This window comes from Ziziphus jujuba, chromosome 12 (assembly GCF_031755915.1).
Source record: "Ziziphus jujuba cultivar Dongzao chromosome 12, ASM3175591v1".
Lineage (NCBI taxonomy): Eukaryota > Viridiplantae > Streptophyta > Magnoliopsida > Rosales > Rhamnaceae > Ziziphus > Ziziphus jujuba.
In genome coordinates, this window is record NC_083390.1 from 16,204,309 (window position 1) to 16,348,487 (window position 144,179).

Below are 144,179 nucleotides of genomic sequence, written 5' to 3' on the forward strand. Positions count from 1 at the left end.
ACACATTTGAAATTGTGTTTAATTTGGTGTTTTTGTTTTTTGTTTTCTCCTTTAATGTTGGAGTTAATTAAAACATTTAATAAATTTTAGCTACCATTAAGCAGACTAGCAAAAACATTTGAGATAAGTACACTACACACAATTAGAAAAAACAAAACAAAAGATATCAAAAATAAAAAAAAACCAACCAGAATGACACCTAAAAATCAATTAATTTTTACTCTCAAGTCCGTGTGGAACAATATTATTTTCCATTTTCATGTTTTTATTTTTTGTATAAAAAGAAATTCAAAAAATTGACAGTAGCGAGGAGAGCTTATTTATGGACAAAAAATGAGGATTCCGGTGGCTTTTGCCACTTATGATCAGTGTTCACAAGAGCGAGATGGTTCAATGTCTTACAATGCTCAAGCAGCATTCTTGTCGGAAGGATTTTTTACATCCAAAATATTGTCTTAACCAAAAGTTGAATAAAAAAAAATTGTAAAGTCATATTAGAAATGACAATGGGGCATGGTGGGGATGTTAAGCCTTCTCCACTTCCTAACACATTTAATTAGTAAACAATGGCATATTAGATTCTTTTAATAGTTTTAGAAAATTAAAAGGAGGTAAATGATGATTTTTCAAAAATATGAACTTTAAGCAAAATTATGACAAAATTTATTTAACAAATATCTTTAATAGTAATTTTAAATAAAGATAAAAATGTAAATCAATGATAAAACTGTATAGAGTTCAAATGGTAGTGCAACTAGAATTATTCAATTATAAATTAGACCTCAACCCAAACACCTATTTAGAGTTGCCTATATTGAACCCAACGGGTTGAGTCTTCTATTATCCTGAACCAACTTTATTACTGTTTCTATAAATGTGAAATATATATATCAATTAAGTCAATTTTATTTGATATGACCTCTCATATTATTGAATATTAAAACTAATTTAGTTAATAAATTTGGTATATGCATTACCCATATAAAAAGATCACCAAAAAAAAAACAAAAAACAAAAAAAGACATGCATATCCAGGGACAAAGATTGCCGTGTACGTTTAACATTTTTAGAAGAAAATCATGGAAAAAAAAATATATAAAAGTTATGACTTTGGGCTTGATGAATTGAGATGCCCCTTTCAATTTCCTTTTAGGACAAAGACAAAAAGAAAATAAAGGACAAGGATCCTTGTTTAATTTGTTAAGTGCTTTTTATATTTGTCTTTTAATCATAGTTTTTCTTTTTCTAATTTTTATATTTGCCTTTTAATCATAATCACAGTTATTTATTTTCTTATTCATTCAATTTAATAGTAAAAGATAAAGCTACATCATTAAATATCATATGACTTATATATAACAACTTAAAACTATATTATGTGAAGTACACATGAGTTTAACCTCATCTTCAAACTGCTATCTTTATATTTTTCTTCATCAAATTCTTCATTTTTTGCTTTTCACAAAATCCTTGTCCACGCTGCTTGATAAGCGTGGTAATTTATGTTATTGTGTCATGTTTATATCAATCCGTTTATTAATTGCATTGGAATAGCTTAACTTGACCTAACCTGGTTATTAATCGTGTTACAAATCTTCAACTCGATCATGACCTATATAATTCGTTTATTAAATGGGTCAATTTGGATAAACATGACCCGTTTACATAAAATTGATCCGTTTATATGAAATTGATCAATTTACACAAAATTGAATTGTTTACGCGTAATTTATCCAATAAAATAAATTATCCTATTTAAATTAATTATTTCATATAAAATAAAAATAATTTAGTGATTAATTGATCCAAAATTAAAATATATATGTAGAATCATATAATTATAGTTACAAATTTACAATAATATAATATATGATATGATACTATAACAATCTCATATAATAATTAAATATAGATATATATATATATATAAAATAAACCTAATACTACTTCTCTGAAAATAATGTAAATTTTTTTATTTATTAATAATTCTATTTTTAATTTTCTACATCTCCAATATTCTTAGAAATATTAATTTTTATTTTTCAATGTCCATAAATTCATACATATATTAAACATATTATATTTAAACAAATAAATATTATTTTAATAATTTTTATTTTTTTATTTCCTTAATTAATTAAAAAAAATTAATAATACAACCTTATATATGTTTGATATTTCTTAATAAGAAAGTATTAGTTAAGTTTTGTTAATAGTAAATATAATATATTAAAATTATAATTGAAGCGGATTATAATCATGTTGGGTTGAATTAATACGTTAATTGATACGTTTAGTTAAATGAATCAATTTTTTGGGTTAAATATGTCAATTCGAAATTGACATACTTAATTAAATGGATAAATTTAGATCAATTTCGGATTAAGCAGGTTAATTCGAAACTGACACGTTTATTAATCATGCTAAACATGTTGATTTGAATTTGATCAGAACCCATTTATAATAAATCTGAACCCACTAACTTCGTATCATTTTCGAAACTTATCACTATGTTATTTTCAAATCATGTCACTGTATTATGACCTAAATTGCCATTCCTATTAATTGAAACATCTAAAAGAGACAAAATAGTTTACCTAAAAAAGGATTCTTGAGCCATTTTTTTCCTCTCAATTTTCCTTTCGTTAGAACAACCTTGAAGTGGTCCTTGCCCACACTGCTCCATCAATCAAATGATTCTTGAGCAGCTTTCAAAGAAAAAAAATTTCTTTCAATTTTTTTTTTCAATAGACATATAGATATTTTCTTAGAAAAAGCTCAAGTCACGTTTATGATGGTAAAGTACAATGCAGCTAAAACTTGACCTGATAGAAAATCTTATAATGTTAGATACCCATTTAATAACAAAAAGAAAATGCAATCATGGAAAATCATGTCATCGAATTTCCCATTTCTATAATGAAATAGAAATTCTTTTTAATGTTCTACCAAGCATGGATGAGGACTTAGCGAAAAAAAGAAAAAGAAAAAAAAAAGGATTTAATGGAGAAGAAGATAAGGTAGCAATCTGGCGAACAAAACTGGACAATTTGAGGTTAAATTTTGATGTGGGTTTTTAATAAAACTCAATGTATTTCCCATGAATAAAATTTTGAATTGATCATGTATAAATAATGTGATATTTAATAACATGACTTTACTTTTGACTATTAAATTAAATGAATTAAGAAAATAATAGTGATGATTAAAAAGCAAGCATAAATTAGCACTTAAAAACCAACAAACGGAGGATCTTTGTCTAATGACCTCAATCTTGAACAGTGATATACCAATTCTTTCTTTCATCGACTTTTTTTTTTTTAAGGTTTATTGACCTTTTTTATTCATACAATTTTTCACATATAATCCCCAACAACACATTAAAAAAAAAAAAATCATATAATGATTTTCTTACCCAAAAAAAAATAAAATTTGAACATCTTTTTCATAATCCAATATCGTTTTATCTTGTAAATAATAATAATAATAAAATATTAAATTGAAAAACGTTTAAGAAATTTGAAGTTGATTTTTTTTTTTTTAATCAACCTTTTCATCTTGACATTGGGTTTGCCGTTTCAGAAACAAAAAAAAATCTGGAGGAAATATTTTCCTTTTTATCATGATAAAATTAGATAGTTTCACAAGATAAAATTAGATAAAAAGAAAAAAAAAATTCCAATTCGTACTTGGGCTTTGGAGGGTCGACACGTGTTGGTAAAGTTTAGCGGCCTAAGTGTCAATCGTACGCATCACTTTTGGGTCGCGCAGAGAATTCGTGATCTCGGCTGCAACAAAAAGTTCATATAGTGCCCAATAAAGACTCCACACGTTATTACTGCGTTTTTATAATAGTACCCCTTTGACAGTGACCAAAAATATTTGTAGTCCCCGTTTGTTTCGAGTTTTTCTTCATCCTGGTTCATTAGATTAAAATGGCTAATATACCCTTGAGCTTCTTTTAATATATATATATATATATAATATACAATATATATATATATATATATATATATATATATATATATATATATATATATATATATATATATATATATTATTTTTGTCTAATGATAATGTCTAGAATGAATGTTGATTTGGGCTAAACATTGCTAAAGAAGGTTTACTTTTAAAGGCTATGTTAAACATTATAAAGTTTTTCAAAAAAATATTTCTTTTAGTAAAAACAATTTAGTCAAATATATAACTAATTAATAGTTACAAATAAATTTTTTACACATTAATTATTATTGAAAAACAAAATTTAAAATTGACTTATATATTTGTCACATAGATTTGAACTGTTATGACCCTCTTAGGATTCTTTATTGAAATGCTAGGTTAGCCTTGACCAGGAGAAACCTTACTATAAATTTTACACAAAATCCAACAACATTTATCCTATAGTTTGACTTTTTTCAAAATTTCCCTTAGCAGAAACACATTCCAAAATGCACAACTATCTTATTCTTCACCTTTTACTATAAAATTTCCACAATGTTGTAGCACTCCAAAAACAAAGGAAACACCATGCAAAAATAACTTATAAACATGAATAGTACTATATAGCCCCCAAATCCTTAATTCAGTATTAGAACATTATTAACGTTATTTTAAGAAACATAATTGTTATTGAAATGGAAGAAATAATAATAACAATATAAAGGATAGAAAAAAGAAACTTGATACAACAAATGAAGGGTGAAGTCGGAAGGGCACACAACTTGGCGGTCGATCTACTAACTATTTAGATCTAGGAGAAAGGGTTGAAAAACAAAGAAAAATAGTATGATGCTAATTATCCCAGTTAGTGGTACCCATCTGGTATTAATAGTAATATTAATAATAAATATAATATTAATATAAAAATATTAAATAATTATTTGATAAATATTAAAAGATTTAATAATAGCAATATTAATAATGCTAACAATAATAATAAGAAAAATTTAAGAAATTAAAATAAATATTTAGAAGAATAAATTTTCTCTCAAAATCCTCACTAATTCACTTAATTTGAAAAGTTCCATGTGTAAAATCATTTTTCACAAAACCCATAATTTTGTAGCCCCAAATATTTAAATATTATTATGGGAAAGAAAATAAAAGAAACTAAAATTAAATTAAAATGAAATGAAATATTATTTGAATAAATATCCTCAAAAATATTCTTTTAAAATAAATAAGCAAAATTAAGACACAAATAATACAATATAATAAATATTATATTTAAAATGATTAAATAAATTATTAAATGATTAATTACACATTTTAAAACATTAAATTAAATAAATATATTAAAAATATTTTTAAATATCAATTGTATATTTGATGTACCATACTATATACTAAGTGATGTTAGATGGTGCTTAGCGTCCCAACACCCCCCCCTCCCCCCCACGACAACAAGAGATAGAAGAGATACTTGCATGCTATGCTAACAACCTACCATCCTTCGACTAAGCGACGGGCGACAAATGTTCACAATGCAAAATACTTACTAACTATCTCTCGCTTAGCTCCTATATGATGACTAAATAATATCTATGTGCTAATCAATAATAATGACAATATATAACACTAGTACTGCTATTGTATGATACATTTGAAAATACTACCAATGTACAAATTTTACCACAATTCCAATAATACATCAAACCCATATAATTATTTTAATTAAATAAATTGTATTTATAAAAAAATCACAACCTTTACTAAAACATAGTTTTCTTTAAAAAATTATTTTATAATACTCAAAGAACAATTTTTGTTTTACGAAAAAATATATGAAATTTCATCCACAAAACACAAATAAATATCAATTTCCTTTTTATGTAAATAATACGATATTAATCAATAATTCACAATGGCATTATATAATTAAACCTAAAAATAATTTTTGAAAAATGTACCGTTCACCTAAGAAACGAGAATCATTCCAGATCCTACACTGGATCTATTCTTCGGTTCACATGGGTGCATAAAATATCAATAAAAATACAACACCCATTATTAGATACTTTACACAATTTATCAGCTGGTTTAAAAATAAACCTCAACCAAAACTAATAAGCTATTTACCAAAATCAAGCATAGAGTACGAGAGCTACAAATTTAGTCTTGTTGGAGAATCGACTGGTGATGACCGAAATCTTGTCAGAAAGATCAACCATTTAATGCTCTTGGATATCACAATCTAGCTCGAATTGAGCCAAAATGACCTCAAAGTTGGGCTTAAAAGAGTTAAAAATGTGGACAAGGGTGGTGCATATGCTTGAAACTTGTTGAAAAAAAGGGATTGGCAAGTCATTGCAATCAGAGAAAAAAAGTCTCTAATTCAAAGCTTTGGCGGACAACTGGCTATGAAATTTTGGTGGCTAGTTGGTTTTTGAGTGGAGGAGGACGTGGTGGACATGGCAAGGTGAGATGGTGGCAGGATAGGGATGAAATTGTCTGCGATAGATGCTGTTGTGACATTGGAGAAAAGGCTTCGAATCCTGGCATGTTGTAGGCCTATTTGCCATGAAATTTTGCAGGCCTGTGCGCCATCAAGTGGGTTGTCTAGTGAGGTGGTTTGTGGGGTAGAAAGGCAGTTAGAGATGGGTGGTTTGGCCGGAAAAGAGTGGCTACCCTTTCTCTCTCTCTCTCTTTTTCTCTATCCTTTTTTTCTTTCTTCCCTCACTGGCCAAGTGGCCCAATAAAAGCCCTCGCTTGTGCCACTATGCACTTATATAAGGCACTTCTATGCTGACACATGGAACATGTTAGTTGGGATCTTTAACCTGATAATTTTCACGAGTTATCCAAAAATACACGGTAAAGTTAGTCTAAATAATTATAGATTTACATATTCATAGCTTTTTAATTATATATCAAAATTAAGCGTATTACTGGTTCATGAACTTGTATTAATGAGCAATATACAATGGAACATGAATCAAAACCATAATTAATACAAATTAAAAGTCAATCTCGGCCTCACTTGATCAGTCTAGATCTAACGTTGTCTTGACCATAACTTTGATTTTGGCATGCTATTAGTCTACTAACTTAGAATGATGTGTACCTCATAATGGTGTCCTAGTCAAAACAAAATTCCTTCTGTATCAAAAAGTCAACTATGAGATTACTTGATCAATCTCAATCATCTCTGATTAAACTTGGTTAAAACGTGAAAAATTTTAGTATACTTTGATAAGGGGTGTTACATAAAGAATGTCAATTTCGATTCTACATGCAAAGCAGTTTACATTCATGTACATTTAAGCAATGTTAATTCCATTAAAAGATGCTCTAAAGGAAACATATTCCCAAGAGCAGATATGTAACTCATTATATATACTTGTTAATATTATAAAAATGCTTTTGATTTTTTATGGAGTTATTATGTATGGCTTATAGATTTTATTTTGGATAGGCATTGTTGAATTAGGGGGAACATTTGAGGATATATAAATCTTCAAAACTATGTAACGTAGATGGATGTACGCTTTAAACTAAGAAAAGCAAGAGGAAATGGAGGAAACTAGTGTTTCATATTATATATATATATATGGTTATTTGGCTTTTAGATACACCATATACTATCGGTATTTTCGATACATGTGCTTGTTTTCAGTGTCAGGTCATATATAGTCATCCTTCATGTGCTGTGGTAAAGGAGGATATGCATGTATTTTGCACAGATAGCATTAGTCACCTTCCCTATAACCGAAAGATAGCAAGTCATATTTATCCATCCTATGAGAGCTAAGTGAGCAAGAGTAAGCAGGTATTTTGCAATAATGCATTAGCCGGCCTCCTCTTAGCCGTAAGATAGTAGGTTATTTAGTATTGAAACTTTTGAGAGGCTCAAGGGATCACGTGCAGGTTTCTCTTCTCCAAACATCATTTCACAGTAATGGTATATCATATGGTGCCTCATGTATCTTTTTGATACATTTATATATATATATATATATATATTATGTGTTAGATGTACCATACAGTACTATAGCAGCAATTCGGTTATACCTATAGGTGGTTAGATATAGATTATGCCTACAGATGGTCTATTATTGTATTTCCACTGCCCATAAGATCAGTTGGTTGGATGGCCATTGTAGGCAGGTATCCCTGACTGTATTAGTAGTAATATACCTATGGATGGCTGATATTATAAGATTATGTGCTAGTATATCATATGGTAGCATTAGATGCTTTTTTGTTTTCTTGGATAGGTTTTTTATAAGGGTTTTATGTGGTTTCAATGTTTCATATTTATGGATTTACTCATATTTTTAATTAATATTTTTAAATAATTTTAAACATCAGATTTTAATTATTTTATTATCTAATTATTATTATTATTATTATTATTTGCATGATTGTTATTTTTTATTTCAATTAACTATTCTTTGGATTTGAATGAGCATGTTAACCTAGTTAGTAGTGAGAAAGTTCATATAGTACTAGTGATAGAGATCCAAGTTAGCCTATGGACAGGTTATTCAGCCTTCGGGCAGATTATTCAACCTTCGAGCAGGTGTTGCAGTATTTGAACATGTATTTCAGCCTTTAAACATGTTTTACAGCCTTCAAGTAGGTATTTTAGCCTACGGACAGGTTATTCATAATTTTAGAGGGATTGTATACATATCCATATTTATATAAAAATATGTATTTACATTGGTTTTAGATGGTGGTGATGTTATTAGAGTTAATGTTATGACTTTAGCTATTTAATTTAAAGTATTTTTTCTATATGTTTATTTTATTATATTTTATCTAATTTAATGTTTCATAATAACATAAATTTACCCTTATATATTTCCTAGAAATACTTTGATTTATTTCTGGAATTTGAGGTATAGTTTGTTTAGTTAACGGTCTGAGACCCAAGTTGTCTATTATTATTATTATTATTGTTGTTGTTGTTGTTGTTGTTGTCATCATTATTATGATTGTATTCAATATTGCTAATAATATTATGGAATTGAGATGATATGTATTATATTTATATTATACTTATATATATTTATGTGCTATAAAATATTTATGGAGTGTTATGAATTTATGGAATTGTAGTACGTGGCAGGTGTGGGATAGCTATAAAGATATAGAAGTGTGTTTTCTATATAGGGTTAAACTTGGGGAAGTTTACTTTATAAAAGAGATTCTGCCGGATTTTTTGTAAAATTTTTGATGGAGTTTTCCATAGTCAGGACCATCCTAGAGTTTCGGTAAGAAACTTTGGGAGAGATCCTAAGATTTTGGTAGCAGAGCATAGGTTTCATTATCTCTAGTGGTTATGTGAATTGCGGTGCACCCCAACCTATTATCTGTAATAATTTATATACCTTTTGAGCAATGATTTATATGTGGAAGATCACCATGGTCAACCAAAGGATGATGCTATCAGGTGGCAGAGTAGTAAGTGTAAGTCTTTCAAGAATGTGCTAATAGTGTGGACTTGTCAAAGGTGTATAAAATTGAGGGTAGTTAAAGGTGTATAAAATTATAACTAATCCAATCTAATTTTATTTGATCATTTAATTAGATAAATTGATTTGGACTGAAAATTTTGAAATCCAATTGGATTGAATCGGTTATAGATTTTGGTATTTCAAAATAACCAATCCAAACTGATCTAATATATTAAATATAGATTATGTTAAAATTTTATTAAGTGCATGAGTTTTTTTAGAGTTTGAATTCTTGTCATGGGAAAGCTTGGATGTAGTTGTTAATTATCTATGATTTAGCTTATTTGAACCATTTTCATATTGCTAGCCTATGGTTTAAGGAAAAAAGTACATCTTTGATGTTATAGTATGTGTTTGTTATCGATACATTGACTTGAATAGTGTATGCATGTTATCAATGATATTTTATTTAATTAGTAGTTTTTTTAATGATTTAAATATATTACAATGAATGTTAATAAAGTTTTTGTGTAAAATTTATCTAAATTATAATATTGAAAAATGAATTGGTTAAAAATTGAATCCAATTTTTTCTTACATTAGATGGGATTGAACAACTGATCTGTATTGAATAAATTTAAATATTGGTTAAAGTCATTAGATTAGAAACAATGTACATTTGTAAAGTGCAGTTACCATTTGATACATAAAACTAATTGTCATAATTTTATTGGTTGAAAAATAAATATAGCCATAAATGAACTTTTTAATGGACAACCAATACTCAACAAATTAACTAATAAAATAATGACAAGTTATTTTACCATATATATATATATATATTTCATAAATAAAAATGAGCCTTTCAACGAGATTCACCGACCTACAAACTACTTGGGGCAGCATATCTCTAAGCTTGTCTTTACAACACTTTGGGTGTCGAAATCTAGAGATATATAGCCTTTATAGCCCCTTCTCCATTGTGTTTCGACATGTGAAGTGCACCGAAAGGCATAAATGGGGCTTGCCATATTCAAACCCACAACCTTAAATGCACAAGGTGATGGGAACAATGGTTTCCTTCCATTCACCATAAAAATTGATAAATAAGCAATAAGTTTATATACTTGATACTCCTAGAAATTCAACTAGTTCAACTAGGAGTCCATTTGTAAGAGTAGTGAAAATTTGATGTTAAAAGGGTATGAACCCGCTTTCATTTACCTTTATTTCAAAAAATAATCGTATCAGGACCCAATTGGAATCCCTTTCCAGAACCCCAGATAAGTTTTGATCCCACGGAAAATCCTACCGGACAGTCTTATGGAAAATTTGGCAGCATCTTCCCTAAATGTTGGACATGCCCCAAAATTCCTTGTACAAAAAACACACTTTTAAAAGTATTACCTTATTCCTTCTACCTTACTACAAATAATTCCACAATTGGCAACATTTTGATAACAAAATATAAATATATATATTAGAAATAATTTAATAAACGAGAATTACCTTCAAATATTCGCGTCCACCCACACCACCCTCAGTGTCGTACTATATTTCATATCATTTAACAAATATACCAATGCATAATGCAGATAGGAGGATAATAAAACAATAATAATAATAGTAATATGAATAACAATAATAGCACAACTTGTCCGAAGGCTACCACACTTGCCTAATGGCTGACATACTTGTCTGAAGGCTAACATACTTATCCGAAAGCTAACATACTTGTCCGAAGGCTTCTATACTTGCCCAAGGGCTACCTTATAATAATAATAATAATAATAACAAAAATAATAAATGTTAATAACAATAACACTAAATAATTGTAATAAATAATAATAATAAATATAATAATAATTAGCAATAGTGATAATAATAATTATAAGAAAAATAACGATAATTAATAATAAAAATAATAAAAATAATAACATTAATAAAAATAATAATAATAATCACAATAATTAATAATAACTACGATAATAATTAATGATAATATCAATGGTAAAAAATAGTAGTAATAGAAGTAGTAGTAGAAATAATAATATTAATAATAATAATAATAATAATAATAATAATGACAATAAAATATTAATAACAATAACAATATTAATGAGTTATTAACGACAAATGATGAATAAATAAATAATAAAAACAATAATACTAATTATAATAATTAATGATAACGACTACAATAATAATCAACAATACCATTGACAAATAATAATAAAAATAGTGACAATAAAAATAGTAGCCAATAATAATGATAATAATAATAATAAATAAATAAATAAACAATACTACAATATTAATAACAAAAACAATATTAATAATAATAATAACAGTAAAGACAAATAAGGATAATATTAAAAAATCAAATTATGAATAGATAAGATAACATAAAATAAAATAAAATCTTAAAATTCTTAAATATGCCATAAAATATGTACAATCATATCGGAGGTACATATGATACCATATAACAGGCTATGCAATTCATGATATTAGCTATCGCTGGTACCGTGTTATCAACACAGTTCGGGATGGTTGCCTACAATTGCCGTCCGATCCCCTGAACTTGTAGGCAAAATAGTTACAAGGTTAAGCTATTCATTGACCGAATCGGATTGTTGCCTCCGTACAGTGTGGAACATACAAACATAACATAGTAAATCTATATGTATACATGTACATATGGAAAAAAAAAAATACTTGATGCACCTTACAATATATGAGTGGTGCCAGACAGTACCTGGCGTCCCGAATACTATTTGACAAGGAAGTTAAAGAGAGAACCTGCAAACGGTCACTTTGGCATCCCAACAACGTCAATGCTAACCACAATCATCCTGATCATGGAGGAGGGGGGGGGGGGGGTCGCTGATGTCACTATCTAGGACTTGCCAACCCTCAGGTCCATAACTCCCATAGGAAGATCCTATATACCTGCGCGCTAACAACATATATAGTACAACACACCAGTACTATGTGGTGCATCTAAAACTATAACAACCTAACGCACCACACTATATACCAGTGGTGCCAGGCGGTATGCAGAGTCCCAAGTACCACTCTGACAGGGAGGTTAAAGAGAGAACCTGCAAATGGTCGTCTTGGCATCCTAATGGTGCCGATGCTATCAACAATCATCCCTGCCATGGAGGGGGGATGGTTGATGCTTACTATGCATTATACCTGCCTACCTTCGGGTCCATGGCATCCTATAGGACAACCACACATACTTGCATGCTAATCAATAATACAGTATAAAATACCAGTATTGTATGGTGCATCTAAAAACTATAACAATTTTTATAACATTATAAATATCGAAATTCGATAATATACCATCAAGTTTGTACATTTTTAGTAACTCCATAAAATTCTATACTTCCTTTTAAACTATCGCATATATTGAACAATTTCATGAAATTAATTTCTTCCACAATAATTCAATTTCACGATATCCAAACACACAACATATTTTATACACTAAAAATTATTATCCTTCTCAAATCCTTAAATTTATTTATGCAAAAATTATATTAAATCACATAAAGTTTACATATAACTTAATTTCACACAAATACAACTTATTATGATTATTTTTATTGTTGTTGTTATTAACATTTATTATTATTATTATTATTGTTATTATTATTATTATTATACAGTAGCCCTTAGGCAAGTATGGAAGTCTTCAGACAAGTATGTTAGCCTTCAGACAAGTATATTAGCTTTCAGACAAGTGTGGAAGCCTTCGGTCAAGTATGTTAGCTCTTGGGCAAGTGTGGTAGCCTTCAGAAAGTTGTGCTATTATTGTTATTAATATTACTATTATTATTATTGTATTATTACTCTCCTATATGCATTATGCATTGATATATTTATTAAATGATATGAAATGTAGTACGGCACTAACTGGATGGTGTAGGTGAACGTGGATATTTAAAAGTAATTCTCATTTCTTAAATTATTTCTAATATATATATATATATTTATATTTTGTTATCGAAGTGCTGTCATTGTGAAATTATTTGTAGTAAAGTGGGAGGAATAAGGTAGTGCTTTTAGAAATATGTTTTCTATGCAAGGAATTTGGCGGCATGTCTAACTCTTAGGAAAGTTGCTATCTGATTTTCCATAAGATTGTCCGGTAGGGTTTACCCTAGGATCAAGGCTTATTTAGGGTTTCAGAAAGAGATCCTGGATGGATCTTGACAAAGATTATTAAAAAATGAATGTTTAAATGTTTTTTTTTTCTTTGATACTAAGTCAAGGGATGGAATTGATCAGTTAATTTGGATGATAAGGACATGGCTCTGTTTAAAGTAGACTAAGAGATCCTTTCTATATATGTTCAGTATGTATGTTCAATCCACCTCCATATAGCCCCAGCAACAAAGAATTTCAAGTTTAATATGGCCTCGTATCCAAAGATAACTTGTATACTTTGAGTTCCATGCTTTATTTTCATGTGAATATTATTAGTATTATTTTCCTCTAGTCTATTTGTCTTCTTTATGTAATTTACTTTGTTTTACAATGTTGTTAATCATATCATGAAAGCAAATATCTAATAAAATTTGTATATAAATATATATATTTAATGTCTAATCTTCAATTGTTACAATAAAAAAAGAAAAAGAAAAAGAAAAACAGAGAGAGAGAGAGAGAGAGAGAGAGAGAGAGAGAGAGAGAGAGAGAGAGAGAGAGAGAGAGAGAGAGAGAATAAAAAATATATATTTATATTAATATTCATATTATTAATTTATGATGACACATGGCACCATATGTTGGTGACACATGGCACTACCATTGGTGACACATGGCACCCATTAATTGGTGCCATGTGGTCCCCATTAGGGACTCTTTTAAATATTTCACTGTGTAGTAAAATCAGTTTCAAAAAAATTAACCATGATTTTGTAAACTTATAACTTTTCAACCGTAAGTCTAAATTAAGTGTGCCACCAGTTTACGGACTCGTATCGTTGAGCATTATCATATAGTATAGGAGTCAACATCAAAATCCATATAAATAAAAAGTCAACTCCGAGCTCACTGATATGTTCGGATCACATGTTGTTTTGACCATACCTTTCTACTTTTAACTCCAATTTTGGCATACTACTAGTTTATGGACTCGTGTCAATGAGTAATTCACAATGGTGCCTCAATCAGCATAAAATTCCATCCACAGTAAAAAGTCAACTATGAGAATTACTTGGTCAATCCTGATTAACCTTGGTCAAAAATTCAAATTCGAGATAATTTCTTAAATCGGGGTGTTGCAACTCGGTGGTTTGAAATAATTCAAAAACACTCCCTGTTTTTAGCTGATTTCTATTAAATTTAATTGAAAAAAAGATCAAATAGTTATTAAACATTTTCTAGAAATTTGAAAGAGGATATTTTTGTTTTATATGTTTTGGAAAAGGTGAAATATACTATAAAAATATAAGAAAGAAGAAAAATAAAAGGAAAAAAAATGTAACCCATGATTGCTGGGCTTAGTTTTTATTTTTTTTAAGGTATCCTTATCTTCTTCTTCCTATATATATATATATATATTTTGGGTTCTATTTACTTTTTTGGGGGGTGATTCTTATTCTTCTTCCAGTCTAAGGTGTAAAAGAGGAAGATGGGGCACTTTAATGTTTGGAATTCACACTTTACGTTGGATCAGAAAAAGAAAAGAAAAGAAAAACAACCCTTAATAATTTTGTTTTTGTTAACATATTTTCAATTTTTTTTCTAGGTTAATCAAGTTTTGTGTTTTTTTAATAGATTTGGATTGTTTTTTACTTTTATTTTTTATTATTTTATATATATATATATATATATATATATATATATATATATATATATATATATATATATATATATATCCAGATGCAAAAGTGATATCTCTAAAAATTAGTAGAATCATATCGATATGTAGATCTACAACCAAAAGATACCAAAACTTTCAAAGGTTATGTTGCTCAATCAGAAGACATTCCTTTGAGTGTGGCCTTCTTCTTTCCATGTAATTTTCTTCTCTTTTTCTTTTCTTTTCCCAAGTTTGCAAATCCAACAACAATCCTAGTTGGTAATTGATAATTAGTCATTTTTTGTTATTACTATTTAATTTTAGAAAATTTGGTAATTGGTAATCAATCCTCCTTCGCAAGTATTTGTTTTCCATGCAGCTGCTAAGGAAATCAGTTTCATCTTGGGGGGTCTTAAAGCCAAGTTGTCGGACCTATATGGACCTACATTATAGAACTTTTTTCCTTTTTTTTTTCCCAAATTTTTTTTTTGTTATTTTTGAGATCTTGAATTCTTTTTTGCTATTTATTTATGTTCTTCCATACTTTGGGTGAAAAATTTAGTGGGATCGTAGGTTTGTAATCTAAAGCACCGATAAATCAGGGAATTGTGGGACTTTGTTGGTACTAAGAACAATTTTTTTTTTATTTTCTTCTTTGTTTTTGTTTGTGATTGATGTCAATTGGATAAGAAAATTTTGTGGCTGATTTCCATTTGTTTTTAGAAGTTTTTTGATAGGTTATCCATTATTTAATTTAATTTAATTTTCTAGATTTTCTTATATATTATCTATTTCCTATCGTTATACATAAATTGGATCAATAACAAAAATAAAAAAAGGCATTCTTAACATTGCGGATCCCTAAACTATATCGAAATTCACAAATTGGGCCTAAAACTATTTTTTTGGCAAATTCATCCCCAAACTTGTATTTTGTTAACACTGTTCATCTTTTCTTCATTTTTGTCATATTTAGCCTACTATACACAAGCTTGATTCATGTCAACACATTTTGGTGGGCATTTATTGCCAGGATCCTCTCAGGACCTCCTATCAAAACCCTAGGCTAGTCCTGATTAGGGGAAAACTCTATTGTAAGTTCTACAAAAAATCCCATAGTATCTCTTCTTAGGGTAGAACATACCCCAATAATCCCTACTTAGAAAACACACTCCAACAATATAACCGCTTTATTCCTCCCATTTTGTTACACAAATTTTCCATAAGAATGCAGCATTCCAAAAATGACAACAACTATAATTAAAGAAGTGCCACATTATAACTTAGTACCAGAGCATTATAAGAATTTAGTTTAAGAAACAAAAGTAGCATAAACGCAAAAGTAATAATAAGAAAAAAAAAGTACAAGTATATGAAGGAAGAAATGTTCTACTTCGATTACAGCAACAGAAGAAGACAACTAAATAGCTTGCACCCCGGACAATCAATTCCACTAGTCACCTATACATAGGGGAATGAATTTCAACACAGGAAAATTAATGAGATGCTAAATATCCCATTGAATGACAGTCATATCTAATTACTAACAATAATATTATTATATAAATATAGATAGATGGTAAAAATAAATATTTGAATAAATAAATAAAGAAAATGGAATAAGCAAAGAATTGAGTAAATATATAAAATAAATAATTTAGGAAATTTAGTAAATAATATATAAAATAAATAATTTAGTAAATAAATAAGTGAATAAATAAATAATTTAAGTATATAAGATAAATAAATAGGTAATTAGGAAAGAAAGAATTTAAAATTTAGAAGTTTAAGAAATTATTTAGAAATATGATTTTCTCTCAAAACCCTCACTAATTCATTAAATTTGAAAGGTTAGAGTTATCCTTAAGGCTTCTACTTTTCCCCTTTTATTTGTTGACAAATTAGACACTTTGATATGAATTTCGTAACTTCTCTTTTCATGCTAATCTACTAATAGTACTTTGCCAATGTTTAATACATCTTAGTTTTTCCTGAATGCATCGAATATCAAACTATGTACTCCCTCCAAGATCTCCATTTTAAGCTCTAGTACATCGAGAATACAAAGTCTGCCCTTGAACATTGGGGCTCTATCCCTTTGACCGAGAACTCTGGGTTGAGTCCTTCTTCCACCTTACTTTTAATTATTCTCAGTTGGGGTCTTCCATTTGGACTTTTAAATTGCTACCCACTAGAATTGGTCGTATATGAAAACTTGATAGGAGTACTCCAGAAGATGCATATGTATTACTGATCCCATCTTCTTCAGCTCGACTATCAGAGGAAATTGGACAGACTCAACATAGGTTAAGGATCTAGTAGCTTTCTTACTTAAAATGTCAGCTACCACATTAGCCTTTCATGAGTGGTAATTGATCAGGCAATCATAGTCTGTCAATAGCTCCATCAACTTTCTCTGCCTCATATTTAACTCTCTTTGAGTGAAAATATACTTGAGGCTTTTATGGTCAGTATTGATTTAGCTTGTGGCTCCATACAGATAATGCCTTTAAGTCTTCAGGGCAAAAACTACCACACCAATCTCCAAATCATGCATCGGCTAATTTAGTTCATGCTTTTTCAATTGTTGCGAAGCATAAGCAACTAACTTTTGGTTCTACATCAATACACAACCTAATACTTGATGGGACGCATCACAGTAGACGTCAAAACTTGGTAGAGTTAAAATATGAGTGGATGTCAACCTTTTGTTTAGTTCATGGAAACTCCGCTCGCATCTATATATCCATTTAAACCTCATCCCTTTCTGGGTTAGATAGTCAGTGTCCCCGCTACCTTAGAGAATCCTTCAACAAAACATTGATAGTGTCCTATTAGGTCAAGGAAATTTCATACTTCCATCACTGAGGTAGGGTGCTCCCAATTCAACACAATTCTCACTTTCTCGAAATCTATGTAAATATCATCTGCTGATACTATATGGCTGAGGAAACCCACTCCATTCAGTTAAAAATTCACACTTGCTAAATTTGGCATAGAGTTGATACTGCTTTAAGGTTTATAGCACTCTCTTTAAATGTTTCGTGTGCTTTTCTCTACTTTTTTAATAGACTAGGATATCATTTATGCATACGATGATAAACTGGTCTAAGTATGAACAAAATACATAATTCGTAAGTCCATGAAAGCCGTTGGAGTATTAGTAAGTCTAAACGATATCTTTAGGAACTTTAGTGCCTGTACCACATCTAAGGATGTCCAATTCGTTGATCCTTAACTGATGGTATTTAAACATTAAATCAATCTTGGAATATACCTTGGCATCCTAGAGTTGATCAAACAGGTCATCGATCCTTAGTAACATGTATGAATGGTAACTTTATTAAATTGATTGTAGTCAATACACAATCTTAGGGTACCCTCTTTCCTTTTTACAAATAGAATTGGTGCTCCCTAATGTGATATGCTAGGCTTGATAAAACCCTCATCTACCAATTATTGCAATTGAACATTTAACTCCTTTCATTCTATATGTGCCATTGGATATGGTGGTAAGGAAATAGGAACATGCTCAAGACCAAATCAATAGCAAAATCGATTTCCCTCTCCAATGATAACCTTGGTAACTCTTCGTACATACATTCGAAAAGTCTCTCACCACCGGCACATCCTCCAACCTTATCCCATGCACTCAGGTATGAATTACATGTGTAAGATACCTTTTGCAACCTTCTTAAGCAAACATCTAATAATAAGGGTACAAATTAACTCAAGTGAAGATCTTTTGTACTCCCTGTGGAACACCACCTCTAGTAAGCCTGGTTACCTAAATATCACTTCCTTCTTGTAGAAATCCACATAAGCATGATTTGCAAAAAGCCAATCAATGCCTAGAATCACATTTAACCTAAAAAGATCCAGCAAAATTAGGTTTGCTTCCATCATTTGGTCTTCAATGCAGAAAAGGCAACCCTTAAGCATTTGGCTAGGCCACAATGACTCTCTTGTAAGTGTGGTGATCTCTAATTGATACCCTAAAGGAATTGGAGTTATCCTAACTAGGGTTATAAACTCTCCCGAGATAAAGGACCTTGGATCTATAAGAAAAAGTGCATTGTTATAAAAAAATATTCAAAGTACTTGTTACCATATCGGGTGTAGCTAAGGCTTACTGTTGTATCATAGAAAACCCTTGGCTTGGACCTGTGCATTTGTGGCCTTTGTCTTCTACCTTTACTTGGTCCTTCAAACTGTTGCACTAACCAGGATGAACCATTCGTAACTTGGCTTGCTTGGGAACTCTAACCTTTGTAACCACTGGCCCATTGAGCTTGTAGGCTTGATCCTAATGCTCCGACATCATCATGAAGGTAGGGCAATCTCTTTTCATCTGGTAGATTGTTCATAATGAAAATATGCACCATCCCACTCGCATGGCCAATTGTTTGACTTGCCACAAATTTTACAAGCTTGTCTAGAATTGCCTCCAAAGTTGAATCTTTGGAAAGAACTAGCACTGTCACTTATCAAATGTTAGGCTATCTACTAGAAATGATGGCCTCGCCATGTCAAGTTAGTTACCTTGAGGGCTTAGTCCACTGCTACTAGAAGAACCCAAACTATGACTCCTTTTTGAAGACCCTTTGTTAGGGACTCCCAACTAAGTATCCTAAAATCAAGTTCTGCCTTTTCACTTTAAGCGTTGTATCTCTTATAGACTGTTAAGTCGAGTATATTGCTCCAGAGATATTCAAGGCTATATATTCTCATTCAGGCCATTAACAAACATTGTCTTCTTGCTTACATCATCCAAAAACAAGTGTGCACAGAACTCGGATAACTCATGAAACTTCCTTTCGTACGCAAAAACTGTCATATTTTCTTAGTGCAGCCTCTCAAATTCTCTTCTTTAAGACTCACAAAAAGTAAGAGGGAAATATTCTATGGTAAAGGAATTCTTGAATTGCTCCCAAGTATGATATCTCCTCATCTTTTCTGTCCTCTACCCTTTCTTGGCATCATTCCTTAGCATGAAGTTTGCTATTCTAACTTAATCTTTGTCAGGATATAGCATTCCTTCATTGCAATTGATCCATGGTGTATCCAGTATAGTTTGTATTTCCTAAAGCTAGGGTCAACTGTGTGACTAGGTTTCTGAAGGTTGACATACTTTTAGAAAGAATTGTGTATACCCTGCCTGGGCATTGTAGTAGATTCTAGAGAAGTAAAATAAAGATTTAGAAAAAGATACTTCAACAATGTTAAAACAGAAGGATAACCAATATATGGGACATACAACAATGCACAACCCTTTAAGAATACAAGAATCTATAACTTTGATGACAAAATTGTCAGCATCCTCTAAGGACCTCCAATCAGAACTCTAGGCTAGCCCTAAATATGGGAAAATCCCATTAAAAGTTCTATAAAAAATCTGATAGTATCTTCCCTAAGGGTTAGACTTACCTCAGAAATTCCAGCACAAAAAAACACACTTTAACAATACAACCATCTTATTTTTCTCACCTTACAACACAAATTTCCGATAAGGTTTCAACACCCCAAAAATAAAAGAAAGGCACAAAATTAATAAGTAAAAAAACAACAACAACAATAATAATTATAAAAATTTCCACACCCATAATTTAGTAGTAGAGCATTTTAAGAATTTAGTTTAAGAAACAAAAGTAGCATAAATGCAAAAGTAATAATAATAAAAAATACAGGAATATGGAGGAAGAAACGTTCTACTTCAATTACAGCAATGGAAGAAGACAACTCACAAGCTTGCATCCCGGACGACCAAATCCACTAGTCACCTGAACCTAGGCAAACAAATTTAAAAACAAGAAGATTAATGAGATGTTAAACATCTCAGTGAGTGGCATCCCTCTAATTACTAACAATAATATTACTATATAAATAAAGATAGATAATAAAAATAAATATTTGAATAAATAAATGAACAAAATGGAATAAGCAAGTACATGAGTAAATAAATAAGTGAATAAATAAATAATTAAGTATATAAAATAAATAAATAAATAGGTAATTAGGAAAGTAAGAATTTAAAATTTAGAAATATGATTTTTCTCTCAAAAGCCCTTACTAATTTACTAAATTTAAAAGGGTCCCCTTTTCAAAATCATTTTTCACAAAACCCATTTCCCCAAAAATTTAAATAGTGGTGTAAAAAATTTAAAAAAAAAATAAAGAAAAATATAATTATAAAAATAAATATAAATTTATGGTAAATAAAATAAAATTAAAATTAAGATGAACTTAAAATAGGACAAAACATTGCTTAAGAAAACGTCCCAAAAATATTCATTTAAATTTAATTATGAATAATTTAGGGTAAAGGTAAAATACAATAATATGATATAATAAATATTATATTTAACAAATTTAATAATTTATAGAATAGTAATTAAATAATTTAAAACCATATTTAAATAAATAAAAAATATATATTTTTTAAAATATTTTTAAAATATGTAATAGGTATTTACTTGATGCACTATGCCCATATACCAACTGGTGTCAAGGGGCAATTAGCATCCCAAGCATCCGCTGGCAAGGAGATAAACATAAATACATGCAATCAAACATCTTGGTGTTTTAAGGTGTCGATGCTAATAACCTGTCATCATATGGTCATATTCACTGTGCAAAATACTTGCCGACCTTATCTCACTTAGTTCTCGTAGGATGACTAAATAATACTTGTGTTAAATAATGGATATACAATACAAAATACCAATATTGTATGGGACATCTAAAACAGTAAAAGTGAACAAATATATCATAATATTGAATTTTTATAAAAAAAATACGGGTTCTAAAATATTTAACGAAACCCATGCAATTTACCTAATTTGATTTAAACCATAATTATAAAATCCATGGTCTTTAAGAAAATATCTTTTCTACATAAACATATATACTCATATATATATATATATAGATATATATTTGTATGAAACAATTTATTATTCAAACTTAAATTACCATTTTTACAAAATAAATATAAGAAAACCATTATTTCACAAAAATAAAAATAATTATCATTTTTCTTTAATTTATTTGCACCATATAATTTTACAAAAATTAAAACAATATAAATAACACAAATTTAATGCTTGAAAAATACATTGGAAAGGTGTACGACTCACTTGAATACATGAGTTACTCTAGATCTTCCATGGGATCGGTCTCTGGGTTAAATAGGTGCCTAAAATATTAATAAAAAATACAATACTGATTAAAATAATATTTTTATCTGGTATTTTACACACAAATTATACGGGGAAGCTAACACAAATCTTGACTAAAACTAATAATTTATGTACCAAAACGAAGCTTAGAGTGTAGGGATCACGAATTAGGTCTTACCAATCAGAGATCTAGTTGGTGGTGGCCACGTTCATGCTGGGAAGACCCGATTAACTTACTACACTGTATCTCGCGATCTAGCTCGAATTGAGCTAATCAAACCTATTGTGATGACTAGTCTGGGTAGATACAGAGATTTGGTAGGCTATTTGGTGTCCAATTCCACATTGCCCAGGTGTGGATTAAGGAATTATTCAAATGTAATGATAGTCACTTTAATAACACTGATGTATTTTCAGAGCGGCTGGATTAAGGGTTCGAAAGAACTCCAAAGTTAAGCTTGCTCAAGTGAGAGCAATTTTATAATGGATGACCTCTTGAGAAGTTCTGAAAAAAAAAATCTGGTATCAAGTGCGTTGGTTAAATAGGGGATAAAATTGGTAGATAGCGATAGGCCCACTGGTGGAAGTAGGATGTTGCAAATGGTATCAGAGCCTGTATCTAATCGAAAGTGTGCAAACGAGAAGGCTAGGCCTTAAAGGGGAGGATTGTGGCGACCAAGTTGAGTAAGTATAGGGCACTGGCCGACTATCTGGCATCTAATCTCACATCGTCTGGGTATGGATCAAAAGATGGTTTAAATGTAACGATAGTTACTTTCATAATGCCAAGGCCTTTTTAAAACGGTTGGCTTTAGGGTTTAAAAGAACTTCGTAGTTAATTGTGTGTAGGTGAGAGCAATCCTAGGACTGATAACGTTTTGGAACGCTTTGAATAAAAAAACCCCATAATGAGTGCGATGGCTAAATTGGAAACAATACCGGTAGAGATTGATAGCTTTGTTAATGGAAATAGGGTGTTACACCTTGGATTTGGGTTCAGATGGTTAAAATTGGTGGAAAAGGGGTGGTGGATTGACTGGAAACTCGCTGGAGTTAGGAAACTGATAAACCATTGTCGTCACCCAAAAAAATCTTTGGTGCCGATGCATTGATGTCTACCATCCAAGAGAATTTAAAGGGAGGTCGATTTTTGAATCGGTAACACAATGGTGGTGGTAGTGAGGCAAAATGGTGGCTAAAGAGATAGAAATCGACCCGCAAAGCCAACAACCACTATTGGCTAAAGCTACCCGATCCCGGTGCATCATCGATGATCTCGCTAAGGATTTTTGGCAGCCGATCAATTTTGAAGCAGCCTACACAGTGGGTGGTGCGTGTGGTTTGTTAGCAGCTGGAGATGGGTGAAATTACAATGGCTAGCAGTGGTCTTTCTTTCTCTCTCCCTTCTTTCTTCTCTCTCTCTCTCCTACTAGGTGGCCTAATAAAATGGCACTCGTGGTGCGATCGTGCACTCACGGGATTGGCTGGGAAGTGACATGTGGTACATGTGTCATAAAATATACCCTATAAAGTCAGTCCCCACAAAATAAATAAAATTTTACAGGTTCACAGATTTTCAACCATATGTCTATATTAAGTGTAATGCTAGTCTATGAATTCATATTGATGAGTATTATACAATGGTACATAAGTCAAATTCGGGCTCGCTTGATCAGTTTGGACTGTAATTTTTTTCGACCATAACCTTTTAATCGCAGCTCCTATTTTGTTTTACTTCTAGTCCATAAACTTGGATCAATGCGTATTTTGCTATGGTGCCTCGGTCCAAGAGAAATTTCTCTCGTAGCAACAAGTCAACTCCACTTGGTTAAACTCAATCACCTCTAGTCAAGCTTGATCAACGCATGAAAATTTTCTGTATACTTCAGTGTGGGGTGTTACATTTATGGTCTTTCACATTATTGTTCACTCTAAAAAATAAAATAAAAAAATAAAAATAACAAATAAAAAATAAAACTACAAACCTTTATTATCATCGTAAGTCCCTAACATTGTCTCTTTTTCTCTTCCCACTTACTTTAAGCCATAGTCAGCCATTGATTTCCCCCTTAATTCATCCTTACACTTTATTTAAGCTATAAAGTATCAAAAATTTCTCTCCAAACCCACCATAAATTTCTTTCAATTTTCACCCAATGGCTCTTCCCGTTAAGTCTTTATTGCTATCACTACCATTAGAGCCAGCCATTGTAGTGAGTTCAGCAGCCTAAACTCTCCTTTAATAAGGTCTCCTGCTAGAAATGACTTGCTTAATGTCTAGCTCAACACAATTATTTCACCTTGCGGTTGATGATGAATTGAAACACTTGGTTGATGATCATGACGACATCGTTAGTCATATGATCCTTAACATATCTTGCCCTGTGCACATATGAAAATTGATTGTGGTTGTGGAGCATGGTTTTGATTGGTTTGGATTTGAACCATATAAAGTTTTTTTTTTTTAATTTTTTAATTTTTTTTTATAAAAGATGTGTGGAATCTTTTATGGTTCTGTAATATGGTAAAAAAATTACAACTGCAGATAAGAAACCCATTGTCATCTTTCTAGAGATGAATAGTTCCTTTATTTTGCTTCTATCCATTTTCTATTAATTTTGAATTTTTTTTTTGTTATGGAATATATTATCCATCAACCCATCATTTATACCTAATTTGGCCTATTTCTTTGATGATCCTGGTGAAAAGCATCAAATTATGGTGCATGGCAGGTTTTTTAAGGTTGGTTATGTGTTTGGGGGAGTTGAGGAAGAGAGTGAGATTGCTGGATTTGGAAATGGGATTGAATTTGAGGTGGATTTTGGATGAAAAGGTGTAGGTGCTATTGATAACATGGATTCTGGGAAGACAGGTTATGGTGGTTGCATGTTTGTTTGTGGAGAAAAAAATTTAGTTGAACAATAAGACTATTCTCTATCCTTGTCTCTGCTCTTTGACCAATTTTCATTTATTAATTATTATTTATTTTTAAAAATTTTTAAAGATGAAGAGTGTGATGTGAAAATACTATAAATGCCCCTTAAAGGTCTTCATGTGCATTAATTGGTTGCATTTAACAAGCCAAGTATGATAGAAATGAAGAAAATGATGAAAGTGTTAAGAAAATGCAAATTTGGGAACCAACTTCCGAAGAAAAAAGGTTTTGAGACCAATTTGTAGATTTTAATATAGTTTAAGGACCTGTAGTACTAATAATAATAATTAGTGAAAAAAAATAAGTTAAAAGAAAGTGCCAATAAGTTGAAAGAAGGAGAGTAAAAAAAGAGTAATTTTAGTTACATTATCATTTGGATTCTACATAGTTTCATTATTGATTTATATTTTTATCCCTATTTAAAATTACTATTAAAGACATTTGTTAATTAAATCTATCTAAATAATTTTTTTATACAGTCTCATTCTTCCTCTAAACTAATATGATAAATATATTCATCTAATTTATACTTCATTAAAAATTAGGATTGCAGATACAAAAATTATTTACAAATTATGAAAGCTTAAAAATATGAAACAGTAAGATGAATTTAGCTTTTTCTTTATTTTTTTTTTATACTGTGATGATTGTTTTAGTTTAGATTTCTTTTTTTTTTTTTATTTTATCGCTTACCAATGATCATGTCAGAACAACACTTTTATATTTGATCCTGATATATTAAAATTCATCTTTTATTTAGAAGTTTAAAACTAAATATTTTTTAATTATTCAGAAGCATTCATCCGATCATTATTAAGATGTTTACAATTTGTCTATTAGCCGAAGTTTAAAATTAAATATTTTTTAATTGTTCAGAAGCGTCCATCCGAACATTATTAAAATGTTTAGTTTTTATCTATCGAACATTGTATGCATATATAGATATTTAATACTGTACATTATGAAATATGCCAATTTTTTTTTTATTCATTGATAATTTATATGTAATTGAATGTAAAAAAATTGCAAGATGAAAAAGATATAGATAACGGAATTGTCTTGAAAAATGAGATGGAAAAATAATAATAAAATTTTTTGGTCTTGAAAAGAGCAATTATCTTGAAAAATGGTCATGTCAATCCCGATCTCCAGTACGCTTCATTGTTCGTTGGTTTTTTGCCTTCAAATAAATAACCTTTTATATCATTAATAAAATAAGAAAGAATAATAAAAAAAAATCAATCCTAATTCAAAATGAGAAATAAGAAAGAAGAGAATAAGAATATTTTATTGAAATTAATTTTTATAAGACTGTATATAGTTATTTTAGAATTGTAAAACTAATTTTTATTTGTAAGAGATATATAATTTTGGGATGATATGAATTAGAAATATTTCAGAAATAAATAATATTGTATTAACTAATTTTATATTTTTTATACATTTAAGTAGTAATATATAAAGAATGAAACTGTGAAGAATTTTTTTGGAATTGTAAAAAAAAAACCACTCATAAAAAAATAAATAAAAAAGGAGATAAATAAGTTGTAAAAAAGTTAAAATGTACAATATTTTCTCTATTTGTATAGGGTAGAAAATGGAAAATATGTATTAAAATTAAAATAATGTAATAAAATATTAGAATAGTAAATTAATAAAATTAAATAAGTAATATATATTTTTTATTATAATGGTATTTGTGAAAATATTAATAAATAAAAGTATGTATATGATATTAAATGTATAACTAATTATTAAGTGGGTTTTTCAATTACAAAAGTATTTAAGTTATTTTGTAATACTAAATAAGAGAAAAAGATTTTTTAAATAAAAGCTAAATACTTAAAAGATGTTTTTGGATTGTTTGAAATTATAGTGTTTGAAATAAACGTAAACAGGAAGGGGTACATATGATGTTAAAAATCTAAGAAAGGGTAAAACGGTCAAAACATTTGAAAGCGAGTTTTTTTTTATTTTTTTTATTTTTTTATGAGTGTACCAGTATTCTCACCATTGTCCAGTCGACACGTAGAAACTTAAAGTAAGTCTTTCAGGAATGTCTCAAAGATTAGACTTGACGTATGGCAGATTTGCAGACGGTCATTTTGTAGTAAAAGATAGTCAAAACAAATTATAAAAAAAAAATAAAAGTAAAAAAAATAAAAACTGGGTATTTGCAACATGTATTTTCTAGTTTCCATAGTATTTTAAAAGCTCATTTAAGAAATACCCACGAAGAAGATAACAAAAATACCTAACAGAGACTTCTCTCTCTTTCTCTCTCTCTCTCTCTCTCTCTCTCTCTCTCTCTCTCTCAAAGTACAAAAATTATTAATAAGACTTTTACATGTACCTACTCATAAAACAGAGACAAAACTTACCCTAAACAGAATTGTAGCGCAGGAGGTGGAGGAAGAAGAGGAATACCAAGACACACACACAGATATATATATATATATATACATATATATCTTTATTTTTTCTCTTTCTCTTTCTATTACATATATAGTCACGGTTTTGGTTAAAAAAAGGTTTTGGTTAAAAAAACTCTGAAAATTTATACATATATATATATATATATATATATAACAGTTATAATATAGATAATATATTTAATGGGGAGAGGTAAGGTGGAGCTGAAGAGGATTGAGAACAAGATAAATCGACAAGTAACTTTTGCGAAAAGAAGGAATGGGTTGCTAAAGAAGGCCTATGAGCTCTCAGTTCTATGTGAATCTGAGGTTGCTCTTATCATCTTCTCCAACCGTGGCAAGCTCTATGAGTTCTGCAGCGGTCATAGGTACCCCTATTTCTCAGATTTTCTCTCATTTTCTTAATGTGGGTTTCTTTCTCTTTCTACTAGTTTTCAGTTTTCTTTGTTTGTTTGTTTGTTTTTTTATTTTTTTTTCTTTAATTGGCGTTGACTGTCAATTAATTGGTACCATTTCTTTGGGTTCTTAAATTGGTTTTGTTTCCAGTTTGAAGAGAAATGAAGATGCCTGTTAATTTGGAAGACTATTTCCTTCCTTAATTATGCTTGTTCTTTAGATCGGAACTTGAAATGGGTTCTAATGATTTTTTTTTTTAAACTTTTATTTTACTTGTTTTTTCTTAACTACTATACTTTTACTTTTTTCACTCATCAATGTCATGAACCGACAAGATCGAGCTATCATTTTCCCAGATTTTTTTGTTTTGTTGTATTCCTAATTTCCGTAACTTGCAAGAAGAAATTTAATAATAAGCGATTAAAAGTGGTTTCCCTGGTCTTTAGATTATCCTATTGCCTACTCAAACAGTGGATTATTGCAAATTGACTAAGTCCATGGTATAAATTAAAAAGTTAAAAGCTTGGTCCTTTGGCCTTAAAGCTGAAACACTTTCACTTATTAATTAATACTTCGGTGCAAGTACTGGCCATATATAATGGGTTCAATCCACTATTAAGCTGCTAGTTTATCACTTGCAGTTTTGATTTGGAGAACATGTAGTTTTATTTTATGTTATTTAATTTTTTTTTCCCCCTTAAAGTATACAATAATAAAGCTGAAGATCAGATGTAGCGCTGTTGGGATGTGTGGTAATTTAAAAAATTAGCTCTTATTAGAATTTCTAGTAGTGATGTGAACAAGGCATGTTCTGCTCTCCCTCCAGCTAAATTAACCTTTTTCTATTCCAAACAAATTTAAGCCTTTTGTTGTTGTTGTTGTTGTTGTTTTTTCAATTTTTTTTTATATATTGTGTATTTTTGTTTTTTTTTTTTAAACTTCTCTAGCTATTTTAGAACTTAATGTTCATATATATGCTGACTAAAAGGAATAATGCTTCTCTTTTCAAGTTTTCAACATCTTATTTTCCCAAAGGAACTACGTTTTAGCCTTTCAGTTTTGTATGCTTTACGTACTATAGGAGGAAGGCTCTCCTTAATTAATATCTTTACCATCAAGTTTTCTAAAGTGTTAGTTTTTAGCTTTAATATCCTTTTCCCATTCTCCTACCCTGGGCAATCTCAAACATATGACAATTGTCTGTTGTTCTTTTTGTATTATATGTGGACCCACAACTGCTTTGAGATTTGCATATCTAATGTCTATATCATTTTCTAAAGATCCACCAAAATTTTGCTGTACAGGCAAAAGTAACTGATATTTGTTCCGTTCAAACTTTTATCATGCATGCTTAAACACCTTGATCCAGAAGCAATTTTGCAATCTGAATAGATGTCCAAATCGAGTTACCTGAAAGCAACCATTACCATCATGAAACAACAGTAGTATAAGAAATCCATAGCCTTTGATGCACTTTTTTGTTGTTTGGAGCTCTTAGCTATGGGATAAAATAAGTTCAGACAACTCAAAATTCTACATACCGTAGAGCTTTTTTCTCTCATACATTTTGTTAGCTTACACGATCTTATATTATATTCTTCCGTGTTTCTGGTGTCTTATGTTCCAAAATTTCAGTGGACCAATTTGGGATCCTTGTTTCACTAGTGTTTGTTCTTTAAAAAGGGCTATATTTGGGGGCACTAGCTTGTGATCTTGTGTTAACAAATAAGTTTTACTAAACTGAAAATTAGGAATTCAAGTCCACAAGGTAAACTTGTCAGGAGTTATGGTTTGACATCTTAATTAGAATCTTCACGGTTACAATATTTTTCGCACTTAATTTTTGCAAATTTAGTTTCTAATTAAAGTGGACTATTTAGAAGCATCAATTCAAACATGTTTGCTCATATATTACCATTCCATAGCAAACTTTCTTTCTCTTCCTTGAGATGATTGGTCGCTGAAAAGTCAGCACAAGTTTGCCTTTTCAAAATGCTGAAAACATAATCCAAGCCACTTGTTTTGTAATATAGGATTCAGATGTATTTAAGCTTAACTATTACCCTAAACACAGATTTTGAGTTTGATTTGGAAGAGTGACTAATGTATGGTATGCTCCACTTATGCAAATGGGCATTTTGTATTTTTCCAAGTTTGTGGTTGTGACAAGACAAATTTACCAATAAATATATAGAATTTCCTTAGAATAGATTGTACACTAAGTTGGTGGTTGACTTGGGTCCAGTTCTATATACTATGTGCTTTAAGCATCTTACTTTAATTCATAAACTTCTGTTTAGAGCTAGCCAATAGGTTAGCTTTCGCAAAAGATTCCTGAGTCACAAATTGGCATTGGCATTGGCTAGCTTCTAATGTGAGTCCTGTCTGGTTTTAACGACATTTTGAACATGGAGATTTGGCTTAACTCTTATTTAACAAATCTATAGAGCAGGATATCTCTGAATAGTGTTATCCTCAAATTAATTTTGTGATTTCTTAGATCTAGCTGGCTTAAATACATATCATTTTTGCAAGTCATTTTTTATTTTTTCAACCACTGCTTTAGCCATTTAAAATTTATTCACTTAATTAAGCCCCCATAATTAATCACATCATTTATTGAACAATTAAGCCCTCATAATTAATCACATCATTTATTGACCAATGCTTACTTGGGGTAACCGATTTTGTAACATGATTTGCAAATTAGTTCCGGTTTATCTATAATATTAGGATTCACTTTGTGCTTCTTAGAACCAAAATATAACCCGTTGTCTGGTAAACGTTATGATTTTGCTTTTCTTTTATCGCTTTTTCGTTAAGGACGTTATGATTTTGCTATCCTAAATTGAAAAATATTTCAAACTCTATATAAAATGAGGTTTATTTTGATATGTATATATATATTTATTTTATTTTATTTTATTTTCTCTTTATCATCATATGATTAATCTCAAAAAAGAAAAATAGAAAACCATAAACAAAAACAAAAAAGTTTTACATGGAGCTCTAACTTAAGAATTGAACTTTTTTTTAAAAAAAAAAGATTAAAATAATAATATTAATAAGAAAAACAGCTTTTCTGCACTTTAATCTCACAAGTTAAAACTTTGTCATATGATTCCGACAAAATTGTCATTGTTAGAAGTCATTTTTCAATTGTATGAATTAGAAAGGATGCCTCTAGCTATACAGGTAAGAAATGAAAATGGAAGTTCTGAGCAGTAAAATATTATGATAAGGAGAAGCCACAAAACGAACAATATTCATAAATGACTTAAAGCGTAAGATACTGATTTGTTTTGATGTTGCTCACTACCAATCCCTACAGTACACTCTAAATGACCAAAATTTGGCCATGATCATTTAATAAAACACTGTTTTTGTTTCTAAAAAAATACTATCTTATCCGGACTTATTAACTAGAACCAACAAAGAAAATTACACTGTAGCATTCTGATGATCAGCACAAATTTTTTTATTTTTTATATATGTTTACTATTTAGACTACTGATCATTCTCACCACTATGAGACATTTTGTTTTGCCTTTCATTCCAGCATGGCCAAGACCCTTGAAAGGTATGATAGATGCAGCTATGGAGCCCTTGAAGTGAAACAGCCTGCAAAAGATACCCAGGTAGTTCAATACTCTTCATACTGCTCATGATGAATCCTACTTTCTCGGTGCATCGTTACTTTTAATCTCTTATTCAATCATTTCTCTCAATCATCCATCCTGCAAAATCTTATTTAAATGATTTTTTATAAGTGAGTCAAAACTGCTATCATGTCTATGAGCAGAGCAACTACCAGGAATATTTGAAGCTAAAAGCAAAAGTCGAGCTCCTGCAAAGTACACAGAGGTAAAAATTCGACTTGGGACTTCTCCACACTAATTTTGTGAGTTAAAACAACTCACTTGTTTCATTTGGCATTATTGCAATCATGTGTTTTTTCGTGTATCTATCTCTACATAAAAAGTACGATTTGCTCATAGAATCTTTAATTATGCATTTTAAGAAACCTTCTTGGAGAGGATATTGAGCATATGGGAACAAAGGATCTTGAACAGCTTGAGCATCAAATGGATGCTTCATTGAGGCAAATTAGATCAACAAAGGTAACCCAATTTTATTTATTTATTTTCTTTCTTGGTTTCTATAACCAATTGAATTATAAGGAATAAAGATTTGGAGTTACAATTGGACTGGTATTTTTCTATGGAACCATAGTCTTATTTATCATCGTCTAATTTGGCTCCAAAAATAACATATATATAAATTTGACACAACTTTTTATCTCTCTTTAATATCTGCTAGTTCAACCAGTGGTAAACATTTCTATTTCTGATTTGGGCATTTTTTGTTGTTCACTGACATGTTAGGCTCTTTCAGTTCTTTATCTTAACATTGATTCGTTAAATGAAGACAAAAAAGGTTTTGAGGATCCTAATCCCATTAAATTATATTCAAGAAGTCGTCACTTTCTTATTATATGTAGCCATTTTTTTTTCCCACCTCCTAGTATTATTATGTTAAATGGGTATGGTTACTTTTCAGTAGATACATGGAGAATTTGAAATAAATACTAAGATTAAAAAATAAATGCCACTATACAGATTGCCACCGAAAAAAAAAAAAAAATACAAAAGAAAAAATAAAAATGAAGTGAAATTCTTATTCTTATGTTGACATTACATTATAACTTAATTGGCTACTTTACATCATAAAAGCTTTAAAAAATTTATTTAGTCTGTTATTCAGTTTCTGATGGCTAATAAATTGTGTACATATTCAAATTAATAATCCTTTAACACAAAATGAACTGTTGTGACATATTTGGATAAGTGAATCCTTAACCTCCTTCTCTTAATTATTGTGTGCAGACACAATTAATGCTTGATCAACTTGCTGATCTCCAAAAAAAGGTAATAAATATGGTTGAGAAATCTAATAATTAAATTTTATTGCCGTTTGATAAATATATGATTCATTCTCAAAACCATAATGATTTTGCAGGAAGAAATGCTGCTGGAAACAAACAACTCCTTGAGAAGGAAGGTATAGCAACTGCTCAGCTTTCACTTTTGTTTCTAAATTAAGAACCAACTAGAACATGACATGCCAGTAATAACGTATAAAGAGACTTCAAATCTTAGTTTCCTGACAATCTCTGCTTTTTGGCTCTTTCTAGGTTCAAATATATTTACTTTTTTGTTTTGATTCACCATATGTATATATATATATATATAGAAATTCTCATGTTAGGCTTGTCCAGATGGAAAACTATCAGAATCTTCTTTTATCAGCTCTTAAATTACTTCTAGAGATGAGATTTTTTGGATTTTTTTTTCTTTTTTCTTTTTTCTATTGAACAGAATATATTTGTGATTATTCACTAATCTTTTCTATTGGCATAAAAATTTTGTATAAATTGTAGCTGGAGGAAAGTAGTGCAGCTGTTCAACCATCATGGGAAGCCTGCAGGGAGCAAAGTCTAACATACCACCCAGCTCAAACAGATCAGGGATTCATTGAGCCTTTACAATGCAATAATACATTGCAAATGAGGTAATAATCTTTATTGACAATTATAAACTCTCTTCTAATCCAACCATTAAACATCTCTTATCCCATACGGCGAGTCAGTGATTAATATTTAACAGACCCTGTGAATATTCCATATGTGTTTGTGAGAGTGATGCAGTAAACCGAATCTGTTTAAATAATTCTTTCTATAAGTTTACATTTTCTTAACCAACTGGATGGTTCTGTAGCTACAGTTCGGCGGTTACCGACGAGGTTCATGGAGCAACATCATCTGCAGCAGCACAAAAATTTAATGGGTTCTTCCCTGGGTGGATGCTTTGATTTTTGAATTATAATTTCACTATAAACTTATTTCATCTTCTTTGTTATTGTTGTCCGGAAAATACAACACAATAAGCAGCTGCTACACTTCGTGTCTGGTGGCCCAAATTAAACTTTTAAGAAATTTGACTACTAGTAGTAGTACTGGTCGAGAAAGTGATATATCTATTCCCCAGCACCTATAAAACCCACAAGCCTAGCTAGCTAGCTACAATAATTTGTGTAATATTATTGAATCTTCTATATATATATATATATATATATATATATTTATATATACAGACACATATTATCTAATAAACTTATAAATATGATTTTACTTTAAAATGCGTACATGTGAGATAGCATGAAATCTGCAGAAATATATTATTCAAAAATATATAAATTACGAGATATGTTCCTGAGATTATATGTAATTTTACATGTATGTATTTTATAGGGTGCGCGTGCGTACGTTCTATGACAAAAGTGCTTATATGTAATTTGCATTGTTGTTCCTACAGTTTATGTAATTTTAGTATATTAATAAATCAATTAATTGCTTTACTGGAATTTGCATTATAGGATGCGCGTGCATTGTTGCATATTTTCCTACAGTTTACGTAATTTTAGTATAAAGTATATATTTGCATTGTTGTTTGGTTCATAGCATTGTGTGTCTTGTTCACTTGCCACACAATTTTTTCATGCAGCTTGCTACACATGCATGCATATCAACGTACATTCATACATATAGTTTTTCTTTTTCATTGGGGGATTTTCATTTCCTTATATAGACTAAATACTATTTGAAACAAATGTATTTGTTTAATTTAGATATGTATATATATATATATATATAACACTGCAAGAAAAATAATATGCTACTAAGATATGTAGTCTTAAGTTATTTTTTACCACTAACATTATTGCATATTGTTATTGAGTTTTGTTGTGTGATTATTTTTATAGTAGTATGTTAAACTGTTGAAAAAAAAAAAAAAGAAAAAATAAATTTTCAGTTGTTAAATGAGACCAAATAGAAATTATTAAATTAGAACCAAAGTAACCCTGGTATTTGACAGCCCAATACCAAAACTTATTGTTTCCTTGTATAAAATCACTCTACTGCAACGATTACAAATTTATCTAAATTTTGAAATATAAATCTTACAAATTATATATTAATAAATCAATTAATTGACAGCACCGTTATTTTTGTGCTATATATATAATTCTTCTCCAAAGAGCTATGATTTAGATTATAAGGTGAGTCATAGTATCGTACAAGTGTTATAATGCACCTCAATAAATGTTTACACAAAAAACTTGTTTAGACAAATAATTCTCATAAAATCAAAGAGTATTTGATGAATCAAGATATTTGACAAATCATTTTACTTTTTGAATAGTTACATTCAATGATGCAAAAGTATTGAAAAGTTAAGGGCATTATTTAAACACCATTGAATACACCTATTTAAGACCCAAGATGATACTTATTAAAAGCGTATGTCAAATATGTTGGTATGTTATGCATACATATATATATATATATATATAATAGATGCTAGATGGCATCAACATGATTATATATAATTAAATAGCAATTTCATATAACAGCATTTCCTATCAAAAATGTGAGCTGCTGTTTTCTATCAAAAGGTGAGCCACATTGCCCACAATAATAAAATTATATATATATATATATATATATATAGAATTATTTTCTGAAAGATATCTCCTAGGAGACATGTTGTCTAGGCGGCAAAGACTTACACCTGTTACCGCATGTTTCATTTTAACGATTAGTGGAAGTAGTAAGAGATGATGATGTGGTATCATGGTGGCAAATTTTTCAAGACAATGACTGGGAAGGGATATGCTACGTGCTTGTACGATGTACAGTCCCAGTGATGTTCCTTGTCTTCCTTTACTTACCATACCAGCTACGCGTTGACAATCCCAACCACAGGATGTAGCCGCATTTATCGGGCTTTGATGTGTGGGCCTTGGCCCATTGACAATGATATGCTAACTAATTTATATCTTGTTGTTTTCTCTCGAAATTCACAAATACATAAATATTTAAATACTTTTGTTATATGTATCGTATTGGTGTCGAAGATTATCTAAATATGTATGTAGGAAAATTGTACAAGTCCCCAAACTCAAAAGTCATATTTTATCGAATAAAATATTTTGTATAAAAAAAATGTTATTTACGATTAAAAAAGAATTCAAATAACAGCCAATTAACTACAAAATTAACATTGGTGATAGTCCTCACTTGTTGTGGCATTTGACGATGTTGTAATGAATTTCATACAAGTATTATAGAGTTCATTTTTAATTTTTGAAATATCAAAATGATGTCTAAATGAAAGCAAGTTAGTAAGCCACATAGAAATGGTTAAATCATTGTTATTATTCATGTGTAGTTCATATTGGTCAGGTAAAATCTATTATAATATGAACTTATACGATAATTTATCAATTCGGATTGAGATATGATAATATAAGTTCGTAAGATTTAGTATAAAGGATATTTTTGTAATTATATTGTTATATTATTTAAAAAATATTTTATTTATTCAAGCATGTATTGATTTTTTATTTTTTAAGTATATTTTGAAAACACCAAATATACATATTGATTTTACAAGATTAAACAAAAAAAAAAAAAAACATTTCATCATTTAAAAGTTAAGCCAAATTTGAATTTTCAAATTTATATATGTATGTAATATGTTAAAATGTTGACTGAGAGTTTACATGATAATTTAGTAAGAGGGTTTAAATTTATCAATATCCACATGCTAGCTTGGTGGGCATATAAAATTGGATTAAATTTTACATGAACATGATATACATGATACAACAAAATATGTTGTCAGATCTAGTTTCATAACATCGTTAATTATTATCAATAATATTGAATAACAATGCTTTACCATGCACATATAAAATTGTCAAAAGAGATTGAATTTATTAATGTTGTTGAAAGATGTTACAGATAAATTAAGTTTTCATTTTGATATTTACGGGGTAGGATGTGTCCGAATTAGTTTACATGTACGTACCTCAATTAGTCCCATTCCGAACGCTCTTATGTTATGCAGGAAGGGATTCGGGGTAATAACGCAACCATTTATACCTTTTTTTTTTTTTTTAAAAAGGCAAACTGATTTTATCTAACTACAAGTATCCAATGCGTCATTAAACCATTGCAGAGCAGTTTCCATCCAAATACAAGCTTCAACTTAATGGCCTGATGGGCAAAAACATGAGCAGCCAAATATAACCATCTCTAGTTTATGCACAAATTCAACTATTTAAAGTTTTAAACCATGAGAAATAAATAACATTACCACATTTTTAAAGAGGAAAATGAAATAGTCTATAAAGTTTATGGTTTTATTGTCACTAATGCTATGAATACTGATATATATATATATATTATCAAATTTTGAATGAATGCCAAATAATATGACACTACATTGATAGTTGATAAATTAATAAAACCTAATACATTGAAAGTTAACTAAATAACATAATTCCATATTATTTAGTAAAAAAATAAAGCTAGTATTATGCTTGACATATGAATAGGAGAGAAGATAACCAGACAAATAATATGCATACACATAGTCTTGTTCTCTCTCTCTCTCTATATATATGTATATATGTATACATACGTTTTTGATATTGTAAGCAATTTATAAAGAGAGATTGCGAGTAACAAACATTTACAACTATTAGATCACAAAAATCATGTAGATCTAACAGTTGTAGATGTTGTCCCTTATAGTCTCTTTTCATAATTCTCTTACCATATCATTTTTGTATATATATATATATATATATTATATTATATTTAACACTCCGTCTCCATTAGTGGACCTTTCACTCTCTGCCGATATTGTCTCCTATTTAGCTACCTCATTAGGTATGAATTTTTATTTTTTTTTGCTCTCGCCTGAACATGCTTAATTTGGAGTTTTTTTGAATCTTGAAGCCAAATACTCTGAAAAGGCCTTGGTATTATGAGAGTAACTATTTTTACCTTTGAATTATCTCCTGATCTACACCTGAGCAATACGCAATTGGACATCAAGTAGCTTGCTAGTGCCCCATACCCTCCCACATTGGTCATCACAATATGCACAAAATCATTCCATGATGACTAGTGTGAGTAGGTGCAAAAGGCATGCTATTTAGTGTCTAATCCTATGTCCTTCAGATATGAAACAGAGGATGGTTCAAATGTAATAATAGTCACTCTCATAAAGCCGAGACTTTTTTCAAGCGGTTGGCTTTAGGATTTAAAAAAATTGTACAATTAAGCCAAGAAGCGTAAATAAGAAACTCTATACTAAATGCAATGGTTAAAGTAGGGTGACAGGCCCGACAATAGAGGCGGGGTATTATAAATGATATCAAAACATATACCCAATCAAAAGTATACCAGCAAAGACTCTGGGTCCCAAAAATGGTGGATTGTGATAACCAATGTGGGTGGGCACAAGGAGGCACTAGTAGACTATCTAATGTTTAATCCTACATTGCTTGGTTGTGGTATGGAGGATGGTTTAAATGTAATGATAGCTACTCTGGATAAAGTGATAATTAATATTTGATTTAAATCTAAAATAATATATGGATTGTGATAAACCCCTAGCACTTTATAAAATTAGAGATTCCCTGTGACGACTAGTGTGGAAGAGTGCAAGGTACTATTGGGCCACCTGTATTCTAATCCCACATTATTGTGGGTGTACATAAGGGAATGATTCAAATGTAATAACAGTGACTCTCATAATATCGAGACCTTTTCAAATCGATTGGTTTCAGGATTCAAAAGAACTCCGAAATTAAGTGTGCTCAAGCGAGAGTAATCCTAAGATGGGTGACCTTCCTAGAAGCTTTGAATAAAAATTCCTTATCGAGTAAAAATTCCTTATCGAGTGTAGTGGCTAAAGCTTGGTTTCAATCTAAAGTGTGCTAACGAGGACGCTGAGCTCCATAAAAAATGCACTAGCAAGGATGTTAGGACCCAATGAGAGTGGGTTGTGATGATCAGGCTACCTAATGTCTAATCCTACATCGATGCGGATGTAGATGGGGGGATGATTTAAGTGTAATAATAGTCACTCTCATAAAGTTGAGGCCTTTATAAAGTAGTTGGTTTTAGGGTTCGAAAGAACTTTGAGGTTAATCTACTTAGGTGAGAGCAATCCTAAGATTGGTGACCTCCTGAGAACTTCTAAATAAAAATCACATAATGAGTATGGCGGATAAGTTGGGAACAACATTAGCAGAGAGTGATAGGTCTTTCAGTGGAAGCGGGATGTTACAAAAGTTATCAGAGCCTGTTTCAGCCGGAAGTGTGTTAACAAGGACATTGGGCCTTGAGGGGTCTATTGTGATGACTAGTGAGGCCATGTGCGGGGCACTGGTAGTCTACGTGGTGCCTAATCCCATATCGTCTAGGTGTAGATCAGAGAATGATTCAAATATAATAATAGTCACTCTCATAATGCCAAAGCTTTATAAGAGCAATTGGTGTAGATCAAAGGATAATTCAAATGTAATAATAATCATTCTTATAATGCCAAGGCCTTTTTAGAACAGTTGGTGCTTCGGAGGTTAGAAAGAACTCTAAAGTTAAGAATATTCATACAAGAGCAATTATGGGATGGGTGACTTCTTGGAAAGCTCTAAATAAAAATCCTATACCGAGTGCGGTGGCTAAATTAGGGACAATATCAACAGAGAGTGCCAGGTCTACTAGTGGAGATAGGGTATTACATTCCTTGACTAGAGAATTCTTAGAAAAGTTATATCCTCCAATAAATTCATTTTATGTAGTAATAACGTGACTTATTGATGGATATATCTTGATCTTAGATAAAAAAGTAGTTCCCTAATTAGAGAATTCTTGGTAAAGCTATATCCTCCAATAAATTCATTATATGTAGTAATAACATGACTGATTGATGGATATAGCTTAATCTTAGATAAAAAAAGTAGTTCCCTAACTAGAAAATTCTTAGTAAATGTATATCCTCCAATATTAAGCTGATTTCAAAATGGTCTACTTTCTTAAATATTCTATTAGGGTCTTCCAAGTTTATTTATTATTGGTTATTCATTTTCGGATAATAATTAAATAGTTACAATTACAATTGATTTTTATGGAGATTGTAAAATTATTCATTAATTATGTTTAAATCTTATTATTTTTCTTATTTTTATTTTTATTAGTTTGTTATTTAGTTATTCATCTATTTATTGTTATTCATCTATTTATTTATTTATCCAATCATTATTTAAAATACTTAATTACGGTTTTTAAAATGTAATTATTAGGAGTTGAAGCTTTCGTAATTATATATATTTTTATATAACTAGTTAGTCTGTAAATACACCATACAATATTGATGCTTTGTACTGTCATATCTATGGATTAGTGTGCATGTTATATATTTAGTTATCTTTTGTGACTTGTGATGAGTGAGAGTAGGCAAATATTTTATGGTGATAGCATTAGCCACCTTCCCTATAGACGAAGGATGACAGGTTTAGCAATTTTTATGGGCATTAAGGTGAGCAATGGTAGGTAGGTTATTTAGCATTGACACCATTAGGATACTAATGGGGCAGCATGTAGATTCTTGCTCCCACCCCCATCTGTTAAGTGGTGTTAGAACGCCAAGCATCACTAGGAAGCACTGGTATATTGTATGATGCATTAGGTGTTCTTTTGGTACACACACACACACACACACACACACACACACACACACACACACACATATATATATATGTATATATAATGTTATATTATGGTATACTATACCGTACTGAGGCAATAACCCTACTCGGCTCATGAACTGTTTAGTATCATATTTCTGCTGTCTACTAGACTAGTAGGTTGGACGACCATTATAGGCAACTATCCCTAGCCATATTAGTAGTAGCATACCCACGGATAGCTGATATCATCGAATTGTGCATTAGTGTACTATACAGTACATTGGATGTATCTTCGTTATGAGTATACTGGTTATGTAATATATTTATCAGTTTTAGTTATATTTGACCTATTTATGATTATGATTATTATTGTTATTATTATTATTGTTGTTGTCAACTGTGCAATTATTGTATTTGTTAGAATTGATGACTAAAATGGATTTGAAGGTAGGTGTCTGACATTGTGCAGTAGTAAGAAAGTTCGTACAACATTGGTAATAAAAATCTGGGTCAATCTTTAGGCAAGTATTTCAACCTTTGGACAGGGGAATTAGCATTCAGGAATGTGTATCAGCCTTCATGCCGGTATTGTAGCCTTCGAACATATATCATAGCCTTTGAGCATGTATATTAGCCTTCAGGCAAGTATTTCAGCCTTCGAGATGGTATATTAGTATTTAGGCATGTGTATTATCCTTTGGACAAGAATTGCAGCATTCTGGTAGGTATCATAGCTTTCGGGCAGTTGTATTAGCCTTCAAACAACTATTGTAGCCTTTGAGTATATGAGTCAGCCTTTAAGCATGTATGTTAGCCTTCGGACAGGTATTACATTCTTGGTCAGGCTATCCAAATTCTTTGAGAGGTTGTGTAATAAGATGTATAAAATGTACATATATATATATATATATATATTTATGTTGGTCTAGAATAATGGTGATGTTATCGGAGTTAATTTAAATTATCAATCTGTAATACCCTCCCTCCACTACTGAACCTATCACTTTCTGTCAATATTGTCTTTAATTTAGTCACCGCACTCGATATATGATTTTCGTTAAGAGCTTCCCAAGACGTCACCCATCATTGATTTAGTCTCCCTTGAGCACGCTTAACTTAGGACTTCCTAAAGCCAACCACTCTGAAACGGCCTCGACCTTATGAGAGTGACTATTATTACTTTTAAATCATCCCCTGAACTACACCAAGGCAATGTAGGATTGGATATCAGGTAGCCTGCCAATGCCCTACACCCACCCATGCTGGTCATCACAATCCACCTTTTGGGCCCATCATTCTCGTTGGTGCACTTCCAGTTGGGTACTTGTTTTAATACTATTTGTAACACCCTACTTTCACTGAAGAACCTATCACTTTCTGCCAATATTGTTCCCAATTTAGCCACCGCACTCGATATGGGGTTTTTTGTTCAATGCTTCTAAGGAGCTCATTTATCCTTGGATTACTCTCGCTTGAGCACGTGTAACTTCAGAGTTCTTTCAAACTCTGAAGCTAATCACTCTGAAAATGCATTAGCGTTATGAGTATGATTATTATAACATTTGAATCATCTTCTGAACTATAACCAGAAGATGTGAGATTGAATACTAGGTAGTCTGTAAGTGCCTTACACTCGCCAACACTAGTCGTCATAGATCCATTATGTGCATATTTTTAAATGTAATTTATTTTATTAAAAGTTGTCTTACAATTATTAGTAGTACAGTTTGTATCTGTATATATTTTTTCAATGTAAAATGGTAGAATGAATGTTTAGGGTCTGGGACCTAGGTTGTACTACTATTATTATTATTATTCTTATTATCTTTCTACTTGTATTTATGTGTTTGATATGTTCATGAAGTGCTGTAAAAATGTGAGAATTTAATAAGTGGGAGGTGTGGACACCATGAATTTATAGAAATATGAATTTTCTATGCTGAGTATATACTTGGAAAAAGTCATGGCTATTTGGGGTCTAGGGAGTAAATTCTAGAAAGGGACTCTGGCATCTATAAAGGTATTTACAGTTTATAAATTTTACTCATATTTGCATTCCTACGTTATTGCCATTGAAGTTTTGCAAATTTGTGAAAACTTGTAGTAAGGTGAAAGGAATAAGGCGAATGTATATTTTTAAAATGAGTTATCTGTGCAAGGAATATTTGGGAGTCTACAGGGGTGATATTGCTGGATTTTTTGTAGAATTTCCATTAAGGTTTCCCCTAGTAAGGGCCATCCTAAGGTTTTGATGGTAACTCTAATAGGGTCCTAAAATGTAATCCCGACCTTTAATTGTATCTAATCTAATGGTGCAATTTTTATTTCCCTCTTTAAAGCCTTTTGAATTGTTATACTTATATCCAAATACTTTTTGTTTTAGGTAAAAAAAAAAAATAAAATAAAATAAAGAAATGGTTTGTAGATACATAATAAATCTTCAATCACAATTCTCCAAATTCTTGAATATTTCAATCCTCCAAAATCTTAAGAAAAATTTGAAATTATCATAGCTTCATCCTTTTAAGAAAACTCATAATCACATACCTAACTGGAGATTAGCATAATCACCATATTAAACATGAACGAAACCTTAAAATTTTAATGAAGGCATCCACCGAATAGTAGAAGAACATTTTTTTTTTTTGGGGATATTAGTATAAGAATTTTAAAAATATTCAACTCTTGGACACATAGCCTATCAATCATAATTCATAAGCCAATCAAATGCACAAAACCAATAATTAATCATTACCATATCATCCACTAGTGAAACTCAATCATCTAATTATAAAAATAAAATAAAATAATATAATCGTCTAGGCCTTCTTGTGTTTGTAACAAATTTTTTTTTCCTTTTTATATTCATGTGTTTGTAACTTTTAAAAACTTTATCACCTAGACTCTAGAAAATTGAAATTGCTCAAAATTAAGGAGAGAGAACCGTGTTTGAAATTCAGAGATTGTATGTAAAAATAAATAAATAAGGAGAGAGAAATGTGATTAGAGATTTATTGTATATAAGAAATTAAATGTCATTTATTTTTTTACTTAGAATAAAACTGTGTGTGGATATAGGTATAAAAATTTGAAAAGGTTTTAAAAGAGCATTTACACCATTAGATTAAATGAATTTAAGGATCAAAATTGTTTGTCAAATATAATTGTTAAAAACATTTGTATGGGAAACACTCCTTCATAAGTATATATAAGAATTTTACTCTATTGAGCCTAATAGCCTAGGTTATTTTGGTAGCTAGTAATCTTTCATTGAAAGATTACCATTTAGATATAATTCACGTGGAAAAAAAAAAAACCATTTTTTAGTATTGAAAGTTTGATGGTGCCCAGCATAACTTGGGCAACCATGTCTAGTTGAATGCTAATATATATATATATATATATATACATGTACAATTTTGTAAAGGTAAACACAAGCAATTTAGAGCATCTTCAATAGGAATGTAGATTATAAAAATAAACAATGCCACATAAGTAATATAAATAGTGATTTAAAGAAATTGCTCTCTAATGTTAATGTCTAGAATAAATGTCAAGTTAATATAACCTAAATATTATCAAGGCAAATGCCTATGTCCAGAAGCTCTTCTACACATTGTAAAATATAAAATCAAAAATCAAAATTTTCTTTAAAAGTCAAATTTTTCAATAAAAAATTTAATAAAATATATAAGTAATTAATAGCCATAAATAGTTGTTATGTAACAAGCCGGTTGGCTTCTCTTTTCTCATAAAAGTTGCAACAACCTGTACCAAATAGTTCTAAATTTACAAGTTTAATTAGATTTTACTAATTGAACCACATATGGGTCCAAGGGTTGGCTTTTGTATGGTCAAATTTTTATTTTAACCTTTATACCATTGCATATAGCTCGTCGACATGAGTTCACAGATTGATAGCACATCTAACTCTAAGTTATAGTTTGAAAGGTATGGATTTGTGAAATTTCATGGTTTATTATTTTACCAATGTGGGTATCACTATCAGTATGGTTTTAAACCACCATTTGTGCGTATAACTACCTATGTATGTGCTTACAGGTGAGATACAATACAAAAAAAGTCAAAAATCCCAAAATTGCCCTTTAAGACACGTGGAAGCCTGAATTTTCCCTCTCACATGACAGGATCCGCCCCAAGAACTCTTCCAGAAATTTCAGATAGTCTGATTTAAAGAAGTCTTATTGAGCAATCCTTATAGAAAAAGTGGAACATCACTCAAACTATGGACAACCAAACATATACAAATCAATAATACTCCAACATAATAAGATAAATCCATAACAACGTGTAAATCCCCATATTATAGTCAACAACAACAGCTAGTCAAATTACAATTTAATACCACACATACATAAATATAATTATTACTGTATCCATAATTTATATATGTTGTGAAGTCCCACATCGATTGGAAAGGGGAACGAAGCATGCCATATCTTGAGGGCTGGGTTGTAAGAGGATTCCTCAGGCCCAAAGCGGACAATGCCTACATGCGGGTGGTCTGGGCTGGGCTGTTACATATGTGGATTTCTAAGAGTAATTATAAATTTAGCTTATACGTATGATACAAATATCTTAAAAGATAAAAATAAAACAAGGGAAATACAAAAATATTATTGCTTCTATGGGATATAAAATTGGATAAGTGATACATAAGGTAGACTGTCTACTAACTATCTGGACTTAGGAAAACGAATTAAAAACAAATAAAAAGTAATATAAAGGTATCTTAGTAAATGATATAGTCCTATAAGAAAATATTAATTTATTCTTGTACATCATTCTTTTAAAACCTTGCGTTATCACTCTTTTGAAAAATTCATCTTTTAAAACCATTTCACAAAACCCAACATGTGCCCTAAATAAATAACATAAAATGAATATTTTATAATAGATCATTTAAAACATTATAAATCAACTCATCATAATTTAAATGTTAGGTATAAAACAATGTAAATATTTTCATAAAAATAATTATGAAAAATACAATAAATTTATATTAGAAAATAAACAATATACCATATACTATATACTTAGTTTTGCCATACGATGTACGATATCCTGAAACGTCACCAAACTGTTTACAGAAAGAAAGAAATCATGATTATTTAGCATCCTAAAAGCATTGTGGCAAAACCTACCATTATATAGTCAAGATAAAGTGGCATAGTATCAAATCATCACTCTAATATATCATGACTACATATGGAATGACTAAAACCTATGTGCTAATAATATGATAACAGAACAAAGACACTGGTATTATATAGTATATTATTTAAACCTCAACAATATAGTATTCATTAACATATTGTCAAAATCATACCTTTCCATTTTCAAACAAATATTGCACCATAAATTGAAATTTAATGCTAAAGAACCAAACACTTTTTTTAATATTTCACCAATTTATAACCATAAACCTTGCATAAATATTTAAAATATTCTAAATGAACATTTCATGCCAAACTATTAATATGAATAGATAGCATAAATAATGAAAGTGAAATATATATTATTATAAAATCATTTTTAAACATTGTAAAATTTCAAACACTTAAACATGCTTAAAAATTTGCAGAACATATATATGTATAAGCGGATAGCCATATATGCATAAATAAGCATTTGATCACCAAACCATATATTTAGTATTTAAACTGGTAATTATTATACTAATATGCCCAAAATCATTAAGAATAAAATCAATCACAGATATCAACGATGATAACATTTGCTCCTTAAGGTCACCTCTGACTACAATATCGATGCCTCCAATATAATATATTAATTTTAGGCTTGAAAAATTAAATAAAAAATATTAGTATATATCAAATATCTTAAAATAATTTATATTATTATAATATTACATAAACTCGATACTGAAAGGCCCAACTGTAGTACGAATCCTTAGGATCTTCTATCCAAAATTGAGTTTTTCAACCTAAGGTCAATTTTACAAAAGTTGAACATTCCAAAAGGTCCTAATAATCTCTAGAAATTTATTATCAACATCAATTTGGTTATAAATTATCCAAACATAGTCCAATTTTATTCGATATTAAATTAATTAACCCAAAAAATGGACTTTAATCAAACACTAACCAAAATTGACAAATCATATATCAATGGAAAGCTCATTAGATAGGTATCTCATTACTATGCTCACCCTTGGTCAAACAACGTTGCTGATGATTGGAAAATACCTAGGAAAGTTTAGACAAATTTGATGTTGGATCACTCAAACTATGAAGAGTTTCATTAAACAAATGGTGGGAATGGATTTAGAGTGTTTGAAATAGGAGAGAAGCTACATCTTAGCTGGATGAGGCCAAAATTTGGTAAGATCCAAGAAAATCAGGAACTAATTATCACTTATAAAGATGTCCTTGTTTTGGCATGTGTGGCAGTGTTTGGCCATTAAATTTTGGGGTTTTGGTTGGTGTTGGATGGGCTTTCGAAGGAAGTGGCCTATGTAGCTAAATGATACTAAAAAAATGGTGAAATATGGTGTGACCCAATTGGAGATGGTGATGATCGCAGGTTGATCCAGTTTCACTTATGGGTCACAGGTTCCATGGGTTTGGGGGCTTCTAGGGATGATTTGGGAATTTTGGAATTTGTTTATCCTAAGGCACACTTCCCTAGAGATAAATAAATAAATAAATAAATAAATATATATATATATATATAGGAGTTTGAGACTTCAAAAAGACAAAAACTAGTATTGGTTTAGAACATTGGTAAATACTGACACTTAAAGATCACAAACTCTTAAATTTTTAACCATAACTCAGAATTAGGCTTGCCTTCAATCTTTAATTTAAGCTAAAAATTTAACCATACAAAATGTCAAACCTGTAACCCACATATGATGTAGTTGGTCAAATTCTATCAAACTTATATGATAAAAATATATATATATATATATATATATATTTTTTTTTTTATATACAGGCTGTTACATTGCGTGCATCAGCTAGATTGCATAAATTCATTGTGCAAGCCAGATTTCCAATTGAAACTAACCCTAAACCTCACCTTTTAAGCTCTTAATGCCCCATCCTCATCTTAGCCATTAGATTTCCAGGTAGCCCATAAAAAGCTATTTTGATCGACAGCACATTGGGATCGGGTATTTTTTCAATGAGGACTGATTTGTTATGGTCATTACAATTTTCCTGGTTACAAGCTATGTGACTGATCTTTCCTCCTATTTTGGATTCTCTAAGTTCAAACCTAGCCGCCTTTTTACTTAATTCCTCACCATTTGCGATATTTATCAACTTGATATTTGGCCAAAGATTTCTATTAGTTTTATGGCCATCGTTGATGGAATTGATTAAGGTGAGTATACCATAGTGTTACCCATCCCATGGGCTTTCTATTGTCTTATAGATTGCCTATTATAATTAAGTTTTAAGTGATTATTCAATATGGATCGATTTTTGTAAATACCCAATAAAAATTAGTCTAGAATTGGACAATTAATGACTAAATTCTCATTGCTAATGTGCTTCTAGATGTTATTAGGAGCTAACCAATGTTTAATTTCATAAAGTTGACTATATGTTGAAAAATCCTAATTTTGGATGTTGAGTCCAATGGGATACATGTAGTTGGACCACTCTATATCTAATTTATGTAATTTTGAAGTGGTAAAAATAATTTTTATACTTTTAGCATCTACAAATATCTTTAAATAAAATAATATTTTGTATATTTGAGGTACTCATATTAAATATGAAAGCAATCTTGTAACTGAGCAAGAATGTGCATCATCTGTACATGAGTGTAATTATTTCTCAAATATATTTGCGCATGCTAAAAGTTTATTTCACATAGTTTTGAATTTTATATGAAGTTTTAGTAGTTATTACTATATATATAAGGAAATTCTTTAGTACAGACAGTCTGCACTATGTTGTGGTACGGATCTCAGTATTGACGACGGTTTTTGAAAAAATCATCGTCAATACTCTTCTCTGTGTGATAATATTGATGATAGTTTGTTAAAAAACCATTGTCAATACTACGGTCCGTATGACAAAAGTGTGGATGTCCACACCATAGATGGACTATATATATATATATATGTATCTCTATGTGTGTGTGTGTGTGTAAATATTCTCATATTTTAATCTGCTCAAGGTGAAAGTGTGAATCATAATGCTTAAATGTTTTGGTTTTTGAATTCATGTTTTAGTCTAATTGTTATTAACTAGATTTTATGAAATGAAAAGCATTGGTTTGAAGAAGTTAAAATTGGAAAATGTTGGTTTATATGGAATGATTTATGAGATTAAGAATTGAGCTTGCAGAATATATATATATATATATATATATAAATGGATCATATGGTGTGTGTGTGTAGGGATCATATGGTTGATGGTGATATTGGGTATGGGTGGATTAGTATACCACCACTCCTTTTATCTTGTATTATTTATTCCGCTTGTATTGATTTTGAATTCTATAGAATCTCTTATTATGATCTGATATACTTTGATCATGATTGTAATAACATTTAGAAATTGGTAATATTAAATTAATATTTGGTTGTGGATATGGTGGTGGACGTTGATTGTGGAATGTAGTTTGAAGGTTGGGTTGATATATTTGGAGTGTGTTTTACTTCTGAGGAATAATTTTTAGGTTATCCACATTTTAAGAGAGATTCTATTGGATATTTCATAGTACCGTTTGGTGGGACTTTCCTTACAGGGTCATTTTAGAATCTTGGTGAGATTCTTGTGGACTGCATATTTATACAACTTAGATTATATAAACATTGTCAATTTCTATTACACATATAAAGCAATTTATATTTATCATTGGAAATGCTTTTATGCTAGTGACTTAATGCAACAGATGCCATATAGGAGAAACAATTGCAATCCACTTTAAAAAATACTCAATCAACTACCAAGAGCATCTCAAATTGATTTTTGAATTCTTAAAATAATTTTTTTGCTTGATAAAAAATAAAGATATTCATTTATTCATTTATAAAAATACTCTTTAGTAGGTTTGTCTAAAGATTCTATTAAGTTGATGTGATAAAGAAAAATAGACACTGGGAGGGTGACTATTTACATTTAGAAGGTGAGTCAATAACAAATTAAAACCAATTTTATTAGGGAATAGTTTATTTAGACCCCTCAATTTTGTCCTAATCAAATAATAAAATATATTTCAAAAAAAAAAAAAAGGTGAGGATCGTATTTTCACAATATCATTCAATAATAAAATACTGATTTTTAACTTCTCTTTTGGCCTTTAACTATTAAAATTAACTCATAAAAACTAAAAAATGAGTTCATTTTGATGGACATGCAAAAAATAAAAGAATGTTAATTACGATTGTCTAAAAATGTTGGTCTATATGTAATTATGATATATTGAAAGGGATTTAAATGAAATTTGTCCTTCTTCAAAGGGAAAAATAAATTCATATATTAAAATTGATGGAGATTGATTTTTGAGTTGACCTACTACTAAATAGATATTTATGCAAATTTTATATTGTTTTTTTCCTGATTAGGATTTTCAAAAAACATATATAAACACATTTAATTGAAGTGTTGTTGTCGTTGTTGTTATAATTATTATGTAAATAAAGTGGTAACATAAAGAAGATACAGGAAGCCCTCTCTATAAAATTTTTCATGGATTCGTTATCGTATAAAGTCCTATATATATATACATATATATCACCAAAATGGTGAAGAAATTCGTGATCAATAGGGGTCCCTTTGTACCTGTTTTTTTCTTAACCTTTTTGGTAATAAGGTCCCCTTGGACTGTAGTTGGGGGACTGTCGTGCATGCTTACGATTTCCTTTAACTAAAGCAAAAGTGAAGGGGAAAAGAAAATTGGGATATATTCATTGGTTAAGATGGGTTTGGGGGCTTATGGGTAAGGTGGGAGGGGCCTAGTTGTGTTACCATGTTGATGAATGATAAGGTTGATTCCTCGTTTCCACTCTACCAACCATAAAATTGAAAGAAGTCTTAGTCTTCTTTCCTATTTCAAGACTAATAAGGTCATAAGGACCAGTATTTCTCGACAAGCAATTTCCGAAATTAAAGTTGCTTTTTATAATGTTTAATCTCTTTATCTTTTTTTTCTTTCTTGTTGTTTTCTATTTCTTTCCTCGAGAGTCTTAAGGACATGGTTGAAAATGGAAAAGGTAAAAATCTAAGTGGACTATGCACCATAACGGGATCACGAGGTGGGAGTTAAATTTGGGGGACAGAACAACCAATCTTCCTGATGACTTTAGCAAATTTGCATTTGATTCTCTGCGAAGAAATTCTGCCTTGTAATCCCCCATTTTGGGCCTTTTTCCGCCTAATGCAATTATTATAACACCCCTCCCCCCCCCCCCCAATCAGCATGGTCGTGTAGTTCAACATGTAGTGGCGTAGGCGTTGCGAGGCCCATGTAAGAGCACAACAGGTCTTTCCTAGAACCGTATACCTTGTCTCATAATCAGTGAACTTCTTGCTGAGATAGTATATGGCTCTTTCCTTCCTACCCGTTTCATCATGCTGACCAAGGACATAACTCATGGATGCTTCCATTACTGACACATAGATCTCTTCTCCCCCCCCCCCCCCCCCAAACCCAAAACCCAAAAAACAAAACTAAAAAAAAAAAAAATGGAGGAAAACCAACGATTATGGATTTTTTTGGGATGTAACTTTTTAATATGAAAATATAACATATGAATTTAAGACCATTATAGTAAAATTTCAATAAATGAATTTTTGATAAATAATTATACCAATCCCAACTCAGGTACGGGTACTAAATCAATAATTTGGTTAAATGCATAAGATAATAATTTTTTGAATAATTCTTTAAGACCCATCGAATATATAAATTAATATAATTGAATAAAGTTGTTATATATATATATATATATACACACACACACACACACACATTTAGAATACATATTAACAAAATAATTTTACTTAACAACTTTCATTTCTTCAACTTGTAGTTTTTTTTTTTTAAATATGCTCCTAAATAATTATTTAAAGTTATTGCAGTTGGTCATTATCTTTTAACACTGATAGTTGAACTCAACCCCATCTTTAGTTTTCTGCAATTCAAGCCGCGTTTGTTATATTCTTTAATCTTTATTTAAACTTTTTCTTTTTTTAAAGAAAAGATTTTATTCAAAATTATTAGAGATTCAAAAACCCCTTTTGAAAGAATAATTGGTAAAACATAACTATCATCTAGACTATTATCATCCATAGACATATTTATTACGCCTTGCATAATTTTTTGATCAATAAACAATCCTATCACTGTATTACTTTTACTAGACAAGTTAAAAGGTGCACACAATGTTTTCATAAGTTATGAATATGTATTGGTAAAATGAATAATACATTTACAATTAATAGAATTATATTTAGAAATATATCTAAAAATCTTTTTAAATAAATAAAATATTATTTATCAATAAATTAAAAAAATATTTCATTTATTGATAAAAAAATAATCCATTTAAATTTATAAAATTTATGATCTCATATATATTTATATATAGAGGTTTTAGTATATATGAAAAAACTGTAACTTTTCATCAAAATATCTCTTAAAGGACATGTAACCATAAATTCATGGTTTAACAAATAATAAAACATAAGATGAAGGTCAATCCAATGTAAGCAAATAAATATTGCCACAAAAGCAAGTGTAAGGTTCAAATAATCTAATAGAATAAAGTCTTGCTAGTTATCACAAGTTGTAATAATCACCATTGAGATCTATTTTGAGATAATAAACACTAAATGCAAGCATTTAATTATATATAAATGCATTTAATTATACATTGATTTTTTTAACACTAAAATGCTAATTAGGAAAGGTCAACCATTTTGCAGTAGCCAATTAAATTGTAAAATGACATACACACACACCCATTAACAAACACACAGATATACATATATATATATATACATATAAATATATATATAACAAAATCTCAACTTGAATACAACCTGTTTAATAAATAGATAACCTTATATAACCTGTATTATTCATGTATTAAAGGGTTAATTTGGTTAACACAACTTCTTTATATGAAATTGACTTGTTTACATGAAATCGATCTAATTAAATAAGTTGACTTGTTTAACTTAATTATTTCGAATAAAATAAAAATAATTTAGTCATTAATTAATTCTAAATTAATATATATACATATATATATAAAACCATATAATTATACTTGTAAATTTACATTAATATAATATATGATATGATAACACGGCAATATCATATAACAATTTAACACACACACACACACACACACACACACATATATATATATATATATATCAAGACTCCTAAAATTTTCTACTGGAACTTTAGGATAGCCCCAAGAACCCCACGATAAATTCTACATAACATCTAGTAGTATCTCTCCTGTAAATTGGACTCCCCCCTAAATTTTTCTTGCATAAAACATACTCCAAAATATAAATCCAATTTATTTCTCCCCTTTACTATAGTTTTTCACAAATTTATAGCACTTAAAAATAAAAAGAACACAACACATAAGTAATTAATTAACATAAATAATCGTATATAGATATGAAAGTTTACAATTTAGTATTGAGTATTTAAAGAAAAATATAAATATTACAGATGCAAAGAAGTGATAATATCAAAGGAATAGGGAAAAATAATACTTGACACGCAACGTGGACGGTTAGTCCCCTAGCTACCTAGATCTAGGTAACGGGTTCGAAAAACAAAGAAAACTAATGTGATGATAATCAGTTTAATGAGTGGTATCTATCTAATATTAGCATTAATATTAATATTAAATATATAATAATAATTAATTAAACTAAAAGAGTTAATGACAGTAATTGTACTGCTAATATTAATAATAATAATAATGATAATTTAAGAAAAATAAAAGGGAATTTATTGAGGTTGATACATTGCACCCTAAACTTTTTTTTTCCCTAACAACTTACACCCCAAACTTCTATTTTATTTTCATCGTTGGTTTGTCTGTTAAAAATGCATAACAGAATGATCATGTATCATGCATGCGCTTGTGAAGCAAGGATAAATTATGTAATTTTACAACTTTTAGACTTTGTTTGGAACTAAAATGCGGAGAAAAAAAAGTGAGGGGAAAAGAAGGGAAAAAAAGATGCAGGAAAAAATAATAGATTCCTTTAAAAAAACTTTCTGTTGTTTGATTGTTAATAAAAACACAAGGGGAAAAAAATTGGTAAATTTGAAGTTCTTTGGAAAAACTCTATAGAAAGAAGCTCCTCTATTGCTAAAATGGAGTTTTGCTTTTCTGAAATATGAGCTAGAGAGAGAAGACAGATAGAGAGAGTTAGACAGAAAGAGAGAGTACATTAAAAAAAAATAAAATAAAAAGAGGACAGAGATAGAGAAAGACGAGAGAGAGAGAGAAAGATAGAGATGTGATAATTACGAGCCAAATTTACATACATATACTGCCATGATTAGTGGATACTACAAAGAGAATAAGATGAAGAGATGTTATTGAATAAGATGAAAAAACAATGATTGGTTCCCAACACCAATACATACACTACCTTCATCAACAAGCATTCTAAAGTGGGAACTTCATTTAGGAAATCCCTTCTCCTTTTTCTTCTTCTTCTTTTTCTCTTTCTTTTTCATCCTTCCACGTCCATATTTGTTCTCTTCTATTCTTCACCTTTTTCACTCCCCATGTGCTCTTTCAAACTCAAAACTCTTCTTTTTCTTCTTCTTCCAAACCACCACTCTTAGTAATAGCAACAATTTGAAAGATCCAATGAAGAAATTCTTCGTCAATTTTCTCTAGCCCTTCTATCCTTTTCTCACATTCACTCACCCTCAAAGTTCTCGAATGTAGTCATAATTTCTAAATTAAGAATAGTTAAATTACTGGATCTAACCTTCCTTGATGAGCACGTGTGTGACACATGATCATTCCATTATGCATTTTTAACAGAAGAACCAACTGTACAGGCAACAAGGAAGTTTAAGGTGTAATATATCAACCTTGATAAATTTGGGGTATTTGGCTGTTAATATACCAAAATAAGATAAATATTTAGGAAAAACAATTTTGTTCTCAAAATCCGTCACTATTCCACTTAATTTGAAAAGTTCTCTTGTTGAAAATCATTTTCACAAAACCCATAATTTTGTATTCTCAAATATTTTAAATATCACTAAAAGAAATAAAATACAATAAAATAAAATAAAATAAGATTAAGAAAAATGTTATTTAATTAATTTCCACAATTTTATCCATTAAAATAAATAAATAAACAAAAAAATATAATTTAAAAATATTATGCTTAAAACAATAAAGTAAATTAATAAATGATTAATTTGAACAATTAAAACCATAAATTAAATAAATATGTGAACACCTCGTACCAGATATATACCTAATGCACCATGTAACACCTCGTACTAAATGTAAATGAATTTTTTGCATTATGATCAAATTTGATTGGGATTGACTGGAGTTGACCGAGTGGATTTTCCATAATTGATTTTTTGATGCACTAAAATTTCATTTTAACTAGGTCAACATTGCAAATTACGCATCATCACAAGTTCATAAACTAGTGGAATGCCAGAATTTGAGTTGAAATAAGAAATTTATGGTCAGATCAAGGTATAGTCCAGACTGATCAAGCAAGACTGAGGTTGATCTTTTATTTATATAAGTTATGGCTTTAACTTGTATACCATTGTATAGTGTTTTTCGATATGACTAGTGATATATTTAATTTGGAACTATGATTGAAGAGTAATGGATTTGTCAAATTATAATTATTTTTCTTGGATTGATTTTACTGGGTATTTTTGCAAAACGTGTAAAATGGAGAATTAAAAATACCAATTGACACGTGCCATGTCTTAGCACCTGGATGATTCATTTGGGTGAACAATGGCATAACAGCTTGTTTTTATTAATCCATTCGAACCAATTGAAGGAGAGAGAGGGATATAGAAAGAAAGAGAGCTGGCCTTCCTCATGAAAAATTTGTCTCCGGCCATCCCCCTTTCTCATTGCCACAACCTTAGTGAAGCCCACCCAAAACCTGATTGGTCCGCCAAAAATCATGGTGAGTTTGCCCTTAATGAATTGGGATCTTAACATTTTTTGGTGTCTACGGTAGCCATTTTTCCTCCCCAAATTCACCCCTCTCCAGCCACCGATCTTTCTCATTGCAACCGCCATCGTGAAATTCACCTTAAGATCAGCTGACCACCCAATTTTCACTGCCGCCGGTGACACAACATGATCTGGCTAGTTGCAAGCGCCAGTAGAGGCCTGTTCTTTCTCACTTTTTCAGTTGGTTTTAGGCAAAACCATTGCCATTTTCCACCATTTTTAACCCTCATAAACTCGACTTAGAGGTCTTTCTGGCTCAAAGAGCTTGAAGTTGTCCTAACCTTTTAGGCGAAATTCCAACCATTGCCAGCCAAATTTTCTGAAGGTATGATCAAATTAATGATTCTTAAAATTTAAGTTGGATTTTGGTAAAGGTTTGTGCTTAAGCTTCTTGGTGAATTGTCTAAAAACTATCAATTAAAAATTAATATTTAATGTTTGTTGTATTTTTGATGATATGTTAAGCACCTTTGTGAATCAAGGAATGGATCGCATGGATGATCTAGAGTGACTCCCATTTTCAAGTGAGTGATATAATTTTCAGAATGCAGTTTTAGGATTAATTAAATAAAATGCTATTATGGATTTTGGGTAATATTGTAATTTTAAACTATAGGGAATTGTTATTTCTTGTATGTTTCATGAACATATTTTTATGTATATATTTGTAAAATTGTTGGTTGAGATTTATAAAATGAATTTTTATGGATGTTTATATTTTTGTAAAATTTTTATTTTATGAATATGCTTTGATAAACTAAATATTTTATATGGGTTCAAAATGTTATAATATTCTGGTGAAATTTGTAAAATGGAATTGTAGAAAAGTTTGTACATTTGTATTGTTTTTAGATGTACCATACAATACTAGCATTCTGTATTGTTATCATGTAAGGTGAGATAGGATAGGTAAGTATTTTGCGATGTGAGCATTAGCCACCTTTCCCTTAGTTGTATAATGGCAGGTTGTTAACATTGACTTTTGGGATGCTAAGGTATTCGATTGTAGGTATTTTTTTCCCCTTTCCTTTTGTGACCTGGTATCACTTAATATATAGTGTGGTGCATCAAGTATGTACCTGATATTTCATGAGCTCTTAAATGTTTAAACGGATTTATTTAAATTTGTGGCTTTAATTACTCAAATTAGTCGTTGATTAATTTATTTAATGGTTTTAAGCATAGTATTTATTGTACTATATCACTTTTGATTTTAATTTTGTTTACTTATTTATTTATTTTAATCGATAAATTTACGGTGATTAATTAAATAATATTTTTAATAATATTTTGTCTCTTCTTATTTTAGTTCATTTTATTACTTACAATAATATTTAAGTATTTAAGGTTATAAAATTATGGGTTTTATGAAAATGATGTTAGATAGGGAACTTTCAAAATTGAGTGGACTAGTGAGAATTATGAGGGAAAAATAATTTACAAATTAATTATTTTATTTTCTTAAATTATTTCTATTATTTTTTATGAATACTATTACTACTATTAATTCTTTTATTTCATTTTATTAATTATTATTATTATTATTATTATTATCATCACGTTTTATATTTATTAATATTATTGTAAATATTATATAGGTACCACTCACTGGAATAATTAATATTTTATTAGTTTTCTTTATTTTTCAAAACCCATTCCCCTAAGTCCAATAGCTAGAGGATCGACCGTCCACGCTGCATACCCATTTCCATTGCATCCTTTTGTTATCGTGCCAACTAGTATTCTTTTTTTTCCCTATTTCTTTACTTTTTTATTATCACTTCTTTGTATCTGTAATATTTACATTTTTTTAAATACTTTTAAAATACTCTGATACTAAATTGTGGATTGAAAATTTATATAAGATTATTTATGTTTATTAATTATTTATGTGCTGTGTTCCTTTATTTTTTTACGTGCTGCAAATTTGTGAAAAATTATAGTAAAAGGAAGGAATAAGGCACATGTATATTTTGGAGTGCGTTTTCTACACATGAAAAATTTCAAGAAGTCCTATCTACAAGGGAGACGCTAATTTTCTATAGAAATTCTTGTGGAGTTTCCTCTAATCGGGGCTATCCTAGGATTCGGATAGAGAATTCTAAGAAGGTATTGACAATAGTATCAAAGCTCTAGGTTCTCGTATTCTTTATGGATGAGGGATTGTAGATTGTTGTGCATCCCATCTTTTGATTATTTTCTCTATCCAATACTTTTGAAGTTCTTTTTTTTGAATCTCTAATTTATTCTTCTAGAATTTACCACGATGCCTAGGTGGATATACATGATACTTGAGAGGACTCGGCCGAGAGTTTTAGAAGAACTGTGGATCAGGAAAGGCACTTGGGAGCTATAAATTTTGGTGGGACTAAAAGCTCAACAACAGCTATAGCATGGTTGGATGATATGGAGAATATCTTAGATGAAGGGATGCTATGTCCAGGTGAAGATCGAGCAAGATAGCAGGTTTATACTGGAAGAAGATGCCAACAAATGATGGAGGATAAGAGAATTCAAAAGGTTACACAAGGAAATATGACAGTCTCCAAGTATAAAAAGAAGTTCTTGGAGTTGTTTGAGTTCTGTATTCACTTGATTCCAGATGAGAAAAGTAAGAATACAAGGTTCATGGATGACCTGAATGAGAACATAGCACTATATTTATCACATTTGAGGTTAAAAGGTAGATTCTAATGTATAAATCAAGGCACAGATCATTTACAGGCACCAAATCCCCAACCAAAGGTTACCTAAAAAGAGTCATAGCTTGGGTTTCTCTAGCAGTGGAGGATAGAACAGTGATGGACCAAGTCCCCAGGTTAGTTGGATACAGAGATGTTGTCGTTTTCTGCAAGCATCACAACATTCAATGAGCCGCGGTGTCATTCTTTACCAGAGGTTTAATCTCGGAGGGAGCTTGAGATTAGCTTGCAAGATATATGGTAAGTTGCATGGTGGGTCATGCAAGTAGGACGGCATATATTTCTAGCATGGACAATCAAACCATATGAAGATAGACTACTCCTATATTCAAGGCGGTACTGGAATATTAGGATCAGGCTCGCAAGCTCATCAAATAAGTGGTTACAAAGGCTAAAATTTGTAGGCAATCTGAGCTATAGATGGTTCATCCAGATCAGTGCAATAGTCCATAGTATCAAGGAGAGGTAGAAGGGGAGGACCATAACCAACAGGTCCAAATTGGGTGTTCAATATGAAATCCCAATGTGGTGACAGATACTTTGAATGTTTTTGGCAGTGATGCACTGGTCTTGTCGATCCGGGTCGACACATTTTTTTATCTTGCTAGAGTTTGTTGCCCTAGTCAGAATAACTTATAATTCCTTTAAAGTCAGGTAGAAATTTGTACTTCTATGGAGAGTCATTTTAACCTAACTAAATGCTCAAAGTATGCCTTTTCTATATTGAGGATTAAGTGATGGAAGTAGATTTAACCCTGTTAGGTTTTTATGGGTTAGATGCAATTTTGGGCATGGACTAGCTTGTTGCAAATCATGCTTCCCTAGATTGCTATAATAAAGAAGTGACTTTTAGTTGACCAAGCTTACCAATGGTAGTATTCCGCGGAGAGTGTAGAAGACCCTCATAAGGTTTAATTTCTGCCCTTACTACTATATGTATGCTTAGAAAGGGTTGTGAAAGGTATCTTGAGCATGTGTTCGATACCCAAGTTAATGAGATAAGGCTGACAGATATGCCTGTGGTAATATATTTTTTGGTATTCCCCCGAGAATTATCAAGGTTACCTACAGAAAGAGAAATTGATTATGTAATTGATTTGGTCCCAAGAACTATTTCTATTTCTTACCACCATATTTGATGGCACCAACAAAATTGAGGGAATTAAAGGTCCAGTTGCAAGAATTAGTGGATAAAGGTTTCGTTAGCCTAATACATCACATTAGGATCACTAGCCTTATTTGTAAAGAAGAAAAATGGTACCCTAAGGTAATGCATTAACTATAAGTAGCTTAATAAAGTTACTATACCGAACATGTACCCATTGCTGCTAATAGATGACTTATTTGATCAACTTTTGTGTGAAAAGGTGTTTTCAAAGATTGATTTGAGATCTGCATATCATAAGTTTAGAATCAAGGAATTTGATATTCTCAAGACTACTTTCAAAATTTTGTATAGGTATTACGAGTTTCTAGTGATGTCGTTTGGACTTACCAACACTCCAACGGCTTTCATGTGTTTGATGGACTATGTATTTCGCCTGTACATAGATCGATTGGTCATCGTGTTTATAGATGACATTTGGTCTGCTCAAAGAGGACGGAAGAGCATGCGAGACATTTAAGATAGGTACTATAGACTTTAAGGTAGCAACAACTATATGCCAAGTTTAATGAATGTGAATTTTGGTTGGATCGAGTGGAATTCCTAAGAAATAAAGTATCAACAGATGGTTTTTATGTGAACCCCGAGAAAATAAGGGCCGTGTTAAATTGGGAACTCCTTACTCCAAATTTGATAATAACTTTCTTATCCCAACTTCGAATCTAGTATGCCACTTTTCTATTAACTTGTGATAATGCATACTTCACCATTGGTGCCTTGACCAACATGAAATTCTGACTATATCAACAAATCAACTGCGGGATCCACTTGGTCAACTTCAATCAACTCCGATTAAACTTGCTCAAAATGCAAAAAAGTCCAATAAAATTTTGTACAAGGTGTTACATATATATATATATATGTACACTTAATAAACCTAATACTACATCTCCGAAAATAATATAAAAAAACTTTATTAGTAATTATGTTCTTAATTTTCTACATCTCCAATATTCTTACGCATATAAATTTTTTTTTTTTTGTGTCTTTAAACTCACATGTATTAAACATATTACATTTAAATAAACAAATATTATTTTAATAATTTTATTTTTTTTAATTTTTAATTAATAAAACAAAATTAATAATACAACTTTAAATCGGTTTATAATTTTGTAATAAAAAGTACTAATTAAATTTTAGTAATGGTAAATTTAATATATTGAAGTTATAATTTAAATGGGTTATAATTATTTCGGGTTGGGTTAACACATTTAATTAAACATATCAATGTAGTTCACTTTCAGGTTAAATAGGTTAATCTGAAATGACAAGTTCAATAATCATGTTAAATAGGTTGACCTAAATTTGACCCAAACTTGTATATAATAAATACAAATCTGGTAACTTCGTATCATCTTCAAATCTTGTTATCGTATCATGACTCCAATTACCATCTTTAATATTTATATGCCAATTGATATGACATTATTTTATTAATTAATTAATTGAAGAATTACTACAAACTAGATATAAATAAATGAAAACTTAAACATAAGTAAAACTCAATGTGAGTCATAAATATCGGCATGTCATCTACCAAAGCAATTGATAAGTGGAGTTCATAAACATTTTGGTCTCCAGAAAAATGTTGTGTCGTGCATGGTGGTATGAAATTCTAGTTTGGCCAAATGTTAAAGGTAAATCTTGTGTGCCATAAAAGTTTCATGCTCTACTTGAGCACAAAGTGCAGAAAATTGAAATTTGAAAATCGATTTTTTTCAAACTTTTTGTTCATAATTTTTTATCTTGTTTAGTGGTTCAGAGATTGTTGTATTGCGAAATGAAAAAAGGAAACAATAAATAATAATCAATTTTGCCTATATATGAAAAAATTATATTTGCTACTTGTTATTTGGTCCCATTTACGTGGCAATATCATCCTACTTGGCACTATTATCCTACATGGTATTACCAAAATCATTGATTGCTATTTAAATGTTTTACTTTATATTTGACGAGATATCAGTAAACGTACTCTCTGATATTTAAACAAGAATGACATGATCTGTACATTATCAAATTTAAACTGCAAGATTTATCAATTACTTCAAAAGCACTATAATATAAGCTATATTGACATCATAGGTATGGCTTTATGAATCTCTCAACTAATTCTCTATAGTGACATAACTATCTTTACATAACTGAAGCGTTATAGTACTTTTGGTTAGGGACACACCAATATCCCAAAGTTTTTCTTAACATCTTTTTACAGGTTGAAGATTGAGAAGGTACGAGTAGTGGTTGAGTCAGATTGATGCATCAACACCATTTTAAAAAAAAAATTCTCTTTTTTTGAGTACTTTTCCCTATATATGCTTTTGGCATGTATTAAATACTTATTAATTCTTATTTGTGGATGCAAGCAATTGTTGGGCACCGGCCGTTAAATTAAAAGGACGTGAATGGTGCACTCACAGGTATCAAGGAGGTATATATACTGGAATTATTTTGATGGTATTTTACCTACCAGCATAAATTCCTCCAGTCTTGCCCTTTGTATATATTCTTTGCCACTCACTTGCAATCATGTAAATTTATGTAACAGTTAAAGAGTTACTTTTCACAATAAACCACTGCAATAATATATTTATACACATCAGAAGCACCAACTTATATTTTATTTAACTTTTTAGAGACCAATTGTTGCGATCTTATTTTATTGATTTTTTTAGGGTTGACTTATATAACATATGATATATGTGTAGAGAAAGAGTTTTAATTTTAATCAGTCTTTTGTCAAGATGTTTTGATGGCCTTTAGATTGCTTTAAAGACTGAAATTTAATAATGGTTTTGATGAACTATGTGATATCAGTTTGGTGATATATTAAAACTTTGAAAGAGCAAAATGAACCCTATTTGGTTATCATTTAAACCCCAACTATACTTTTAACTCCCAATCCTTTAAGCAATTCTATGGTTAAGTAAATTTCTGATGGAAAAACCATCAAGACATTTTGACAAAAGAAATTCTATATATTAGTGGGATAGCCTGCCTTAGGATGTATGACACTAATGTAGCACAATGCTAAACAGGGTTAAAAAAAGAAAATTATAAAATTTTTATTTTTTTAAAGAAAAATGCAGTGGAATCCTAACAATTTAATTGACTACTATAAACGGTTCACTTTTTCATTTTAGATTTTTAACATTAAAAATAAAAATAAATGTCACAAATTAGTATTGCCATCCATAACTTACCGATTCTATCAAAATTTTTTTTTTTTTCATACACCATACGGCAAGCTATGTAGTATAATAAATTATAGCTATATATGTAGTATGATAAGGACTTTGTAAGGATCTTAATGGAAATTATTTAGGTGGCTATGCAACTCATCTAAATAATGACAAATTATTTCAACATTTTTTATTTAATTCTTGAATAAAACAATATATAAAGAGAGAATAATCCATCCAATTTGTGTGAGACTTTTTAGTAACTATTGTTAGTGGTTAATTGAAAAATTTTTTGAAAAATATTATTTGTCACCACTATTGAACAATTAGCAATGGGATATATATGTCAAATAACAATTTAAATGATTACCATTAAAGGATTCAATTTTAGGGTTTTAGTATTATAAAAAGAAATAGAATTAAATGTTTCCTATTAAAATTTTCAACATAAGCCAGTGATTATCGCTAGTAGTGACAAAAGCAAAGCTCTTTTTTATTTTATTTTATTTTCCCATGTGCCAATTGATATGATATATCTTTCTCTATGAGTTGCTGATGAAATCTACCCCATATGCAAGATTATATAAATATATATAGTTTTAATATGGTAAAGACTTTAATGGAAAGAAACATGTCCAACATGAGGAAAAAAGTACGTAAACAATCTTAAAAAAACAAAAAGTTGAATCAACCACAAAAACTAATTACTTTCTCTTTTTAGGTTTTATTTTCTTAAAAAAATATTTAAATAATGTACCATTGGTTTGATGATATAGACTAACACATAAAAGCCACATAGGCAACTTTCTCAATAAGTCTCTCATAAAGTCCTTACCATATCAAATTCTCAAATATATATAGTAAGTCCATTATTAAGGAATTCCTGATTTAGTTAAATCAATGATTACATTATAGAAACTTAACAATTACAACATCTCAAATTGTAAATGTAGATTGTGAAAATAAACATTCCAAATAAACAATGTGATGATAAGAGTGGGCAGGTGTATCTAATTCCACATTACCTACATGTAGATCAGGGAATGACTCAAATGTAATAATAGTCACTTATATAATGCTGATGCTTTTTCAGAGCAATTGGCTTTAGGGTTTGAAAGAACTCCAAAGTTAAGTGTGCTCAGGTGAGAGCAATCTTAGGATAGGTGATACCTTTGGTAGCTCTGAATAAATAAACTTATACCCAGTGCGATGGCCAAATTGGAGATTGTAATATCGGGAAAGAGTGACAGGTTCACCAGTGGAGGCGGTGTGTGACAGATGGTATTAAAGCATATACCCAATTTGTAACACCCCGTCCCAAAGTATGTCGAACTTTTTGCACATTGATAGAGGTTGACCGTTGATCGAGAGGGTCAAAATTTTGACTTTTTGTTTTGGATGGAATTTTACATTAATCGAGGCACCATTTCAAAGTACGTATCATTCCGAGTTCGTAGACTAGAAGCACGTCGAAATTGAAGCTACCGTTTGAAAGTTATGTGCAAGGCAAGTTGCGGTCCAATATATCTAAGGGTGCCAAGTTTGGCTTTTTATTTACGTAGAATTTTGATTTGACTCTTATATGGTTGTAAAATACTCGTCGGTATGAGTCTATAGACTAGTGACACACCTAATTTGGACAGCAGGTTAAAAAGTTATGGACTCGCAAAGTTTTTCAGATATAGTATTATTTTATATTATTTTTAATTAAATGGTGTTATTGTGAAAAATGTGCGCCACGTGTCAAGCCCTCAGCCTATCCTGTGAGTGCACAGTGGCATCCATGGGATGGCTTTTTATTGGCTCAAACCCGTGTGTGAGCCGTGTGACCGGAGAGAGAGAGAGAGAGAGAGAGAGAAGGGAGGAGAGAGAAAGGAGAGACCACCACCGACCACCGCTGATTTGCCATTTTTCGGCCATCCTTTCCGTACACGTGCCACCCCACCTTGATAGCCACCTGAAAATCGGCCGGCCAGCCAAAAATCATGGCTAACCGACAGTCAACGTGCCCGAATTGAGACTTTTTCCGGCGGCAGGGTTGATTGCTTCAAACCCAGATTTCTCCCTGATCCGGCCTCTGTTTGCCTCACCGCTGGTCCCATCCATTCACCCATCCTCCAATCTACATCTCCTCCAAATCTCAAGACCAATGGCCACCGGAGGGGCCGCCAGCGGTGATGGGTTTTGGTGACCACGGCTGCTCGTCGGGAAATCGACTTTTCGGCGAGTTTCCAGTTGCACCGCCCATCCTTTCCCACTAATTTTGACCCCTTGAACCCAAATCCGGTGTCCACTTTCCCCAATTCTTAATAGTTTGTGAGATCCGAGGATCCAAAATTCGATACTTTTCCGATGAGATTCCGGCCACCTCGGGACCGATCTCCGGAAAGTGAGACTAGATTCGTAATCCTCATTTCACAAGCTTTGATTCGGTATATTACTCGTAAATTTTGGTTTTTGTTTGTGTTCGCTTCCCGGGTACCCATTTGTGAGTTACTTGCTTAAAATATTAAAATGATTAGTTTTGTGTATTGTGGATATTTTAGGTACACGTATGTGTAATGGAGTTGATCCTGCAGAGGATCTCGATTGATACACATGCTTGAGGTAAGTGACCCACCTTCAAAATTATTTTGGGATGTTAAAATATATATATTTTGTGTTAATTGGTTATTTGAAGAATATTTTTATGTGTTGAATATTTAGTAAATTTATATTTGGAATTTTGATGCCAAAATTGAATGGAATTAAATATTTGTGCATTATAAAATATTTTGGTTTTAAGGATTTTATGAATTTGAGATTTCGGTAATTATTATCAAATTTCATTGTTGGAATATTTCATAATTAGATATTTGATAAATATGTTTTATGTATTTGATATTAAGAGAATTTCCATCTAAATTATATTGCCAATGTATGTTGTTTTAATATATTTTAGGTGCCAAAATTATATTTGGGAATTAAAAGAAATTGTGATTTCAATTTCCTTTTATAATTGTTATGTTTATCATGTGGTTTAATTATATTTTAAAATTTGAGGAATTGAAGGAAGATTTATTTTAAATTATTGTTGATTTCATTGATGGATTTGAAATTGATGGAATTTATATCAATGGATTTATGCTGATGATATTGAAGAAAAATGTGGGAATGTGAATTTGAAAAATGGTATATAGTGTAGCGTAGGGCATCGTAGGGCATCACTGGTATATAGTGTAGCGCATCAAGTATTATTTTTCAGATATAAATTTCAAATCCTAAAGTTTTAAAGCCGTATTTAAATTAAATGTATTTAATTTGTTTATTTATCTATTTCCAGTTAGTAATTTCTAAAATGTATTTATTCATATTTTATGTCATTTATTTTAAATTAATGTTTTTAAAATGCATCTTGCCATAAAAATATTATATAGATTGGTTGAATATTTCAAAATGAATATTATAGTATTTTTTTACCACTTATTTTACATAATTGTTTGTAATTATTTAAATTATATTTTTGGTACTGTTTATTTTGATTTATTAAATCAAATTTTATGAATTATATATTGAATTTCACTTTTATGTTATATTTCTTTAATGCAAGTATTCTAAATTTATTTTATTATATTTTATTTGTATTTGGATTATTTAAATTTTTATCAAATTAATTATTCCTTGATTTTTGGGGCATAAAAGATTGGATTTTGCGAAAATGTTCTAGAAAGGAGAACCTTTCCAACGGAGTGAATGGTGAGGGTTTTGAGAGAAAATATTATTTTCAATTAATTATTAATTATTTACTTATTTATTCTTAATTATTCAAGTGTACTATGACTATCGTTACTATTATAATTGTATATTAGATAGGGTCACTCATTGAGATGATTAGCATCTCACATTTTTTAATTCGTTCCCCTAGGTACAAAGATTGGTAGATGTTCGTCCGGAGCGAGCTTGACCTTCGTTGCTGTCGTGTTTCAAGGAGTTCTCTTTCTTTTCATTTATTTCTATGGGTAATATTTCTTTCCATCCTTTGTTGTATAACTTTATATTTAACCGTATCATGGTAAAGGTCGGTATACTGTCTTGGATGTTTATTATTAAATATGCACTGATTTCCTGTTATTTATTTGAAGTGCTATAAATTTGTGAAATTAGTAGTAAGGTGAGAGGAATAAGGTGGTGTATATAGAAGTGTGTTTTCAGTGCAGGGAATTTATGGTAAGTCCAACACTTAGGGGAGGTTCTGTGTAACACCCCGTCCCAAATCGCACCGGAATCCGTGCACGTTGACCGAGGTTGACCGTTGACCGTTGACCAAGGGGTCAAAAGTTGACTTTTTGTCTCGGTGAGAATTTCGAGTTGACCAGGATACTGTGGCGAAGTGCACGATGCCACGAGTTCGTAGACTGGTAGCACGTCGAAAACGGAGCTACGGTTTGGAAGTTATGGACGAAACAAGTTGCAGTCCAAACTGTCCAGGGGGTGTCGGAGTTGACTTTTTGTTTATGGGGAATTGAGCTTTGACTCATGCATGGTTGTGAAGTGCTCGTCGATACGAGTTCACAGACTAGCGGCAAGCTCAAAACGGACATCCGGTTAAAAAGTTATGGACGTTTGAAGTTTACCGGATACCGTATTATTTTAATGTTTTTGGGTCGGTGAACAGTGAAACGCCACGTGTCAGTTTCTGATTGGTCCACGTGGTATGAACAGTGTCACGCAGGGGTTTTATTTGTTAAAACACTCGGGGAAGAGAGAGAAAGAGAGAGAGGAGAGAGAAAGAGAGAGAGGAGAGAGAGAGAGAGAGTCACCGGCCGCCGGTCATTTTCACGTTTTCCGGCCTAGTTACTGTACACGCACCGGCCAGCCAGATTACCCACCTCATTTCCGGCAAAACCTCCAAATTTCACGGCGAACGGTCGCCGGACGCGCCCGGATCGGACGTCCGAAGTTTGGCGGCGATTTTTCCCCCTCCACCGCCGGCCACCGCGAATCGGCAGTATTCCGGCCGATCTACAGTACGCGCCGTACACCCATCATCCTCTCCTCAAGTCCGGCCTACCCACCAAAAATCACGGCCATCGGACCACCGACGCGCCGGGATCGGAGCGTTTTCCGGCGAGGGGTCGGAAATCTTCAAACGGTGATTTCTCCGCCGTCCGACCTCCGTTTTGCTCACCGCCGGTCCCGTTGGATTGCTCTCCTCACAATCTACAAGTCTACAAAATTTCACAGCCAACGGCCACCGCACGCACGCGCCGCCGGCGACGGTTGCCGGTGACCGCGGCGGCCCGCCGAAAATTACTGTTCCGGCGAGTACCCGAAATTCCGGCCAGCTCCAGTCCGCAGTGTTCGACCTCCTGAACCTGAATCCGGCATCCATTTCCGCCAATCCGCGACGGTTTGGGAGAATTGCGGAGCCGAAACTCGAAAAGCTTTCCAGCGAGATTCCGACCCCGTCGGGTCCGATCACCGGAAAGTAAGACCGAATCCGTGATCCTCATCACGCGAGCTTCGATTCGGTATATAACTCGTAAATTCTAGATAACGTTTGTGTTTTACCCCCGGGTACCGGGTATTATTTACTCGAATAAAATATTAATTTATTTGACTGCCTGTGAATTTTGTTCTAGGAGCACCGGTGAGTCGTAGAATTGATCCCGTAGTGGATCATGGGTTAATTGCGTGCTCCAGGTGAGTGACCCACCTTCAAATTAATTTTGGGAAATTAATTGGTGAATATATTATGTGTGATTCAAATATTTGGAATTTAATTCCTATGTGCCAAATATTTATTGGATTTATTGTGGAATTGTTTATGAATTTATTGGATTTAAGAAAATGTGCATTATATAAATTGATGCCATGTGAAATTATTTTATGGTTTTGAGGATTTTGAAATTGGTGTGGTTTTAATGGTAAATTGGGCACGATTTGATTTTCAAATATTTCAAAGAAAATATTTGGTTATGTTGCTGATTTCAATTTTTATAAAATATGCCCATGGAATATTATGAGATTTGACTATGATATTTCGAGAATTATTTATGCTTGGAAAAATGTGGATATTTAAATTGATGGATTTGGAAGTTGGTGGATTTGAAAATCATGGAATTTATGGTATTAATTATAAAGAAATTGTGGAGAACTTCCCGGTTCAAGCGGATGGATTATGCCCGCTATGCTTATGAAAAATGTGAATTTTGTTTTATAATTTAAATTTATGGATTTTATAATTTTTAGATGCACCGTGCACGTACTAGTGTTCTGATTATGTGATATGGTATATGTGATATGGTTAGTGTGCACACGGTTGTGATTAGCGCGCAGGTGGGTGTGATTAGCGCGCAGGTGATGTGATTAGCGCGCAGGTGGGTGTGAGTAGCGCGCGGGTGATATTATGAGGGTGTCCTGTGGATGCCATCGGAGAGGGCGGCCACCCCCCTTTGGCCGGGACACCAGGTTAGCAGCGGCGCAGTGGGACGCCACGCGACCGTATGCCGGTTTCTCTCTATAACCTCCTGTCTGGCAGTACCTCGGGACGCTGGGTACTCTGGCGCCACTGGTATATAGTGGGTGCATCAAATGATTTTCAGAACTGTGTTTTAAAAATAAAATGTTTGGAAACTGTATTGGAAAAATAAAATTAATTATTACTGTTCGGATATTTATTTGATGTCTTGGTTTTCGGGGAATATGAATAAAGGGTTTTGTGAAAATGTTTTAAAAGGGGAACCTTTCCAACTGAGATAATTGTAAGGGTTTTGAGAGAAATTATTATTTCCAAATAATTATTATTTATACTTATTACTGTGATATTATATGGTATAGTAGTAGGGTCGCTCACTGAGATGATTAGCATCTCACACTCTTAAATTCCGTTCCTCTAGGTTCCAGGTTGTCGGTGTTCATTCGGAGCGGACTTGATCTTCCTCGCTGTTTTACTTCGTGAAGTACCCTGTTCTTCTTTATTGCGGTTGTACTATTTCTTTCATTCTTGTTGTATTTATTTTGCACTGGATTACTGTATTTATATTGAAGTGCTGAAATTTATGGAAACAATTTGTAGTCTGTGGGAGGAATAAGGGGATGTTGTTAGAAGTGTGTTTTCAGTGCATGTAATTTGTGGTAAGTAAATCCCTTAGGGGAGGCTCTGCCGGATTTTCCGTTGGAGGGTTCGGTAGAGTTTCCCTGGGATCAGGGCTGTCTAGGGTTCCGGGGAAGGAATTCTGGACGGGTCCTGACATTCTGCAGGATTTTCCACTGGAGGGTCTGGTAGGGTTTCCTTGGGATCATGGCTTATTTAGGGTTCCGATGAGGGATCTTGGATGAGTCTTGACACAGTTGGAAGTTTGTCAACAAGGACATTGAGCCCTAAGAGAGTGGATTGTGATGGCCAGTGTGGGCGAGTAAACCAAAAAAAGAAACAAAAATAAAAAATAAAAATTGAAAAGGCCGGTTTTGGGTTACAATTTGGGTTTGAATTTGTTGCTGGAAAATTATTGAAGTTATTGACATATTGTCTATTTATTCAATATTTGGTTGCTGGATATTTGAATTTTGAGCGCTTAAAATTATTTGGATTAAAATTGGTGAAGGATTTGACACAAAGACTTAAATTACAAGAACAACAACCAACAACTATTCCAAATTTTGTTCGAATTGTTTCTTGTTCGCTGTTTGAATCTTTTTTCTAAATTTTATCCTTGAATTATTGGTTTCTTAATATTCTAGTCAGTTCTTCATTGATTCCGAAAATTACTTGTTGAATTATCTTATTTTTGGTTAGTTAGGCCGAGACTAGGTTTTGTCAATTCACTCCGTATTTGTTCGTTTTAGTTGCTATTTGTTTGATAAGTTTAAATTAAGGTACACTTGTGATCTAGTTATTGTTTAAGTGTTTTTTAATTAGAACTTTGAGATAATTCTTTGAGTAGAGAAGGTAAGAGAGTGTGAGCTTAAAAAAGGGTAAAAGCTGAAACTAGTGTGTAAATACGAGTGTCGAGACCTTATTTGAGTGAAACACGTGAAATAGTGAATTTGGTGAGGATATTTTATTATTTTTAATAACATGGTAGATTCAAGGATAAGTAAAGGAGATGGATCATTAATAATTAATGAAGAAGAATCTGTGGGGTTCAAAGGTGACTTAAGAGCAACGGGAATTGGAGACAAACATACCGACATGATGGCGATCATGGAACAACTCCAACGGATGAATGCTTGCTTTGATCACCTAGATCAAAGATTGGATAGGGTGGAAAATTTTCAAGGTGGGCCGAATACAAGGTTTAATGCACATGGTGGCTGAGGTCGAGGGCGACCTAGAGAGGAATTCGAGGAAGGTAATTTTGGAGATAACCTTGAAGAAAAAATTGATGATATTTTTGCACTCCAAGGAAGACCAATCCGTGGGAGATCAGCAAGGAATGAGGATGATGATTTTGAAAATATTAAGGTCAACATACCACCTTTTATGGAAAAAAGTGATTCGAAGGCTTACCTAGAATGGGAGGAGCGAATGGAGATGATATTCAATTGTCATAACTATTCACAGGCTAAAAAGGTAAAATGGACAGCTTTGGAATTTGGTCATTATGCACTCCAGTGGTGGACAAATGAGCAAAGTACCCGAAGAGGAGTTGAAGATGAACCTATTACTACTTGGCGACAAATGAAAGGAGCCATGAGAAAGAGGTTTGTACTAAGTCATTACCATAGGTTGGTGCATCAAAGACTCCAATCATTATCACAAGGTTGTAGGACCGTGGAGGATTACTACAAGGAGATGGAGATGCTCATGATAAGATTGAGATGAATGAATATAGAGAAGCAAACATGACATGGTTTCTAGGTAGGTTGAATCGAGAGATAGCCAATCAATTGGAATTACAACAATATGCGAAATTGGAAGAGATGTTTCATGTGGCTATCAAACTTGAGAATCAATTAAAGAGGAAGGGTACAAGCTCACGGTTTAGAGGTGATACAAGTAGCAGGAGGACAAATCCAAGTGTTTAGAGAAGCAATCCCACATATGACAACAAGCCAAAACGGAAGCTGCGTGATGAGAGCACCAATCAGCCAAAAAGGGAAGCTAAGGCCGAATCTGTCCAAGCCCCAAGGAATGAAGGTAAATCTGATCCTAAACCTTCTAGAACTCATGACATTTTTTGTTTTAAGTGCCAAGGATGAGGATGCATTGCCAATCAATACCCGAATAGGAGAATCATTGTGATGAAAGGTAATGGTGAGTTAGAATCCTAAAGTGAAGGAAGTGAGGGTGAAATCGAGCAAGAAAAGAAGAAATTGAAGATGATGTCGAGACCCTAAATCCTTCTAACGTCGAATTGAACTTGGTGACTAGGAGAGTCTTGATCGTGTACAAAGATGAGGATCAAATTCAAAGAGAGAACATCTTCCACACTTGTTGTGAAATCTAAGGTAAGGTTTGTAGTATGATAATTGATAGTGGGAATTGTGCAAATGTAATTAGTAATGTTGTGATTGAAAAATTAGGCTTAGTAACAATTAAACATCCCAAACCATTTAGGTTACAATGGCTTAATGATAGTGGTGAAATTAAAGTAAATAAACATGTCAAAATAAAATTCAGCATTGATAAATATGTGGATGTAGTTTTGTGTGATGTTGTGCCTATGCATGCCGGACATATTTTACTAGGTAGACCATGGCAATTTGATAAAGTTACGATACAATATAGTTGAAAGAATGCTGTTGTCTTTAGATTTAAAGGTAAAATGGTCAAGCTGGAACCATTGACTCCCAAGGAGGTATTTAAAGACCAACTTCCTATACAACAAAGTAAGGAGGCCGAAAAGCTCAAAGAAAGAACTAGTGTGGCACCCAAGGCTTCAACTCCTATCCAAGGGGGCAAGACCGAACAAGACCAACCGGGTAAGTGTCTTACGCTCAAACTTGAGGGGAAAGAAATAGAGAAAGCTGAGAGGGCAAAAAGGGATGAAAAAGCCAAGAGTGGAAAAAAAAAGCCGAGAATGAGAGTAAAGGTGAGATGGCCGAGAGAGAGAAAGAAAAAGTGAAGAAAGAGAAGAAAAATAAAAATTTCTTTCTTAGTTTTAGGATGTTAATAAAGCAATTTTGAATAAGAAACCATTGCTGATCATGATTTACAAAGATGCATATTTAAATGAACAAGCTAATGCCGAAGAGCTTGAATTGCCAAGTTCTATATCTTTCATTTTGCAGAGATTTGATAATGTCTTTCTGGATGAAATTCATAATGGTTTACCACCTATCTGAGGGATTGAACATCAAATTGATTTTGTGCCCGGAGCTGCAATTCCTAATAGACTTGCATGATATGAACCTAGGTCGACTCGCGTCTAAACCCATATTATATTAGCCCGAATCTCAATTAAATTCAAGTACTTATGGAAACCTTAACCTCTAACCAACTATGATTAGAAACCTTGGTATAATGAAGATGCCACAATAGGTTATGAATGTCCTATTGATAAGTCAAAACTAAAACACACACACCTTCTAATGGTGTTTTAGATGTTCAAAGAGAACAAAGAGAATTCAATCTCACAAAATAAATTTTTTAACAATATTGAAGGTGTGTTCTTCCTAAAAAATAAGCCTTTAAATAGGCTAAGAAAGAAAAAAATAAACCCTAAAAACAAAGACTGAATTTCGGCCAACATTAGGAAACATCAAGTGTGGCCGAAATTTCACTTACTTTCCTAAATCTATTTTGATCAATTAATTCCTTACTTTGAATTAGTAATTAACTAATTTACAACGGAAATAATAAAATAATAACTTTCCTAAACTTATTTGTCCAAAAAATAAATAAATAAAAACCAATTAAAAGACTAATTTTCTAAAACAAAAAGTCAAAATCAAATTAGAAAACTAAATAACTATCTTTTTGACTAAGATATCTTTAACCAATCTTTGACCAATTTAAGCTCCAAATTAGTTTCCATATGCCTTGAATGATGCCAAATAGGATTATCATCGAGTCCCACATGTTGTCCTTGCTTAGATCAAAGAGAAAATACCAACTCAACGAAATACAGTAAAGCCAACAACAAAATACAGTAAAATCGGCTAAACTCCCTCCTATGCGCACACCACCTATTTGGATGCTTTAGCTCTACCTTGTCTTGATTTTTTGACCTCTTAGAGATATTCATTGTATACATGAAGGGTTGGAACCATTTGTTGTTGCTCAGAGTCCATAGTTGTATGAAAACAGCTACCTGGATCCATATCGGCCTCCACCATTTGGATGCTTAAAATGGATCTTGTATCTTCAGGCATGGACAAGCTCCTTTGAGAATTAATTACTCCCTGTACAAATGCAGCCAGGTTGTCCTTAAATCTCTTAGTTGAGTCCTAGTGATCGGTCCGGCATTCATCTGTATTGAGTCAGCACCCCAGCAGGTTCTCGCTTGTGCGGGTTCGGATGGATTCGCATCACTGCATATAGAAGTAATCTCGAGGAGACAAAGGAGCTACAAAGACAAGTAAGTGAATTACTTGACAAAGCTTATATTGGGGAAAGTATGAGTCCATGTGCTGTTCCTGTTTTGTTAGTATCTAAGAAAGATGATTCATGGCGCATGTGTGTAGATTGTAGGGCCATTAATAATATAACCATTAAATATAGGCATCCAATTCCTAGGTTAGATGATATGTTAGATGAATTACATGGTGAATGCATGTTTACTAAAATTGATCTTAGGAGTGGATATCATCAAATTAGGATGAAAGAGGGTGAGGAATGGAAAACCGCATTTAAAACTAAATATGGATTGTATGAATGGTTAGTGATGCCTTTTGGTTTAACTAATGCACCTAATACTTTCATGAGGTTAATGAATTATGTCATGCATCCATTCATTGGAAAATTTATGGTTGTTTATTTTGAGGATATTCTTGTATATAGTAGAAACTTAGATGATCATTTAGGACACCTTAGGTTAGTTTTAGAAGTACTTAGGATAGAACGATTGTTTGCTAACATTAAAAAGTGTGATTTTTGTCGAAATGAGCTAGTATTTTTAGGATTTATTGTGATAGTGTTTTACCCAAGAGATTTGATTTGGTTGTACTTATGAAAGGAAACAAAGAAAGTCAAAGTTTATGTCGCACGGGGATGGATCCTTTCAAGTTTTGGAAACGATTAATGAGAATACTTACAAACTTGATTTACCATGTGAGTATAATGTTAATCTTACATTTAATGTTACTAACTTATCTCCTTTACTGCAGGTGATGATTTTGATTTGAGGTCAAATCCTTTTCAAAAGGAGGAGAATGATGAGAATCCACCTAAACCCGTACAATTGACTACCCGCTGGGGTGCTAATCTAATACACATGAAGACCAAGCCAATCACTAAAGAACAAGCCAAGGGACTTAAAGACAAACTGGATGGATTCATACAGGAATTTTTCAATTCACAAAAGGATTTATCCATATCCGAAGATACAAGATCCGTTTTATGCATTCAAGTTGTGAAGGCTGATACAGACCCGGGTAGCTGTTTTGGTGCAAATATGGACTTCGGGCAGCACGGAATGGGTTCAACACTTATTAACTTCAATTAATATCATTAAGAGGTCATGTAATCAAGACAAGGTAGAATCAAAAGCAACCAAAATGGTGATTTGCGCATGGAAGGACTTTTGGGCCGAAAATGCTGTTTTTGCCATTGGCTTTACTGTATTTTGATGATTTGGCATTTTCTCTTTGTTCCAATCAAGGGAAACATGTGGGAATCATCATTAATCCTATTTGGCATCCTACATGGCTCATTGGATCTAATTTGGAGCCTTTACAAGCTGGAAATTTGGTTAAAGTTAGTTTAGTAGTTAAACTAGTCAACTAGTTTCCTAATTTGATTTTGACTATTTGATTTAGGAAACTAGCTTTTATTTTGATTTTATTTAATTATTTTGCTAGAAAAATTAACTCAGAAAAGTTATAATTTTATTATTTTGGTTCTAAATTAATTAATTCCTAATTCAAAATAAAGAAATTAATTAATCCAAATTAGTTTAGAAAAGTAGGTGAATTTCGGCCAACCCATTGTTTCCTTATCTCATGGCTGGTTTTACCTAGCTAAATAAGCGTTTATTGCTTTGTGATTTTAGCCTATTTAAGGGCTTATTTTTCAATGAGAATACACTTCGAATATTATTCAGAAATTTATTTGTGAGATAGAAATGTGGGATTGAACATCAGGTAGCTTGCTAATTCCCCACACTCGCTCACACTGGTCATCACAGCCAGCTACGAACACATATCGGTGATCTTTACACAATGGTATAAAAGTCAAAAGCCAAAATTCATCTCCAAAGAAAGTCAAGATTGATTCCATTTAAAAGTTCAATTTGGTCAAATTTGGTTAACCTAGTGAAATTGCCAAAAATTTCAAATTCCAAATATTTTTCAAGATGGGTTGTTACATGATAACTATCTTTACAATTGATCCATCATCATTCTATATCCAAACACTACGATATTGTACATCAGGTAGCATATTAGTGCCCCTCCACCAATCCACCCTTTTCTGGTAGCCTCACACTGATTCGCCATTGGTTATCACAATCTACTCTAGTGTGTTATTTGCTAATCTTACTTGTTTTTACCTCACATCCTTTAGGGTTTACGAGTCTTGCTCTAGTAGTTAAGACTTAGAAAAATGGGTTAAAACAATAAAACATTAAAGAAATATATTTCAGTGAGTAGATTAAATAATATAAGAAAATAGTTGTTTAGTATTTGAGATTCTTTCTTATCAAAACTTTACACTTTCACTCATAGAAATATTCTCTATTTTGAAAGTTCTTCTGCAAAACCTATATTCATAACCCCGAAGGTTTAATCAAATAAAACTCAATGTTCGATCAATAAATCGACTTTTAAACTTGGTTGAAATATAAAAAATTAAATTGTTCAAATGCATAAGTTACTGACTTCTTATAATATCAAAACCAAGTGTAAAAGCATATGTTAAACATTAAAATAATCAAATAACAAAGTTAAACCATTCAATTATCAAATAACAAAGTTAAACCATTCAATTAATTTACCCAAAATCATTAATAATTTTATAAAGAAATTATCATCATAAATCTGAAAAGCATGTTTATAGATCTCTCTACCATACTACAGAACAAAGGGAGAGGAGGAGCTCATCATGACCCTTTAACATCCTAAACGAATCATGTGGGATCATTATCATCACTCTTTGCATTGGAGGATGGGAAATATATGTATGACGATCATAACTAATATTCAAAATCCAATATCCGTTATATCTATTGGAGCTGTACATTACACTAACTCAATCAAACCCATTGCATCATTTGACCATATGATCCATATATTATATATACATATATAAATTTTACAAGTTCCTTTCTCATACAAACTAACATTTTATAATTTCACTTTCTTTAACCATAGATTTCCAGTTCATAAAATTGAGTTAATAAAAATTGGGCTAAAACATGAATTCAAATATCCAAACATTTAGATAACAAGATTCACAATTTCACTACTAGTAGATTAAAATCTACAATATTTAAAATGTTGCCAAAACTCATATAAAATAATAACATATATATATATATATATATATATATATATTCACACACACACACACACATACACACATAAAGAATTGCTCAATTGTAAGATCGCTTGTAGGTTCAATATGGGTGTTTAAAATATACAAAGTATTATTTAAGCTTTCAAAAATTTACCTAAAAACACTAATGCATGTCAAAATTCTTCAAATTAATTCTACTAATTCTGAATTATAGAAATTGGATACCAAAATTGTCCAATTACATTGTCGATCATTGTATACGATACTCAAATTTGGGGTTTTTCAATACATAGTTAATTCTATGAAATTGAATCTTCTATTGTCTCCATACAACCTTTAAAAATATGTGAGTAAGTAGAATTTAGTCTTAGACAATCCAACTTAAGTTCAATTTACTGGGTATTTACATAAATTGACCAATACTGAATAATTACCCAAAACCCAATTATAATGGACAAGTTATAAGTCAATGGAAAGCACATAAAATGGGTAACACATATTAGTGCTAACATAGATTAAATCAATTAACAAGCCTTAATCGTACATATTAATTAACAATAATAGAACTATGTCCACAAGATCTAGCACACATTGATATACTGTACTTTAGTTAGAAATATATTAAATTTATTAATCTTGAAGACACAGTCATTGATTCACCGTATCGTTGGAATTATTCAACCTGCAAGATAGAAAAATAAGAAATATAGAAGTAGTGCCTAATGGACACACTTATCTCAATCTTTCTCTTCAAGTTTTCACCATATGTATCATTCATATATAGGCTAATGACTTATCCTCAATTTATATATATATATATACACATAAAATAATAATAATAATAATAATAATAATAATAATAATAATAATAATAATCATAATAATCATATAGTAATACAATAATAATAAAATAGGGAATAAGCCTATTGAGCTTTTATAAAGAATATGTCCTTCAATCCAATAGGCTAACTGAAGTATTATAGAAAGTGTGTGCCTAAGGGCTCTACTAAAAACGTTAGTAAACAAGCCAATATCATTACTGACATAAACAATTCCTGTAAGCTAGTTATATGATTATAACTAGTTTATATAAAATATATAACAATCTTTTACTTGTATTGAATAATCATCATATACAATAACAAGCTCACTTACTATAGAACCTCCCAAAATAAATATCATTTTATCTAAGCATATTGCATGCCAACTGGGCATAATAACAAACCAAACTTGGTAGCGGAGATTCTTTTATTAAATCTTTTAAGACTAGATATTGTTTCAACTAAGTACAATGCATGCCCTAAACTCAATTTAGGCAACAAAGATTTATTGAACCATGTGTAATCACCCAATACACAATATCATTTCATTCAAGCGCATTATGTACCAATAAGATATATCAATGTACTCAAACTAGGTAATTGTCAGGACCCGTCCAAAATTTCTCACCGAAACCCTAGACAAGCCCTGATCCCAGGGAAACCCTACAGGACCCTCCAATGAAAAATCCGACAGAACCTCCCCTAAGGGTTGGACTTACCACAAATTTCCTGCATTGAAAAACGCACTTCTATATTCATCCCCTTATTCCTCCCACAATACTACAATATAATTCCACAAATTTGCAGCACTCCAAATGAATAATAGTAAATCAGTGCATAATTAACAACTAAATGTCCAATACAGTATACAGAGCGTTATACAAATAAATGTGGAATTAATACAATGACAGATAAGGAAGCAATACAAGATGAAGAGAAAAAAGGGAAAAAATGCTTCTTGGACTTTCGGCAATGAACTGAGATGTCGGGCTCGCCCCGGACGATCAACGTCTCCCAACCTGGACCTAAAGGAACGGAATTTAAAAACGTGAGATGCTAATCATTTCAGTGAGTCACCCTATCTACTGTACACTTTTAATATTAATAATATAACAATAAAAGGAATTTAATTAATACCAACAATTAAATAATAAATAAATAATAAACATTTGAAAGTAATACTTTCTCTTAAAACCCTCACTATTCACTCCTTTGGAAATGTTCCCCTTTTAAAACATTTTCACCAAAACCCGATTATTCGTATTCCCCGAAAACCAAGGGATCAATGAATTTAATAAATAGCAATTAAATAAATATCCCAAATATAAATAAAATGTAATAAAATAATATAACAAATAATTTTTGAACACTTTGGGGTTTGAAATTTCTATCCGAAAATTTATACTTGACGCACCACACCATATACCAGTGATGCCCTCCAATACCCAGCGTCCCGAGCACCGACTGGCGGGGAGATTAAAGAGAGAAACTTGCATACGACGCTTCGGCGTCTCGACAGCGCCGCTGCTGAAACCGTCATCCCGGCCACAGAGGGGGGCGGCTGATGCGCAATATATAAGACTTGTCTGCCCTCCGTCCAATGGCAACTCATGGGAGACATAATAACTTGCGCGCTAATCCACATATACAACCAGAACACCAATACTGTATGAGTACGTCTAAAACCAATTATTAAATTTTATTACCGTACCGATTTTCCAAAAATCACTGTGGGAATTATACCAATTTTCAAACTCACCATCCCACATTTTCCTTTAACATTTCCGGTACGAAACCATCGATGGCAATATACCAATAATTTTTTCGAAACATAAAATCCATCAAATAATATTCCACGGGCATAATTATCAGATTTGAAGTCACCAATTTAAACAAATATTTTCCTTAAAATATTTAAACCAATTATGCCCAAAAAATAATATAAAATCCAAACACAATTAATTAATGAAAATACTTTGCTCATGTATAATAAATACAATTAAATCACGATGATAAAAATCGGGGATTTCTTAATAACCCAAAATTCTGTTTAGCACCAATAAACGTATACGTACTTATAAAATAATATTTTTGCACAATTATAATTAAATTTCCACCACATGAGCATAATTCCAGATATAAATTTAACACCAAATAAATATAATTAATTACCCCAAAATATTTTTAAAGGTGGGTCACTCACCTGGAACACACAATTAACCTAAGATCCTCCATAGGATCAATTCCACGACACACACGTGCTAATAGAACAACAATTCACACATAGTCAAATAAATTAATATTTTATTCGGATAAATAATACCCGGTACCCGGGGGGTCTAACACAAACGTTAACCAAAATTGACAAATTATATGTCTATGGAAAGCTTGTGAGATGAGGATCACATTACCGACTTCCATTGAGCTCAATTTAACTAGCGGTGGCTGGAAAGCTTCGGCCGAGTTTAAACTTGAGGGATCTCTCAAACGGTGGGGATTTTGGGAAATCTAACCCCGGAAATGGACTCAGAGGGGTCGAAAATGGTGGGATCGAGGTATGGGGTGAGCTGGATTGGCCGGAAAACACACAAATCGAGGAGAGAGAAAAACTCCGGCCGTCGAGCTTCGCCGGCGCGATCTAGGCGCGTCCGGTGTCCGGTGGTGAGAAAATTTTAGGGCCGAGCTCGCCTCCTCCCTCCGCTCCTCTTTGGTCGGCCCGTGTAACAAGGTGGTGGCCGGAAAATGTGCAGCAGGGAGAGAGATATATAGGCGGGAAGGAGAAAAAGGAAGAAGAAGAAGAAGAAAGAAAAGAGGGGCCCGTGGCCTTTTTTCCCACGTGGGGGAAAAGAAAAAAAAGAAAAAAAAAGAAAAAAAAGAAAAAAAAGAAAAGAAAAAGAAAGAAAAAGAAATAAAAAGAAAATAAATTAAAAATAATATTATTATATAAAATAACAATAATAAAATAATATGGTATTAAGTATGGTTGACATGTGGAATCTCACCATGGTGACACATGGTCACATTTATTAAGTCACATGTGGCACATTGTTACACGTTTAAAAATAATATTAAAATAATACAGTATTTGAAAAACTCTACAGGTCCATAACTTTCAAACCACATGTCTAAATCGGATGTGCCAGTAATCTACGGACTCGTATCGACGAGTACTTCACAACCATGCATGAGTCAAGCTCAACCTTGCATGAATAAAAAGTCAACTCCAGCATCCCTTGGACAGTTTGGACCTCAACTTGTTTTGCTCATATCTTTCCAAACCGTAGCTCCGTTTTTGACGTGCTACTAGTCTACGAACTCGTGCCAATGTGTACTTCGTAACAGTACCTCAGTCAACCTAGAATTCTATCCGAGTCAAAAAGTCAACTTTTAACCCCTTGGGTCAACGGTCAACGGTCAAAGTCAACAGTCAACGGTAAACCTCGGTCAAAGTCGGAAAATTTCCATTGTACTTTGGGACGGCGTGTTACAGTAATAGTAACTTACCATGGTACTTGTGCATCAACATACATATATACATACTAAAAGTTTCAAACAAACATGTAAACATAAGAAGCAATAGTAAGTGCAATAAAGATCTCATATGTAAATCATGATCCGCATGCGTACTCATATGGCTCAAGATAATACTCAATAATATACAACATAGAACGTGGACATTATCATAAATTACAAAATCCCCACTAAGTTATAGTAGTCTTAACTGTTCCACAATCTGGCACAGGAATACATGCTTCTCAAACAGGACTATAAATTAGTCTTTAATAGTGGGTTTACTACCATGTTGTAACAAATATGAACTCAACAAAATGAGACTCTCAATAGAATGATATAACTACGGCATTACTAAAAAGCAACATTATTGGCCATATAACAAAAGTGCACCCAAAAGATTGTATGACAATCTCAAAACACGCCACATACTCCACCTTTACAATTAATGACGTTGTAATTATTTATCTAATAAATCCATAAAGCAGCTCTTTCAACCAATATTGTCCCTAATTTAACTATTGCACTCGGTATGGAGTCTTTTATTCAGAACTTTCCAGGAGGTCACCCATCCTTAGACTACTTTCCCCTGAGCATATTTAATTTTGGAGTTTTTTTTTAGCCTTGAAGCTAACCGTTCTAAAACGGCTTTAGCATTTTGAGAATAACTATCATTTCATTTGAATCATTCTTTGTTTGATACCCGGGCGATGTGGGATTAAACACCAGGTAGTCTACCAGTGCCTCCTATACAACCCATATTGATCATCACAATACACCTCGCTTGGGGTCTAGCATCCTTTTTGGCATACTTTTGACCGGGTATAGACTTTGATACCATTTATAATACCCCCTTTGTAATTGGTAAATCCATCACTTTTTGTTGATATTCTCCTCAATTTAGCCAATGCACTCGGTATAGGATTTTTTTTTTAGAACTTCCCAAGAAGCCATTCATACTTGGACTACTCTCACTTAAGCATGCTTAAGTTCGGGGTCTTTTCAAATAGCGAAGCTAATAGCTCTAAAAAGGCCTCGGCTTTATGAGAGTGAGTATCATTATATTGAACCATCCTTTGTTTCATATGAGGACGATGTGGAATTGGACACTGGGTAGCCTACCAATGCCTCTTTGCACCTGGCCATACTAGACAACATAATAAATAAAATTAAAGAAACCAAATATTGTTGCCTAAGATAAAACTGGGGACCTTTGTCATTTTTTCCTTTTTCTCTGGAGGTCATATTTTGATTGTGAAGATCGGTGTGAGTGGATGTGAGAGGCACTGGTAGGCTACCTTATCTCCAATCCCACATTGCTCAAGTATGAAACAAGGGATGGTCCCAATGTAATGATAATCACTCTTATAACGTTGAGGCCGTTTCAAAATGGTTGGCTTCAAAGTTGGGAAGAACTCTAAAGTTAAGTGTGTTCAGGTAAGAGTAGTCTAAAGATGCTGTGGCTAAATCGGAAAAAATATCATCATAAGGTGACAAGTCCACCGATGGAGGCAAGGTGTTATAGTCATGATAACTAACATTTTTGGCATTGAACTTTTAATCATCTGTATAACCATCATAATCAACTCAAAAAGCCCTATTATGTTAAAGTAATAGTGTGTTGATTTCAAAACATACATAGTTGTTCCATACTATACACAACCAAGACTATCAAGTATTTACCAAAATGGATCAGCAACATGAACAATAATCCGATTGTATATAATTTTGAGTAAATATCAAATTGCCAATGTAGAACAAAATGGGACTACTTAAATTTGTCCCTTAGAGAACTTGTTAGTATGACTCTTTCATACTAAGAATATAGATTCTTAGAGAACTTGTTACTTTTAACCACCCATACCATACTAGGATAACTAATGTGGATATCAAACCATTTTGAGAATCCTATCAATATAGGTTCTAACTAAGACAATTACAATACATAATTAGCCTTGTCTCAAATAATCTTCATTTCCAGTATAAATGGAACATTTTTATGATCTTTCATATCAAGATGGCTGCAAAACAATAATTTATCTCAGTTAATTGATCAGTGTCATTAGTTGCCAATAGTATGTCATCAACATCCAATATAATAAATATGGAATTGCTCCCACTGACCCTTGTACATATGCATGAATCAACAATATTTTCCTTAAAGCAATTTTAAGTGACAACTTCATCAAAATTGAAATACCACTACCATGAGGCTATTTAATACCATAAATGAATTTCTTAAACTTACAAACTAATTCTTATTCCCCACCGTTTGGAAGCCAACCGGCTGGATGATATATTTGTCCTTATATAAATCTCAATTCAAAAAAGTATTTATGACATCCATCTAATGCAACCCCAAGTTGAAATGAGCCATAATCACAATAATGATTTTAAAAGAATCTTTTGTGGATATAGAAGAGTGTGTCCATTTATAGTCAATTTCATCCTTTTGGCTAAATCCTTTGGCAACCAATCTAGCATTATACCACTCCACTTAACCATTGGAGTCTCTCTTGGTTTTAAAGACCCATTTGCACTAAAAAGGTTTGCTACCTTTAGATAACTCAACCAAAAATCACACATTAATGTCATGAATTTTATCTTTCATTACATCTTACCAAAGGTCAGACAATGAGCTATCCATGGCTTCATTATAAAGAACTAGATTTGATTAATCACTTATCTCAAACTCATATTTCTGTGGATAAACCTCATAGTTATCATGTAAAACAAAACTTTGAACCCTTTATGACCTTCTCAAAAGCACATCAGCAACAGTAGCAACAAAAGCATCTCATTTTATCTCAATGGGTTTAATTGACTGTTGATTCCATAACTGTTGAATCAATAAAATCTCTGGTAGAAATATTAGCAGTGGGAATGAACATACTTTCCTTTTTAAATTTAAGTTTATTTGGACTCTCATTGTCATTAATGCCCAAACATCCTCAAAATAGACAACTTTGTCCAACTAAAATAATTTGGATGGTATGAGATAAAGAATAAAATTTGAAACCTTTGGATCCTTTATAACTAGTAAAGATTTTAGGATCCAAAATCTTAACTTGAAAATTATTGTCATTACCTTAGCTTTACAACCACATATACAAGAAAGCTATAAACTAGGCACAACTTGTCATCCATAAGAAAACAAACAAATTAAAAATTTGTTAACATACACCACACCATATACATTAATTGCAGTTTCTTTTCTTGACAATGCCATTTCAAGGGAGTGTTAGGCATTGTATATTACGCATCAATGCCACATTCACACAAATAACTTACAAATGTCTAGGGTTTCATCCAGTCTTGTCATATTTGCCACAATATTCACCACTTCTATTAGATCTCTCGGCCTTCAACTTCTTATTCTTATAAGGTTTTGTCTTTACCTTGAACTTTTTAAATGTAACCAAGTATCAATTTTCTCATGGATGAGAACAACATATCTATAATAGAAGAAGTCATTATTATATGTAACAAAATACTTATAGTCTCCCAAATCAGGTGCTGCAACATGTGCATCAGTGCTCTAGTATAAAAATTTAATTCTGGTATATATAAGAGTGACAATGAGCGACAAGGGAATTTAAAATAAGCAGCAGGTTATGGGCTAAGTTATCACAAAATGCAACATAAAGACTTATAATGGCTAATCTCAATTGGCTTAACATTCCATCTCATCTCTTATTAAGCTATCAATTTCCAATAGATGACCAAATTGTGACCTAAGTCGCACTACTCAGTAAAGAATTTTTTATTTTTACCTATTAAAGACAAACCACCTTTTGTGCCAATAAGACTTGGCATCAAAATCCTTATTCTGATTGGGCCTCACAACTTATCTTTATTCTTGCTGGTCACATAGCAAAACTAAGATCTGTTCAGCTTAATGTTATCTTCCTCCTTCAAGAGAATAATAGTTAACTCCTTCAAAATATATCCAAACCTTATAGTGTGTTGATGTTAACCAAATATTGTCAAAATGGGATGGAATGCTCCTTATTTTAGTGTAAATACCTCATCAATGTCTGTATCAAGTTCCATGAGCTTGTTATAATAAGTAGAGTCTTTCTCACCACCAACTCCATCATACACAATAGAGTTTAATAATTCTAAATACTAGTGTTTCTCAATTTATTAAACGTGATAAATTTCTTACTAATTTAAAAAGGCTTGAGGACAATATTCATAAAATAGAATACTTGAAAAATATAATCATCCATGGGATTCTCCATGACCATCATATAGCAATTAATAAGAGCTTTAAATCCTTATACCATATTCTAGCCTCAGCAGTACTATGATTATTTGGTATCTCTAGTTGATCAAAATCTATATATACTTTCAAAAGTAGTACACATTGTTAAGGTCCTCATAGCACAAAGGATACCCATACATGGGTTAGGGACAGTCAACAAAATCATCACAATTAAATACATAGAACTAAGTCAATGATAAGGTAACTTAGAACCTATGATTCATTTTATTTAATCAACTTCCATTGCAATTTCAAGCAATCTACCAAGTAACTAAACCATCGACAGGGTAGGCTAATCACTCTTATAGAGAGAAAATGTTACATTAGCGATTTCATGAAATAGGGAAGTTAAGTCTTTCAATAGAAAAATACTTAGCATCCTATCCATTGTGCCAACTCCAAGTTGACACGTATAAATGGAACAAATTAAACCTCACTATAGGTGAGTACATAAAATTCTATTTGCTATGTCAACCTTTTATTTCATTAGCACCCATGATATGGACAAATTAAATCTCACAATAGGTGAATACTTAAAATTTCACACTACTATGTCAACTAGATACTAAGCTTTATGACAATTTATGGTTTAAATATATTAAATCTTGTGGCAAGCAAACACTTAATCTATCCACACCACTACATCAAACATCCTCAGCCTTTAATTTTGTAAAAACTTAACCAAAAACATTTGAATTTTGACCATTGGCCTCTAATTTAAATAAATTAGAAATAAAGATAATTTTTTTCCAAATAAAATAAAACTATAAAATAAAAGAGAAAATTTTAGAAAATCAATTATTGATGTCAGTAAACAACATGTCGTGCTAATATCAGCATAATGATGTAAGCAAACAACACAACCCAGCACCCCAAACGAAAGTTCATTTTACCTATCTTTCATAGGCAACTGAGTTGCCAGTTGAATCAATTTTAGCATAAATGGGTCACATTATATGGATCTCGACCTAGAAAAATCTTATCATTTTGATCCCTATTTCAAGCGATAGTGAACGGTGCTCAATTCATCTATTCTTGGGTGACAAATCCCTTCCATCAATTTAAAAATCTTGTCATTTTAATCTCCATTTCAATCAATACCGATGGTGATTGATTCATTTGTTATTGAGCAACAAATCCCTTTCATCAATTTGTTCTAGGTTTTACAAAAAATCAACACCTAAATATAAAAAATATCGGTATAGGCTTCTCATTGCATGGTCTCTAGACAAATTGAAGCGGCAAACCATTCCATTCACATAGGAATTTTATTTAAAGCAATGTCCGGATCATGTAAATGTCCAAAATAGATTTTCCCAAAATTATTTTAATGGGTTTATAAGGTTTTACAATTTCATGTGAAAATACACAAGTTTACCACCAAGTTAGCCCATTTTCCACAATTATGAATAAAACAATCCAAAGAGAGGATTAAAACATCCTCAATTAAATATAAATCATGGCTTTGGAAATCATATGGAAATAGCAAATCATTAAACAAACAGATCATAAAATACAATTAAACATGTGTGTGACTCTAATGCCAATTGTTAGTTCTAACATAGATTAAATCAACTAACATGCTATTAACAAGTCTTAATCGTATAGATTAATTAACAATAATAGCACTACGTCCACAAGATCTAACACATAATCATATATTATATTTCAACTAAAAATATATCAAATTTACTAACATCTAAAACACAACCATTGATTCATTGTATCATTCGAATTATTTAACTTGCAAGATAGAAAAGCAAGAAACATAGGAGTAGTACCTAATAGACATGTTCCTATCTAACCTTTCTCCTTAGGTTTTCACCAAACGAGCACCATAGATCGCACCTAAACTCGTGTTATATTAGCCCGGATCTCAATTAAGTTCAAGTTCTTATGATCACCTCAACCCCTAATCAACCTGTAACTAGAAACCTTAGTATATTGAAGACACCACAGTAGATGATGGATGTCCTATTGATAAGTTAAAACTAAAGCACTCACTCTCTAATAGTGTTTTAGGTGTTCAAAGATAACAAAGTGAATTCTTTCTCACAAGTTATTTTTTTGAATAATATTGAAGGTGCATTCTTATTCAAAAATAACCTTTAAATAGGTTAAAGTCACAAAGCAATAAACCCTAAAAATCTAAGACAAAACTAGCCAAGCATGGTAGATCCCTAAATTGGATTAATTAATTCTCTTATTTTGAATTAGAAATTAATTAATTTACAATGGAAATAATAAAATAATAAATTTCCTAAATTGACATGTCCAGCAAACAAATAAATAAAAACCAAATAAAAGACTAATTTCTTAAAACAAAAAGTCAAAACCAAATTAGAAAACTAATTGGCTATCTTTCAAACTAAGTTGTCTTTGACCAATTAATGACTAATTTAAGCTCCAAAAACAGCTTCCATATGCCATGTAGGATGCAAATATAATTAATATTGGTGCCCACATGTTTCCCTTTATTAGAATAAGTCAAACTTGCTTAATCATCAAATGTAGTCAAAGTCAGCGGTAAAACTTGTCATTTTCGTGCAAATTGTAATGTCATGCACACAAGCTGGTTTTAGGTGCTTTAGCTGCTGCCTTTTCATGAAGCCATGGCCTCTTGGTGATAATAATTGAGATAAAAAAGTGGTGAACCCATTCTGTGATGCCCGGGATCCATATTTGTACTAAAACAACTACCCGGATCCATATCAGCTTCCATTACTTGAATGCTTAAAACAGACTTTGAATCTTCAGGTATTGACAAGCCCCTTTGAGAATTAATAACTCCTTGTATAAAGGCAGCCAAGTTGTCCTTAAATCTCTTAACTTGAGCTCTAATGACTGGCCCGGTCTTCATCTGAATTGGATCAGCACACTAACAGGTAGTCGGTTGTCCGGGCACGAGTGGATTCTCATCATTCCCCTCCTCTTGAAAAAGATTTGCCCTCAAATTAAAATCATCACCTGCAACAAAAGGAGATAAGTCAGCAACATTAAATATAGCGCTAACATTATACTCACTCGATAAGTCAAGCTTGTAAGCATTTTCATTAATCCGCTCTAAAACTTGAAAGGGTCCACCATCACGCGGCATAAGCTTTGACTTTCTTTGCTCAGGAAACCTCTCCTTCCTTAAGTACAACCAAACCCAATCTCCAGGCTCAAAAACAAGTTGTTTTCAACCTTGATTAGCATTCCTTGCATATTGCTCAGTCTTCCTCTCAATATTTGCCTTCGTCTTTTCATGAATCTACTTCACAAAATCAGCTTTTTGCTTTTCATCTAGATTAGCACGTTCACTTAAAAGTAAAGGTCTTAAATCTAATGAAGTCAAATGACTAAAACCATAAACAATCTCAAATAGAGTATATTTAGTAGCTGAATGTAAAGATCTATTATAGTAAAGATCTATTATAAGCAAACTCAGCATGTGGCAAACATTCCTCCCATGTTCTTAAATTTCTACTAATTAAAGCACTTAATAATGCAAACAAAGTTCTATTTACTACTTCAGGTTTGTCCATTAGTTTGAGGATGACAAGTAGATGAAAATAAAAGTTTAGTTCCTAATTTGTCCCACAAAGTTTTTTCAAAATAACTTAAGAACTTAGTATCCTATCCAAAATAATAGTTCTAGACATACCATGTAACCTCACAATTTCCTTAAAGAATTAGTTAGCAACATTAGATGCATCATCGATTTTATTACATGCAATAAAGTATGCCATCTTAAAAAATCTATTCACAACAATAAAAATTGAATCCTTACCTGTTCTAGACCTTGGTAAACCAAGAACAAAATCCATAGACAAATCCACCCAAGGAAAAGTTGAAATTGACAAAGGATGATGCAAACCATGCGGCTTTAATTTAGATTTACCTTTTCGGCTTTTCAAGCATCTTTCACATGTTTTCTCCACATCTCTCCTCATGTTAGGCCAATAAAAATGTTCTTACAGAAAGGATAAAGTTTTTAAAACACCAAAATGACCCATTACACCACCACCATGACCTTCCCTCACTAATAATTCCCTAATGCTACAATTAGGCACACAAAGTTTATTTTCCCTAAACAAATATCCCTCAAAGATGTAAAATTTATTGAAAACATGTTTAGTACATGTCCTAAATTTTCTCCAAAGTCACTATCATACTTATAAAGTTCTTTTAATTGTTCAAATCCAAGCAATCTAGCATCTAAGGTAGAAAACAATACATACTTTTAGGGTAACGCATTGGCTTTTTCTTTTTTGTAGTGGATGACATAAGGAAAAGTTTCAATGAACTAAATCCATTTAGTATGGCTTCAATTGAGCTTTCTTTGACCATTAGTGTGCTTTAAATATTCATGATCGGCATCAATCACAAACTTTTTTGGCATTAAGTAATGCTGCCATGTTTCCAAAGCTCTCACCAAAGCATACATCTTTGTGTCATATGTCAGGTAGTGATGCGAATCCACCCGAGACAGCTCGACCAACAACCCGCTGGGGTGCTGACCCAATACAGATGAAGGTGGGACCTATCACTAGGGCTCAAGCCAAGAAGTTCAAGGACAATCTTGCTGTCTTCATACAAGGAATAAGTCATAGTCAAGAGGGGTTGGTCACATCTAAAGAACAAAGGCCTGTTTTACTCATACAAGCAATAGAAGCCAAAACAGGGTCGGGTGACGGTTTTGGTGATGATAAAGAGGCCGGGTTGTATGAATTGGAACCCCATCTTTATGGGTTCAATTCATATGGAGGATGAGTCATAAAAACCAGCCAAAGCAGCTTCAAAGCCGACCAACAAGGTGGTTTGCGCACAAGGAGAAGGAAAGGCCGGATTTGTTGTATTCTTCGCAGGCTTTACTGTATTAGCCTTTTCTCTTACTTCCAAGCAAGGGCAACGTGAGGAACTTCACAATAAGCTTATTTGGCATCCTACAAAGCATATTGAAGCTGATTTGGAGCTCACTTTGGTCAAAGATTGGTCAAAGTCAATTTAGTCAAAAAGTATTTTAGTTTCCTAATTTTATTCTACTTTTTGTTTTAGGAAACTACCATTATTTTTTAGTTTCTATTTATTTATTTTCTTGAAAAATAAGATTATGAAAGTTATTATTTTATTATTTTCATTGTAAATTAATTAATTCCTAATTCAAAATAAAGGAATTAATTAATCCAAATTAGATTAGGAAAAGGAAAGTTTCGGCCAAGGTAGACTTCTTCATTGTGTGGCCGGTTTTTCCTAGGGTTTTTAGGGTTTATTTTGTTTCTTTCAAAGCCTATTTAAAGGCTTATTTTTCATTAATAATATAACTTTGAACTTTGATTTGATTGAGAAAATACTTGTGAGATTAATTATCTCTTTGTTCTTTAAGAACACCTAAAACACCATTAGAGAATTGGTTGTTTTAGCTTGACTTATCAATAGGTTTTCCATCCCCTATTGTGGCGTCTACATTATACCAAGGTTTCTAACCACAGATTGGTTAGGGGTTGAGGTCAATTCCATTAGAACTTGAACTTAATTAAGATCCGGGCTAATATAATACGGGTTTAGGAGCAGGTCGTCCTAGGTTCGTATCAGGTAGTTTAGTGCAGCTCCATTCAATTTCTCACTAAAGTAGGCTATGGGTCTTCCTTTTTGAATTAAAATAACTTCATTACCTACACCTGAAGCATCACATTCATTTTCAAAAAATTTATCAAAATTAGGCAAACTTAGTAAAGGTGCATTAGATATTTTTTTTTTTAACAAATTAAAAGATTTATCTTGTGCTTCCCCCCATTTAAAGCCAACATTCTTCTTTACAACTTCGATCAAAGGTGTTGAAATGGTACTAAAATTCTTGACAAATCTTCGATAAAACTAGCCAAACCATGAAACCTTTTCATTTGGGTAAGACATGCAGGTTTCGGCCACTTTTGGATTGCCTTCACCTTGGATTGATCAACTTTAATTCCTTCAGTACTTACAACAAATCCTAGAAAAACAAGTTCATCTTTGCAAAAATCACACTTTTTCATGTTAGCAAATAACCTTTCCTTCCTAAGAATATTTAAAACTTTCCTAAGATGGTCTACATGCTCATCTAGATGCCTACCATATACTAGAATATCATCAAAATAAACAACCATAAATTTTCCAATGAATGGACACATAACATGGTTCATTAGTCTCATGAAAGTCTAGGTGCATTAGTTAAACCAAAAAGCATTAGTAACCACTCATACAATCTATACTTAGTTTTAAATGCGGTCTTCCATTCATCACCCTCTTTCATTCTAATTTGATGATATCCACTCCTAAGATCAATTTTAGTAAATATGCATGCACCATGTGATTCATCTAACATGTCATCTAACCTAAGAATTGGATACCTATATTTAATCGTAATATTATTAATGGCCCTACAATCTACACACATGCACCATGAACCATCTTTTTTAGGAACTAATAAAACAGGAACAGCACATGGACTCATACTCTCATGAATGTAACCATCTTTTTTAGGAACTATTCCTTTTGGCTTTCTCAAGTTTCTTCTCACTTTTGGGTTTACCTTGGTTTTTCCACTCAATTTGAGTTCTAGAAATATTACCTGGTTAATCATGTTCGGCCTTGCCCCCTTGAATGGGTGTTGAAGCCATAGGTGCCACACTTGTCCTATCTTTGAACTTTTTGGCCTCCTACCTTTGAAGTATTTGAAGATGGTCTCTAAATACCTCCTTGGGAGTCAATGGTTCCAGCTCGACCCTTTTACCTTTAAATCTAAAAACAATAGCATTCTCTCGACCATAATATTTAGTATCTTTATCAAATTGTCATGGTCTACCTAATAAAATATGTCCGGCATGAATATGCACAACATCACACAAAACTAGATCCACATATTTATTAATGCTGAATTTTACTTTGGCTTGTTTATTTACTTTCATCTCACACTATCATTAAGCCATTGTAATCTATATGGTTTGAGATGTTTAATTGTTGCTAAGCCTAATTTTTCTACCACAATATTACTAATTAAATTTGCACAACTTCCACTATCAATTATCACACTGCAAATCTTACCTTAGATTTCACAATGAGTGTGGAAGATGTTCTCTCTTTGTATTTGATCCTCATCTTTGTACACGGTCAAGAATCTCCTACTCACCAAGCTCAATCCGGCATTTGAAGCATTTAAAGTCTCAGCTTCATCTTCAAGTTCTTCCTCTTCTTGCTTGGTTTCATCTCCACTTTCTTCACTTTTGGACTCTAACTCACCATTACCTTTCAGCACCATGATTCTCCTATTCGGGCATTGGCTAGCAACATGTCCTCATCCCTGGCACTTAAAACACACGTCATGAGTTCTAGAAGTTTTAGGATCAGATTTACCTTCATTCCTTGGTGCTTGGACAGATTCAATTTTAGCCTCCTTTTTGGCCAGTTGGTGCTTTCATCATCTGGCTTTGGTTTTGGCTTGTTGTCATGTGTGGGATTGCTTCTCGAAACATTTGGATTTGACCTCCTGCTATTTGATACTCCTCCAAACCATGTACTTATGCCCCTCCTCTTGAATTGATTCTTAAGCTTGATAGCCACATGGAACATCTCTTCCAATTCCACATATTGTTGTAATTCCAATTGATTGGCTATCTCTCGATTCAACCAATCTAAAAACCGTGCCATGGTTGCTTCTCTTTCCTCATTCATGCTCAATATCATCATGAGCATCTCCATCTCCTTGTAATAATCCTTCACAGACCTACTACCTTGCGTTAAAGATTGGAGTCTTTGATGCAGCAACCTATAGTAATGAGTTGATACAAATTGCTTTCTTGTGGCTCCTTTCATTTATCGCCAAGTATTAATCAATTCATCACCAACTATCCTTCGGGTACTCTGTTCATTTGTCCACCATTGAAGTGCATAATATCCAAATTCCAAAGCTTCCAATTTAACTTTCTTAACCTCCGAATAGTTATGATAGTCGAATATCATCTCCATTCACTCCTACCACTCTAGATAAGCTTTTGGATCACTTTTTCCCATAAAAGGTGGTATGTTGACCTTAATATTTCCAAGATCATCATCCTCATTCCTTGCTAGTCTCCCATGGGTTTTCCTTCCTTGGAGTAAAAAAATATCATCAACCTCCTTTTCAAAATCATCTCCAAAGTTACCTTCTCCGAATTCTTCTCTAGGTCAACCACGGCCTCCTCGACCTCGACCTCGACCACCATGAGCATCAAACCTTGTATTTGGCCCACCTTGAGATGTTTCTAACCTATCCATCCTTTGATCTAGGTGATCAAAGTGAGCATTCATCCATTGTAATTGATCCAAGATCGCCATCATGTCCGTGTGCTCACCTCCACTTCCCGTAGGTTGGGAATTACCCTTGAATCCCATGGATTCCTCTTCATTAATTCTTAATAAACCATCCACTCTCCTTATTCTTGAATATGCCATGTTAGTAAAGATATTGCAAAAATAAAATAAATCCTCATCAAATTCACTCAAATAAGGTCTCGACACTCGTGTTTGCACGCTAGTTTTGGCTTTTACGCTCTTTTAAGCTCATCCTCTCTTGCCTTTCTCCACTTAAAGAATTATCTCAAAGTTCTAATTAAGACACACATAAAACAACAATTAGATCACAAGTACGTTCTAATTAAACTTATCAGAAAACAGTAGCATAAAAATAAACAATACCGAGTGAATTAAAAAAACCTAATTCTCGGCTTTCCTAAGCAAAAACAAGGTAAATCAACAAACAAATTTTTGGAATGAAATAAAAGCTGTCCAGAATATTAATGAACCAATAATACTAGGATAAAATTTAGAGAAAGAAATTCAAACATGAACAAGAATCAAATTGAACAAACATATATGATAGTTGTTGGTTATTGTTCTTTGTAATTCAAGTTTTTGTATTATATCCTTTAACTAATTTTAATCCAAATAATTTTAGCACTCAAAAATACAATTTTCCAGCAGCAATATAAAATTCCAGCAACTCCAAATATCACAATTTTCCAGCAAACAAATTTCAAACTCCAAGTTCGACAAGCCTGCTCTTTTTTTTTTTTTATTCAGATTTTTGGCTTTTTTTTTTTTTAATCTCAAGCAAAGTATTGCAAACACAACTTCCAGAAATATCAAAATCAACTCAATCTACAAACTTCAACCCAACAAGAATCAAACCCGTGACCACCAAAATACAAATTTGCAAAATTTTGTGAATTTGTAATTGTTGCCGCAAATCCTCCTTCTTTTTTTTTTAATATATGAATGCAAATATCTAAGATCAAAAGAGCAAATAAAAAACAACTAACCAAATTAATAAGAACAATGATGAAAAAAACCAACAAACTAGGAAGCAAAAATACGAAGGAACCTAATTTCGGCTATGAATAATTTTTTTATTATTTTTAATATGCTGAATGTGTATGATGATAGAAGAAAGCTTAACCTAATGCTAAAATTGTAGATTAACATAAAACAAAATAAAACAAATAAGATAGATCAAACCTGAGCAAAATCTTGCCTCTAATACCAAATGATGCGAACCTAAGTCGGTTCATGCCTAAACCCATATTATATTAGCCTAGATCTCAATTAAGTTAAAGTTTTTATAGTCACCTTAACCCCTAATCAACCTGTAACTAAAAACCTGTGTATATGAAGATGCTACAGCAGGTGATGGATGTCCTATTGACAAGTCAACTAAAACACTCACTCTCTAATGTTGTTTTAGGTGTTCAAAGAGAATAAAGAGAATTCTTTCTCACAAGTTATCTTTTTGAATAATATTGAAGGTGCATTTTCATTGAAAAATAACCCTTAAATAGGTTAAAATTACAAAACATTAAACCCTAAAAATCTAAGATAGAACGGGCCAAGCATGGTAGATTCCTAATGTGACCAAATTTTGCATTCTTTCCTATTCTGAATTGGATTAATTAATTCCTTTATTTTGAATTAGGAATTTATTAATTTACAACGGAAATAATAAAATAATAACTTTCCTAAGTTGACTTGTCCAGTAAATAAATAAATAAAAACGATATAAAAGGCTAATTTCCTAAAACAAAAAGTCAAAATCAAATTAGGAAACTAATTGAACTAAGCTATCTTTGACCAATCAATGACTAATTTAAGCTCCAAATCAGCCTCTATATGCTATGTAGGATGCCAAATATGATTACTATTGTTTCCCACATGTTTCCCTTATTTGGAATAAGTCAAACTTGCTCAATCATCAAATGTAGTCAAAGTCAGCGGTAAAACTTGTCATTTTCGGCCAAATTGTAATGTCATGCACACAAGCTGGTTTTGGGTGCTTTAGCTGTTGCCTCTTCATGAAACCATGGTCTCTTAGTAATATCAATTGAGATAGAGAAGTTTTGAACCCATTCTGTGCTACGCGGGATCCATATTTGCACTAAAATAGCTACTCGAATCCATATCGACCTCCACCATTTGGATGCTTACAACAGGCTTTGAATCTTTGGGTATTGATAAGCCCCTTTGAGAATTGATAACTCCTTGTATAAATTCAGCCAAGTTGTCCTTAAATCTCTTAGCTTGAGCTCTAGTGATTGGCTTGGTCTTCATCCGTATTGGATCAGCACCCTAGAGGGTAGTCGGTTGTGCGGGCACAGGTGAGTTCTCATCAAGATGCCTCAAACTCTAATCTCTTTATCGTATGTATCATGCATACATAAAATGATGACTTATTCCCCAATTTATATATATGTACAAAATAATAATAATAATAATAATAATAATAAGCCAACTGGGCTTTTAAAAAGATCATGTCTTTTAGTCTAATATGTCAACTGAAATATACAAGAAAGTGCATCCCAAGGCCTTACTTCAAAAGTCAGTAAACAAGTTAGTCCCATTACTTGCATAAATAAGCCTTGTTAATGAGTTATATAATTATGGCTAGTCCATATAAAATATTTAACAATACAAGTTATGCTCAACTCAATCAATCATCATCAGTTGTGGCCAAAATCTTGATGGAAAGTTTTAGCCAAATTTCAAATTGATAAATCACTCAAATAGTGATGAGTTAAGCTAAAAGAATATCATATTTGAACTCAGGAGGTCTAAAATAGGAGTACAAAGTGGAATCTGAAGCTTAAAACCATAAAAAATCCAATGATCAAAAAATTTTGGCCTTTGTCAAAAAGATTTCTGATTTCAATGCGTCGTCGAGTCATTTGGCCTAAAAATTAGTTAGTTGGTTAGTTTTTAAATTGGCAAAACAATGGTTAGGGTTATGCAACACTATTTGACTGGAACAGAGGTCAATATCAAGTTAGAAGTTCGTGTTGGATAGTCGAAGTATGTTGTTGGTGGTGTCACGAGTAAAAGGAGGGAAGAGACTCAGGTCTGTGATGAGCTTTAGGGATTTTGGGGTATTTTTTGATATTTTATGTAATGTTTCTCACCTTTAAGATTGTACCAATGATTTATACTCATACATTTCCTTTTAAAGCATTAGTGATGATGGTATCTACACAAGTAAAGTAACTAAATGCAAAATTTTACAATTCCATATCTTTTAACCCATAAACTCAAAATTAGATGTGTCACCAATCTACGGACCCATGATGATGAGATCTATGCAATGGGATAAGGGGCAAAGCCAAAACTCGATCATACAACAAGTCAACCTCAAAACCACATGCGGTTCAATTGATCAGGCCAATTAAACTTGTAAAATTAGGTATTATGAGGTACAAATTGTTTCAACTGGTATGAGTACCACTATCACTATTATTCTAAAAGAGCATGTGTGTGCATCAACACTTGGGTATTTGCTACATGAGAGGTACAACATTAAAAATACCTAAAATACCCCTAAATTCCCTAATACTCATAACCATCCACCTTTAGTTGCACCCAACTCGGAACCACCCACACAATTAGCGAATTCGATGAAATTGACCCACTTCCTAGCCAAGTTAACCCACAAATGCCATAATAAACTAACGTGTTACCCATAAGAAATCTAGCTGTCCAACATCAAAAATTCAAAACAAACTGTCATCTAACGCTCATGGATTAGGGCTTGGAGACCAACACTAAGTATGATTGGTTTGCTAGAGCTCGACCAATTCAAGGTCATATGACAACTCTTATCTAACTATTTAGGCCCATTAAATTCACATTTAGCCTCATTGTGCTATAAATCCTCACCTTTTGAGTGATCTATCAACTGAAAGTTTGGCCTAAGTTTATAGTCTAGATTCCAACCTCCACCGACATTAATTGACAAAGGTGAGCAAACCATCATATTCTTTATTTCATAGGCTTTCCATTGATATATTGATTATCTATTATAAATGAGTCTTTAATATTTACCCAATATAGATTAAATTGTGTAAATACTTGGTAAAATTGAACTGAGATTGGATATTATAGGACTAAATTTTTTTACTAAGTTATTTATACAGCTTATTAAAAGCTAATAGAAAGTTCAATTTCATAAAATTGACCATATTTTGAAAAAGGTTCAAAGGGTACCCCAAAGTCCCTAACTAGTAATCATAACAATGCTAATGTAGAAGAGAGATCATCAATTCAAAGCTAAGATTCAAACTGATGAATGGCTATAAAGCTTCTTAATGGTGGAGATTCGGAGGAAAGACCAATAAAGGAGGGGCTAGGGGAGAGGAGGGAAGAGAAGGTTGGATGAAAGGGAAGCAATCAAGAAAGGATAGGGCTTTAGATTAATTGTGCTTCCCAAAGTTAGAATAATCAAGGCTTCACTTTGGGGGGCCAACAAAATGATGTACTATTGTGGCATATTTTTAATTTTATTCTTACTATTTTTTTTTTTTTTGGGATGTATAAATAAATTTTATGTAATTTAGCGATACATGAATCTTATGTGATTTAGAGAAAAAAAGGTTTTGTGACTAAATGGATTTATAAAAATTTAAAAGCCGAATGAAAAGTTAGTGACAAACTATATAAACTTTTGTCACAATTAACAAAAAAAGTTGGATGGCAAACTATGTCTTAAAAAAATAGCCCCTCTTTGTACAAATTTAAATAACAAAGTGTACTTTGTAGATAATTTCAGCTCCTCATGAAAAAATTGTGACAAAGTATATTTTTTATCCCTGAATGGGTATATTTATGACAAATCAAATTTTGTCATTACAGATTTCATTGTTGAAACTTGAATTTGTTGTTGTGATAATTGAACCCCTTAGTGTCCAATTTTTGTAAACCCAAATTTATAGACTTGGTTAAATTTTTAATAGCCTAAATAATATTTTGGTTTTATTTGAGGCATCCATACTAAGCTTGAAGGGAACCCTACTATTAAGTAGGAGTTATCATCAGCTATATTTGTGATTGAAATTATTTTTGAAATATTTTTGGGACATACTAGTTTATGAATGATATAACTTGAATATTTCTATATGGTTTTGAGAATTGAAATGTGTATTTATGTATATATGGTTATATATATTTACATATATGTGATGCACGAATTTTTAAAGATGTTTTTATGAGTTATATATATTATTGGTTGATATATACATTTTATATACACATACATGGTTTTGGCATGGAATAACAGTGTGGAACTTTAAATATGTTTGCAAAATATTTAAATTTATAAAATTCACATGGTGAAATATTTAAATATGTGGTTTGGTCCATTGATAGTAAATTTCGATTTATGGTACAATATTTGTTTGAAAATAGGAAAGTATGGTTATGGAAATACTGGTTGTGATTTTTATTCTGTTAGGTTTTTACTAAATGTATTCTATAGTACCAATGTCTACGTTTTATTATTAGCGTGCAAATTTAATCATTATACAAGTAATCATGGTATAATAGAGTGATAGTTGGGTTTTTATGTCTTTCTCTCGTGACCATAGGATGGTAGGTTTGCCATAACACCTTTAAGACACTACAGGGCCATGAGACGGTTTCTTTCTCCCTCTTTATTGTCCAGTGGTCTTTTGAGATATCAAAGAACCCCTGATAGTATTTGGTATATAGTATAATACATTGTGGTTTTACTGTTTTACTCGATGGTTTATCTATGATTATACACTCACATTGTTACATATAAATTGTTGAAATATCAAAATTCATGGTTTATGGTTTTTTTCTATTAAATTCGTTGTACTCATTAAAAACTAAACTAAAAGGTTTTAGGGTTATAAATATGAGTTTTGTGAAATAGTTTTCAAACGAGGAACCTTTTAAGAGAGTGAAAGTGCAAGGTATGCGAGAAAATACTTTTAAAGCTTATATATTTATTTTCTTATATTACTTGGCCCATTCACCGAGATATTCTTATTCACATTTTATTATTTTAATTTATATCCCCTTGTTTAAACAGTTATCTGGCAGCTCTCCTTATGCATCATCTTATTAGTTGCATTCCATATCAATAGACCTTGTATTTTTTTTTCTTCATCATTTTAGTATACCTTAGACATTTTAAACTGTTCCTAGTATGCTCTTAACATAATAGACATGGTTGTACATGTATTGGGTAGTTGTGGAACTTATTTATATTGTGGTTGTACTTATGGAGGTGGAAGTTGATCGTAATGTCAGGACCCGTCCAGAATTCCTTCCCCGGAACCCTAGACAGCCCTGATCCCAGGGAAACCCTACCGAACTCTCCAACGGAAAATCCGGCAGAGCCTCCCCTAAGGGATTTACTTACCACAAATTTACCTGCACTGAAAACACACTTCTAAAATTGTCCCCTTATTCCTCCCACAGTACTAAAAGTTGGTTCCACAAATTTCAGCACTTCAAAATAAATACAGTAATCCAGTGCATAATAAATACAACAAGAGTGGAAGAAATAGTACAACTGCAATAAAGAAGAACAGGGTACTTCACGAAGTAAAACAGCGATGAAGATCGAGTCCGCTCCGAATGAACACCGACAACCTGGTACCTAGAGGAACGGAATTTAAGAGTGTGAGATGCTAATCATCTCAGTGAGCGACCCTACTACTATACAATATAATACCACGGTAATAGGTATATAAATAATAATTATTTGGAAATAATATTTTCTCTCAAAACCCTTACAATAAAATATTAAAATAATACGGTATCCGGTAAACTTCAAACGTCCATAACTTTTTAACCGGATGTCCGTTTTGAGCGTGCCGCTAGTCTGTGAACTCGTATCGACGAGCACTTCACAACCATGCATGAGTCAAAGCTCAATTCCCCATAAACAAAAAGTCAACTCCGGCACCCCTTGGACAGTTTGGACCGCAACTTGTTTCGTCCATAACTTTCAAACCGTAGCTCCATTTTCGACGTGCTACCAGTCTACGAACTCGTGGCATTGTGCACTTCACCACGGTACCCTAGTCAACTCAAAATTCTCACCGAGTCAAAAAGTCAACTTTTGACCCCTTCGGTCAACGGTCAACGGTCAACCTCGGTCAACGTGCACGGATTCCGGTGCGATTCGGGACGGGGTGTTACAGTAACATGTAGTTTAAGGATGACATGGAAAAATATTAGAGCATATGTATATTTGTAGGCAAAATTTTAGGTATTCCATAGTTTAATGTAGGTTTTGTTGGGTTTTTACAAGAATTGCTCGATGAAACTTTACTAGACATGGTCACCTAGGAATTTTAAAAGGATTCTTGGGTAGGTTCTGTCATACACAATAACAGTACTAATGGGGACCGCTATTGGAGCCTTTTCTAGACACCTAAAAGGTCTTACCTAGAGATGGCACCACCAAAATTTCTACCAATAATCTCAGAAAACCTCCTTATAAATTACACATAACTTTAATCATACGTATAGAGAAAAATACTTCTAATAATATACTATAATAGTCATAATGGCTACCACAACTCCAAATATATACAATACCCAAAAGCATAAGCATGGGGTCTTAAACCGAAACATCTCAAAGAAAAGAAAGATAAGTAATATAGAGTTGAACATATAAAGTTTAATCTACCAAAGCAATCTAAGAGTAAATATATGATACATGGAAGAAAATATACATATATATAAAAAGTACAATGTTCATCAAGATAGCATAGAAAATACAAATATATGTACATCTGTAGTGGATGATGGATATGATGGAGATGTCTAGACGTGTGATGACAACTTGTCAGCAATTGCCAAGAAGAATAGTTAAAATCTCACATAATCTCACATAATCATTCCAAACAGAATTTCCAAAAAATCAGCCTAGGATATTATTATCAACTGGACAATATCATCCAATTCATTATTAAAAAAGAGGAGGCACCCTCATTTGAGGTATGCTAAAAAAGATATAATCAACTACAGTTATTGAGTCCAAAAAAAAGACTATGAGTTAGTAATCTGACTTGAGCATCGGAGTGCCTTTGGCTGGTACCACACCGATGCCAAGGTTACTTTGCTCTTTTTTCCCTTGTTTTGCAATTCCACAACATACATTCCAGTTGCCATGTCAAAATTTCGCTTAGCTGGAAGCTGTCCAAATTTCAGCATCAACAGTTTGGCGCACCATGTAGGGGAGTAAACAGCAAACAAAAAGATCTGTTGAGGATTTTGGGAATGGCTTCCCAAGATAATCCCACCCAAGGCGAACAAATTTTTGCTTTACAGAACGAAGTGGAAACACTCCAATCAAAAGTCCAAGAAATGGCAACTATGAATGAACAAACTTAAAAAGTGAACCAAGAATTGATGCAACAATTACAACAATTACTCCCCCTTTCAAGAGTAAGGAGAGAAGAAATGCTAGGAGAATAGTAGCGAGATGTAAGCCAAGATAAGTCACACGAAGACAGGTTGTCTAGATCTCAACCACTTCGTAGTATCACCATAAAAAGTCATAATGACAAGGAGCAAAAAAGGAGACATGACCAGAATGAAGGGACTTTAAAAATGAAGAAACCGACTCAGGGAGACAAAGAAGATTTGAGAGAAATAGTACAGGAATAAGTAAAGAGACAGAAGGGTGTGGCCCAATTTGACCAACGATGGGTCTCAAATCTTGTGAATACTCCATTTACCAGATGGATAGCTGAGACAAACCTACCATCTCGATTCGTTCCCTTGAAGTTCGATCTTTATGATGGTATGTCCGATCCATTGGAACATTTGATGCAGTATCATCATGCTATATTCCCACTCGGCTTACCCTATGATAGAAGAGAAGCCATAATGTGCAAAATTTTTGTTACAAGTCTCAAAGGAGTTGCGCTGACCTGGTTTGACAGTCTCAAATCAGAATCAATTCACTCTTTTGAAGAACTCATCAACCATTTTGGAGCACAATTTGCTTCTAGCATGAAGGTAAAAAAAGAAGCACACCACTTTTTCACCATAACTCAAGGAAGAAATAAGTCTTTGAAGGCCTACACACAAAGATTCAATAAAGAAAATGTCAATATATTAGATTGTAATGAATCAATTGTGATAGAAGCTTTCAAGAAGGATCTTTTGGGAGAAAATTATTTGTACGAATCGCTCATGAAAAGGGTCCCCGAAACAATGATCGAACCAATGTCTCGGGCGGTGAAGTACATCAACCTGGAAGAAGATTGAAAGATGGAGAAAAGAGATAGAACCCAAAACCTTAAAAAAGAAGAATCAGTGATGGAGGTAGATCGGACTTTGTCTCGGTAGAAAACTACTTGACCTCCTCGATCCCAAATAAAGGCAACAAGGGTCGAAAAAAGAAGGCAAGATGAAGATAGTAATCCTTTCAAATACTATTCTCTGACGGTCACACCCAAACGTCTAGTTTAACATTAGAAGGGAAGAAGTACATAAAATGGCCAAAGAAAATGACAATAGATCCCTGCCTCCGCGACACAGGAAAGTTATGTGCCTTCCACAATGACTATGGTCATCTTACTGCAGAGTGCAGACAGCTGAAGTGGGAGATTGAAACCCTCATCAACAGAGGGTACTTGAAAGAATTCATGTCGAAAGGAAAGAAGCCGGATAAGTAGGATGAAGAATGTAGCAGCCCAGACCACACGCATCAAGATATTGTCCGCTTTAGGTCGGGCCCGCACGGTTTTGCTCTTCCCGACCCCAGTATAACGGTGGATCACAGGAAAAGGCCCCTTTCCAACCGATGTGGGATGTTACAATCCACCCTCCTTAAGGCCCAGCGTCCTCGCTGGCACACCGATCCCGGTCCGGCTCTGATACCACTGTAACAAAGAACCTGAGAAAAAATACGATAACATCATCAATACCATCCATGGCTGCTTTGCATGTGGTGGAACTTCGATGAAAGAAATAGAGCAGCATATCAAGCTGGCAGAAATGGCATCGGTAAGCTCCCCTAGTCAAAAAACTCTCAAACTATAATCATCACCCCTGATCGTGTTCTTAGATCATGACATGAAAGGTTTGAACATGCCACATGATGATGCGCTAATCATCAAAACGGACATAGCAAACAACTTGGTCTCCAAAATCTTAGTAGATGTGGGCACTTCGGTCGACATCATTTTCTTATCAACATTAAACAAAATGAAGTGGAAAAGTGCCAATATAGAAAAGGTCGATGCCATGAAGTTGGTCAGATTCAATGGCGAGATGAGGCGAGCCATGGGGAAAATGACCGTGCGTATTCTCACCAAGGGTAAGACAATGCTATAAAAAATGATGGTAATTGATGTGGATTCTACATACAATGCCATTTTAGGGGGACCTTGGATCTACTCAATGGAAGCCATACCATCTTCTTATCATCAAGTGGTGAAGTTCCATTTTGGAGACCAGATTGTGTCCGTGAAAAATGATCAAGTCAGCGCCTAAAGTTACTACGTGGCCACCATGAAAGGAAAAAATTACATCATCAATAGCAACCACGGAACCTCGGGATTTCGATGGAAGAGGCGAATGAAGTTGAGAATCCCAAGACAATTCAATAAGTGGCCCTAGATGAGACAAAACCAAGTTAAAAAGTCATAATCGAAGCAAATCTATCCGAAGAGATGAAAGGACAACTTTTGAGTTTTCTAAAAGAAAGAAGACACTCTTTTGCTTGGGATGTTTCAAACATGGAAGGAATAGACCCAAAGGTAATCACGCATTAGCTGAATGTAGATTCGAATCACATACCAGTGAAACAGAAAAGAAGAAAATTTGCAGCCGAAAGAAGTTAGATCATTAATGAAGAAATACAAAAGTTGGAAGATAGTGGACTCATCCAGGTAGTCCATTATCCGGAATGGCTATCAAACAAGGTGGTAGTAATGAAAAAGAATGAAAGCCATGAGTTTGTATTAACTTTATAGACCTAAACAAGGCGTGTCCGAAAGACAGTTTCCCCCTCCTAATGATCGAAGCCTTAGTAGATGCAACAGCTGGCCATGAGATGTTAAGTTTTTTGGATACATATTCAAGATATAATCAAATTCTGATGCACCCAGAAGATTAAGAGAAAACTTCATTTGTGCCCCTTGGTCTTAAAAATGCAAGTGCGACTTATCAGAGACTGGTGAATAAAATGTTTAAGGATCAAATTGGAAAAACAATAGAGGTATACGAAGATGACATGCTTGTGAAGTCAGCTAAAGTTGAAGATCATTTAGATCACTTGGGACAAACCTTCGATGTATTAAAAAAATACAAAATGAAGTTAAACCTGATGAAATGCACCTTTGAAGTCTCAGGAGGAATGTTTCTCAGACAAACCTTTGACCAATCTCGATCATATTAAGGTCCTCGAATAGAAGTTATAAATTTTTCAACGTCCTGAAAAGACGTAAGGATTTTGCTTGGACTGACGAATGTGAAGCAGCATTTCAAAAGTTGAAGATATATTTCGATTCACCTCCTCTTTTGGTGAAGTCGAATCCCAGAAACGTGCTTCAGTTGTATCTTGTATTATTGGACAAGGCAGTTAGTTCAATTTTAACAAAGACCAAGGGTAGAAAACAGCATCCAATTTTCTACATCAGCAAAATTTTGTCAGATACTGAAACCATATACATGAACATGGAGAAACTAGTATTAGCACTGGTAATGACGGTCCAAAACATCAAGCCATACTTCTAGAGCAACAAAGTGGAGGTTGTATTAGCATACCCTATACGATCTCTACTACATAAACTCGATCTAGTAGAACGAATGGCAATGTGGACAGTGGAACTCACAGATCATAGGATGGAGTATGCCCCTAACTCAGCTATTAAATCTCAAATATTAGCCAATTTTATAGCCGAATTTGAAGTATTCAAAGTAGAGTCACAAGAAAGGTCTGTGCAAAGAAACTCTAAGTTGTGGAACCTATTCGTAGATGGATCTTTAAATGAAAAGGGCTCGGGAGCAGGAATACTGCTGAAAACGCCAACTGAAAAGCTTATTGAACATTCTATCCACTTTGGATTTCAAGTTTTAAACAATGAGGCAGAGTATGAGGCTTTAATCGCAACATTGAATTTGGCCCACAAGTTTGGAGCACAGAGGCTGAAGATACACAGTGACTTGGCACTGGTAGCAAACCAAGTAAATGAAAATTTTTTGGCTACTAACCCTGTGATGGCAGCATACTTCGAAAGGTGAAACAGTTGATCGAAAAGTTCGAGGACATCGAGATAAAGTAACTTCCGAGGGATGAAAACAGTCATGCAGATGCTCTTTCAAATATAGCCTTTTCAATCAAATCTAATCACAAGAGAACCATCCCCGTATAGTATCTTTCGGACAAAAGTATATCCGAGGAAGAAAATCTCTCGGTAACTGATCAGGCCCAAGAGAAAAGTTGGATGATGCCAATCTTTGAATATATTAGCAGTGGTGGACAACCATAAGATAAATTTGAAGCAAGGAAATAAAGAATGAGGTCTGCCAGATACTGTATCCTCAAGGGAGAACTTTATAGAAGATCCTATCTAAGGCCTCTATTAAAGTGTCTGGGACTAGCATTAGTGCTAAAAGTCATGGCCAAAGTACATAAAGGCCATTGTGGCAATCATTTTGGGGGAGAAGCACTAGCTAGAAAAATAAGGCTATATGGTTTCTACTGGCCGACCTTGGTGAGAGATTGTGAAAGGTACGTGAAGGAATGTGATAAATGCCAGAGGTTTGCTCCTTTACACCACGTGCCAACGAACAAACCCACACATGGATCAAGTCCCCGGCCTTTCATCCAGTGGGGACTTAACATGATGGGTCATTCTCCAACTGATTACTTCTCCAAGTGGATCGAAGCCAAAGCCCACCCAAAAATCAAAGAGTCTCATTTGATAAATTTTGTGTGGAAATTTTTCATATGCAGGTTCGGTCTACCAAGGGTGTTAATCTTTGACAATGGGTCCCAGTTTATCAGAAAACATGATCCCCACCTTGAACCCACTCTGTATACTATATGGGTAAAATAATTCGGTAAGGACACATCACAAGACACATCAGCAAGGTTTGTCTAATAAGCAGCAACATCAATGGTAGTATCCTAATAGCTACAATGCCTTGGTTAAAAGGGGATGGCTCAAGTCAAAAGTCCGATACATCTGAAATAATTAATCTCGGACATATTAACCGAGACAGATTATCCCAAGGTAAGACACAATATTACAGGATCCGATATTTAAGTAGAATTACCCGAAAGAAGTGTAAAAACAAAAACAATACTTGAGTAAATATCGGGATTTTTGAATCCTAAAAGAAATGAGAATCCAATCAAGATAGGTCAAAATCTCACAGAATCATTTCAAATGGAAGTCAAAACGGGACAATAGAATTTTCAAAAAATCAGCCTGGGATATTATTATCAATTGGATAATATCATCCAATTCATTATTAAAAAAGAGGCACTCCGTTCAAGGTACGCTAAAAAAGATACAATCAACTACAGTTATTGAGACCAAAAAAGAAACAACTCTGAGTTAGTAATCTGACTTGAGCGTCAGAGTACCTTTGGTTGATACCACATCAGTGCTAAGGTTACTTTGCTGTTCTATCCCTTGTTTTACAGTTCCACAATGTACATTCCAGTTGCTACATCAGCATTTCACCTAGCTGGAAACTATCCAAATTTCAGCATCAACATATACTTAATATTTATTGGTGCCAAATTTTACTATGACAAGCTTAATACTTGTTAAGTTACATGATCTAATTTATAGCAAAAGGTAAATCCAAGCTGCCTTAATGGGCCTTATCGAAAGGGATAAAATGGTTGGATAAAAAATCAAGGCAAAGGATCTAATTTGTTTATCTTACATTATGTCAACCCACTTATTATGTTCTTGTGCATTAAATAATGCAAAATAAACAAATAGTATAACTTGGATAGCACCTAATACAATCCTCGCTTCTTTAGGGAAAAAAAAAATTCAGGATTCGTGACAGTTAAGTATTTTCCTACCTAAGCTCGAGCTTTAATTTCAAACATAATCATTCTTTTCTATATAATAATCCTAAATATAAACCACGTAATATTCTTGATCCAAAATCAAACTCTAAATCTTTTATATATTTCTTAAACATGTCTTCTTTTCATGCTTCTAGCAAAAATGCCCATTTCACACACCAAAATCTAACATTCAAATCTGTATGTTCCATGAACAGCCATCTTATTTGGGAAAAATGGTATTTCATTCCCTTAAAAAGCTTTCCAGACTAAACCATTGATAAAAGCACCTCCCTTGACATCAAAATGGGTGAAAAGGGACATTGGTTGTAAGATATAGCTCGATCATGACTTGTCTAAAGAATAATTAATGTCTTTGCGTTCTTCGTAATTCGGCAAGAAGCCATTCCTTTAAGGCATGAAGAGTGCTCCCTTGTAGCTCAGTTTTACCCAAAGATGAACCATGAAATTTTCATTCAAAAGGAAGGTTATGGCAAAAAAAATTAAGAAGAACCCAATAGTTCATTCTTAAAATGGGAAGAGTTAAGAAAGATTCATGGGAAAATGCTAGGTAACTGAACAGCATACTTAAAGGGAGTCATTAACAAAAGCACACATGAAAATAATGATCCACAGAGCATTTCTTTGATATTCCCAATATTCCTCATGCATTTACTTCATTATTTTTGTCAATAATAATTAGAAATTCCTTCAATCACCACTATATCCTAAAAACACAAAACAGCTATACCCCTCATCAATGTTCATCCTTGATTCTCTATTAGAGCAGATGTTATCCAATATCTATTTTGGAGTCATCATCATTTGTATCGAACTCTTTCAATTTTCCACTCACTCTTTCAATTTCACAGCTTTAGGTTGCTCGCTTCTTGCATCTCTAAGTTATTATATAATTAGTGTTGCGATTCTTTTTCCGTTCTTAATTATTTATGTTTAAACATTTTGATGTTATCAATTATAGCTTCTCATAATATTTGTCTGTTTTCTTTGTCATGAATTTGTTCTTATTAGTTTTTTTTTTTTTAAATTAGATGAATTTTAGATGTAAGAAAACCTATTTTATTTTAATTTATTTTTAAAATATAACGGGTAACAAGGGTGAGGAGTAAGGTTTCCCAACTGCCATGCCTTCACGTATGTAGGGAATGGGATTGGGATGTTGAACCCTATTCCCCACAAGTGAAAGGGGACAAGAGTTGAAAGCCCAACTGCATTTCTCCCCATTGATATCTTTAATAATACACATACAAATCCATAACCATAATTTTAATACCAATATTCATATTCATTTTTCCACATAAAAATATATTAAAAATATGTGTATTTATCATTTTACAAATTCTTAAACCAACACAACTGAAATCCATAATATATTATAAAACCAAAATACATTAGAAAAAACATATAAAATCATATATCACAAAAATCATTCAGCTTATAATATAAAGTCATATAAATTCATGATTATAAATAATATAAAACATTCTTATAATCCACAAATCATTTTCGAAAAAAACTATTCACACATTATGATAACTCAAGCCTAATTCAAAGCCACTATATCATCTTCAGTCTTACTCTAAGTGCCTAAAATATTATCAAAATATTTTGTTAATCCATGGAAAAATATACTTCTTGGTATTTGTGTGATCAAGATCCTAGTATGGCTCTCACAGTCCAACTATCCTAATTTCAAGTACCAATTTCTCTAATTTCTTACATAAACCCATTTTTCCTATAGGTCGAAAGTGTACATTTTCAATATTCACATAATTTTTGAAAACTACCTATTGACTTCCATAAATTGCCAAAAATTTATAGTTACCAACAATTGCTATTAGAAACATCTTATATCTAACTAAATACTTCAAAATAGAGTTTTTCAACTAATAATTTGGTTTTGCAAAATACTTAACCAAAGATGTTTCACACTTAGGAAGTTTGTATGTAAAGAGAGAAAGAGAAGGCAGAGATAGGTCTAATTTTTGAAGAATATTCACACTTAGGTGTAGAAAATAAGAGAAAAACCAAGACAATTTTCAAATTTCAAAATTACGAAATGTCATTGTACTATTTTAACCATAACTTTTAAACAATAGCTTCGATTTCAATCTATCACATTTTCATGGATTTGTATCAATGAACTTTACACAATGATACTAAAGTCTAGCCAAAAGTAAGCCTTACAATAAGTCAACTATTTGTCCACCCTATGGGTCTCACTTGGTCAATCCTAATCAAATTGCTTAAAAATTCAACTTCTATATTGTTTCATATGATGAGTTATTGTAATCTTTTACATGCATACCATTTCTCCTCTATCCTAATTTTCACTTAAATTAAATTTCACTCTTCTAACTTAACCGTCGAAGGTACTTTGGCTAACACCATATTGGCGTCCCCAAGGCACTTCCTAATGGTGTTTTTCTCTCTTTTGCAAATCGACTAGTTCTTTAATGGTGAAGGAGAGTACGAAATCTTTCACAGTTGATCCTACCATCAACTAGCATCAACTACAAATTTGGTATATGACACGAACCTAGGACGATCTGCGCTTAAACCCGTATTATATTAGTCCGGATCTAATTACGTTCAAGTTCTATTGGTCACCTCAACCCCTAACCAACCTGTGATTAGAAACTTTGGTATAATGAAGATGCCACAATAGGTGATGGATATCCTATTGATAAGTCAAACTAAAACACTCATTCACAAATGGTGTTTTAGGTGTTCAAAAGAACAAAAAGAAATTCAAGAACAAAAAGAAATTCAATCTCACAAAATAAATTCTGAATATTATTAATGGTGTGTTCTTCCTCAAAAACAAGCCCTTTTATAGGCTAAAAGAAAACAAAATAAAACCCTAAAAGCTAAAGGAAAAATCGACCAATAGGATTAGGAAACTAAGCATGGCCGAATTTTTTCTCTCCTTTCCTAAACTAATTTGGATTAATTAATTTTTTTATTTGAATTAGGAATTAATTAACTTACAATGAAAATAATAAAAAATAACTTTCCTAAACTTATTTTTCCAGCAAATAAATAAATAAAAACCAAAAATAAAAGTAATTTCCTAAAACAAAAAGTAGAAACCAAATTAGGAAACTAAAATAATATCTTTTTTACTAAGTTGACTTTGACCAATCTTTGACCAATTTAGGCTCCAAATCAACTTCCATATGCTTTGTAGGATGAAAAATAGGCTGATCATGAAGTCCCACACGTTTCCCTTGCTTGGAGGAAAGAGAAAAAGCCAACTCAGCAAAATACAGTAAAGCTAGCGGGAAATACAGGAAAATCGGCCAAATGGTCATGTTGTGCACACAGCCCCTTTTTGGATGCATTGGAAGCTACCTTGACTTGATTCCATAACCTCCTAGACATATGTATTGAATCCATGAAGCATTGGAACCATTTCATGCTGCTCGGACTCCATAAATGCACAAAACCACTACCCGGGTCCATATGGGCTTCCACCACTTTTATGCTCAAAATAGGTCTTGGATCTTCAGGTATTATCAAGCCCTTTTGAGAATTAATTGCTCCATGTATAAAATCATCCAGATTGTCCTTAAATCTCTTAGTTTGAGCCCTAGTGATTGGCCCAGTCTTCATCCGTATCGGATCAGCACCCAACGGTTTTTTGTTGTGTGGGCTCGGGTGGATTCTCATCATTCCCCTCCTCTTGAAAAGTATTTATCCTCAAATCAAGATCATCACCTACAGCAAAAGGAGATAAATCAACAACATTAAATGTGGCACTAACATTATACTCACCTGTTAAATCAAGTTTGTAGGCATTCTCGTTAATCTGCTCCAAAACTTGAAATGGTCCACCCATACGCGGTATAAGCTTTGACTTTCTTTGTTTTGGAAACCTCTCCTTTTTAAAGTTAGCAACAAATCTCTTCCTAATTTTCAAATTTTCATAAAGTAAAGCTCTCAACAAAGCAGATTAAAGTTCTATACAATAAAAATATTTTTAAATAAGCATCGTTATAATTCATGACCAGCAATGATTTCTTAGTTAAGATGGCTTTATTAACATCCCTAAAACTCAAATAAAAATTTTTATTTTTCCTTTCTTTTCTTTCTTTTCCTTTCTCACTCACGGTTTCATTGAATTTTGCATCACCCTCGACTTTGTCTCCAAGTTTTTCACTCTCGGGTTTGTTAAAATTTTTCCACTCAACCTTGGTTTTAGAGGACTTACCTTGGACAGCAAGCTCACCTTTCCCCTCTTGAATGGATGGTGGAACGGTTGGCGCCATACTAGCCTTCTCTTTGAACCTTTTGGCTTCCCTCCTTTGTTGCATTTGTAGTTGGTCTCTAAAAACATCCTTCGGGGTCAATGGCTCCAGCTTGACCTTCTTATCTTTAAATCTAAAAACAATACAATTCTCTCGACCATAATGAGTAGCATCTTTATCAAATTTCCATAGTATACCTAATAGAATATGTTTGGCATGCATAGGCACAACATCACACAAAACAACATCCATATATTTATTTATGCTAAATTTTACTTTGGCTTGTTTATTCACTTTCATCTCACCACTATGATTAAGCCATTGTAATCTATAAGATTCTGGATGTTTAATAGTTGTTAAGCTTAATTTATTAACCATAATGTTACTAATTATATTTGTACAACTCCCACTATCAATTATCATACTACAAATCTTACCTTGAATTTCATATCGGGTGTGGATAATGTTCTCTCTTTGAATTTGGTCCTCATCTTTGTACATGGTTAGAACCCTCCTTGATACTAAACTCAAATCAGCCCTAGATGCCTTGAGAGTTTTGGATTCATCATGCCCATCATCTCCAACTTCTTCACCATCAATTTCGGTTTCAGCATCACTTTCTTCACTTTCGGATTCTAGTTTTCCATTACCTTTCAACACCATGATCCTCCTATTCGGGCATTGACTAGCAATGTGTTCTCTTTCCTGGCACTTAAAACACATAACATCACGAGTTCTAGAAGGTTTAGGATCAGATTTACCTTCATTCGTTGGTGCTTGGACAGATTCGACCTTGGCTTCCTTACTTGGCCAATTTGAGCTTTCTTCACCTAGTTTCGATTTTGGCCTTGTATCATATATAGAATTGCTTATCCAAAAACTTGGATTTGGCCTCCCACTGTTTGAAACTCCTCCAAACCACGAGCTTACACCCCTCGTCTTGAGTTGATGTTCATGTTTAATAGCCAGATGCGACATCTCCTCCAATTCCACATATTGTTGCAATTCTAGTTTATTGGCTATCTCATGATTCAAACTGCCTAAAAACCTTGCCATGGTTGCTTCTCTATCTTCATTCATGCTTAACCTCATCATAAGCATCTCCATCTCCTTGTAGTAATCTTCCACGGACCTATTTCCTTGAAATGATTGAAGCCTTTGATGCAGCAACCTATGATGGTGTGATGGTACAAATCGCTTCCTCATGGCTCCTATCATTTGTCGCCATGTAGTAATCCATTCATCACCTACTCTCCTCTGGGTGTTTTTCTCATTAGTCTACCATTGGAGTGCATAATGTCCAAATTCCATTGCTCCAATTTAACTTTCTTAGCTTCCAAATAGTTGTGGCAATCAAAGATCATCTATATTCGTTCCTCCCATTCCAAGTAAGCCTCTGGATCACTTTTCTTTATGAAAGGTGGTATGTTTACCTTGATGTTTCCAAGATCATCATCTACCTCCTCTCTCCTATGCCTCCCATGGCCTAGCCTCTCTTGAACAGCAAGTGTTTCATCCATTCCTTCCTCGAAATCATCTCCAAAATTTTCCTCTTCAAACTCCTCTCTAGGTCATCCACGGCCTCCTCGACCTCCACGGAATTCTTGTCTCAAATTCGGTCTATGATGAGATGTTTCTATTCTATCCATCCTTTGATTTATGTGGTCAAATTGAGCATTCATTCACTGCAATTGTTCCAAGATAGCCTTCACGTCCGTTCGCTCACCACTCCCCGTAGCTCGGGAATCACCATGGAATCCTACGGATTCTTGTTCATTAATTCTTAGTGGTGGATCTCCTCTTCTCAACCTTGAATCTGCCATGTTAGTATAAATAATGCAAAATAAAATAAATTCTCACCAAAAATCACTCCCTCACATGTTTCACTCAATCAAGGTCTCAACACTCGTGTTTTCACACTAGTTTCGGCTTTTTCTTCTTTTAAGCTCACACACTCTTGCCTTTTTCCACTCAAAGAATTATCTCAAAGTTCTAATTAAAACACCCACAAAATAGAAATTAGATCACAAGTATGTTTTAATTTAACTTATCAGCAAAACATTAGCAAAAGCAAGCTATACCGAATGAATTAGCAAAACCTAGTTTTCGACTTTTCTAAGCAAAATAAGGCAAAATAACAAGAAAATTTTGAAATCAATAAGAATTGGACTAGATGGTAAGAAATTAAAGATTAAAGAATAAAAATTTAGAAAAAGAATTTCAAATGCAAACAACAATCAATCCAAACAAAATTAAAGAATAGTGTTGGTTGTTGTTCTTGTAATTCTAGTTTTGTATCAAATCCTTTAACTAATTTTAATCCAATAATTTAAGCACCCAAAATTAAAATATCCAGTAACAAAATAATTCTCCAGTAACTCCAAATATTGCATAAATAATCAACAAAACAGCAGGTCCAATAAATTTCCAGCAATAAATTTCAACACCAAATTCAACAAACCGAAATTTTTTTTTTATTTGGCTTTTTCTTCTTTTTTTTTTTTAACTCACAGAACATAAGACAACTGCAGTATCAATAATCAACAACAAAATTTCAATTCCAACACCAAACAATCACCAAACCCGTGACCTCCCAAACAAAATACAAATTGTGCAGTTTTTTTTTTTTTTTTATATCTGTTTGGCTTTTCTTTTCTTTTTCTTTTTTTTTTTTTGGAATATATGAATTCAAATATTTAAGACTAAAAGAGCAAAGGAAAATCAACAAAAAACTAAAATTAACAAGAACAATGATGAAAAATAACCAACAACTAGGAAGCAAAAAAATATAGTAAAACTAGCGAAACCTAATTTAACTAGCAATGAGTTTTTGTTTTTTTTTTTTTTTAATGCAGAATGTGTATGATGATAGAAGAAACCTTAACCTAATGCTAAAATTGTAGATTAACATAAAACAAAATAAAGCAAATAAAGATAGATCAAATCTGAACAAAATTCGGCTCTAATACTAAATGATACGAATCTAGGACGACTTGCATCTAAACCTGTATTATATTAGCCCAGATCTAATTATGTTCAAGTTATATTGGTCACCTCAGTCCCTAACTAACTTGTGATTAGAAACCTTGGTATAATGAAGATGCCACAATAGGTGATGGATATCCTATTGATAAGTCAAGCTAAAACACTTATTCACTAATGGTGTTTTAGGTATTCAAAAAAATAAAGAGAAATTCAATCTCACAAAATAAATTTTGAATATTATTAATGGTGTGTTCTTCCAAAAAAACAATCCCTTTTTTAGGCTAAAATAAAACAAAATAAAACCCTAAAATCTAAATGAAAAATTGGCCAATACGATTAGGAAACTAAGCATGGCCGAATTTTCTCTCTCCTTTCCTAAACTAATTTGGAGTAATTAATTCTTTTATTTGAATTAGGAATTAATTAATTTACAATGAAAATAATAAAATAATAACATTCCTAAACTCATTTTTCTAGCAAATAAATAAATAAAAACCAAAATAAAGGTAATTTCCTAAAACAAAAAGTAGAAACCAACTTAAGAAACTAAAATACTATCTTTTTGACTAAGTTTATTTTTGACCAATCTTTGACCAATTTAGGTTCCAAATCAGCTTCCATATGCTTTTTGGGATGCCAAATAGGCTGATCATGAAGTCCCACACGTTTCCCTTGCTTGGAGGAAAGAGAAAAAGCCAACTCAGTAAAATACAGTAAAGCCAGCAGGAAATACAGTAAAATCGGCCAAATGGTCATGTTGTGAGCATAGCCCCTTTTCGGATGCATTTGAAGCTGAATTGACTTGATTCCATGACCTCTTAGACATATGTATTGAATTCATGAAGCATTGGAACCATTTCATGCTTCCCAGACTCCATAAATGCACCAAAACTGCTACCTGGGTCAATATCGGCTTCCACCATTTTTATGCTCAAAACAAGTCTTGGATCTTCAGGTATTGTCAATCACTTTTGAGAATTAACTGCTCCCTGTATAAAAGTATCTAGGTTTTCCTTAAATCTCTTAGTTTGAGCCCTAGTGATCGGTCCGGTCTTCATCCGTATCGAGTCAGCACCCAGCGGATTGTCGGTTGTGTAGGCTCGGGCGGATTCTCATCACTACCCCATTGCCATCTACCCATTCCACACTCGAGAGATATGAAATTGGACACCATATCATCTAGCAATGTCTCTTGCACCCACCCACACTGGTCGTTAAAATCCACCTCTTTAGGTCCAGTGTTATCGCTGGCACACTTTAAGCCCGATCTAGACTATGATACCATTTGTAACACCTCAGGCCTAGCATCCTCGCTTGCATAATTTTGACTAGGTACAGGTTCTGATGTCATTTATAACACCTAGCCTCCATTGGAAGACTTGTCACTCTCTACCAATATTGCCCCTAATTGAGTCAATGCACTCGGTATTAGGGTTTTTGTTCATACTTCTCAAGAGGTCACTCATGTTAACACCTAGCCTTCACTGGAAAACTTGTCACTCTCTACCAATATTCTCTTTAATTGAGTCAGCGCACTCGATATAAGGCTTTTTGTTCATACGTCTCAAGAGGTCACTCATTTTAAAATTATACCCATTGGAGCATACTTAATGATAGAATTCTTTTGAATCCTAAAGCCAACCACTTTGAAAAAACCTCGGTATTATAGAGTAGCTATAGTTACATTTAAATCATTTCTCATTTCACACCCAGACGATGTGGTATTATATACCAGATAGCTTGTCCATGCCTTTTGAACCAGCTTACACTGGTTGTTACACAAAGATTATGAAATCATAGCTATACAAATGCTTGAGAATCTTCTTGATCCTCCAATGTCAAGCAATTATAAAGAACATTAACAAACAAAGTTTCCATCAATATCAATGGTTTGGAAACCATCAATGGCTCAACACAATCCCTCCCATGACTTATCCCTATCCATTTGCCAAATATGTAATCAAGCCTTCAACCCCTGGTGACTTTGATAATGGTAGAGAAATTCCAATCAAAGAAAGAATTTTGAACTAGCCATTTACGATTATAACACTCCTCAATGGTGCTTTCTACTACCTTAACATGACATTGGTAACAACTCCACTTCTGTAGAGGATACATATTCCGGTGCTTTGCCACTTAGTGTAGCTCAAAATGGAGTTGTCTATGGCAAAGTTAGTGGAGAAATAAATGTATATTAAATTAAATAATTTATATATATTAAATTAAGAAATTAAAAGACTAAAAGAAGTAAACAAAAGTAGGAAATTGGAAGAAGAAAAAAATTACTAATTTTTTATTAATTTTCTAATTGTTATTGTTTTATTTATTAATATGTTACTACTGTAACTTTTTTGAGTTAATGGTGTGAATAATTTTTCATTAAGGAGTTTTATAGGTTTTTAATGGAAATTGATGGTTTAATTTTTTTAATTTTTTTCTGACGTTTGGCCTTGCAAGAAAATGCTACATGGGCTTTGAAATATATAGCATCTAGAAATCGTAGAAAAACTCTTTTTCTAGAGTTATTTTTGAATACAAAGGAATTCTGAATTTTGGTAGTGAGCATATGTGTGGTAAAGCCTAGGTATTGAAAGTTCGCAAAGAAAGATTTTGGTGGTGCCCTGTCCAAAATCTTAGTCATCCGTTGTATCCTAGGAGACGAACATCACAAAGTCATCTGTACTGGTGGGGAGAGATTCATCTTAAGGACACTGTGGTATCACACTAGTCTCGGATCAATCCGAACCATTCATTCAATTTCACACAGGTTCTAAAATTTATTTTCTAATTTTCTCACAATTTTAGACTACAATTTTAAGAAGAATTTATATTTGTTTGTATATATTTGTTTGTTATTTTCTTTGTTATATTTACGTATCATATATTTGGTCGTTTGAAAAAACGAAAAAAATATTTTTTTTCTCCTACTGGTGCCTTTTATTTTGTTTTGGCAAAACTTTTTTAATTATTTTATCAAAAATTATCACTCATAATTGTTTACCCATACATTTATAAATTTTTGGGGTATTTTTTGATAACTTTTGGTCATCGGAATGTGGAAAAATAGTGGAAAATTTTCAACAAGGTCTGCCAACCCGTTTACCAGAGAATGGGTCAAAAACGACATGGCTAAAGGTTGAAGATGGGACAGAAATGGGTAAACAGGCCGAATTTTGGATACTTGGGCTGAGGCTTAAATTTTGTTTGATTTGGCCCATGTTAAAGCCCAGCCCATGTATAAGAAAGCTGGTGATTTAGCCCAAACTCAAGGCTCAAACAGGCCGACGTGTCATGCAAAGAAAGGCTCCACGTGCTACGCAGTGGCTAGGCCACGTTTTACAAAGTGGCAGGAACAACATGTCGCTCAGTGACTGGGCCACGTGTAGCCACATGTTACACAGCGACAGTTCCACATGTCAACCAATGGCAAGGGACATGTGTCGTGTTGTCAATGGACACGTGTTAAGCTATGGCAGGGCTCGTGTCATGCTTGGATAGGACATGTGTCGTTTGGTGGTAGGGCCACATGTGAAAGGGTACACGTGTCACGTCATGGCAGGGCCATGTGCCCGCTAGATGGTGATGTTAGAGCGACATGTCAACAGACACATTAGCATGACAAGTCAGCTTGATTGCCATATTAGACGACTACCACATTAGCTAACTGCCACATCAGCAGGTTTACCACGTCAAATGATGTCGATGGATAATGTCATCATTATGTCAATGATATGTTAGCCTTGGTGGATGTATAAAGTAATTTTATGAGTGTATACAACAACTTTGTGGTGTGATGTATACAGAAATTTTATGAATGTATACAGTATTTTATGGCTATATGAAGAGAAATCTAGAAAATTCACATTGTTGTAATTTCTTATTGGAAATTGGATTTAATTAGTTTGTTAGGGTTTACAACAACAGCTAATTGATTTCTATTTTGTGATTTTACAGAAATGGCAAGTAGATCATATAATGTGACTTCTGATACAAGGTCAACTGTGCATGCTACACATATGCCAACTCCAAATCATGTGGTCTAAATGCCTCCTCCTGTACCAATTGCTATACTTGTAAATCATGCTGAGTGACCAAAGAAATTTAATGGAGCACACTTTAAGATATTGCAACAAAAGATATAGTTTTACTTAAACACCCTGAACCTTGTGAGGTTTTTGACTGAAGATGCATCTATGAGTAATGAAAAGAATGATAAAGAAACACTCATGGCAGTGGATGTGTGGAAGCATTTTGATTATTTGTGTCGAAATTATATCTTTAATGGCTTATCAAATGCTTTGTACGGGGTGTACTGTAGCATAAAAATAGCAAAAGAGTTGTGGGAAACTTTGGACCGCAAATAAATGCTAGTTCCAAAAAGTTTGTAGTAAGACAATCTTGGAATTCATGATAGTGGATTCAAAGCCTCTAATGAGTCAAGTACATGAATTACAAATGCTTATCCAAGCACCATCCATAATTGAAAAGCTATCACCTAGTTGGAAAGACTTCAAGAATTATCTTAATAAGAGGAAGGAAATGGATGTGGAGACTCTTGTTGGCAAACTTCGTATTGAGGATGACAATAGGATACTTGATAAAAGATTTTTAAGGCCAAGGTTAAAGCCAAAATTATGGAGCATAATCAAAGCTCCAAGAATAAAAAGAAGACTGGAAGAGATTCCAAGCTAGGGCCTAAAGGAGTGATCTCTAAGAAGGCCAAGTTTCAAGGTAAATGTTTCAACTGTGATAAGATGGGTCATAGAGCGATGAACTATAGGCTACTAAAAAAGAAGAAGAACAACTAGGCACAGATATGAGCAAATCATTGAAAGGTAGATGATATCTATCTCAGTGCTACTATCTCTAAAGTGAACCTGGTGGGATCAAACCCTAAAGAGTAGTGGATTGATATAGGTGCGACCCGCCACGTATGTTCAGACAAGAACTTATTCACTTCCTTCGAACCAAGTAAAAATGGGGAGAAGTTGTTCATGGAGAATTCTACCATGTCTAAAATCCAAAAGGAGGGCCAAGTAGTCCTAAAGATGACCTCTGGAAAGAACTTGACTCTGAACAATGTGCTGTATATTCTGGACATTCGTAAAAATTTGGTGTTTGGATTGCTTCTGAACAAGCATGGTTTTTGTTTGGTGTTCTAGACTGATAAGGTTGTTTTTTCTAAGTGTAGAATGCTTGTGGGGAAAGGCTATGTAGTCAATAGTTTTTTTAAACTAAATGTAATGACTGTAAAGTCTAATGAAATTAATAAAGCTAATACTTCTTCTTCTTACTTGCTTGAGTTTTCCAATTTATGGCATGGTAGACTAGGTCATGTTAATTATAATTCTCTGTGAAGATTAATTAACTTGAATCATATTCCCACATTTGAAATTTATTTCAAACATAAGTGTGAAACTTGTGTAGAGGCAAAAATAACGAGATTATCATATCAAATGATTGAAAGGAATACCAATCTTTGAATTTAATCCATAGTGATATATTTGACTTGAAATTCGCACCAACTAGAGAAGGTAATAAGTATTTTATCATATTTATCAATGATAGCATGAAATATTGTTATGTATACTTGCTTAAAAGCAAAGATATGACAAAGAGAAATTTATTCTCCATAAAACTAAAGTTGAGAATCAACTCAATAAAAAGATTAAAGTAATAAGAAGTGATCATGGTGGTGAGTATGTAACTCCATTTGGTGAGTATTGTGCTCAACATGGTATTAGACATGAAGTTACTCCACCATATTCACCACCGTTAAATAGTGTGATTGAATGGAAAAATAGTACTTGAAAGATATGATGAATGTAATTTTGATAAATTCTGAATTATCTCAAAACTTGTGAAGGGAATGCCATTTTTTCGGTGAACCACCTTTTAAATAAGGTACCCTGAAAGAATCAAGTAAAGACGCTCAATGAGATTTAGAAAGGAAGACAATCTTCCGATAGACACTTATGAGTATGGGGATATCTAACCAAAGTAGTGGTACCTACTCTTAAGAAAATGAAAATAGATCCCAAAATAGTTGATTGCATCTTCATAAGTTATGCTAAAAATAGTAGTGCGTATCGATTTCTTGTATATAGGTCTGAAATTCCTAATATACACAAGAGCATGATAATGAAATTGAGAAATGCATCATCTTTCGAGCACATTTTTCTGTATAAGTTTGAAGAAGGACCGAGTTTGTCTAAATGAACATATGATGCTATCAATGAAGATAATCATGATAATGATCAAGAACAGGAGACTGAAGTTGAGATTGAGGTTGATATTAGACGAAGCAAGAGAGTAAGAATAAAAAAATCTTTCGATCCAGATTTTCCTACTTACATGCTAGAAAGTGAACCTCAGAGCTTCCAAGAAACTGTAAATTCTCTTAAAGGAATTTATGGAAAGAAGCCATAAAAAGTAAGATTGATTTCATCTTGCAAAATCACACCTCGGAGTTAGTAGATTTTCCTCCAAGTTTTAAATTTTTGGGTTACAAATGGATATTTAAAAAGAAAATGAAAGCAGATTGAACAATAGATAAATATAAGGTAAGGCTTGTAATTAAAGGATACAAGCAATGAAGGCCTTGATTGTTTTAATACATATTCTCCATTAACGAGAATAAATTTTATAAGGGTGGTACATGCGATCACTGCATTACGGGATCTTGAAGTACATCAAATAGATGTTAAAACAACATTTCTTAATAGAGATCTTGATGAAGAGATCTATATAGAACAACCTGAGGGTTTCTCTGCACCAAGACAAGAAAAGAAAGTCTTTAAATTGATAAAATCCTTGTATGGACTAAAACAAGCTCCAAAGCACTGGCATCAAAAATTTAATAGTGCCATGCTAAATAATGGACTTAAAATAAATTAGTGTGATAAATGTGTTTATGTAAAAGATACAGAGAATGGATACGTTATTCTTTGTTTGTATGTAGATGGCATACTCATTATAGGTAGTGACGAAAATATGATCCAAACTACAAAAGTCATGTTAAAATCCAAATTTGACATGAAAGATATAGGGCTTGCCGATGTGAATTTAGGAATGAAAATCATTAGGACCTCGACTGCAATCATTCTTAGTCAAACACATTATGTGGATAAAATATTGGATAAGTTTAGTAAAGACAATACTGGTATAGCCAGAACACTCATAAGTATAAGTTTATCCTTATCCAAGAATAAAGGCAAAAGTGTATCTCAAGTGAAATATGCGAGGGTGATTGGAAGTTTGATGTACTTGATGAATTGTACAAACCAAACATAGCCTGTATTGTGAATAGACTGAGTAGATACATAAGTAATCCAAATGACGATCACTGGAAAGGAATCATTGCAGTACTAAGATACTTATGATATACTCGTAATTACGGACTACATTATACAAGATCTGTATTAGAAAGATACAGTGATGCAAATTAGATATCATATATCAAGAATTCAAAGTTCACAAGTGGCTATGTGCTCACATTAGCAGGTTTAACTGTAACATGGAAGTCCTCAAAACAAATTGTTATAGCTCGATCTACGATGGAATCTGAGTTCATTGCTTTAGATGGTGAAGAGGCTGAATAGCTACGTCTATATAGACTATGTAAAGTCAAAAGATAACTTTGCGGATTCGCTAACCAAAGGGTTAAGTAGAGATTTCATTAAGAAGTCATCGAGGGGAATGGGATTGAAGCCATCAAGGAAAGTCGATACAATGAAAACCTAATAGTTAACTGAAGATTCTAAGATCTAGGTTCAATGAGAGAATGCATTTGTAAAGACTGGTATGGATCACTATAGAAGTAAATCATATGCCCATTCCTATGATGAAACAGTGATAGACGAAGGTTAAGCTTAAAGTATGCTTTTAATGATTCTTATATGCGTGTGATTAGTAATCTATGCATAAATGTATTGATTATATTGGAAATAGAAATCACCTATGTGAGAGAGAAGAGTGGCCGCTTCAAAGAAGAATTATTAAGGGTGCAATTCTCTAGAAACTCTCATAGAATCATAAAGGTGTTCAAGGCTAAAATGAACACAACAGTGAGAACTTAAATGTACCAGGAAGGAATATGTGTGAACTATATTATCATTTACACAAAAGAGGAAATGGTTCAAAGATATTGTATCTACCATTAGTCAATAAAGTAAATATAGTCTCACAAAGAAAAGTTCAAAGAGTAATATCTACCTATCTTATGTAGATTCCAACAGTAGAGCTTTACCACCATAGTTTTGCTTTGTCCTTAATTGTCAAATCATTCATGTGGGGGATTATAATGTTTTTTGAGTTAATGGTGTGAATGATTTTTCATTAATGGGTTGTAATGGGAATTAAGGGTTTAATTTTTTGTAACGTTTGGCTTTGGAAGAAAAGGCTGCATGGGCTTTAAAATATATGGCATTTGTAAAATCGTAAAAAGAACTCTTTTTCTTGAGTTCTTTTCGAATACAGAGGAATTTTGAGTTTTAGTAGTGAGCATTGTGTATGGTAAAGCTTAGGTACTGAAAGTTCATAGAGAAAGATTTTTACGGTGTCGTGTCCAAAATCTTAGCCATCCGTTGTATCCTAAAAGATGAAAATCATAAAGCCATTTGTACCAACGGGGTGAAATTCATCTTAAGTATACTGTAGTATCACATAAGCCTCTAATCAATCCAGATCATTCATTCAATTCAACACAGGTTCTGAAATTTATTTTTTAATTTTCTTACAATTTTAGACTACAAATTTCTGGACCTATCCAGGATCCTTTCCCGGAATCCTAGAGAAACCCTGATCCTAGAGAAACCCTACCGAACTGTCTTAGGGAAAATATGGCAGCATCTTCCCTGAAGGTAGAGCATGTACCATAAATTATTTGTACAAAAACACACTCCTACATCATCTCATTTTGTCTCTTCCTCCTTACTACAATAAATTTCATAATTAGTAGCATTCTGATGACAAATATAAATATAGATACATATATTATAAATAACTTAAAAACACGAAATACCTTTAATTATTCACATCCGTCCACACCATCCACTTAGTGTCATACATTTCAAATACAATTCAAATATCGTTTTACAAAATACCATTGTGTAATATAGAAAGAGAGTTAAAACAACTACCACATTAAAAATCACTACAAAAAAAAAAAATGAGAATTAGTGACTGAATCTTTTGCAACCAAAATTTTTTTGTCATTAAAAGTGAACATTAGTGATTATATGATGGTTGTTAAAAACTTTGGTATCTCATATTGGAAAAATGGTAAGGTACTATTTTTAGCAACCAAGGATTGGTCACTAAATCTTAGTGTTTAGTGACCAATTAAATTTTGGTTATTCAATGTGAGAGCGGAAAATTTTTCCTGCTTTTTTTTTTTTAGTGGGAAGAAGATTTTCAGTGATCAAATAGGTATTGATCACGGAAATTCATTATCACTACCCAATAGTTTGGTTATTAATAGTCTAAGTAATTAAAAATGAAAAGAAATATCAATGCATGAGATTGGTGATCTTTGGTCACCTTAAATTTTGTATTAGTGGCCAATAGATTGGTCACTAATACTAACAATGGGTTGGTTGTTTAAAAAGAGCATAAATAAATTGTTTACTAAATGTAACTTTTGGTGAGCACATAATTGTTATATATAGTTGTAGTAATTATAAGCACATAATTTTTCTTTTTTCTTTTTTTGGATAGAACATGAATATAACACCATAGGTAGGCCTGGCAAAATCTTACACGACACGATAACACAACACGAACCCACACAATAATTTATGGGTTTAGGTTGACGATATCGTGTCAGGTCCATATCAATGTCACCCAATAAGATCCAATAAATTAATAGGTTTTAATGGATGAAACACGATAAATCCATTAGACCCATTAAAGAGGGATATTTTGGTAATTATATAAGTTTTATTATATTAAAATTACTTAATTTATTGTTAAACATGTATTAATTTGTTCTTTTTTAGTTTAATTTTTTAAAAAATCTGAAAACAAACAAGAATTTTTGTAATTTTTTTTAAAAATATTATTTTATTATTTCAAAGCTAAGTGAAATTTAAATTTTCAAATTTGTATTTATTGATAATGAGTTAACAGGTTGGGTGACGGATTACACGATAATTTATCGAATAGGTTCGAGTTTATCAATTTTCACACGAAAGCTTAACGAGTCATGTTTGGGTTGATTTAATTCCACATGAACACGATACAACATGACACTAATACGATTTAACACGACACATTGTCAGGCCTAACCATAGGCGACCTAAAAGCTTTTATTGTTAAAATATTGCATGAGTGAACAAAAGGTTGATAGTTGAAATTTTTTGAAATTAAAAAAACAAATGATGATATAGTACACCTTTGATGACTAAACATGAGCAACCAAGTGATAGTATAAATAATTTAAAAAAATACACTAAAAATAAAGGATAATACCTTTTAGTGATAAAAAATTGGTCGTTTGAGATTTTTCTTTTATTATTTAGAATATAATATAAAAAAATAACTACCTCTCTCTCTCTCTCTCTCTCTCTATATATATATATATATACACACATATTTGTAATTGGTGCTTGTTTATTTGAATTCATATATATATATATGGATGTGTGGACATGTATATATTATCATACATATATACATATATAGATTTATTTATACTTTAATCATTTGCTTAAATGCTCTTTTGGGATAGTCTAAATAATAATAATCATTGATGATAACTTTTAAATTTTAAATTCAACTACATTTAATATCAAAATGCCCCCTTTCTTGGTTTATTAAAAAAAAAAAATTGATATTGTCATGATGTACCCATACAGTGAAAGATGCACTATTTGCTATCACTAGTGATTAGTGGGACCTGTGCTGAGTTGGCAAACATTAATTGATTGTATTTATTATTTTTCTTATATTATGGGAAAGTGAACTCTTAATGGTAGACTATTAAGTTGTCATGTTAATATGTTACTAATGATGTGTAAGAGTAAATTTAACAATCATATTTAATCGGTTTAGTTTTTGAATAGAAAATTTTGATGAGTAGATTATTCGATCAAAAATCAATTTTGGCATTTTGAAAAGCATCCAACTATTGGTTGGTCAATTTCAGCTATTCTGTTATTTTTTTATTGGTTCAGTTAATTATTGGCTTTGAAAAATCAATACAGTCAAAAACTGCCTACATTTTGATTGGGTTAGCTGACCAATATAATACATGTATTCCGATGCATATCAAGTGATTATATTTAATCATATTTTTAAGGTGTTTTCAATTACTCCTATGTTCTTTAGTAGTTAACTTTAATTGAATCTAGCTAACTACATGGATTGGAGATGATGCTGAAACATGAAAGATTAAAATCGATTTAACTCAAATCGGTTGCAAATGAAATGTTAACTATTGTAGAGAACACTGCCTATGTACCTCAGTTTGACTGCATGCAATTACACCTAATTATTGTCCAATTACATACAACCACATTGATTGGATGATGATGATTGTTGCCCATAATAAAATTCCTATATATATAAAAGTATTAATTTATGAATAATTTTAAAGTTAACAAAATATTTAATAAATAATCGACCAAATGATATAGCAAATAAAGTGATAATATTTAATTAGTTTATTTTTCAATTCGTTGATATATTTATTTGTCAACTGAAATTGCTTAGTTGGTATGCACTTCCTACTTACACTTCTAAGGTCGTGAATTCAAAACATCACTATATATAAATATACAAATTAATAATATCTTAACATATATAATTTGGTAAATAAATTTAATGAATATTTTTGTACTTATAGCATTAGTGCTAGTTTATCAACCATTCTCACATTATTAGTTCCGTTGGTATCTTCAATTGTAAGTAAGAGTCCGCATCTACATCAATATTCTATAATGGTTCAATTTCGTGTTTCACTTAAGTGTTGTTATGCAATGTATGTTGACTAATCGATTACCTTCATTTGAAGAAAAGAAAAAGAAATCCCTTTTTAAATTTTTTTCTCCATGACATGGATGTAAAAGGAAATTTAATACGAGAAGTAATATATATAAATGAAAAATCATACGTTTACAATAAGAACAATGATATTTTCCAACCTGCTTGGAGCTGGGCAATAAATATCCATGGCGTCTAATTAGTGAGACAAGCATGATAAAGACAGCCGAAGATATGGTTGAGAAATTCGTGTCCCTAATTAGCATCACGAAGTCAAATTCCTAAAAGTGATAAGTTTTCTTGCAAAGTATGTTATCTTCACCTTTTATTTACTATTATTATTTTATTTTTTTTCAAACATCTAGTTTTCATCTTTACTATTACAAAATAAAGGCTGAAGATAGAATAAAAATAAAAAATATAAGAAGGTTAATTCCACTTTGCTACCTTGTATTTTGGTCAAGTAGAGTATTGGGCATTCAAGTTTAAAATGTTTCATATTAGAGCATCCCTAATAGTTCTATGGATTACCATCTATTAATATAAAAGTTGAAAGAGCTTCCGGTCTATGTAATATTAATATCTACTCGATAGACATTTAATTATAAAATTAATCTCAAATAGTTAATTAATAATATCTATTTGTTTTTTTTCTTTAAAAAATATTATATTCTTGATAAATATGATTTTACTAAGTCACATTGTTTAACAAAACTTCTAAAACAAATAGTTTTTTTAACAATGTCTATTTTATTTTTTAACAGATTAGTTTAACAGAGTTCAAAAATAAAGTCATTGGAGAAGTTTTTTTATAAATCTCTATTTATATTTTTGATGTGGCAATAGAAATATGAAAACCCATAAGATCATTAGATAGAAATATGAAAATTCATAGGATCATTGGAGATGCTCTTAGACTTTTTTGATTTGTTTCATAACTAGTTCAATTGAAATTAACTAATAAAAAATTTAAAAATTGAGAAAATCGAGGAAAAAGATTGATCAATTGATTTATAAGAAAATTAGTTAGTTTTCTCCATTTTTAAAATTTGTGTTACTCAATTTAAAGGAATTTTAGCAAACTGAACTAATATGAGATAAATTGTAACTTAAGAATATAATCTAAAATGTTTTAAACTTAAAATTTATTGTGCTACTTGCCAAAAGACAGAATACTAAAAGTGCAATTAACCAAGAAAAAAGGAATCGTGGCCTAAATCCTTAAATTATGCCCGTATATGGAGTCAAATGTTTTACTTTGAACATATATATATATATATATATTATTATTATTTCTCCTCGTCGGCATTTATGTAGCGTACATTGGTTAGTTTACCTGAGCTATCCAAGCTATGGCCCACCCAAATAATTAAGAAAGTCAGTTTTGTGATATGAAAGCTTAAAACGTGGGATAATTACCTCCTATTTAAGGTAATTATATTTTCCATCCTCATTTTTAAAGCATATATTGCATGCGAATTAGTTTTTGATTTTATAATTTGTTGCAATTGGATATAATTGGAATATTATTTTGGCTAAGAGTGATTAAATGCTCTATTACATGTGACCCCCATGAACTGCACATGATTAATATTAGAATAAAGCTAAATAAATTATAGGATATTGAAGAACAAAATTCTGAAATTTATGAGTTTAAATTTTGATAAATTAAAATTAAGGGGTCTAATTTGCAATAAATTAGATCAAATTGCATTTTACTATCATCTAATTGCATTAAGCCCTTACAACAACTATTACAAGCATGCTATATATATACTTTGTATTTTTGTTCTTTTATTCTTTTCTTCATAGCATATAATTGCAAATTTGTGATAAAACATGTGACATTTCACATCATGCTTATACATAACAAGAATTCTGACATTATGCAAAAGTTGATGATTAATAATCACGACAAAATTAATAAGCAAGTTATAATCAACTTTAACAGTACCTTTTTGTCTAGTTCAAAACAATATACAATTTGGGAACAAAGAAAAATCGTCTTTCTAAACTATTTATCTTTCCATTTTTATTTTTGAAGGCAAATGTAGACTATTGTTATATATATCCATCGCCGACTAACTTTTTTTTTTTTTTTCCCTTATTCTTTTCTTTTTGTAACCGCCGACTAACTTAGCATTTATGCTTTATTTAAAAGGTTATTGCCAAACAAAAAAATGTTTTGTTTAAAAGGGAAAAGAGAAGAGGGAACTGACAGGAAGAGGGTATGCTAAGAAAAGTATATGCAGCTTGGTTATACGAAAATTGAGACTTTTTTTATTTTTCCTCTTTTGAATAATTTTGGTCTATCAAATAAAAACAACATTCATGCTCAATTGAGTTATCAATTTTTCCTATAGTTTAAACTGATAGAAGGTGATTCATCGTTTTAATTTTTAATTAAAATGTTTTAATTTAGGTTCTTAAATTTCAATTTTTAATTATGGTTTAATTGAAATATTGGTTAGTAAATGACAATTAAAGGTTTGAGGTATTAAAATATAATTTTCTTCTTGAAAATAAAGGGCCTAAAACGTAACAAAATAATATTAGAGGACCTAAATTATTGTATTTTAGCATTGGTTAAATATTTTATTAAAAAAAATATATTAAACTAAAATAATATAAATTAAAACTTTTTTGGAGCATTTTAGACTAATTAATTTTTATTATAAATGGATTTTTTTTTATTCATGTCAAGGATGGAACTTGAACATAAAGGTGTACTCTTAGTGGTACAACCACTGAACCAAACTTATCAATTTTTGGGTGGCAACAAATTAAGAATATGAGATTTGAAAGCTAAAATTAGAGTGTTTTGAATTTGAAAGCTAAAAATATAATTTTCACAAATTGTAATTAATTTAAATTTTTTTATTTATAGACTTCACTCGGTGATAAAAATTATTTAAAATACATTTGAAACTGAATAAAATTTCCTCCTCCCCCAGGTATAATAAGTATAGTCCACCCAAAAATAAAAAATAAAATAAAAAACGGAGAATCACAAAATATTATATTATTACAGCACATCAAACCCATTAATTTTTTTTTTTTCATATATATATAAAATAAGTCGGGATGAGATGACAGGATCTCTCAAATTACACTGGATCAAATCCTTCTCCTATTCTTTCTCTTTTTCTTGCTCTTATATACGAAACCAAACCAAAACATTAATTTGAAGACGTGAAATTAATTTACATTTAATAAATAAAATATTGTAAAATATTAATTGACGCCACTATTTAATAAAAAAACAAGATTTATATGTACATTAGAATATATATATATATATATATATATAAAGAGAAAATAATGATAAAATTGAAAGAAAACATATTAATTTATAAAATATTGAAAGTATTACATCAATTAACAATTTAAAATTATGATTATAATTATAATTGAATAAGTAACAATTTATCACATCAGTAATCCAATATAAAATGAGAATTATTTTCAATAAATCACAATTATATTTGTATCACTAACAAGAAAACAAAAAACAAAAGAAACAATATATATACCTATACAGTGCCTACTGCGGCTAAATAAGCGCCGTTAGCAAAATGCTATGAAAGCTAAATTGTATAAATGATCCGTACAAAGTCCCTGACACCATAGCTGCAAAAATAAAAAATAAAAAAAAGAACCCTACATAAAGAGAAAAAGAGAAGCCTAAAACCAAAATATGTGGTTCCTAGGCACTGGACAATAACGATTACACAGTCTTCCAACGAATCAGCAGTCGACAGCACAACAAAAAATACCACTCTGGTTTTCCAAAAACCACCAACCCTCACCCACCAAAACCACTTCAGCATCAATATATCTCATCACACTTATATTCCCTTATATGATTTTTTTTTTTTCTGATATATTTTTCTATATAATTGCACATGCTTTCTTAGACACCTTCACATTTAGCAAAGAAGAAGTGATTAAACAAACCAAAAAAAAAAAAAAAAAACTGCGCTATTAATTATCTTTCTTTTTTTCTTTTTTTTCTTTTTTCTCTTTAAGTTCTCTTAGTTTCAGTTTGGTTTTGCTTTTTTTGGGATTTTCTTGGATTTTGCTTGTTTGGGTTGCAAAGAGAAAGTAAAAGAAAAGAAAATATAATAGAATAGAGAGAAAATGGGTAGAGGTAGGGTTCAGTTGAAACGAATAGAGAACAAGATCAACAGGCAGGTTACTTTTTCAAAAAGAAGAGCTGGTCTGTTGAAGAAAGCTCATGAGATCTCTGTTCTTTGTGATGCCGAGGTTGCTCTCATTGTTTTCTCTCACAAAGGGAAGCTCTTTGAATACGCCACAGATTCTTGGTATACGTACTCTATATATGATTTCTATACCTATATCTATATACATATATATATATATATATATATCTTTCTTACACTTTTATTTTTTTTCCCTGTATATATACTCTCAACCCTCATGCAGCTTCTTCTTCTTCTGAATTTCTCAGTTAATTATATGAATGTTTCCATTTCTTGATGTGGGTTTTTTTATGTTTCGATTTTTCTTTCTTGTTTGATTAATTTTTTTCTATATATATGTGGCTTTCATCATCTTCATTTTTTTTTTCTTAGGGTTTTCTTTGGATAAAGGAGTCGATGGTACTTTTTTCTTATTAATAATATTACTTTTTTTGTATTTGATCTTTTTTATCTTTTTTTGGTGAATTAATTTTTGTTTTTTGGTAAATCAGGGTGAATTAATTTTTGTGTTTGTGTTTGTTCATCTGGGTGTAGATGAATTTATTTTCTTGAGAATCTCGGACAACTGGGAAGCTTATTCGGTAGAGCTAGGTTAGCATATTATAGATGCTTGCTTTAGTAGAAAATGAAAAATTAAACAAAATAAAGAAATAATGTTTTTGGGAAGTATTCACCAAAAACAAAACAAAAAACAAAAAAATAGGTTTTTTGGGAAGTACTTTTTTAAATCTGATCTGAAATGAAGCCCTAAGAAGCTCACTGGTCGCATCTAAGTCTCTGACATAGAGAGGGAGTCTTTGACCTTTGGAACAACCAGTGATCGACACCTTTCCCATACATGTGGTCTGTTTATAAACTAAAAACCTTTTAGTTATCTTCAATATGTATAAATTTTCATAGAATTGTTTTATTATTATTATTATTATTATTATTATTATTATTATTATTATTATTATTACTACTACTATTATAATAATAATAAAATTAGGTATAAAAAAAATAATGTCTTGTAATTATATTTTTCTTTAGTGAACTAATCTTAAACATTTATATTCATATCTATTACAAGATGTTGTTGGAGTACTCATTTAGCTGCATATCCCCCTCAAAAGCAAATATATTATGAAGGGCTTTAAACTCTTAAACCTTTGAAAATGATAATTAATTAGTAACAAAAAATGCTAATTGTTCGTTAATTCCACTCTTTACTACTCTTTCCTATTTATGAGTTCCAGGACTTGGGGGATGAAATTTTTTTTTTTTTTTTTTTTTTTTGGTTTCTGTTTTGTTCGAACCAAAGTTAACATTTGGAAAATCTACCACCCATAGTTTCAGATATTTCATTTTGCCGAAATTAGCATTTATTTTTTTTCCTAATTGAAACAAGAATTTTACAACAAATCATTTTTGGTACTATTGTACAAGTTAACATTTATATCTAATCCATATCTCCATACCATGATGAAGGAAATTTAAAAATAGTATGGTCAATATGACAAGACAATTCCATATAGATTACTCCCTTGGCCACCTATACGTACATTGTATAGCATTATTCATTGTATTATGTTATGTACCATTATTGATTTTTTTAAGTTTGGTGTTCCTTTTATTTTCTAGTTTACTATTTTTTGCGATTCTTGCATATTTTAGAATTGACAAATCACCCATTTATTTGTAGTCTTCGAGTTTGTATATCCATTTTCTCATTATTATTATTTTTCTTGATTTAAAATTACGTGCATCTTTTCAATATGATAATGTAAATTGAAACATGAGATGCAACTAAATGCTTACATTTCATTATAATTATTATTTATAATGTATGTGAGGTATGTTTATAAGATTTAAAATTTAATATATGTGCATATATACATCTCTCTGAAAACAAAGCATGAAAATATTTACTTTCTATTTTTTTTTTTTTTATTTGGTGAAATGAAAATTGCTTTCTCTAGGCATGTCCAAAATGAGCACAAATTAGACGTTTATAAGGATCCAAAATGATTATATGGGAGTAATTAATTAATTTGGAGACCGAAATAAGTTTGTGTAGATGCATAGAAGTGCAGGACATTATGATTTTGTGTCTCAGCAAAGTGTCCTGTTATTCTCTTCTTTATTTGGCTCTCTGCTTCTTTCTGTGTACTTGTTGTGTGTTAGGTTGGCCATCCAACCCTTCTTGATTGGGTTTTGTTTTTTTTGACACGACCTTTGGATTTTGATATAACAAAATTAGAGTTTTGGAAATGGTGTTAATGTATGGTACGTATTCTTATCTCTCATCGCTGGCTCCCTACCCATAATAAATACATGTTAGCTAGCCTCGAAATTTACATGCTATAGCTTAGCTTATATTCATAAACAATCATATATACATGTATAACATATCAACAAGTCCATTATAAGGTCCATCTCATAATTTTATATTGAGGTCTATGATCATAATCATTAAATTTGCTCCAGTTTATTTGTTTATTTATTTATTTTAATTGAGATGGATTTATCTTTCAAAATTAAATCTGAATAGTTGATAAATTTTTAGTATATTAGATAAATTTTTAGTATATTAGGTTTTTTTTTGTTTTTTTTTTAAAGAAAATACTTAGATTGATTTGATTGGAAACTAAATATATAATATATATATATATATATATAAGAAGTGAAAGCAAAAATAGGAGAAATATATATGATTCATTACAAAAATAAAATCAAACTCAATCTAGTTGATTTACATGTTCTATATTTAGCTTCAATTTAATACGCGGAATTGAACTGAATTAATTTTTAAGTCATATAAAATCATTTGACTAAATTTAGAAAACCCAATTTGATTAGGCCAAATTTGAAATAGTCTAGTGCAATATAGCTAAAACCCAATTGTATATATCAAAAAAAAAAATAGTATGGATTATATATAAAAATAAATGAAAATAAAAATAAAAATAAAATATAAAATAAAAAATAAAAAATAAATAAAGATAAAAGTAAAAAAATAAAAAATAAGAAAAGGCCTTTAGAATTTAGTAGTAAAAAAGTATCCTAAATTTGTAGAACAGGCATAAGAAAGTAGACGTGAAATGTTAAATTGGTAAACTCATTTGATGCAATAAACAGTGTATTCTTGTATTTGTGATAAGTCGTGGGAAACTGTTTGAGGAGATATTGAGTCCTGACTTATCCAGGTAGCAGAAAAATATTCAGATTACGCAATACCCAAGGCTACTCTGCTCATTCATAGGAATTGCTGTCTCAGTACATCTGAAATAAAGAAAGACAATCATGCCCACTTTGATCTCTTGCTGTAGTGTATATATTATGGGAGCAAATTAAACTTTGTCTAGTTTATATAAATGAAATAAATATTATATATATATATATATATATATATATATATATATATATATATATATATATTTTTTTTTTTTTTTTTTTTTTTTTGTAGAATTAATATTCCATTATTTTCTTGAATTTAGTCATTCTTGTATTTGGAATTGAAATACTTTCCAGAAATACTTCATGGGTTCTAATAAACTAGAAGCTCAAAAAAAAAAAAATACATATATATATATATATATATTGATACTGACGATTAAAGAAAAAGAGAGCGCTATCCCTATTATGACAACTTTTTTTTTTTTGGGTTTTTCATGGAATGAGATATTCCTTCAAAGAGGTGTACTGCAAATAAAGTTTTTATTCCTCTTTCTCTAAATTGAGCAAATTTTCATCAAGTTTTAAAAGGAAAAAAAATTGATATTAATTATTAATTAATACCAAATAACAAAACCATTATGAGAACCTTTTAATGATAATACATTCTAAGTCCATTTCCAATTGCTTAGTTCTCTTAGCATATGAAGATATATGTGCAGCTGCTTCATAATTTCAACTAACCATATGTTTTCACTTTGCAAAGAATGTAAGCTTGCTTTTGTTCCATTATTATTATTATTATTATTATTATTATTGTTATTATTATTATTATTATTATTATTGATACTTTGATCACTGAAACAGCATGGAGAAGATACTTGAACGCTATGAAAGATATTCTTATGCAGAGAGACAGTTAGTGGCATCGGTTTCTGAACCAGAGGTTCTTGTACAATTCCAATATTGTTCTATCAATAGTGCGCACGCACACACACACACACACATATATATATTTCCTTTGTATATTCTTATAAACACTAATTACAGTCCATTCTGTTTGTATTGAAATTTTGATGTATTTGAAATGTGATAGGCTGTCCAGGGGAACTGGACCCTCGAGTTTTCAAGGCTTAAGGCTAAAATAGAACTTTTACAGAGAAACCGAAGGTAAATTGATTAATTAACTTAATTATTCTGTATATATATACATATATATATATATATATAAATGCATGTATTTAATTACTTGAAACTTGTCCAGACACTACTTAGGAGAAGATCTGGATTCACTGAATCTGAAAGAGCTTCAGAACTTGGAGCAACAACTTGATACTGCTCTTAAACAAATTCGATCGAGAAAAGTAAGCTAGAAAATTTCTGGCGACCCAGTACATATAAAGTTCACTAGTTTTGTTTGACGTTTAAATTTCTGTTTCTTTTTTTTTTTATTATTATTTTTTTTTAATCATTGGACAAACTTTCATTTAGACGAGACTAAAGTATTTTTCTATTACAGAATCAACTCATGTACAATTCAATCTCTGAGCTCCAGAGAAAGGTAAGATCATTATCTAGATAATTTTTGGAAACAGATGGTTTGTATTCTTATATGAAAATTGTAAATATATGAATGCATGGTTGATCCATCGAAAGTTAACTTGAAAATTTAATTTCGTTAAGAATGAATATATAACTCATGAAAGTAGAAAAGAAGAGAATATATATGTTATATTCAAAAAAGTTAAAACCTTTAGTATTTCTAAGATTTTCCTTATAACCACACAAAATATCCACCTGAAGGTATTATGAAATCTCTAACAAGACTAGAAAAATATCAATATTTTTCATTTCTATTTTTGCTTTCTATGACAGGAGAAGGCTATGCAGGAGCAAAACAACTTACTTGCAAAGGAGGTAACCTGACTATATATAGTATAATTCATTCATGCCTGTTTCTTACATATATTGCTTGTAGACCAGCCTTATATTGTACATAATTAAATTTTTAGAGGAAACCTTCCAGTTTCCACATCAAGCTTAGGAAATTAGAGCTTTGTGATGAAATTTTTTCCAATTTTCCCAACCGTAAAATGTAAGACATATCTAATTTTATAATTCTTCCTTTTTTCTTTTTAATTTCCGTAAACTGGAAATATATACAGATCAAGGAAAAGGAGAAATTGGTGGCACAGCAGATGCAGTGGGAGCAGCAAAACCATTGCCCTGCTTCGTCATCCTTCCTGCTACCTCAGCCGCTTCCCTGCTTAAATATTGGGTATGTGTCTTTTAAGTGTATATATATATATATATATATATATATCTTTCTGTTATCAAGGAATCCTAGACATATTTTTGTTCAGAATAACATTAAGCAATATATTATCTGATATATTCCTAAACAAAAAATTTGTCCAAGATTTTTTATAAATGAACTACTATATATATGTAAGAAATTAATTTTTGACATGAAGCTATAGTTTATTTTGTGAAAAAAATATCAAAATCAACAAAATGTTGTAAAGCATGGATCACAATATCAATGTAATTTCTGGCTAGGCGTTAGGTGCTTATACGCATATATATCTATCTATATATATATATATATATATGTGTGCTAGAATATATATTATATGTATGCTAGATTAGCCTAAAAATTTAAATCTTAGCCATATAAACACTACCAATGCAATTAAAATGTCAATATATAAAGCATTAGGGCTCTTTATGATGCACATATATTCCTCTTTTATTTTCACAAACATTAATTAAAAATTAAGTTGAGATACTCCATTAAAAATCTATAAATTGATCATTGTTTAATTAATCATAAAAATAGTAATTCAAGAACCAGTATTATGTATAGAATTTAAATAGGATGAAAACCCCATGATGATCATTCTGTATATTAATTATCAGATACTGAAGACTAATAGTTCTCTTAATTAGATATAAATCTTTGTTATAATTAAGAGTATCCTTAATGCAACATATATATGTATTTTTTCTATTATAAATTTTGATTAATTATATTTAAATAAATACAGGGGAAATTATCAAGAAGTAGAAGCCCCAGAAATGAGGAGGAACGAGCTGGATCTGACTCTTGAACCATTATACACATGCCACCTTGGGTGTTTTGCTGCTTGAGGCCATGCCTTGTTGCCTATAAACATATATATATAGATATCCGTATATATATATATATATATATGTTTGGTTTGTTTGCGAAAAACATCTACCTAATTAATTCGGTTCTGTTGCTTGATCATCCTATATATATGTGCCTAGCTATATTAAATATGAATTCTGGCATATATATATAACATGTTTGATCTACATATTATTTATAACTCTTCTTGTTAATTTGGAGGTATGATCATCAACTAAACCAACGATGATGATCAATTTGTACCAATGAACCTCCTCTATCCAACTCTATATAAGTGTTGTATTTTTTGAAATATATATATATCTCCAAGCATTATAATATAATATATATATTTTTTGTTGGTTTGGGGGGGGTGAAGAGTTTTTGCGCTTTCTTTTGTTATTTAAAGATTATTAACATATAATTAATATATGTGTACTCTTGAGCTCCGTGATACTTGCACGACAATTAATATTACCTGGCTAAGACACTAGGAAAGTATGGCGAAGGAAGGAATATGTGGATTTTTCTTCATGTCTCAAAGGCAATTTTCAAATTAATATGGGATATATCTTGTAGATGCCTTTGATCAGCTAGCTATATATAGATCTCGGCTGTAGTTATATATTCCTACTACACACATCAAAAAGAGTAGTATGGCTACTGGACTTTGACTTTGATTTTTGCAGCTTAAAACTTGGCAGCGTAAAATCCACTCTGCACATTCTATTTTGTACAGTGTGTGTATATATAGATATTTATAGAGAGAGAGAGAGAGAGAGAGAGAGAGCTTCGTTACAGTGTATGTCAATTCCACACGATAAAGAGTGCATCAACAATAGATTTGATTTGTTATTATTGATAACAGACTAGTAGTTCATCCCTTATGATGCAAAATTAATGCATTTTTTAATAAAATATATATATCTATATATATATATATATATCTTTTCAATTATTCTTTAGGGAATGACTATAATATATATATATATATATATACAAAAATGTTATTAGGGATAATAAGTATTTATGACCGTCCGATTTTTATGATTAAAATTGTGATTTCATACAATAGTGCACGATTAATCCGTCCCATCAAAACGACATCGTGCACATTAGCAAAATCGTGTATGTATGTTTCAGCAGACGGTACTGGTACGACGTTGGTGAAACTATGTTTTACTTTTTTGTGCTTATTGGCCACTTACTATTGCTTTTTCCTGCTCCCCAACATCACTTACGTAAGCATATATGAAAAAAAATATATATATGTCATAATTTTCAGCAATAAGGACATCATGGTACGCGGTGGGTGGCCAGTAGGTGGATATGACATAAAGACCCATAATTCGCTCTCATATAGTTGGTATTGTTTCCCAGATTTTGTTGTCGCATAATATTATCCTATGGATATATGTAGGCAACATAAGATGCCTTACGTGGGCAATGGAAAATTACTGTATGCATTATATTATATATATATATATACATATATATTAATATATATACACACATATATATTAGCAAGCAAAGCCATAAAACTTGCGTCTGAACAAGCCACTTCTCTTTCCAGTGGGTAAACAGTAAAAACAAAAATGATGAAAAAAATTTGGCTATAGAAATACTTAGGAGACCCCACTTAAAAAAAGAAAAAAAAAAAAAAAAGGGAAAAACGTAATCACCAAGCAATTAATGATCGCTAATCCTATTCTATAGCTTTTGGTAAAAATAAAAAATCAAAATAAAATAAAATAAAAAAACCAATGGAATATCTACTTTTTCACTTTTAGTCTTTCGTGTGTTCTTTTCCTCATATGATCCACAGTCTTTACATTCCTCAGATATACATGTTGGTCAGTTCATTTCATCAAACTCCATCGCCTAGAAAACCGTAGCAAATTCATTTAGTTGTTAATTGAAGACAGGTAAAAGAAAACTCATATACATGAACATTGTACACAATCATGCAAAGGAAAGTAAAACAAACACATTTCAGGTGACAATATGGCACAAATTTGATTACTCCTACAATTAATTTGAGCGGTTAAAGTATGTTTTTCATGTCTCTAATAATACTAATTGTTAATTAGGAATGAATCTTATTATTAAAAAAAATTAAAAAATAAATAAAAATAAAAGCACACAAACATAAAACAATTTTGAAGAATGATTATTGAGTTGTAATAAGATAAAAGATAAGGAGTAAGGAAGAAAATTATTACCCTGTCACAAATTGGACAATTGTTCTTTCTCTGCTGCCATTCTAATATACAACTAAGGTGGTAAATGTGAGAACACTGCAATGTAATCTTGGGATTGTCTGTTGAGTATTCTGTCAAAAAAGAAAGCAATAATAACAACAGTCAATCTTCGGCATAAATCAGACAAAAGAAAAAGTCTTGAAAAATAAATAAATAAATAAGCTACTAGTCCATAAGCAATTCAACCCATAAAAGCAGCTAACAAAAATTAGTCAGGTAAGATAATATTAAAAAATTACAAGTTTTGCTCTGTCCATGAAATTGATACCTTCTAGACATGTAGGGCAAACATCCTCAGTTTCTGATGAATCAAAGTTTTGAACAACTTTCTTATTCAATTTTCCAGAGGATTGATTCATTGAGGAATCTAAATTGTGTCCATTTGACATGATAGCACAATCGGGTTGTCTGGTTTGTATTGCCTCGTTGGGTGATGAAGCGGCCGATGAAGGGTTGGCCTGGTTTTCTCTGAATAATGCTTCATCCTGTCATCATGCCAAATCATGAGGAAATTACAGGAATGAGAAAAATCCAACTTCTAAGTTTTTGACAATGAACGAAGACTTGGGATTGGATGGGACTTTTCTCTCTTAAATTTGGCTAATATGCCAATATGGTTCAGAGGAATCATGTCTCTGAGCTGTCTATATAATGAAAATCCATATTAATCCCAATAAGCTGATTTTTTTTTTTTTTCCCAATTACATATTGTCTCACTAGATTGGAATTTAGAAATACACATTGGATTGGTATATGAACATTCTGTTGATTAGGTGTTTCCTGGGAAGCTCACATTCTCTGTTTTAGTCTCTCTGCTGTAAGAAAATCTCTCTTTGAGGCATTTTCTACAATACTAGGAATGTATACAAACATTTGCTACTAATTAGAATGATTAATTATCTATAAAAGTGCATCAAGAGTAGAGACATTGTAGCTTGTATTTCAAGGATCAAAATTCAAATAAACATACAAGAGCATATAAATTACTTACCGAGTTGTCTGAATCTTCGGGTTTAGTACCAAAACCAAAGCAACAACAGAGATTACCCATAAGCTTTTCAAGTTTTTTTTTTCCTGCAGTTTAAAGATTTGCAAAGAAAACAAAACAAATTATTCATTGTTACTCAAAAGGGTTAAAGATTTAAGTTGCTAGCGATAATTCCCAGAACGAAAAACACTAACACTTTCAAGAACAAAAATTTCAATAGTACCAAAAACTACCAACCATATATACATATATATATATATATATATATATTGTAATTCAAAGAATGCAGATAATGTTTCGAATCAAATAAGCAAAAGAGAGTCTAAATATGTTGTGGGTTTCCTCATCCAAAACAAAAAAAAAAAAAAAAATTAAAAAAAAAAACAGAAAAAAACAAAAAAACAAAAAAACAAAAAACAAAAAAAAAAAAACCAGAAAATACAATCGAGAAAGAAAATATAGTGTTCGCACAAAACATCAACAACTAAGCTGAAAAACAAAAAAATAAAATAAAAATATAGTGATGGATGAAGAACCTGGCATTAATTAACAGAGAAAACACGACAAGTAAAGAAGCGAAGAAGATTACACTGTTTTTTTTTTTTTTTTTTCCTTTCTTTCTTTCTTCTAAAAATTCTGATAATTAATTCGGGTTTCCGTTTAGGAAAGTAAGAATTAAATCAGGAAAGCAAAAAGTAAGCAATATATATATATATATATATATATGACTCTTATAAATAAAAAGTGCAAAAAAATAATAATAAATAAAAGAAAAATTAAAAAAAATAAAGAAAGAAATTGAGTCAAAATAAATTCAAAGAGTTAGCGACCAGAGACTGGAAGCGAAATAGTTTATTTTGCGTAGGATTCTTCGCCAACAACATTTATAAAAGGATTGCGATCTTGTAGGACCCGCTTTTATATATATTGTGGATCCATAGCTGATTAGGAATGTTCTATACTGGGTTTGACTAGAATTGCCCAAGGTTTTGAGCGTTGACTAGCGCTTTTTTTTTTTTTTTTTTGGATTTGGAAAATAAAAAAATGAAAAAAATCTGGAGTTAATCTCTTTCTTGATAACAATATTATCAGAAGCTTCATCACTATCATCACCAATCTATTTGTAGCTGGAAATGATAATTACTTAATTAGTTTTATTTTTTAATCATTAAAATTACTCAAACCCATAATCTTGCATAATTAGTTGTACATTAATAAGTTTATTTTGATCATTTTTCTAAATTAAAATTTTGTTACATTATGTCAATGATTTTTTTTCCAACAAAATCTTATGTCAATGAAATTGAATATACAAGGTAAATAGCAACTCTTAGCATTTGTCATAATAATACACCAAAATTATATAGAATATATAGAGAGAGCAATTTTATGTTGAAAATATGTTTTTCCACAAAAAGTGGATATGTGTCAAATGATGAGTGTGTCATCTCAAATTAATAAATTAATATTTAAATTCTAATTTGACAAATACCAATTCTTTTTTTGGTAAAAAGACAAATACCAATTCTTAACACTTACAACATGCAATTTATATATATATATATATATATATCATAATGTAACTAAATGGGGAAAGTAGGGATTTAATATGGCAAATTTTTTTAAGAAATGACCTGTCCATTGTATTTTTATAATTAAAAAAATTTTGCCACATTAGATAAATAGATAAAGTTTAGAAAAAAAAAAATCTCCAAATGGTTATACTAAAAATCTTTGTCAAGATGATGTTATTAAAAAAAAATTAAAAAAATAGAAGATGTCAAAATAACCTTTTACATGTAAAAGGTCTCTTTTGTTTTTTATTTTTTCGAGCTTCCAATTTTTTCTTCATCTTCCTTGCTTGCACTACTCAAATTTCTTATTTTTCTTATTTATTTTTTATTTTTATCCCTGTAAAACAACATTTCTTGTTCTGAGGTATTACCCATCATAAATGAACATCATTGTCATTTTTGAATCCATCATAGATGAACCATACTCATCATGGATGAGAAAAAATAAAAAATGAAAAATAAAATATTACGCACCATGGAGATCTGGTTGGTGAAGAGGCATTAAGACACTTTCACAAATCAACCACCATAGTTTTTGCAATTAGTTTTCAACAAGAAGCTCAATACATATATATATATATATATATTGGAATATAGTGGCTGATTTTTATTTTATTTTTTTGGGGCACCTGGAGGGGTGTGCTAGACAGCTTTCTTTCCACTTCCTCTCTTCCTCTAAAAATTCCAAAAAACAAGCAATAAAAATAATCAAATAAAATAAAAAATAAATCACTTATATATTACACATAATCAATAAAATTTTATTTTAAACAAAATAATTGAAGGACAATTTTCAAGAGACATCATCTATTAAATAGACATTGTATCACATCAATATCAACATTTTCTAATCCTTATGTCATATAGACTACGATAATCTATTGGAGATATTCTCATAGAAAAGAATACATATATGACTCCTATATGTCAATCCAAATCATCTAAATGATGATACATCATTTTACATTTTTTTAGTCTTCTTAACAATAAAACCTAAATAGGAATCAA

General features: G+C 31.7%; 3 protein-coding genes across 4 annotated transcripts; all 3 read left to right on the forward strand.

Annotated features, from left to right (window-relative positions):
- Positions 1 to 27,618: 27,618 nt before the first annotated feature.
- LOC107429081 (MADS-box protein CMB1) lies at positions 27,619 to 34,583 on the forward strand. Of its 2 annotated transcripts, none has more exons than XM_016039732.4 (8): positions 27,619 to 28,138; positions 31,726 to 31,804; positions 31,969 to 32,030; positions 32,188 to 32,287; positions 33,053 to 33,094; positions 33,186 to 33,227; positions 33,607 to 33,737; positions 33,950 to 34,583. In XM_016039732.4, exons 1-8 carry the CDS (start codon positions 27,954 to 27,956, stop codon positions 34,035 to 34,037), a joined length of 729 nt encoding a protein of 242 aa, XP_015895218.1. In that variant the 5' UTR covers positions 27,619 to 27,953; the 3' UTR covers positions 34,038 to 34,583. The 2 variants fall into 2 exon arrangements, with proteins under 2 accessions (XP_015895218.1, XP_015895217.1); XM_016039731.4 differs by having other exon boundaries at positions 27,621 to 28,138; positions 33,944 to 34,583.
- A 4,723-nt stretch (positions 34,584 to 39,306) lies between these two features.
- On the forward strand, positions 39,307 to 103,812 carry LOC125418468 (uncharacterized). Its single transcript, XM_048462008.1, has 2 exons — positions 39,307 to 39,509; positions 103,281 to 103,812. The coding sequence occupies exons 1-2, from the start codon at positions 39,307 to 39,309 to the stop codon at positions 103,810 to 103,812; spliced, it is 735 nt and encodes a 244-aa protein (XP_048317965.1).
- A 27,902-nt stretch (positions 103,813 to 131,714) lies between these two features.
- Positions 131,715 to 138,663, forward strand: LOC107429076 (truncated transcription factor CAULIFLOWER A). Its single transcript, NM_001323884.1, is given in 8 exon segments — positions 131,715 to 132,146; positions 136,065 to 136,143; positions 136,294 to 136,367; positions 136,462 to 136,561; positions 136,717 to 136,758; positions 137,073 to 137,114; positions 137,363 to 137,475; positions 138,245 to 138,663. Coding segments are annotated over 8 exon segments (738 nt in total). The 5' UTR covers positions 131,715 to 131,961; the 3' UTR covers positions 138,348 to 138,663.
- The last annotated feature ends 5,516 nt before the right edge of the window (positions 138,664 to 144,179 follow it).

Coding starts and splice junctions, on each gene's coding strand:
- LOC107429081 (XM_016039731.4), top strand. CDS start 27,954: ATGGGGAGAGGTAAGGTGGAGCTGAAGAGGATTGAGAACAAGATAAAT. Junction 32,031..32,187: donor CTCCTGCAAAGTACACAGAG/GTAAAAATTCGA, acceptor ATGCATTTTAAG/AAACCTTCTTGGAGAGGATA. Junction 32,288..33,052: donor GGCAAATTAGATCAACAAAG/GTAACCCAATTT, acceptor TATTGTGTGCAG/ACACAATTAATGCTTGATCA.
- LOC125418468 (XM_048462008.1), top strand. CDS start 39,307: ATGGCGGATAAGTTGGGAACAACATTAGCAGAGAGTGATAGGTCTTTC. Junction 39,510..103,280: donor CCTAATCCCATATCGTCTAG/GTGTAGATCAGA, acceptor TCCATTTACCAG/ATGGATAGCTGAGACAAACC.